At 41.0% G+C, this 117,766-nt stretch overlaps 6 protein-coding genes and 1 long non-coding RNA gene across 17 annotated transcripts; 4 read left to right on the top strand and 3 right to left on the bottom strand.

The window, feature by feature from the left end:
- Positions 1 to 1,024: 1,024 nt before the first annotated feature.
- ska2 (spindle and kinetochore associated complex subunit 2) lies at positions 1,025 to 11,101 on the bottom strand. The gene is made up of 8 exons (XM_047337366.1): positions 11,059 to 11,101; positions 8,152 to 8,244; positions 7,650 to 7,826; positions 6,796 to 6,870; positions 4,943 to 4,993; positions 3,396 to 3,540; positions 3,102 to 3,105; positions 1,025 to 2,990 (listed from the first exon to the last, which is right to left on the bottom strand). Exons 1-8 carry the CDS (start codon positions 11,089 to 11,091, stop codon positions 2,768 to 2,770), a joined length of 801 nt encoding a protein of 266 aa, XP_047193322.1. The 5' UTR covers positions 11,092 to 11,101; the 3' UTR covers positions 1,025 to 2,767.
- A 9,533-nt stretch (positions 11,102 to 20,634) lies between these two features.
- On the top strand, positions 20,635 to 78,266 carry amot (angiomotin). 10 transcript variants are annotated; one of them, XM_035625203.2, is made up of 15 exons: positions 20,635 to 20,942; positions 38,229 to 38,512; positions 40,662 to 40,776; positions 46,478 to 46,538; positions 47,708 to 48,701; positions 57,189 to 57,759; positions 59,050 to 59,194; positions 60,130 to 60,222; positions 60,416 to 60,561; positions 67,628 to 67,777; positions 69,590 to 69,786; positions 72,159 to 72,287; positions 73,167 to 73,405; positions 73,562 to 73,816; positions 74,227 to 78,266. In XM_035625203.2, the coding sequence occupies exons 4-15, from the start codon at positions 46,478 to 46,480 to the stop codon at positions 74,355 to 74,357; spliced, it is 3,111 nt and encodes a 1,036-aa protein (XP_035481096.2). In that variant the 5' UTR covers positions 20,635 to 20,942; positions 38,229 to 38,512; positions 40,662 to 40,776; the 3' UTR covers positions 74,358 to 78,266. The 10 variants fall into 10 exon arrangements, with proteins under 10 accessions (XP_035481096.2, XP_035481094.2, XP_035481097.2 ...); XM_035625201.2 differs by lacking the exon at positions 40,662 to 40,776; XM_035625204.2 differs by lacking the exons at positions 40,662 to 40,776; positions 46,478 to 46,538 and adding an exon at positions 39,282 to 39,357.
- Positions 78,267 to 82,415: 4,149 nt separating this feature from the next.
- ripply3 (ripply transcriptional repressor 3) lies at positions 82,416 to 85,274 on the bottom strand. The gene is made up of 4 exons (XM_035627056.2): positions 85,135 to 85,274; positions 84,344 to 84,422; positions 83,499 to 83,572; positions 82,416 to 83,309 (listed from the first exon to the last, which is right to left on the bottom strand). Exons 1-4 carry the CDS (start codon positions 85,230 to 85,232, stop codon positions 83,105 to 83,107), a joined length of 456 nt encoding a protein of 151 aa, XP_035482949.1. The 5' UTR covers positions 85,233 to 85,274; the 3' UTR covers positions 82,416 to 83,104.
- A 6,431-nt stretch (positions 85,275 to 91,705) lies between these two features.
- Positions 91,706 to 98,642, top strand: smfn (small fragment nuclease). Its single transcript, XM_035626860.2, has 7 exons — positions 91,706 to 92,209; positions 93,444 to 93,527; positions 93,611 to 93,688; positions 96,200 to 96,311; positions 96,404 to 96,512; positions 97,682 to 97,735; positions 98,241 to 98,642. Exons 1-7 carry the CDS (start codon positions 91,943 to 91,945, stop codon positions 98,362 to 98,364), a joined length of 828 nt encoding a protein of 275 aa, XP_035482753.2. The 5' UTR covers positions 91,706 to 91,942; the 3' UTR covers positions 98,365 to 98,642.
- Positions 98,643 to 102,240: 3,598 nt separating this feature from the next.
- On the bottom strand, positions 102,241 to 109,060 carry LOC118300734 (protein LBH-like). Of its 2 annotated transcripts, XM_047330613.1 has the most exons (5): positions 108,923 to 109,049; positions 108,598 to 108,642; positions 107,290 to 107,368; positions 103,775 to 104,022; positions 102,241 to 103,578 (listed from the first exon to the last, which is right to left on the bottom strand). In XM_047330613.1, exons 3-5 carry the CDS (start codon positions 107,365 to 107,367, stop codon positions 103,461 to 103,463), a joined length of 444 nt encoding a protein of 147 aa, XP_047186569.1. In that variant the 5' UTR covers position 107,368; positions 108,598 to 108,642; positions 108,923 to 109,049; the 3' UTR covers positions 102,241 to 103,460. The 2 variants fall into 2 exon arrangements, with proteins under 2 accessions (XP_047186569.1, XP_047186568.1); XM_047330612.1 differs by lacking the exon at positions 108,598 to 108,642 and having other exon boundaries at positions 108,923 to 109,060.
- Positions 109,061 to 109,139: 79 nt separating this feature from the next.
- On the top strand, positions 109,140 to 111,259 carry LOC118300735. The gene is made up of 2 exons (XR_004790147.1): positions 109,140 to 109,269; positions 110,611 to 111,259. It is a non-coding gene; the product is annotated as an uncharacterized LOC118300735 (long non-coding RNA).
- Positions 111,260 to 112,942: 1,683 nt separating this feature from the next.
- Positions 112,943 to 117,283, top strand: zgc:171929 (uncharacterized protein LOC100124596 homolog). Its single transcript, XM_035625404.2, has 4 exons — positions 112,943 to 113,229; positions 113,370 to 113,581; positions 116,054 to 116,237; positions 116,464 to 117,283. Exons 1-4 carry the CDS (start codon positions 113,130 to 113,132, stop codon positions 116,784 to 116,786), a joined length of 819 nt encoding a protein of 272 aa, XP_035481297.2. The 5' UTR covers positions 112,943 to 113,129; the 3' UTR covers positions 116,787 to 117,283.
- Positions 117,284 to 117,766: the final 483 nt, after the last annotated feature.

Genomic DNA, 117,766 nt, shown 5'->3' with positions numbered 1-117,766 from the left:
GGATAATGGAATCATCACGTTTTTCAGACCTGTTTTCAAAACAAAAAACAGGAAAAAAATATTTATGAGTTACAATTGATTTATTTCCATCCGATATTCTTTTGTTTGCTTTGTCATTACCTACCAGATACCAGTGTCATTTCTACAGAATGTAGTTTCAATCAGTGTTCTTCAGACAGAGAAAGGAGGCAGCATAGAGTCCCAAAGATCCTTCATTTTACATGTGTCTAACCCTTTGACATGTTGTCTAAAGTCTCCCCCCCCACATGAATGCTTGTTGCGCACTCGTCTCTGTCTTTTGAATATAGACAGATATGAAGTTAACTTATAGTATATGTTGTAATGATCTGTTTTATAATAATAATAATAATAATACATTTTTTCCATGGCTGCACTTTCGCCTCACAGCAAGAAGGTTCTGCGTTTGAATCCCGGTTCAAACCAACCAGGACCTTACTGTGTGGAGTTTGCATGTTCTCCCGTGTATGCGTGAATGGTTGTTTGTCTCTGTATTTGGCCCTGCGATAGGCTCATGTTCATGTTCTTATTAATTCTTGCACTTTGAGTAATATCTTCACTGTTGAATGCACTTATTGTAAGTCGCTTTGGACAAAAGCATCTGCTAAATGAATGTAATCAAATGTTTTCATTTTTTTTTTTAAATGGAAGATCGTTATAATTCTCAATATACCTTATTCTTTTATATTTTTGCAATTCCTATTTTTTACATTTGTATTTCTTATATTTTTTAAGGTGTGTTGTGTGACAGATACTTGCTGCTGTAACACCGGAATTTCCCATCTTGAGATCATTAAAGTACCTACCTATCTATTTATCTATGAATACATATTAAAGTTTTTGGCTTTTGATATGCAGACATTGTATTTAAATGGTTCACAGATTAAATCACTCTCTTTTCGACCCATCTGTTTGGAAATCCTTTAAATGTACACATCTTAAAGCAGCAGGTAGAATCAACCCATCCAAGAAATGAAATGTCTCCATGAAATGAGTACAAAAAAAACAAAGTCTGCAAAATTTTTATTTTTCACTGTGCTGTTTAAGGATGTCCACATGAAATGATGCGCAAAGACAACATATGACTTGTTTCTTCCGATAGCCCAGAGGGTTCGAGTTTAGAAGTATCCCTCCATGTCATGCAAAAAACTGTTAGGCCCATTAAAAACATTAATACTCCTTTTGTTACAGAAACTAATTCCATTTGACTTAAACAATTGCTGTACAATACAAGAATATCAGTTGTCACTAATGCAGATTTAAAGATTTTTACCTGACAGCCTTGCACTTACCACAACTCAGTTTATTTCACTTCATTATGGACTAAGTTACCAGATATGTTAGAGCTGTGGTAGAGAGTAAGTCATCACTAAATAAAACAACTAAGATACTGTAGGGCACAAGTATGAAACATGGCATATTTTTCAGTTTCAATACCAAAATGATTATTTTTTTACGTAAAAACTTACATAGCAAGTCTTTTTTTATATCTGGTCTAAGAAATAGTAAACCAGATTATTAATCTGTGGAAACTTGTGATCCTCATTTCTACAAACACTTTGGTCAGTATCAGTGAGTATGGAGGTTCAGTACCCAGCCTTATTACAGACCATACAGCACATTTTCGAAAAAGCCCTGTCAATAGGACCATGTCAGGTACAAAGATCACAAATCTAATATGCTGTCAAAATTTACATTGATTTATTACTTAGATTTATTAATTTACTTCTCCCATGAAAGGACCGAATGATGGAGAATATGACAGTTCATGATGGATTATGACAATGGACAAAAGACAGCAGGTCAGACACTGACTCTACTGCTCCACGTTTTCATCATGCAACTACTTAAAGTATCTGAACACCTTAAAGGGGCAGTTAGCGATTCAAAATCAGCGAATATTTCCTCACGTTGCGCTAGCTGTTGGTTCTGTGTGCACTCCGAAAAATAATCCAGGTTTTCGGCTCAGCCCTGGCTCTGTAAATCGAAAAAAATGGTGCAGGCTGTAAAAACAACGCTGTGTGCAGTTTGTTAAACATCACTTGTCCACACGTCAGGAGACCTGCTAGTGGGTGGCGCTGCAACGCCATGGTTTTGGCCTAGTGGTTTACGCAAATTGCCTACTGCACCTTTAACATCTCGTTCTTGACTTCCAGTTGTTTACTGTAACTGATGAATAGGTGTACTCCTGGACCCTGTGACAGCAGTGTTGGGTTGCAACAGTGCACACAAAAAAACCACATCCACCATTGTGTTGTCAGAGGTGAAACAGCTTTCTGTCCAAAGGACTTGTGTTCTTACTTTGAGGCTGACTGGGTCTCTGCTGTGGACACTTATGATGAGGTCTCCAGCTTATTTACCAGGTCCCCGTGTATGACCTCTTTTTTTGTGATTGAAAGTGAAAACAGTTTTGATTGATTCATTAATGTTTCTGAATTACTTTCTTATTAGTTTATCAAACTAAATATCTTGTTCTATGCAAAATGGCAAATAAAGGGATACCATAACGTTACACCAAGCATGCTGAGGCTGCAGGCAGGAGAGGACAAAGTCAAAATGGAAAACTGGGGGGGGGGGGGGGGGGGGGGGGGGGGGGGGGGCATAGTGCTTTGCTCACTTGTGTATGTAAACTGCAACAGTTAACAGCTTCATCTTGACAGAAAATATGTCCGATGTCATAAGCCTGGTAGCCTGTGGGCGTCTGGTCTGGCCGTGACCTCAGTGTCTGCAGTTTGTTCCTTCAGTGAGCTCACCTTTCATACTCCAGATCATGTGGGACAGGTGGAGACTCAACCAAATCAAGCACACCCTGTGACAACCACCACCCTGTCAACAGTCTCCACTTCGCAATCACGAGAAGAACATGGCCCTTTCTGTCCAGCTCGACTACAGAGAGGTGCTGCAGGATCCTCAACTTGGCATCGCTCACCTTCATCTTTAAATGCTTCATCTTCTGCACACTGAGGAATCCACTGCAGAGGACAGGAGGAAACAGAAACTGCTGGTTACATCTGCTCCTTCTGATGGAGAGACTGATCATTCCAATTCAAGAATTTGAAACACGATGATGCAGCAGTGTTCACCAGTCTCATGTTCATTAACCAAAAACGAATACATTTTCAGGAAATCAACTATAAAACATGCATCATTTAAAAAAAGGTGGTGTACTTCCGTACAACACCAGTTTTAATACTAATACATTATTGTCATAAAAAATAACAATTACGTTTTTGAATACTGATGTCTTATGGTGTATACCTGAACATTTATCTTTCAGAGAAAAAAGCATCTAATCGCTGTGACTCCAGTGTTATAGTAAGACACTTCATGTAGGTTTTAATCAGTCCTCTCTAATCGACAGATCTTCCAGGTAGAACTTGTCCGTTCTGATCGGTGCTGCTGCAGCTGCTGATAGAACGTATTGAGCTCAGCCGGCTTGATGTTGGAATGTATGCTGAAAGAAACTGCTTCCAACATAGCTTCACTCAGCTCCTCATATTTAAAGCCCTTGGAAGAGTTGAACTAGGTCAGCCAGCTGATTGAGGAATATGTTCTCAGCTTTATCTCAAAACTGAGGCCTGTACTAGAAGGCAGGATTTGTTGTTATGAGGTAATCTGGTTTTCAGGGTATACCTCCATAGTACTGTACAACTAGCCTGCTCTGGAGCATGTTATGTTTGCAATAACAAATTAACACATAAAACCATGCCTCCTGACCAATCAATTCTCTTCATCATCATCACTAGACCTGTCACGATAATTAGGTTATTGATTTATCGTACGATACACGAAAATGAACTTGATCATTTGTAGTGACCTCGATAATCTTGTAGAAGAGTGCAGTGATTCACACACGCAACGAGCAATAGGCCTTTAATAAAAGCTCACATGATTCAGTTGCAAAAAAATCACAATAATATTGTTTATCGCAATAATTCTGGCCCAATATATCGTCTGACAAAAAGTAGTTATCGTGACAGGCCTAATCCTCACCACTACCATCTGACCTCAGAAGCCTCATCTAAGAGGCAATGTGATACGAGTGTTCAACTATTTAGTATGAAAAATAAATGTACACATTTATTTCATTAAATGTACAAATTGCACTAACGAGTCAGATCTACTTGTGCTAGAGTGTTGCTCTTAGCCTGGATTTTTCTGTTCAACTTGTTCAATTTTCTAAAATTAAAGTTTGTACTTTGTAGAATATGTTGCCAGTAGACTTGTTTGCCAGCTGACAATGTTTTCAAACATCATCTCTTTCATGTGAACGCGCAGGATTAAAGCTGGAATAAGGAACCAAGTTCATAAGCAGTGGCTTGTGACTGCTTAGCGTGATTACGGTCTAAGATCCAGGGTATGTTGAACATGCTTTGTAGTACAGGCCTCTGGACAAATAAACCAAAGCATTTGCATGATGAGTTCAACTGAGTGAATAGATTTTTAGTATAGAATTGTAATTTGGGTGAGTTTACCCTTAAACATACATGTTGTAAGTTTTTATAATTTATTATTTTACAACTTATTCCAACTCGTTGAATAATTTACCTTTACCTTGCATTTCGGCAAAAACAAAACATAAAGGCATGCAGGCAAATTTAAAGTCTGACAGTTTTCTTGTGGGCAATAACAGTCCCATAGTGCACTACTTGCAAACAGTGTATGTTCTTCTATTGGAATGGGAAACTCGGACTAAACAACAAAAACCATGTCATAAGTTTTGATGATAAACCAGTGTGTTTTTGACAGTTTAAGCGTTGAGCTGACTTTGGAGCTAATTGAGGGTCACAGAATCACAATTCATCCCAAAAGAAATATGATGGTCTGATTAAAGTTTCATGACAATCTGGCAACAGAAAGATCAGCTGACATTCTGATTATCATCTCAACAGTATTGAGAGCCCAGTAATAGACTGAAGGTAACAGACTCACTCGGTAACTGCTGTTGGCCAAACGATACTACAGAAGGAGGAACCTGGAAGAAAAAAAATGTACGAACATAAGAACAGCAGCAGAAATCAATTAACTGATCATACTCAACTAACTATAATAAAATTAGATTTTTCAATTTGATTTTTATAGCGCCTAATCAAAACTTACATTATCTCAAGGAACTTTAAATAGTAAGGTCCGGACCTCACAATATTACAGAGAAACCCAAAAGATCCCAAAATGAGCAAGCATTTGGCGACTGTGAAGAAAAATCACACAAAAAATCCCATTTTAACAGGAAGACATTTTTTGCAGAACCGGACTCAGTTGTTGGGGGCCATCCACGCGACCCGTTGGGGTGAGAGGAGAGAAATTGGGGTGAGAGGTGGGTAGAAAGAGGGGGAGAGAAGAGAGAGAGAACCTTGCAGATATCTCTTCCTGTGTCCACTATGTGGTGCTAGAGAATACCCAGTAATACTACATCATGATTCTGTACATGCAGAGTGCATCATGTAAATTTCAAGTAAATCGCATGAGGTTTGTCACATAGGACTGCCTTCCTTTTGTCAGTAGATGGCGCTATGACTATGGCTCAATATTTACATGATGTGTTAAGGGTGGGACTGTTATCATGTCTGAGAAATTTGGTGAAGATGTGACGACGTGGAGTGGAGTAATGGCAGTCGGATGTTTCATGGTGGCACATAGAAATTCGCTGCCACGCCACGGGGAGGGCGTTAGAGGAAAACTGTCCGATTTCAAAATATCACATCATCAAAGTGTTATTGCTTTTGGGCTAGTTTGAGGTGGATAAGGTAAACCTGCAAGGCAGAGGAACGTACCCCATCATGAAACAACAGCAAACTTTCCTACAAGGCCACACCCATGGCGTTCCACGGAACAAAAATCTTTTAATAACTTTTCATCACAAAGGTCTTTAGATGATAGCGACCGAATATGGAGTTGCTGTGATTAATCCTCTCGGGAGGTAGTTAAAGTTCGAGAGAGACAGAGAGAGACTATATAATTCACAGCACTCATGGTGAACATTATACATCTGCACATTATAATGCCTATGAGTCAGTATTTACCCTTTGCTTTCTGCTTATATTACTATAGGCTTTGTGTTTTCCCAAATCATGGTCTCATAAATCCAAGATAAAAAATAGCAGTTATATGTAAGAGAGTACTTTTCAAAATAAAAGGCAGTATTTAAATCCTGGTTGAGTCTCAAATAATAACCAGGTGCATCATCAGAACAAATAAATTAAGTCTGTTCTTTTGTTCAGTGTTAAGAGTCAATATTTCCTGCACCAATGTTTCAAATTAAAAGTCTACAAGAAAGGGGAGAGTCGCCAGAGGACTTTAAATGTGAAATGTCTATACTGTACAGAGGGGTAGGATACGATTCCTCTGTACTGTCCTCTCTAACAACACTTGGCAAATCCTAATGAGATGAATCTGCCATGGTGCCAGCCCAGCTGACTTTTAAAGGTAATGGGAAACGGCATTCTGATTGGTTTATTGTAAATTAAGCCCAAAACACAATGAAGAGACCAAGTACAACCTAGTTTTACAGAGGGTTAAAGCCCCTAGTTAAACTAGCATTAGTGGAAAGAAAGGTCCCCAAGACAGGTTTCAATCCAAAACATTACTGTGAGGTGACAAACCACTGCATCACCAAGGTGCCCAGATCAGGAAAAACAAATAAACTCATTACATTGAGCTTTACCAACAAAGTGGTTGTTAGCTTCTTTTATGAATCATCTAAGTAAGTACTGATCTTGTCTCCAGATGTTACCAGGAAACTAATAATAATATAAGCTTGTGGGAGCTGTGTCTTACCTCTGTAGAGTTCTTACTGATGGCTGAAGACAGGAGCTCTGCTGACTCCTGCTCCAACCCAGTCAGTGGCTCCACCTGCATCACATTACAATGGCACAGTCAAAGGTTTGTCAATGGACTGTAATTATATAGCGCTTTTCTAGTCATATAGACCACTCAAAGCGCTTTACAGGAAAGTTACATCTTCCCATTCACACACATTCATACAGCGCTGCTATTTACCGCAAATTTTTCTGTCACATTCATACACTGTCGGAAGTGCCGTCAGAGGCGAGTTAGGGTCAAGTATCTTGCCCAAGGACACAATGGCATGTGGACTGGCGGAAGCTGGGATCGCAGACGAACGACTCTACGTCCTAAGCCACACCCGCCCACAACCAGGGATGCAATATTTATATCTATATTTTGATTGTACTTCAAGCATTTTGGTGTGGCTGTCTGCAGGTGTACTATACCTGTGTTGGAAAAAATGTAATATTCAAGTAAGAACAGTCTCTTCTATGTATTTTCATCAGCACTGATGAACACATGAAAATGTTATATATTGCGTGTTTGAAAAGACCTTATGTCAGAGCTTATAAGAATGCCACCGATACAAAAGTAACTCTTCAAACACATTAGCTATAGAGGGCTATTATCCTAGGTCGCATTTTGTAAGGCCCTACCTAATATCTGGTACTTCAGTCTTATTTCAGCTTTTCACCTCAGAATTTGTGTCCAACAGTAGTCAACACTGGCATGACAAGATTATCAAACAGAACTCTTTTCTATATACAGTGTGTATATATATATATATATTTTTTTTTTTGTTTTTGTTTTTGTTGGAATAGTGAGTGTGCCATTTGCGTGGGTACCTCCATATCAGTAGTCTGTTGAACGTGTTGGATCAGCTTCATGACACTGCCAAGGTTGTTTCTGATGGATTCCATAGACTCTTTCTGAGCAGCTGTGATCTCCTTCAGCTGAGAGCACAACATTGTGTGTTTGGCCTTGAGGGCTCTTAGGTTCTCCAGCATCACCGCTGGGTTCTCCTGAAGGCACAAGATGTAAAGAGACTACTGTTCCGGCATCCAGCCTCAGCTGCTTTTTGTAGCATGGTCTCTCCTGCCATTGGGTATACATCCGAATAAGAATTTGGACTTTGTACTGGCAGGCTCACTTATTGTCCTCAATCACATTGATTTAGGATTATGTTTTTTGCATGCTGGATTATGTTTAATAATGAATTGGAAAAACTGAATAAAAATCTTAATTTACAGGAATTAAAATTTTATGTTAAGGAGAGATGTGTTTGCAGACAAATGGAAAAAAAATTTCCAACATTCAAAGTAACAGCAGTCATTATTGAGTTGTCACCTCAGTAGGACATCCATTCTCTGCAGTGCTGTTGATGAAGTCCAGCTTCAGCCGCTTCCCAATGTATTCCAGGTCAGCCTCTGACTTCATGAACTGCAAAGACATTCAGTTTTATACTTTTTTTATACATTGGCAAACTTATGCTGCTTCCTTGCTCAAAAAGTAGTGCTGAAAATTTCACTGGCATAATTGATTGAGCTTTCAGATCAGAGAATCAGTAAACAAGATATATAAATTTGACAATAATTTAATGCCAGCTCTTAGTACATTAATACAGTTTTAATATTAAGGGCTACAGATCTTTTTTTTGGTACCAAAAAATAATAGAGGGTCAATGCCCAGTCCTATTCATAAATGCTTCTTATGAATATAAAACTAATTAAAAATCAAAATGCTGTTTCTTGAAGTAAATAACACCACGGAAATGCCACCATCCTAACTGAAACCTAAAGTTGCCTTATGTTACAATGTGAAACAAAGTATTAAAAATGCCATACAGAAACCAAACACTGCATTGTACACTATAAACCACTGAGCCTAGGTGTAGCACACTCTCACCAAGACCATCAGATCCTACCATTGTCCACTTGACTTGATACAATCAATGAGACAATAGTCAGTGGAGCTGGTCTCTGCAGTTTTCAGATGCTTTGACAATACTATTGCACTACTAGGTGTCTGATACAGTAGTGCAATGAAGTCAGAGCACCTGCCAACAGCTGAAACTTAGGGGTTTGGAAACTTTTTCTTTGCTTGTAACTATGTCTGGCCAGTGACCCTTCGACATGGTAAATGGACTGTATTTATAAAGCGCTTTTCTAGTCTTATGGACCACTCAAAGCGATTATGCAGCATTCACACTGCCCATTTACTGCGATTTTTTCTGTCTGTTTTCTGAAGAGGCAATTTAGGGTTAAATGTCTTGCCCAAGGACACATCGGCATTTGGACTTGGGAAAGCTGGGATTGAACCACCCACATCCGGGTTGGTGGACCACATCTGCCTCCTGATCCACAGTCGCCCTACTAAACATTTCACTTTTTAGTACACTGTAGAAGGGCATTGGACAGATAGCAGATTAGCTGAACAATAGGCTATATTCTACAGTGCCATGCAAAAGGTTTTTTTTCTGAATGTTACCATTCACATTAGAAGCACTGAATTTTTTTGCATTTAAATTATGCATCTGATTTTTTTTGCCTCTGAATTCAACACTTCAATAACTTAACTTGTGTTTTTCAATGTTCACAAATTCATAATTCAAGTTATAAAATTCATATCATATGAATTTCAGTTGCTCAAATTCGACAGGCCAAATTCAGATCCCCCCAAAAAATCCGCTGCAACATACAGGACACCAAGGATAAGCAATCGATTCTGTGTGAACTCGAACCAACAGAGCCAATCACTGTGGCAAAGTTGGATAGATAATGTCAGATTCTGACTTTTTGGATCAATAACTAACAAATGAAACGTCGTTAAAACACAAGCGCAGCCTCCTCCCAATCAGAGTAAGGTACACATTGAGATTTTTCACAGCCTTTTCGGCGTTGTACTGCGTAGACGGTCCCTGCGCACACACCTGCATATTTGGATCTGAATTTGAGCAACCCTAATTTATATGATATGAATTTTATAACTTCAATTTTTTCATTATGAATTTGTGAATGTGGTGTCGATTTCTCATACAATCATGTACTTAACATATATTCTATTTAAATCGTGTTTCTGGTACGTGACTGTTTACGCCAGAAGTAAAGTAAATAGCTGAGCCTGGAGTAGAAATTCAGATAAGGGAAGTGTGGTTTGCAAGGGTTAACAAACAGCTGGTTTATTAGGGGTAATAGCACATTTGTGCCAGGACGGAAGGATTCAGAAAGATGTAAGGGTCAGCTGCCTTGTTGACCCCAGCCGTTCTGGCCTGGCTATTGAATATGTATTTTCTCTATGACATGGTTCAGCAGAATGAGCCCAGACTCTGTTGTTCTTTAGACTTTGTTCAATTAAATATGACTCGCAGACAAATTTGTTATATTTAAATGATTTCTGTTCGTTTAAATTTTACATTCCCCAGCTGCGAATAAAAACCCCTCTATTTCCTGTGTGCATTGCAAGTGAGAGCATCAACTGCACACTCAAAAATGGATCACGTTTACTCTGAACTCTGTCTGCTCCTACTGCACTTTGCATCACAAAAACTGCTTAGAATCAGTTGCACGGGTCTCAGACACAGTGAGTGAGATACTGTAGAAAGACGCAATTAAATCACTTCTCCTCTGCCTCCATAATAATTACAAGTAAGGAAAAGGAAAAGAACATGCATTGTATATTGTTATTGTATAATTGGGAAAACATTTCTGGAACATAACCTGATTTATTTATTTTTTTTTAAAAGAAGAGAAACGGCAACGTCACAAACATATTTGAGCGAACTTCAAAATGACGACTAGAGTCCCGGCAGCCTGACACGAGAGCCGTCGACGCTCAGGGAGGGAACTCCTGTCATGGTGTGACTTCACAGGCAAACCGGTAAAACGGAAGCGCAGCCGTGTTCGCGTTCGGTGGAATCACCGTCACACCCGAGGACCGGAGGAAGCCGCTGCAAAACAGCATTCGAGCAAACTGTCCCCTCACTGAACGTGCCCGTCGCGGCGCCCACAGCTCGTCGGGCGCTGCAGAGTTCGGCGGGAGCTCGCAGGAGCTGGAGCTCCGTGGTTGAGCGACACGGGCCTGTTGAATGGCGCTGAGGAGTTTGCAGTGTTTACGGATCACGCTGGCTACACAGAGAAAAGCGCGACATGCTGTAAACGGGGTAACTGCGCATTCATTGTAGAGCCACTCTCTTCGGTTCAGTTAACAAGGACAAATTCGGAAAGTATAATATCAGAGAAAATAAACTGCGCTCACCATAGCCTCCAGCTTCTCCACTGTGGACTCCATGTTGAACAGGTTTCAGCCCGACGTCTCTGATTGGCCAGCCGTGAGGAGTGGAGCACGCTGATTGGAGCACGCGGACTTGGCAGTGGTCGGTGAAGAGATGTCCAGCAGTCTTGTGGACGCGACAAGCCACACCCACTTCGAGCTGCCCCTCCTACAACATGCGTCCGTTAGCCCTTTTTCTGTTTGAGCGCGAAGGACGCACGGGAAGGAAGTGAGCCGCAGAGCATGGTTGTGTTGAGAGAACTGGATGCCGGATCACAGATGGCGGCATCGTTCAGTTTTATAGGAATTGCGCGCCTGGCGCATACGCCGAAAAAAGCTTCCACACGGCAGACGCACGTCAATAACATCCGCCGTCGCGTGATGACGTAGTATAGTGAAAGTGATCAATTTGATCAATTTATTGAATCAGTGTGTCATTTGTATGGAAGAGTATAGGGGACTAAAATGATAATGTAAATGTGAAAATGAAAATGTAATTCCACAATAGCATCATAGTTTTCCTGTGTCTTTTGAGTAAAAATGTAAATGAAAATGCAATAATCCAATTTTCATTTTCGCTTTCACATGGGCATTCTATGACTATATTAAAATGATAATGCAATTTGATAACAATTTGAAAACTCCATTTGACTTTTCATTTTCAAAGACTTAACCTGCACTTCAGTGGACAACATTCAAATGCAAATGCAATATAAACAGTGCAGCCTAATTTTCCATTTAAGCAAGCATTCTTTATGGATTTTCAAGGTGTGTGACCTTATAAAGGAAAGGACAACAGTGTCTCTGGAGGTCAGGTTTCACGGCAAACTAAGCGTAAAACCTCAGCTTACTTATGCTAACTGAATGCATTCAGCAGCCAGTAACCATGGCAGTTAAAGTCTCCTGATGAACACATAACGTTAGCTTAACATGTTGGTGTTGCCATTTAGTTGGTCCTGCCGGCTGACTCAGTCCAGGCTGCCAGGAGCCAAATCCAGCAAGCACACCTCAGTAATGAATTCCCTTGTGGCAAAGCCCCCCTGCCACCCTGGGTCCCCCAACACAAGACGGCCGCTCAAATTTTACACTTTATTAAGTAAAACACAAAATAAAATATAAGTTAAATAGTCCTGTGGCTCTGCCCAGCTTCTTGGCGCACAGGACAGTCTCTCATTATATGATCCAATGATGTGAAGTGTTCGTCTATGTTTGGTGGCAGCCTCCCTCATGGTGCTGCCATATTTAAAAAGTGATTAGACAACTGGAATTAGCTGTATTTTGTTTTCTGAAAGGAACTAGAAAAGGGAATCATAGCTCTCCAGTGTTAGCATCTCTGCATTGGCTCCCAATTGAATTCAGAATACAATTTTAAATCATTCTCCTTACCTACAAAGCCCTCAATAATAATTTAGCTCTGTAAACTCAGGACTACTTGTGGTAGTCTGTAAGAGAGTAGAGTATAGTCCTCTCCTCTGGAACCAGCTCCCAGTTTGTGTTCAGGAGCCAGACACCCTCTTAGGTTAGATTTAAAACTTTCCTCTTTGATAAACCTTATAGTTAGAGCTGCTCAGGTGTTTACTGAACCATCTCTTAGTTATGCTGCTATAGGACTAGACTGCTGGGGGAACTCCCATCATGAGCATCTCTCTTTCTCTCTGCCCCCATGTATTTACATGACATGTTACAGTGACTTTTTCTCTCTTCAATTTGTGGTAAGCTTAATGCATTGCATTATTTTCATTTACTTCATGTTATCTAATGGAGTTTTGTATTAGCTATTTCTATAATGTATTAGCTTTTTGCAAATGAAGGGTAACTTTCTGCTATGAAAGTGAAAAAGATTAAGTGAAAAGGTGAACTAGATATCTGACTTTAAATTGATTAAAGCAATAAAGTTACTGTAATTGCAATTTAAGAAATGACGGAACTGATTTGTATCTGGAATGATAATAGCCATTGTGTGAGCTGGGATTCGTTGGTTTCCTCGAATGGACTCGTGTACACCAATCGTGGTAGGAAAAAGCTTCACAGTACTCCGATGTAACGGGTAAAACAAAACATTTATTCCACAGTTGTGAAACCTTACAGATATATCCATAGCTAAGTATTCTTTGTACAGATAGGTATACTGCGGTAAGAAAACCGTGTCGCTGGTCGGTTTCTGAATCTCAACTTAACTAACTGGTCAACATCAACGCGATGCCAATGAACATACAATGAGTAAGATTGGGAAGTTCAGGGATGTAGCTGATATCAACCCATTTCAAGAACTTGGACTGAAGCTGTCTGGTGAGGCGTGCTATGAGCATCAGCTGCCTGATAATGTTTTGCAGCTTATTGGGGCAGCCTAAAAGTGAATGAATTACAGTAGTCCAGTTTATAAGTGACATATGCATGGACTAGTTTTTCAGCATACTTTAGAGATAGGATGTTTCTAATGTTGATATTGTGCAAATTAACAAAATTTGCAACAAAATTTGCAAAATTAACAAATTATAACAGAAATGAATGGAACATGCAATCTGCATATTACTATCAATTTGGCCCCCTGGAGGATGCAAATCTTCATGATGGGTCTGTCCAGCACGCTGGTCTTTGTATTGATCTGTGCGTCAGGTCCGTCGTCCACTCTGCCTCTAGCTTGTCTCCTCAGGCCAGAGTTCCTTTCCTTGCCATGCATTGGGTCCATGGCTTTGTCTCCCTTTCTGTTAAGAAAGTCCACAAGGTCGGAACTTGACTTGGTCTTGCATTAACCTTGATATGGATTCGTAATAGCATTACAGTGTACTGTGAGATAGAGGCCCGAGGACTGGAGACCCTCATGCCATCTGGCATTATCTCAGGCCAACCTATTGCCTTGTTCATATATTCAAACATATATACTGTATATTCAACACATTTATAGAGAATTTTGCTGATCACTGTCTAGGGAGCATTGTCACATTAAGCCTTTTCCTTATATAGTGCGGTCAATGTGGCATACATATATATATACATATATACATGTTATATTTACAAATTTCAATCAATAACAATTATCTCTTTTAATTCCAAATTTTGGGCTGATTTTAAACCAAGTTTTCTTCAGAAATAACAGTGTAAGTGACCTAAAATCTTGAACATAGACTTATCCAATCAGATTTAGTTGTTGTTGTTGTCTCTTGGCAGAAGAGAGGTTACAGCTAGCTCACTCATTGGTTAGGACTTCATGATCGGGACAGAAGTCCGGAGCTTGTTTGCTCATTTAGTAAGTGACGGGTAAATCAGCCAATCATATTTTGCTATCGTAGTGGGCGGGACAAAAAAACATTGCCCTACGCCTTTCAGAAGGCCACTGACATCTAGACGGGTCATGGAGCGTGAGAGCCACTGTAGAAATGACATTTAAAAGCTAAAGCATCTGGTGAATCATTTAGAAGTGTTATCTAAAGCGTTTAACGCAGGTCATGTTTTACCATTTTTGAATTTTATTGGAGTTTAAGGCAATGCGTTGCTGGCGATGATTGTGTGTACGTATATGCCCAGAGCTTTTACATTATGTGGTGCTGACGATGAAAGTGTGTGTGTGAGTGTGTGTGTGTGTGTGTGTGTGTATTGGAGCTGTGTGTCAGAGCTTGTTGTGCAGCGCGTAAGAGCCGTTCACGTCTTAAAAAAATACCCCAAAAACATTCTGACTTCGCAACGCTGAAGGCCCTGTGCCAGACCCCACGGTTGGATATATATATAAATAGGCACACTTTAACTGATGTCTCCATCTTTGCCAACTTGTCTTCCAGAAGATGGGAGAAGCCTCACATACATAAGGTGTCTCAATTAAAATTAGTCACATCAGATTCATATTATCAGTATTACTATTTGACAGAAAAACCACAACACATAATACAATGTTATGCTGTTATGTTGAGTTTTGTTTCTCTCTCTTCTGTCCGTTTCATGGATGTAAATTATAAAGAGCCGCAGGTCTGAGACACGTGCAGAGCAGAGAGTCCACAGCTGATAGGATGATGTAAGTGTCGTGGCGAGTTTAAAACTAAGCTAAAATTGGAGGTTTAATTCATTTAAAATGCGACATTGGCTGGCCTGGCTTTCGCATCCGCAGACAGCGCAAAACCGAGCTCTGGCCAGCCGTCAAACCGTCAGCCAGCTTAATACAGTCAATTTAGAGGTGGGATGCGAGCGGCCCAACGGACCAACTTGGACTGCTCTGCTTTTTGTTAAATCTGATTGGCTCAGCCTGACCCTCTCGTTTAACATTGTTAGATAATGCACCTAGACTAGAGGAGAGATTTCTTATCCTGCTAGTACTAGGGCCACAGGGGGAAATAATACATTGGACGTACAGTTTTTACTCTCAGCTAGACAAGACATAAATTGGATGCATCTGTAGTACCAGGCTTTATCGGGACATATAATTGGGTGTCATCTGCATAGCAATGGAAATTGACATTGTGAATACACATGATTTAAGGGATAACATGTAAATGGTCTTGTTCACCATTTACATGTTACCCTTTTAGGGGGCTAAAGAAATCTCTTCCCAATGGAGGGGATCCAGACCGAGTCTGGCAGATCAAATGAAATGAGCTCCCAGAATCCATCTGTGTTCCAGGCTATCTCAGAACCACATCACTGAAACCAACATCGTTTTTCAGAGAGCTGATCAAGACACTGGTCCACTGTGTCAAAGGCTGAGCTGATGTCAAGGAAAATTAAAACAGAGTACAGGCCAGAGTCGGATGCAAGAAGTACGTCGTTGGTGACCTTGACCAGAGCAGTCTCAGTACTATGTAGGGAGCGGAAGCCAGATTTAAAATGTTCAAAGATGTCGTTATTGTTCAAAAAGAATTTAACTGGGCAGATACAATTTTTTCTAAGACCTTTAAATAAAAATGGCAACTTGGAGATGGGTCTAAAATTACTTAATACAGAGGGATCTAGAGAGGGCTTCTTTAAAAGGCCATGTTTATAAATTGAATAGGAATACACCAGTTGACAGAGAGCAATTAGTAAAGGCTAAAATAACAGGACCAACTGTCTGAAATACAGCTTTTAAAAACCAAGTCGGAATACAGTCTAAAGGGTATGTAAATAACCCTAGTGCGTGATGGGATACAGCTGTCCTCACAAAAGCTGGTATATGTCGTCACACAGCCTCTGTGAACTCATCCAGGCTATTAATAGCAGTCCTGAAAACATCCCAGTCAGTACAGTCCAAGCATGCCCAAAGATCATCCTTAGCTTCACTGGTCCACTTCTTAGATGTTTTCACTACAGGTTTAGAAAGTTTTAATTTCTGCCTACATGCAAGAATCAGATGAACCATGGGGTGATCAGATTGGACCAGTGTAGCGCAGGTGACTGCGTGATATGCATTGTTGATAGTTGTGTAACAGTGATCAGTGTTCTCCTCTCTGGTCGGGCATTTAGTCAGCTGGCGGTATTTGGGGAGTTCATGGCTGAGATAAGGACAATAACAAAAGAATCAGGGTTTTTCCTCTCCACACACAGTATCTGGTTAGCGAGCATGCGCTGTGCCTCCTGCACGTTGGCCTGTGGCGGGATGTAAACACATTCATGGGTGTCGGACCCATTGTACGTGGGTGGGACAAAACCCAACCCCTTTTTAAGACCAATAATTATCTGACCCACCCACTTTTACCGTCTCTACCGTCAGCGCATTTGTCTATTCACTCGGTGGTACTTTCAGAGAGCCGTCAGTCAAAACCATTCCGCTTGTGGAATTAACCCAATAAATTAAACACCGTACCGCGTTTTCGCTACTCCCTTGCCTTCCACGCTCCTTCTTATTAAACCCCTCAAATCCATTCCGCTTGATCTGCTCATTGAGTCCATATAAATTAGACTCCATACCACGTTTTCCCCATTCCGGCTGCACCAAGACACAGGCCGCTCTCCCACCGAGGCAGCAGCAGACTACACAGAGCACCTTGTGCATATATGCTGCTCAGGTGTGTCTGGCTGTGCCCACCATACTGTCACTATAGAAGCGTTGCATGTTGATGAATGTTCATAATTTGTTTGCCTGTTGCTTTTAAAGGCACTATGTAAATATTAGATGCTGTTGTGTTATTTTTTGGGTAACCTTGCCAGGTATGGAGTATGTGGTAATTGTTTTGGGCTTTAAAAGCAATTTCTTAGGTAACGAGGGTGAGTCGAACTGACTCCGGCATAAGAGACGGACTTCCAGACCTCTGAACCACTGTCCACATCCCCAATTCATTAGTTCTTGAGTTAATGTACATAGTTACATAACAACGCTGCTGCTTAATGTTTTCACATAAACATATTCAGGAGCAGCTTATGACGATGTAAAATTATGAACTGGTGGCACTTATGACTGTTATGTAAAGAGTTGTGTTTAAAATTTTACACAAAACAATGGTGAATATAGGTTTATGGATTCACTGCCATATTCATGACTATATAATATTCAAATGACTAGGTCATTCAGAAAAAAATCTATTCCACAGTTACGGTTGAGGCTGTCATTGATGGCTGCATTACTTAATGTTGCTCACTAGGTGGCCTTTTATCACAGTGAAATTTAATCTGGACGGAACACATTTTGGAATAGCACTTCACTTTCCTTACCATAGTTAGTTGCGTAATTGCCATGAAAGGAGGGGTGTATGTGCTCACAAAGAAAAATTGTCACTTCTTGTGGAGGAACCTTTTTCCTCCAGAGCTTGCTGCCCTATTTTCCAACAAATGTGCCACAAATTAAATGCACTCTGCTCTCTTGTTTCTGATTGTAGTCGAGCCGATTGTGCATCACAAACTTCAACATATGTCTGGTAAAATCTCTTGCATTAATAACAGGTAAGATCATAATAATAATAATGTCTGGCTGGACAATCTTGTCAACTGCACTTTTTCTCCTGCAAGGTTTTTCTGCTGATAGGGAGCCATGATAACACTTTTCTAGAAAGCTGTTTTTAAGGGCAAAAGGTGATCAAATAGGGACTCTGTCCATACTGGCATTGAAATCTTGATTCATCAGATGATGGAGCCCCAACAACTCTACTCTTCTCATTGTAATGCTGCTCTGCATTGTGGTACCTGAAGTTTATCTGACTCAGGTGTTAGGCTCAAGGTTCTTTGATGTCCCTGCGTTCAACCTGCGATGTTCATCTGTACATGCAATCACTGTCTTTAAACTATCCGCTGAATTCAACACCTAGAATAGTGACACGCATTGGTATTTTAATTGAATTGATTTTTTACAATTGTAGAATGTGAAAAAATAGAACAGAGTTCTTTGGGTTTATGAATACCTTCCACAGATAACTGCAGCATGGCAACATGACTTCCCTGATCCGGCAACACATGAGCAGCCAGCTATGTCTATGAACTGCGATCAAGTCAGCCATCATTCACAACCAAGTGGTAACCCACCCTGACGTCACCCATTGGTTTGTGAACTGACGTTTTTGAAGCCTTGAGTTGCACATTTTGAACAGCGCCATGTTGGGGGTTTTTAGGAACCGGACATGGAATTGGGGGTTAGGGTTAGGGTTAGAGTGAGGGCTTGTCTACTGCATATGTATATATATATATATATATATATATATATATCGACTGAAAACTCACCTGTTTGTGTATACATATACTGCATTATTTTTTATCTAGGCATATCAAATGAATTGTCAAGTCTAAATATACGAGTAGACAGGTTAACAAAAATGTATATTGTTTAGAAATGCTATATGTAAATAATATATAGATATGTATATATATTGTAATATTAGTATAAAAAAATTAATGCTATTACTGCGTATCTCCGCTCCATCCATCTTTCACAGATCAGCTCCTCAGGTGGGAAGTGTCCTTCTTCGGGTCAGCTGACAACAAGAACGCTACTGTTCCAATTGCACAATGACCATACTTTGTCCTCCCGTTCTCTGGAGTATGTCCAATTTCCAAGTACGTTCTTGGAAAGTACGCAAATCTGTACTTAGATTACTTAGTATTGAGACCAAGGGTGGATTTGGATTGTCCTTCCCATCGTATTTTCCTATCTACGATTCCTTGACCTCAATGGTAAACGTCATGAGGTCCAGGAAAGGTGTAAAGGAGGCCTCTTAGGACTTATGAAATGCGAACTCTGGTGCTAAGAGAATCGGATTCCACTTACACTATACTACGTAATATTATGCGACAGCCGATGTTATTGAAGTGTGTCGGCTGTCGTGAAACTACACATTTCCGAAGATGAACTAATGCATCTAGCTAAGGACTCCATTTTAGTCAAATATGTCCTTCCAAAAACTGCCAGGTACATTTGTAGCCACATGTTCAATTTTGATTTACATTTCAGAATTTTGTCTTTAATATTTAAGGTTTGGCTGGTATCTTTGGTTACATGGATTCCAAGATATTTCACAGAAGATTTGATGGGAATATTATAAGCCTCTGTAAGGTTGCAGTCATGTATGGCTGTTAATTCAAATTTGTTGCGATTGAGTGTTAATCCTGATGCTTTAGAAAACATATCAGCTAATCCAAAGACAAAATGCACATCTTATAGGCTACTTTGCCCCGTGCATTCTTAGTAGGTTGATTCATGAAGGCTAAACATGAACAACACTGAAAAATATTGATTCATTACCAAGGTTGGAATTTAAATAATAACAATAACATAAGCTACGAAACTGATAGGAAAAGGTTATCACATCCCATCATATGGCATAAGATGCAAATGCTTAATAGGCAACGGTAACTTACATGATGACTTGCGTTCCTTCTCTGTCATATTCATACTCTTCTTCCACTTTTCGATTTCTCCGGACCTCGGTTTCCTCAATGGTAGATACGGCCATGGCTAAAGGAGCACCTTTCCTATGTATTTAAATAATTCGAACAGCTCTTCATGGCTGCCGATTAAATACTTCTGGGTCATTTCAGGATTTAATAACTTTGAAAATTCGCCGCACCCCTAGGCCAAGTAAGAAAACTCGAATGGACCCAACCAAAAGCCTGTAACTTTGCTCTGCTTCACTTTATCAGCAGCACATAATGTCCTGGTGCCGTGCTATGGATTGATAAAGTTTGTTTTCTTCATCTGCATTATTACATATTCACTAAAAATATTTAGTGGATTAGGTTTTTCTTTAGGTGAACATGAACATTTGTATTCATGGAGTGTTCCGCCTTCATGACCCAGTAACATCTACACTGATTTTACACATCTGCTGAAGTCTCGAGTGCCACCTTTATATAGATACCAAGATTATTCATATACACCTTGTAGTTGCGGAGAAAATATTTGTTTTCATTTTGGACAAGTTGTTTTCGGGCATAGTTATGAGGATGTGCCTGAAGTTCACCAACCAGTGGGTGACGTCACGGCGGGTTGCCGCTCGGTTCCATCATTTTTTCAAAATAATTACATTTGAGCGGTTTTTAGACAACACAAGCGAGGACGAGTGGGGGCGGGATTTCTCTGATTCCAAAAAACCTCCAGTTGCATGAGTTGGAGGAGAAGACGGGGGAAGGAGGGGGACATTCCTCTCGTGCTGCAGACGGAGGGGGGGGGGGGGGGGCGGCGGCTTCCTGCCACTTCTCCCGTACCGCTTCCTTTTTCTTTTTTTTCTTTTTACGGTTAAACATGAAACTTGCGGGCACAGGCGACTTTCTGTCCGCGAAGAAACTCCATTTCCTCGGGAAACCAGTGGAATGCGACGTGGACGCGACGAGTCGGCGACCGCAGCGAGTTTAGTCGGAGGGGGAGTTCGTGCAGCCGGAGGGAGTTCGCCCAAGTCCGCGTCAAAGAAGAAAAACCAACCGAAAAGGAAGGTTCTATCGAGCCGGAGGACCGACTGAGTTACCGAACGCGCCCGGACAGAAAGGTAACAGTCACCCTGCGAACACGGACCCAAGAGGGTCACATGCCGATGAGTGAACCACCCGAGGGCTGCGGGACCTTCCCGTCCCCGTCCCCGTCCCCGTCCCTCTTTGTGTGCTGTGAAGGCAGCCGGGCGCCGCGCGCAGACCCTCGTCCTTCCCGCTGTCACTCTCTCCCACCGAGCGATGGCCTCTGGGGAGCCAGGGAGTTGCGAGCGACCTCGGTGATCGGTGCTGAAAAGCCTCCCGGAGGCGGACGCGCGGACAACGCCGAGTTGTGGCGCGTCCGTCCGAATCTGTGTGGAGGCTGCTGCTCAGCCCTAACTTTTGGGCTTTTTTCCAGCGTGGGGCCATGTATTGGCCACGTGACGCGCTTCCATCATCGCTCCGAGGACATGGAAAAACGGACAACTTCTCTGGTTCTGTGTTTCCCTGCCCTCGGAGCCCTTGTCATTGGTGCTGCAGTGCACACCGTGTGACCGACAACGTCCGCACGCTTTTATTGAGATTTACATCACACATTCCACACTAGGCCTGGTCGCTGTGGGGAAAAATCATGTTGGCCACTATCGGTATATGTCACGATATAAATCACGGGCCGCGGCCGACACCGCTCACTGATGGATTTCGTGTCAGTATCCTTAGGAACACCTGTGCAATTATGTAGCTTCCTGACATCCAACGACTGAACAGCGTTTCCTTGACATTCTCTCGTGCTGTTGATCGCTCAGCAGCGGGATGACCGGTGAGCGCGGGGGGGGCGGGGCTTAAGGCAGTGACCGCGCAGCTGTGACATCACACTTGTACGGAAGTCCTTGCGCCTTGTGAAAAATAATGCAGTTGCTGAATGCAGGCTGTGTGACTGTATCTGTGGATTGACCGTTTTGACACTTATGGTACTTACAGAGCCCCTAGAACTGATTTATTATGAAAAAGCCAAGAAATCTCAATTTTGTCAATATGGGACCTTTAATGCAACATCCAGGTTACTACAAAAGGTGACCTTTTGACCTGTGTAAGAAAAAAACATCAATATCACTGGTTAAGAAAGAAAGAAATTTCAGGCCTTTGTGTATTGAAAAAATGACCTACCTGATGATTTATAGTGATAGTGATAAATCATTCTGAACACCAAAAAGGCTCAACTCGAAAAAGTTGATAAAATAATGCATGTGTGAATAAGGAGAATTCAGTCATTCATTCTCAAAGGAATTTTGTTAAATTCGGAGAGACTCAATCACCTTGATTCATATTAAAGGCCACGTGATTTAATTTGTGAATAATTATGTTATGTGTTATTTTTCTGTTTTTTATTGATCAGTACTGGTTATAATGGTTATACAGAACTGCTATATTATTTTAAAATATCATCTATAATGTTTTTATTATTTGGGGAAATAATGCATTACATTTATCCTTGAGCCATATGATTGGCATAAAGCTGAAAAATAGAGGATGGCTCCGTCCAACCAGCGTGTGAGTGGCGGCTGGCAGTCCATCTTATTTTCAATATCAGAGGTCAAAGTTGGGCACATGATCTTAAACACAGCGTGGTTAAGGTGAGAAGTGATCAAGATTTTAACAGGGCACTGTATGGAATTCTACATGTTTTAGCTCATCATCTACAATTTGCATATGTATTACAGCACTAGAGCCCATTTCCAAAGTTAACCTTGAGTTTTTATCAATGTGGGTAACTGAGTTAGCACCAATGAGAGTGCTGTGAGCCAACCTCTTTAAATAGTCTTGTCGGTGTTTTATGCTTTTTAGTCTCCTCATTTGCTTTCTTTTGTACTTCTGTTTCTCTTCTCATGCTCTGATTCGCTAAATTTGAACAGCCAATCAGAGCGAGCTCTCTCATCAGCCGACTCCATTGCCGATTCAACATGTTGAGTTGGCAGCAACGCAGCTTATTGACGTGTATAGACAGCCAATAGTGGTGTAACGGATCTAGGTGGATTTGTGATCCGTACGGATCCCCACCTGGGGTTAGGAACGCATGTGATCCGCAGATTAATTGCAAAGATTAACCATAATGCGTAAAATACCCTTATACTTTTTTTTATACTGCCGCTCTGCTGTGACTTTTTAAAGTAGCGTAATAATTCCCTAATTGTCGATAATGAAATATAATGATCAGGAGATGTTGAAGGAATTTGTGTGTTCACATGAACGAGGCATTTAAACATCGACACGGATCATAGTCATGGCTACTGGAGGAGCGGAAGAACTGGAGAACCCCTAGGACAGAGACAGTGAGAGGAATGTATATTTAAAAAGCTCAAGTTAAGTTTGATAGATTTTACAGTTTAAAAGAACCTTCACCATGAAAAGTTATTCTCTTTTGATTTTTTTTTCTTTCTGGGGGGGTTGGTCGGCCTGCCCCCACTGCTGAAAAAAATCCTAGAGGAAACTAGGTTGGCTAGACCCAGCGAGGGAGAGAGAGTTGGCTGTAGAAGTTAATGTGCAGTGTGTCCTTTCCCTCACTGTTGGGGAAAGTGAGGGTGTTAGTTGGACTGATTCAGTAATTCATGCCGCATATTGCACTTTAATTGAAATGTTTGCATATTTAACTTTTTATATTGGTTGCACCGGTGCGCCTAAATGTGGAGATTCTCAGATTGCAGGTGAGGTTACCCCAAAAGAGTCCAACTTTTTCGTCAGAGTGGGGTAACCAGTTGTTCAGAGCCAGTTAAGATATTAATTTATTACCGGACTTGAAGGTTGTTTTCATTTAAAACCATGGGCAAAGGTTCTGTGCTTTATGTGTTCTGGAAAGCAACGCTATATTTCTCTCTCTTTTTTGTTTTTTTGTCTGAGCCGAAAAATTATCAACACTCATTGACTTCAGGCAGCTGACCGTTGCATTGGTGTGTACCAGATCTTCTTAGTTTCCTATTTGGAAATTTGAGTCAGATCTGGCTCGGTCATGCTCCAGTTCTGCATTTAAATTATGTAATTCATGAACTGCACAAAAACAAATTCCTCATCACCAGCGACACTGGGTAAACGTCACCTTCATTCGCTGAAATTTTATCACCAATACTTTCATAATCAAAGAAAAGTAGAACTGCAAGCAGTGTATGGCGTGGTCCAAACTCTGCTGATCACCCCCACCCCCCCGCGCGAGTCCCCCTTCAGTGAGTGCCCCCCCCCCCCCCCCCCCCCCCCCGGACAACTCTTCAAGATCGTGAAAGTTAATAAAATTTAATGAGTCCTTACTGAGATATAATATTTTCATGTTTTTAGTGCCCCCTAATGGCCAATCTTTGCCAAATATCGTCCAGAGCCTCACAGTAACACGTCATGTCGAAATGGGAGTGGAACATGTGGATATAAGTTTTATAAATGGGCGATGTAAGGTATGGGTGTTATAGGCCAAAACACATTGTTTTATTGTAGCACCCCCTAGTGGCCAATCTTTGCCAAATTTGGTTTGGAGCCTCACAGTAACACGTCAAACAAGAATTTTTAATTTTGAGTTGATAGCATTTACCTTGGCGTAGATATGCGTGTTTGCCGGCTATCCTCAAAAATGCGTTTGTTAGTAATTGGCACATTTTTTAACCGAGAAAAAATCCTTTGATAACTTTTTGTCTGCTCCCTTCCTGGAGATGCTGCGTGCCAAGTTTCGTGCAGAATGGATACACGCCCTAGGAGGAGTTTGGATAAATCACGTTTTTGTGGGAAAACTTAAATGGGCGTGGCCTATCTAAGGACATTCATCTCCATTCAGGGAACACAGGGATATAAAGTTTTGAAATCTGCGATGTACGGTAAGCGAGTTATAGGCCAAAATATATTTTTTTATTACAGCACCCCCCAGTGGCAGAAGTGTGTCAACTTTTGTGCCTGAGGTGTGTTCAGGGCTCTGGACTAGTCCTGAAAATGGCACCGCTCCACCATGCACGGTTTAGGCTGTGCCGGGACTTTTATATCTGGAAAAATAATAATAATTTTTGCGAAAACAATAAGATTCCCAGCACTGCTGGTACTGAGAACGTTCCCAGCCCCCTCGGGCTTGGACCCCTAATGACACCCATCAGGCTACTATGACAATAAACAGTCATTGTTATTACCATGCCTGTGTTTATTCACAGCAGTAGTGAGACAGCAGTGCCCGCACAATAGGTCTGGGCGATATATATCGAGTTTTTAAAATATATCGATATATTTTCAAAAAGGATAAGACAATATTGTTAAAATAACGTTATAAGTTTCTTTTGTGGAGCCGCCAGTTCGGCCATTTCTCCTCTCCCTGTCTGTTCCTCACACAACTTCGCCCTGCCCCGCCCCTCTTCCTCTCTGACCGCTTCTCCTCAATTATTAGGGCCCGAGCTATAGCCTGCAAGGTCGGCAAGAGCCCTATTGTGATGCTGTGTTCACACCGGATGGGATACGAGTTTCCGCGTCTTTTAAGTCCTCAGTCTGCCAGGTTCACCAGATTAAAGGTTTCGTTCACATCTGAAGCAATGCAAATTTTTCTCGCGGGTAGATTACATACACAGTCAATGCAATGACTCGGCCACGCAAATGGTGTGATGTGCACGATGCGAATCAGGCAAAATTCGCGGTGCGTCCATCTAAGAGTTGAAATATTTCAACTCTTAGCGGACGATATATTTGCGTGACACGTTGACGCGATAGCCAATGAGTGCTGAGATACTCCCTCCGTCGCTGTCTTCAAAAGTCGTGTCATTGTATCAGGACTGGAGGATCACTACTGTCGCTGTGTGTGCGGCCCGAAAGAGTTGCTGTTTGTATTGTGACCAGGTGAAGAAGGAGAGGGCTCGGCAGAAATGAAACGATAAAAATGGACACTAGCTTTAGCCCCAGTTATCACAACCGCTTTCTGTAGCTTTGCCATCGGCAACCTGTCTGACTTTTTTCCTTCAACAGTTCATGACTTGCGTGTGTGTGTCTTTGTCTGCGTGTGGAAAATGGCCAAACTTTTGCACGAAGGACACAAATAAGCACAAATGTTTGCTTGCCACCATATCCGTGTAAGCACAGCAACGCGAACATTCGCATTGTGTCCAGTGTTGACACACTATTAAAGAAAAAATAGGAAATGGCCGAACTTGGCGGGGAAAAAAATAGCCTTGCGAAAACAGTAGGGCCTTGCATGTCCGGTGCAGGCGCCCTGCAGAGGATACCAGGGGGCAACGCACCTCCAGTGCTGAGGACCTAATAAATAAACCTTACGGAAAAAATAAGGCCTTGTACATCCAGTGCAGGCGCCCTCCGGTGGACACTGGGGACACCGCACCTACACTGCTCGGGCCCTAATTAAATGGCTCAGGCCAGCAAAACTGCAGACACAACATCGTATTGGCACTTAGTCACAACAACCTACCAGATTCACCTTTCACATGAACTAGTCTGAGGACAGCTCCCATGGCTGCAAAATGGTTCAAAGAGAACACAGTTCACACGACGGCAACAGGCTCACGAGAGAGAGAGAGAGAACCTCCGATACTCTCCTCTGGTACTTGAGGGGTGAGGTCGAGGAGGAGGATCTGACACAGGTGTGATCCACCTGCCTATGTAAGCGGTGTTTCCCCTAGGATGGAGTTGTAGCAGTGGAAGTGAAGCGCGCGTGCAGGGAAAAGAATCGTGAGCCGGTACTCGGTTATCGGTTCTTGTTTCTTTTTTAGCAGGAAATATCAAACAACATTTTGAAAAAAGTAACTAATATAAAGTACATGATGTTGTGTGTTGAGTGATGGGACTAAAATATCGCCTGTCTGAGGAAAAAAGTAACACAACTCCATATATACAGACAGACTGTCCAAAGCCCTTGGACTCTAGGTGCAGCTGTCGTGTACTTTCGCTGTCATTAAATGTTTCGACAGGTCGCTCGTGTTACCGACTTTACTTGCGAAATATTTGTTAAACTTGTGGCAGCGAGCCATTGATTTTGGTGAAGTACAACCAGATGTTCACTCTCTGCCATCAGCAAACGGAGCGATTGAGTGTCTCTGTCTGTGCTGTGTGTGTTGGGCTATGAAAGCTGTCCATGCCCCCTCCACAGCGCTGGCTCCAACACAGGGACTCAGGATTGGGAATAGCAAAGATTTGTCATAGACAAATAAATTATTTTCTTCAATACCATTAGCAGCGGGCTGCACGGTGGCGTAGTGGTTAGCGCTGTCACCTCACAGCAAGAAGGTCCTGGGTTTGAGTCCTTGTTCAAAACAACCAGGGGCTTTCTGTGTGGAGTTTGCATGTTCTCTCCGTGTATGCGTGTGTTCTCCTGCTTCCTCCCACAGTCCAAAGACATGCAGTATCGGGTTAGGTAAATTGAAGACTCTAAGTTGACCGTAGGTGTGATTGGGATAGTGAATGGTTGTCCGTCTCTGTATGTGGCCCAGCAATAGGCTGGTGACCTGTCCAGGGCCTACTCCGCCTCTCGCCTAATGTCAGCATGGATTGGCTCCAGCCCCCCCGCAACCCTTAAGTGGATGTGTGCAACTATTGCTACTGCTCTGTATATAGTATTTATATACCTTTGTTTTTTTATTTAATGTTATTTTTTTGTTATATTTTGTGCATACTCAATTTCTTTATATACTCTTCTGTCCACTATGCTGCTGTAATGCCAGAATTTCCCCATTGTGGGACCAATAAAGGTATATCTTATCTTATCTTATTAGGTGGTAGACAATGGATGGATGGATGGACCATTAGCAGCACCGATAACGTTAGAGCTTATTGATGCTATGGCCTTTCACAATTTAGCTGGGGGCCTACTGAATGCATGTAGGTGAAACACTGGAAAGGGGGAGAGCAGAACCTGGAGTGAGGTAAAAAAAAAAAAAGCGCTAAACACACTTGGGCTGTAACAAATATGAAACTGCTCTCTTCCCAGTAAATATTAAACAGGGATCAGTTCCTACTCAACAATAATCATTAGATCTGTGTGCTTGTGAACAGAAGACAGGAACTGCAGGTCTTGTTATTGTCTATCCCCTGTATTTCCTGTTTTCTGTAGTTTGTGTCATGTAAAGATTTGGTGATGATCTCGAGCATGTATAGACACTGCTGTTGACACCTCTCTTTATGCCCCGTTTTCGCCTGGCAGTAACATCCGACCTGAGTGATTAGATCACAAGAGGACAGCACTCAGTACGGCTCTTCTCACCTGGCAGCAGAATGTGTCTCCACATGCGTCTTCAGTGACCACTTGCGATCTGATTTCACTTACCAGGTCTGTATGTAAATCAACACGTACATCATTTCCATTTGCAATAGTTGTTTTTAACAGAATAATAAAATATGCAAAAAAACTAATTTAAGTGCAAAATGAGGCATGAATCACTGAATCAGTCGGAAGGGAAAGATGAACACTGAACACACCGAGACTTCTTCTTCACAGTTATTTATTTACAACCGGCGCTGCACATTAACTTCTGCCGTCAACTCTCTCCCCCTCGCCGGGTCAAGCCATGCTCACGTCCCACACGCTTCCCTCTTTCTCTCTCGCTCGCTAGCTAGCTCGCACACACACCGCTCCATTCAGGCGTTTTTACAGTCATTACTTTTCCACCAGGTGGATCACCACCATCATCTGTGTATTTTACAGAGAAGCCACAATGCGCCTATACACAAGATTTAAATGATGCGGATGGCTTCTCCAGTTCTTCTGCTCCTCCAGTAGCCATAACTACGATCATCTTCAAACGCAATTAACACGCCTCGTTCACGTGAACACACAACTTCCTTCAACATCTCCCGATCAATCTAGTTTCACTGCAGTTCTCTGCATCGACATTTAGGAATTATTACACCACTTCTAAAGTAACAGCGACAGTAAATAAAAAAAGGAATTCTGGAGATGAGATGGGGGGATGAGGGAAAAGTCATATCATACCTCTGGGTACCCAGCAGTACCCAGAAGTAACAAGCAGTGAAAGTGGAAGTTGAAGTCTTGCGTAGTTATCTTGGTGACGGTTGGCAGAGTAAACACTAGTAAGGCAGTTACACTGGAGCACAGGTACGAGGGAGTGGCTCAGTACTGAATGGTGAGTTCCACCTGTCTCCTTCCAGCCCCACCTTTTTTTGTTGAGGGGTAAAAAGAGAGGTGTGCCACCAAAATCCTCAGACAGCAGTTAAATGTTAGTGAAATAGAGACACAGCAAAAAAAAAAAAAAGAGTTGGGATTGCTTTCATGGTTTTCACTTAGGGAATAATTTTAGGTGAAAAAATACAGAAACAAGATTCTCTAAGGAAGCCACACAGGTATGAGTATTTCAAAAATGCATTTTAATATTTTATTTTGCTAAGGATTAGAGTGCTTCTGTCAGTGCTGGCCTGTAGAATTGATATTTTAAGCACAAACCTTTCATTTACATTTACTCAAACTCAAAGAATGCCATTTGATAAATTGAACGTCGTTAGAGCATTACATGTTGGGTAGGCTGTATTGTTGTGAATTGTTATTCCTGCAGAAAGATGCGCTGCATTCTAAAAATAGATTTAGAAAAACGAGTACTCTATTGGCCCTCGAGGGATTGATGCGATCCCTCGATCTTGTAATTCACTACTCGTACCATCCCTAGTCCAGAGTTTCGTGCGTGTCCGGAGTTGTTTAGCCTCTGTAAACAGCATGATGCTGAATTCCCGGTATTCCTTCTGGTCCTAGGTCAGCGCCGCTAACTCGTCCATCTTGTTGGAAAGAGCATTAAAAGACTGGATGGCTGAACATAATTAAAATACATCCGACTGAAGCAGAAGATAAATGAGGAGCAGGTCGTGGTACTGACGTGTTGCTCTGAGCTAACAGGCTAAGCTAACAACAACAGGCTGAGCTGCTCAGGCAGCTCGGGTATGTGCTCAGTCATCCGCAGATAGTTTGACAGTCCTGCTTTATTATTGGGCGATGGAGTTCATTTCACTACCTTGACAAACGACATTTAAAAAATAAAAAGTGACACTCTGAAGACCCACTGTCAGGGACGGTGAAGCTTCGGTCCGACCTGTTAATGTGTTATTGTGCTGTTGTTATGTTTTATTTTAAATGTTCTCGTTTATCTAAATGTTCAGTAACATGCTTAATTATTTTACTAAATTAAAGTTCTTGAATTTCTATTGACTTTTTCTTTTTTCAAATCAAATGTGGGGCATGAATGTATTACATGAAAAGACGTGGTTCTGCAGAGATCTGGAAATAATCTAAATGTGAAACTGTTTCATAACAGTCACCATGCAGCCGTAAATTAATTTAAATATGAAAGTCTGATGATGTTGTGATGTCAGATTAACTATAAACATCCAAAATACCAATTATTCATCACCATTGATAAGTTGAATTTCACTTACAAAACGCAAATGCAAATGTTAGCTCTTCCTAATAACCCAGAGGCACAAAGGGAGAAATGCTACTACACAGAATCTATTGGCCGCATATCCTGGAAGTAACGTGGAAGTCAGAAAACTTTTTCGGCTAATGCGCTGGGTGAGCAACTCCCATTGAAATGAATGGCGTCGCCATCTTGTCTGGTCGACATCCCCTATCTAGGTATTATTAGTAAATCTATGGGGGTGGGAGTTTGGACAAAGATGGCAGACAAGGTCACGTGGGTGACTTCGTCTCACCATGCTCAATATGGCAGCCAAACCGTGTGATTTGAAAGCCTGCAGTGACGAACAAAGAGAGGTTGTGATCTAGCATGTGGTCTTGGCCATGGGCTAACGTCGAGCAGACCTGGTGATACTATCACATTATACGGTCCCCGAAATGTCCATGTGAGTGTTGGGGTGGATGTAGGGGTGCCCAATCTGACGATCTTATATCAGAATCAATCTTAAATTGGCATTTAATCTGAATTTCGGAGGAATCGATGCGTCTGTGTTGGTAAGCATTGGTTGGGAGACGGAGAGTTCTCTGCACATGACCTGAGATCCCAACAAATGCCATTGCTGGAACTGCTTCTCTTTGGCAAGGCGTCTGATGCCAGATGGTAGTGAAAGTGATAATGAAGATGATGTTACTCATAGCTAGTTTTAGACAAAACAACTTGTTCAAACAAATCTACAAACTGGACGGACGAGCATTACCCTTGCTCACTGGGAACTTTATTGAATGAACATAAAACATTACAGACACCATCTACTCCTATACTCCACTGACTGATGTCTCTCCCTCTACAACTGTCCATGTGGCAACAGCATTCTAAACAATTCCATTGTTACATCCCTTTTCTTTTTTCATAAGTATTTTCTTTCAACTTAGATTGGGCGTTAACATTTTCATTAAGCATTTATAATTCCCAAACTAAAATCCAAAAGCTATCAGCTCAAATTTAAACTTCGCTTTTCAACAAAATAATAATAGGCTACTTGTTAAGTCATATATACTCTATTATTCACCATAACTTACATGAATACATTCTGTGACAAATGGAAAACTAAACACTGTATTACTGTTAAATAGATTTAAGTTCAATAACAACAGATAGTAAATATCCATCCATAACTTATTTCCCCACCCTTTCAGGTAGTTAGGTTTCCTAACTTTTCATCCTGATCTTGTAGTAACACGCTGCTGATCACCAACGTAAGGTGTAGACACTGGCACCTGTGTTTTTTCCTTTTCCACAGTCTTTGTTTGTGGTGATGTGACTGGCTCTGTGTCCATGGCCCCTCTGAGATGACAACAATTCCTTCTCAGGACACTGCCAGTGTCCACTTCGTAGGATAATTTGGCATATGATCTGCTTTTCAGAGGAATCGTACAGATTCGCGGGGAAGTTGCTCTTGTTGCAGAAAACTGCGCATGCATTCATTGCAACCAACATATATACATTTTTTATTTTATACTATCATATTCAGCGCTGCTAACGGTATTGAAGAAATTAACGAATTTCTGAATGATGAATCTTCCCCAATCCTGAGCGCTCTGTCTGTGTCTCAGAACTTGCCCGCTGCAGTGGGTGTGACCATCTCTCACTGCCCGACCTGAATCGAAACATGGAGAGACACAGAGACAGACTGGTTGTTCCTTGTGGTGATAGCAGAGTGCGTTGGACTTTAAATGAAAACTCCATTTGACTTTTCATTTTCAATTTAAGGAAGCAATATGTAGGTCACAATTAAAATTAAAAAACATTTGTAACCATTTGAAAATGAAATTGCAAACTCCATTTGACTTTTCATTTTCAAAGACCTTAACCTGCACTTCCGTGGACAATATTTAAATGCAGTACAAGGATGTAAAAATTAAAATTAAAATTGGGATTATTGCATTTTCATTTAAATATTTACTTAAAAGAAACATGCATTTGTGGAAAATTATAATGCTATTGTGTGCGGTTTGGGCTAATTTGGTTATTAGCAATAATTAATAATAATCAAAGATCATTATGAATTATGAAAATCAATAGAGCTTATTAATCAATGTTAATAGCAAAGGGGCACCACCCGGAAACCGGGACCAATAACAAAATTGTCAATTCAGTCTCAAGAATTAAAGGTGTTAAATCAAAATGTTCATATGGCCGATATGAGCATTTATGGAGTGAACTGAAGGTGTGAATCCGAACGCTGGTTCTGTCAACCAGCCTTTATCACAATGTACATGCAAATATCACAAAACAACTTCTCTTTAAAGTATAACAGCATTTATTAACTTTAATATCAATGTAGTATCAATACTGCTTTTATCAACAAATTTCTATTATAAGCTAAGCTACCAATCATATATCATACGATCATCATATGAAAAGACAACAACAAGCAAGAGTGTATGTGTGTGTGTGTGTTTGTATGTGTGTAAGCACAGGCGTGTGCACATGAAAAGGAGAGGAGGAACAAGATGGCGGACGTGACCTGGGACGTCAAGTGGCCCCAGAGAAAGGTTGGGCGTGAGACCTCAAGTTAAACAGCGCCTACATTAAAACATGGAGAGATCGGGGGTGAAGTTACTTTGGACCAGAATCTCTCAAGCACCCACGAGTGTGTGCAACACTTACAATAACACAGTTATTAGAGCAGCAATAAACGGGATGCGGCGGTCCGGTACAAACTTAACAACAATTCACAGTAAGTTAACTTACTGAAACACACATAAATAGCCTACGTTCTGCCCAGAGCTAAAGGCTCTTACTGTACTCCTTGGCGGAGGAACAAGCATGTGCAGTCTGTCTTCGGATGTGGCGATGGAGGGATCACTTGACAGAGTGTTCCGTCTCAACGGCTCTTGTCTCGGTACCGGTGCTGTGTGCGCCCAAGGAAGAGAAGAAAAAAAGGGCGGATTCCGGTTCGTCCAGCGAAGTCGTTAATCCTGAGACCTGGTCCAGCTGTGTCACTTCTTCTGGTTTCTAGAGTAATCGTCGCGGTGGACAAAGTCTAAGTTAGAAGAGGTTACCTCCTTTGTAGGACAGAGGAACCCAACTGATCAAAATGTGTCTTGTACCTGGAGGGCGATGAGCGGTTGGCATTGCATTCTATTGGAGTTTGCGACGTCACGGAACCCCTCGCGTTGCCGTGCGGGTCTCTGCCAATGAGGGAGGCGAGTTGGGCTGTGTCCAAATCACACCCCCAGGTGGGAGATGTTGGGTCGCCGCAGGTCGCTGCGGGGGTCCAGGAGTCTTGGCAATCGGGTTATTTCTTTCTTCTGCTTCTTTCTTCTGAAAACCATGTGTTCACTCAGGCTTCTGAGATGACATGCAGGCCGCAATTCTCATATACCCACGGTGCTCACGCACAACACAGGGATTATGACCTATACTGCAAGCAGCCACCAGGGGGTGATCAGGAGGATTCAGCTTCATTTTAGGAGCTGTCATGTCATCCAGGTCACCCCAACCTACTTTAATTTATTTCATGATGATTTGGGGAGAGATGGACTTAATAACAAGATGACAGACCCACAACCATGACAGTGTCATGATGAAAGAGACTAAACAGCAAATGGGCTGTAAAACTAAGGCTAGAGCTCAAAGAGTCTTAACAGCTGTTAATACAACTGCATCAATACATCTGAGTTTGTCACTCCAATGCCATAGCATCACAATTGGACAGCTGAGACTTTAAAATTGCAGCTTCAAGAGTGTATATTGTACATGTGTTAATCTCATATAACCACGGTGCTCATGCACAACATGTGGAATTACATTTTCATTTTCACATTTACATTATCATTTGAATTAAGGCTTCCATAGAAATCTTCCCATCAACTGCACGTTAATACTGATCACAGGGTTAGATGGGGCATTCCTGTGACATGGTGAACGTCAGACCTGTGCATCTGATTTGAAAAGGACTGAAGTGTGAGGCATGTTCTGAGAGCAGTCCACAAATTTGGCCTGGGTTTTGCTAGCGCTTAGCACACATGCTAATGTCCGGCCAATAGATTGAAACACACCATGGTGAACAGTCAAAAGTCTGACTGTACTTTAACAGAGAAAGACACCACAAGGCAGATGCAGTAAAAGTGGGTCGTTTATAAGCTGCAAGTCTGGTCGCACGTCGAATCTGGACAACAGCACGACATTGATGTGGAGCAATGCACAGTGTTTGATGTCCTGTGGGAGTGTGACTGTGTCAGTCTGCTCAAGACTGCACCTCAAGTAAAGATCTTTAACATGCAGTACTTTAGTTCACATTTTGCCCCTTTTGCTGCTTTGATGAACTGCCCTTGCTGCTGAGAAAAAGGAGGAAAGTGGTACAGACACAAATCGTGTAGAAGAGTGCAGTGACACACGCAAGAACCAATAGGTAATTAATAAAAGCTCACATGATTCAGTTGCAGAAAATGACAATAATATTGTTTATCGCAATAATTCTGGCCTAATATATAATTTGACACAAAGTAGCTATCGTGACAGGCCTACTCCCATCATGTTGACAACTTCTGTCTCCATTTCTGTCTAAGTTTTCTGACTGTCCTGCAGATATGCTCTGCTTAAGGTTTCGGCCAGCAACATGTCACGTCCTGGAACAGAAGTAACATTATACTCATATTTTTGCAGTCTCTGTAACATTCTCTGCAGTCATTTTGATCCGTTCATCAGTGGTATTCTGAGAATGTTTTCAAGGGGTTGGTGGATTTGCCCATTAACAAGCCTGCTGTAGGTATACTAATGAAACTGTTCCATCCCAAATACTATGGCCAGACACTCATTTTCAATTTGGGCATGGTGAAAGGTGAAAATGTTCGCTCTTGACAAGTCTGGCAGGATATCTTCACTTGTTGGAAGTGGAAAGTGGCTGCGTTTTAATGCTGCTGAGTGGTCATGGGTCAATGCAGATTCTGGGCCTGCTGTTAGGTTTCTGTACTGACACCATGCCACTTATCCAGTCCATACTGCGTTACACCAGTTTGATGATTTCACAAGACCCATCAGTTTGAGGGAAAGTCTTGTCCGCGTCTGGCATTGCAAGCTTTGTGAAGAAGGCAAGACTTCGCAGGGTTGTTGGACTTCATATTCCACTGGGCGTATGGTTTTAAGCCTTCTATAGTCGATTGATGAACACATGTTGTTTTCCACACTAGTAGCTAGGTGGTTAGTTTAGTTAGCAGTCCTCTTGAACCAATAAGCTAGCATAGCAGTTTTCCCTCAGTAGGCTATCGATACTTTTCGTATGGTGTACAATTTCCCAAACTGGTTCCAAGACCGCTGTCACCATGTTCCAGCTTGTTCTGTCAAACTGGATGGACGAGCATTACCATTGCTCAATGAGAACTTAATTGAATGAACATAAAACATTACATACAGCGTCTGCTCCTAGACTCCACTGACTGACGTCTCTTCCTCTATCGCTGCATACGCAACAACTGTCCATTCGGCAACAGTATTCTAAAAATTCCCATTGTTACACTCACCTTTGGTAGTTCCATGCTTGGCTTACAAATACAGATGTTACAATCCTGAAACTAGAATCGAAAATGCTGGATCTGGCATCAGCAAATGCACATATCAATGTATCGATATAATACCATGTCTTTAAAGTAGTCCCATCCACATAAAACAGCACTTCCCAGCATGAAATATTGCCAAATTGCTGACATTTTTGCTAGCTTTTGCTAACGCTCCACTACCGGAAATCACTTCTTCTTTGCCGCTCAGTACAGTACTTGCCCGTATCAGTACAGCGCAACTGCTGTTTTGGAGTGACAAAAAAGTTATTTCCTGGAGTGAAGCATTACCAAAGTTAGCGAAAATGTCAGCAATTTGGCAATATTTCACACTGCAAAGTGCAGTTTATCTGCGTTTAGTCTGTAACTTTCACAGTAACAGTACAAAACAACAATACGGTTCACGCTTCAGTTTTACTTGCCAAAATGCTGACATTTTTTCATTTCTTGCTCTGGCTAAGGCTACACTATCAGAAATCACTTCTTCGAAAATGTCAGCACTTTGGCAATATTTCCTGCTGGAAAGTCCCACAAGGGAAACAGCGATGGTACCATATTCATGCTGTTACTGAGAAAGATACTGTCATGATCCGCAAAGATCATGATCTATTAAGTTATAATGGACTCTTTAGTTGGTTTATTTTATTATTCCCCTTGTTGTACTTTTCCGCGTGTATCGGTTTTATTAGTTTCTTGATCCCTTGTTGTTGTTTCCTGTTTTATTTTGAAGTCCTTTTCCTTGTGTTGCGTCACTTCCTTTCCCGTGTCTTGTTTCTGGTGTCTTTACTTTTCCTGTGTCTCCTGCCCCTGTGATTGTCTGCACCTGTTCCTAATGTGTCTCACCTGTGTTCAATTGGCCCCGCCCACCTTGTGTCTATTTAGTCTCTGTGTTTCCCTTTGTCTGTTATTTTCCCCCCAGTCTGTTCCTGTGATGTGCTTCCTGTTGATTTCCCCCTGGCTCCAGTGTTTTGCTACTGGCAACTTTTTGCTACATTTTGTGGACACTCTTAGTTGCATTTCGTTTTTGCTTTATGAAGAAGCAGTAAGTCTGTTTCCTTTTATTATTAAATATTCTATATACACCACTGCATTTTGGGTCCTGCTTAAACCCCGACTGTGACAGATACAGTATTTTATTTTTCCAAACTGTGGCAAATTTATGAAGCGTACATATTTATTTTTGTGAAAAAATACTTTTTCCAAAGAATGGACAAATGTTTTTTTCACATACTGTACTCAGTACATTGTTGATCACTGGACAGTACTAATTTATACAAATAACTATTAAGTCCATGGTGTTGAGTGATGGGACTAACATAAAGCTTGTCAGATAAATACAATTACACAACTCAATATGTACAGACTGTTACCTAAGCCCTTGGATTCTGCTCTTGTAAAGGGTTGTAGGTCTTTCACTATGAACCTGGTCACAGTGAGGTGGAACTCAGTCACCATCTCCTCAGTCACCGTCCCACTAGCTGCAGCTGTGAAGGAGTTTCGGGCATAGATGTACTTTCACTTTCACAAAAGGTTTCCACAGATCTGTTGTGACAGATCTTTACTTGCAAAATATTTGTAACACTTGTGGCAACGAGCGTCTCCATTGATTTTGGTGAATTACAACCAACTTTCGACCGGTTCACTCCCTGCCACTGTTTCACGGAGCAGCTCTCTGTCTGCACTGCGTGTGAGCTGGCCCCTTCACAGCACTCGCCGCAACATAGAGAGAGACACGGAGCTCAGCTGTTGTAGAGTCACACTGTAAATAACCAACAGAAGGTTTAGCCAGTGCAAAGTTAATGCGACACAACAGATAAACATAGGCCACTGATATCAGTTAACGTTATCTTATTAGTCAATAACCGATAACAGGCAAAAAGGCGCAAATCGGACGAAACCGATGTACGGCCGATATATCGGTGCATCCCTTCTTGCAACCAACAAGAAGTTAGCCATTTTTTCCCAAAGTGTATTTTTTTAATGATTTTACACATTTCATACCTTTAATGAACTCCTCCTAGTAACTCATAGGAAAGACCTAATAATACTCAAGGTTTTAGTACAAGTCAAAAGGCTTGGCTGTGGCGACGCATGCTTTGCCATGAAACAGTTAGGTTTTTTTTGTGGGATTAATCTGATATTGGTCTTGGCCTCGGATATTGCAATATGACTCCTTAGCGCCCCTTGGAATTTGTTAGAAAAATTACGATTACGTCGACGCGTTGTTGCTGCCCTACTCCCCATGATTATAGAAAAAGGTTTCTCATTTGCATCATGTTTAGATATCATCTTGTGGGGAAAGCCGACTGTGACCTGGTTACATAAATGTTAAATGGATTGAATGAAGAGGTGAATATTGCAGGCCTCTACGCAAAGTCTTCAATGTATTCTACATGTTAGTAAAAATTTTCCTAATTTATTTCCTCTGCAGAGTGGTTGGTTCTCTGCAATGTCGACCAGTGTGTCTGCATCTTGCAGCACGTTAAGAACCTGCTGAGTCTGCAGGAAGGCAAGCACCAGGAGTGTCACCACCAGGCTGCCACCACATTCCACTGGACCACCTCTACCCACAACAACATCAGCCTCATTGTCCTGCTCATCCATATCTTGACAAAGCCCTGTCCGAAACTCCCAGAGGGCATTCTGCAGCTCCGTAACATGTGCAGCTGTTTGCACTGACTTCCCCAGGAGAGCAGAGTGAGAGCTGCCACACAGGTAGTTATCTGGGAAACTTGGCTGTCGTTGTTTATGGGAAACGTATAAGGGAGGAGTACAGACAGGAAGGAAAGAGGGGAGTCAGAAGTAGATGTTAGGACAGAGGAGAGGAAGAAGGGATGGATGAGGCGAGAGTGAAAAATGAAGAAGAGAGTGGGCAGCCTAAGGCACATCTGGGCAATAATCATGCTGTCTAATCAGCATCTTGATATGCCACCCGTGAGGTGGATGGATTATCTCGGCAAAGGAGAAGTGCTCACTAACACAGATTTAGATAGATTTGTGAACAATATTTGAGAGAAATTAGCCTTTTGTGTAAATAGAAAAAGTCTTAGATCTTTGAGTTCAGCTCATGAAAAATGGGGGCAAAAACAAAAGTGTTGTGTTTATAATTTTGTTCAGTGTATATGTATAAATATTTATATATATATATATATATATATATATACACACACACACACACACACATATGTATATACGTATATATATCTTATATCTTATAATATTGCCTAGGAAGCGTATATAAAGTGAAAAGTATCGGTCGCAACCAGGGTTGAGGTACTACAGTACTAGTCGCTATTTTCGGGACTCGTGACTAGACTCGGACTTGCGCATTAATGATTCGGACTCAAGGATTAATGCAAGAGGACTCGAGCTTTCATGAAATCGGATGACGTCCCTAACAACTTATATGTTTAATAGGTCTGTCAATTTAGTCTGTAACAGTTTCTTGCAAGGGCAAGGCGTGTGTGTCCTCTTCCACCTGCAGATTCAGCGCGCCCCACGCTGTGAACAAATTTGGAAGATGCAGCGGGACGCGCCCCGGGTCGTGAAGACTTTGAATGGTGAAAGCTGTGTCTTTTATTTGTAACTCAACTTGGACTCGGACACAAACACTGGGGACTCGAGACTTGACTCAGACTCGAACTGAGGTAATGGTGACTTGACTCGGACTTGACTCAAACTTGTCTTTGGTGACTCGGACTTGGACTCGGACTTGTACACTGGGGACTCAAGACTCGACTCAAACTCGCAAGTTGGGGACTCGACTACAACACTGGTCCCAGCACAGAACATTGTGGAACTCCACGACTAACTTTTGGATTAATGGAAGTTTGTTTGATTTGTCGTTAACGTTAACAAACTGAAATCTATAAGATAAGTAAGACCTAAACCATTCTAGTGCTCATCTTTTAATCCCAATGTGTTTTAGTCTTTGTAACAGAACTTTGTGATCAATGGTGTCAAATGCAGCACTTGGATCTAATAGGACGAGAATAGAAACGAATCCACTGTCTGAGGCCATGAGGTCGTTAGTACTTTCAGCAGTGCTGTTTCTGTACTATGATGTTTTCAAAATCCTAATTGAAAAACTTCAAGCAAACTACTCCTGTGTAAATAGTCACATAACTGGTTAGCAACAGATTTTTAGACTTTAGAGATAAAGGGGAGGTTTGATATGTGTCTATATTTGACCAAGATATCTGGGCCTAGAGTCGGCTTTTTGAGCAGAGGTTTATCTACTGCCACCTTAAAGGCCATTGGAATGTATTCTGTTAATAGAGATAAATTGATCTGATCTAATATGGAACTTTTGATTAAAGGTAATACATCCTTAAATAGCCTTGATGGAATAGGATCTAAAGGAAAGGTTGATGGCTTGAATGAAGTGACCAGTGAAGTCAGCTCAGTCAGATCTATAGGGGAAAAGCAATCTTAACATAAATTAGGCGATACTGTTGGTTCTGAGTCTACTGTACTGGCCAGTGTGTCTGTGCTGTTAGTGGGAAGAAGCTGATATTTTCTCTAATGGTAATAATCTTATTAGAAAAGAAGCTCATGAAATCATTGCTACTAAGAGTTGGAGGAATAGACTGTTCAGTAGAGCTTCGACTCTGTCAGCCAGGCTACAGTGCTGCAGAGGAACCTGGGCTTGTTTTTATTTTCCTCTATTAGAGAAGAATAATATGTGGTTTGGGCAATTTGAAGGGCTTTCTTATATGTAATTAAACTATTTTTTTAGGTTAGAATCCTCTTGATATTGGAACGCCACTTCCTTTCTTACCTACATGACATCTGTTTTTACAGCACGGATTTGTGCATCAAACCATGGAGATATCCACCTCTGTTTGACTGTCTTCTTTTTCAGAGGGGCGACAGTGTTGAGTGAGGAACGTAGTGAGGGTGCTGTACTATCAACAACATCAGCAATTTGTGTGGGAGTTATCATTACTGATGTCACGTGACAGGAGTGGAATGGAGTGGTAGGTAGCTCTGTGTTTCACAGACCTGATACTTTACTAAATAATACCTCCAACTTTACAATTTTGGTAAGGCAACAGTGAAAATTTGATCTCTTTAATCTAGACGTTTGGATGTCGAGACAACTACGTCGTCACCAAACCAGACAAACAGTCAAACAAAGGGAGATTGAATATCACCAGCGTCCTGTAACCAAACACTTCAGCATCAGATTAAAAAGTGCATGTTATTAATCAGGTCAGAGTTGCAAGCATCTATGCAGTAAGAAACAACTTTTGCTTTGTACAGATTGAGACTATTTTTGAGAACAGTGAAAAAGTTGGCAAGATGTTAGCCCTCAGACTAAAACAAATTGAAAGCAAATCTGTGGCTCCTTCCATCTACAATTGAAAAGGGTCTTTGATATGTGATCCAAGACAAATAAACTTGGCTTTTCAAGATTACTATTTAAAATTATATGAGTCAGAATGCAAATTTTATTCAAAGGAAGCAGATTACTTTTTGGTAAACTATCTCTGCCTTTTTTGGGGAATACTGACGACGAATATTTAGATAGAGTAGTGTCTGAGACAGAGATCAAATCTGCAATGAAGCACTTTCCACCAGTTAAGCACCAGGAGAGGATGGGCCTACTATAGAATTCTTGAAATGTTTTCAGGACGATTTACTCCCCTTATTAAATATGTTGCATGATGTAAGGCTGAAACGATTCCTCGGTCCGGGGGACGGGCAGGATAAAATTATTACTTATTACTTATTACTCTTTCAAAAGGTTATTATATTACCTCACTTATTACTTGATTTTAAAAGTGATTTGCTATGTTACTTGTTATATTACTACATTACTTTTGCGGGTTCTGCATATTCAGTCATAAGATCAGCAAGGAGAAACTGATGGTTTTACAGAACATAAAATGTTGCATGACACCTGAGCTGATTTTGTATCCAGCTTCTTGTTCTGTTATTTCTTCCCTGGCAAGGTCCTAATGTTCATAAGTGAAACAATGACTTAATGTCATTAGCAGAAGCTTCTCAAACCTCATATCTACGATATACCCAGCGATGAGCTTCTCCAGATCTCTGTCATCTTCTATCTTTCGTTAAGCTTTTTGGCTAGTAGCCGTAGCTGACGTGACAGTATTGCAGCATTACTTGGCTCAGTAACTGTAATATAATTACTATTTTATTGTTTACCCCTTACACTACTAGTTACTTGGGAAAGTAATTAGTTACTGCCCAACACTGTTGTTAATCAATCAATGCCCAGTCGTATGCGCTCGGCTGTTATTTCTGTGTTACCGAAACATGCAAAGATTCCCTTCAATTTATAATTATCGTCCTCTGAGTCTGTTGAACAATGATTATAAGACATTTGCAAAGATGCTTGCGATGCGCTAGTAGTATATCTCTTTAATGTATCACCCTAAATGTAAAAAAATATTAACAACCCATTGAGCCTCCATTCATGTACGATAGCCATAGAGCTACACAAGCGTTTGAATATCTCTGTATTATCCCTCCCCTCAAGTCCAATCTGGAAGAACCCTTTATTTACTGCTGAAGAAGAACCTATTGTGAACTAGGGGTTGCAGGAAAATAATATCACTACTTTGAGCAAATTAATAACTGATGATAAAATTGTGGATTTTAAAGGTGACATATTATGCAAAAATCACTTTTTCAGCCTTTGTGCACATATATTTGGGTATCTGGGGTGCCTGCTTTTTATCTTTATCCTGTTTTTTTATATTGCTGCAAGAGCTACCAAACTAAATTTCGTTGTACAATGACAATAAAGCCTATAATGGGGGAGATACGATTACGAATAGAAAGCGATTGTTGTCATTTGATTCAAATATTTTATGGTTTTATTTGCCCCTGTATTTCAGAGTACATCACACCAATAGGCTACACCCCTGTTCCACAGTTTAAAGAACCATGTCTATTGGAGTGCAACCTCTTCAACCTTAGGGCTTGAGAAGGTGGCCAAGTGGACATTACTGTTTAACCACTTTCAAAACATCCGTGGGCAGGACAAAGAAGGGGGAAGCCACCACAGAGCCTGTTTAAACGTGTAGGATGTGGCGAGCAACCACTTCCCCCTTTAATGGCCTGTCATATTGGGATGACAGATCCTTGGGGAAAAAAACATGACCTGCCCGAAAAAAGCGTAAAAGTTAACCAGGGAAACCGTCAGTTCAAATCTGACTGGACCGATCAGTTTTCTTTTATTATACCAGACCATCTGGGGGGGCTTGATATGCAGAGCAGCTGTCTGCATATCAAGCACCTGGCTGGTCTGGTATAATAAAAGAAAACTGATCGGATAATATAAAGAACAAATATAAAATAAAAACAGGAACGACGGACAATACAGTACTACTAAAAAACAGCAAACTAGTTGGTAAAATTTAATACAACAATTAAATAATATAAATATAAATTAAAAGAACAGAAAAATAAAAGCAAATGACCTTGCCTCAAGAAAAGCAAATAATTAAAATCTGATATTATTTGGTAAGCACATATTCACATATTCCAAAGTGTCAAACTAATAATGTGCTGGTGTGATATCTCTCAGCATAGAACAATGGAGAAAGATCTTAATGCGCTGTTTTGGTCTGGACAACTGGCTCAAAGAGTATATGGACTTGGTTTCGATGGAGCAAGCAGACATGACTCTACAGGGGTTGAACAATGGACTTGAAGGCCCTTGGTCTTTAATCAAAACATTAATGATTTTACCACATTCTGGTAAACAATGATAGCACTCAGGATGCCCTAAAATATTGTTTAATCCAAGCTGATGATCTGGATTGAATATTAAAATGAAGTGATTTGTTTTTTTTGCTTCTGTTGGTTGAAAATATATTCTACAATGGATTGTAAGCAATGGTAAATATTATGTAATTTTATTTTTAGATTTGTTGTGTTTTGTGATTCATAGCATTTATGATAAATTTGTAGTTGTCTTGTTAAATGTTATTTTAAAAAAAAAGATTAAAAATAAATTTGTGTGGGAGTAAAGTTTTGATAACTATCCTGCACTTTTCCGACACATGGGACATGGAGTTTTCTGATGGACACCTGCTGTAATAGAACTTTTCTCCGAATTCAGTAAAGTAAAAACTGAGAATTCAAATTTAACTAAGTAGTAATTAGACAGCGGGTGCCGTATGTCAGAACAAGGTTGAGGGTTTGATTAAAACAGGGAGTGGGTTTATTCACTTGTTGAATAAAACCAATTTTGTCTATTAGTGAATTAAATGCAGAACTAAGACTGTCGTTGGCAACATCTACATGAATGTTGAAATCACCCACTATAATGACTTTATAGTGGGTTTATTCACTTGTTGAATAAAACCAATTTTGTCTATTAGTGAATTAAATGCAGAACTTAGACTGTCGTTGGCAACATCTACATGAATGTTGAAATCGCCCACTATAATGACTTTATATTCACTTCACTGCTAAAGCTAACTAGTTAAGTTACGGTGCGGAGCGCAGATAAGAGCGTGTAAACCACTGTGAGTTAGCGAGCGAGTCGCTAACAGAGGGAGAGCGCTGTGAGTGTTAAGACTAAACAAGAGTGAGTGGAGTGGAATAGTTATTCCAGTAGTTAGAGGAAACAGCAGAGTTAAAGAGAGACGAGAATGAGCAGTGGCTAAGCACAGTTCACAGACACACCAACAAGATTTAATAACATGCAAAGATCTCTTATTATACTCTGAACATTAATATAAAATAAGAACGTGATCAACTGTGTAAATATACATACTTTTCAATCATATAAACACAGTTGTATTAGGGCTTTGTATTGGCAAGAATCTCAAGATACATATCATGATACAGGGGTTTTGATTCAATATATTGTGATATATGGAGATACTGTAAGCAAGGCGATTTTTCTTCTTTATCTATCAACACCACCATATGCATCCCCTCTTTCTGCCCACCTCTCCTCTCTCCCCCATTTTTCTTCTCTCACCCCAACCGGTCAAGGCAGATGGCCGCTGTAATGACCCGGCTCTTGGCCACAACAAACACGGAGACACACACGAAGATCAAGGGGAAAAATAGAAATAATTAATTACAAAAGCCATAATTTAACCAAATTATCGACATCAATTTAATTGTAAGTGGCAGTCAGTTAATCAGTAGTGTAGGTGAGTGGATGAAGTGGAAAGTATGGTTAGGTGGGTGTTGTATGGTGTAAAATAAAGAAACCAAAAAGCCAAATGTCTGACAAAGGAAAAATGTGTCTGGAGCAAGAGGGCCATGAGCAGACTGGTGAGCCTTTTAATCTCTCAGCCAGCTGCCCTGGATGTGCTGATTGGTCTCGGCTCCTCTCACCAGGTATCACCTGCTTAGACAGAGGGAAGAGAAGAGCATACAACCATAATGACAGCCAGAGGGCCGTCACACCTCTCACAACGGGTCGGGTTCTGAAAGAGATTTCTTCCTGTTAAAAGAGATTTTTTTCTCCTCCACAGTCGCCAAGTGCTTGCTCATCGTGGGAACTGTCGGATTTTCTGAACTCCTCCTAGGAGATTATTCAGATCCACTTCAAACTTGGACAACTAAGATACTCTGAACACCAGAGAAGAAATGTCAAATAATTTTAATATGCTGTATATTGTGTAATTGCGCCTCTCATGGTACTTAATTTTTCATCCATATCAGTGATAGAGACTTCACCTTGACCTCCTTGCAGTCATCGATCGCCGTGCTGTGGCGAGTGTTTTATTCTTAAGTAATTTTCATATAGATGTATTTTGTATTTATTTTCAGTTACCATGCGACTCACAGGTGACAGTATTAACAGCTCAGCTTCAGTCAATCAATCTCAATTGATTCAATCTCGTTAAATTCTTCTTTTTATACTTTAATGCTGTTATTAATGCTGTTTATTCTTTAAAGCCTTAAATGCTGTTTTGGGGCAGTTAATTATGCATATTTGCTACTCGTGCACGCTCGCTCAAATACGCACAGGTGACATTCGTTCTGTTTATGCACATCATTTTCACACTTTTCTGTAGATAGAAGCGAATCGACGTGTCTGACGTGGTACAAACAAATGTAAGAGAAATTTATGATAAAAATACGAACATGTTCTTGCATGAGGCCCATTGTGAGATAGGGTGATGTTTTTGATGAAAAACATCAGGCATATTTAAGGGACTGATATGCAGTGAGTGTAATTTAGTGCAGCTTGAATTTAAGGGTAATGTTCGGTATTGGTTGAGGTAAGAGCTCTACTGAGTGCCATTCTAGTTTCTTTTTACTTATACACCATACTTCTGTCCTCCGTCTAACAGCTTGTTTGCCATTTTCTTATTCCTGTGTTCACAAGGTTTTTATAGAATGTTGATTGAATGATGTTGAATTGAAAATTGAATTTTGCAAACCTCTGATACAATTTACTAGCCAATTGTCTGAAATACTTAACCAATTTAAGTACATGCAATTTTGACAAACTAAAGCTGACATTTGAATCCATTATTTTTATTTCAAAGTTAATGTGCTTAAGCTCAGAGCCTGAAGAACAAGAATGTGTAACCGTCTTTATAATGCATGTATTTCAACAACTGTAGCCAAATACAGTATACAGCTATTTCTATTACAGGAAAAATGCTACTTATATGTACATCATAATGTCCAACAAAGCTGACATTTTCCTTTTGTTTCAAATGATATCTGCAGATGTTTCGAAAAAAAGCATCATCCTCCTTGAGAATGAGAAGAGTAACAGAAAGCGCTAGATGTAATAATTTCTTTTTACTCTCTAGAAAAAAATGTAAAATTGTGGAGTTAATAACTTTCAATGTTGTCAGAAGAAACCACACTGATATGAATGCAGCTCAAACCTCTTTCTGAATGGTTACTTCTAAAGTTTTTATTGACTCTTGTTCTGAGGACATTATCCTATTTGATTTGGACATTCACTGTAAATACTTCCCGGGTGGTTTCAATTTTGACAGCATTGGATGCTTAACTGACAACACAGTGTTTCTGATTTCCAGGCTGTATTAACATTTCTAATCATATTTCTTGGGATCAGTTGTGAGAATATTATAATCCCTGGGTTTTGGACTGATTTGACATAACCAATATTAGCCCTTGTCATGGCAATAGATTAACATACTGAAATGGAAATGAATCAACAGCAGTTTTGATAATTGAATAATCATAATTAATTTTGCAAAACCACAAATCACTTTGCTAATCACTGTAAACTGAATATCTTTCGTTTTCAACTGTTGGTTGGACAAAATAATACATTTTAGGATGTCAGTTTGGCATTTTCACGAGTGGTCATTTTATAGATTAAATGATTCACTGGCTCTTTATAAAAATAGTCAGTAGAACAACTGTAAGCATTTCATATTTAGTATTTATGTTCAATCCCTAGACCACTGTGAAGTCACTAAACCATACATGTTTTAGTGCAAACAGTGCTAAATAGTTTTAAAATGTCTATTCATATCTTGGGGAGTGTCATACAGCTGTCATTGTCTTTAGTCTCAAATTTTACCCATAATGTTTGTTGTGTTTGCGATTTGGGTTTAAGGGTTCAGGGTTTTGCTGGTGGTTTGGTTATTCAGGGTTTTCATAAATTGTTATTCCTCCAATATTCCTTTGTCCCATCATGCATCAATGGGTGTTCCATGGCTTTGTGTGGGGGGCGCTGATGGTGATAGATGGTCCCTATGGATCTCTGACCTCAATAATTTATGTTCCTATCCCTTTTTTCCTCTCTTTTCCCCTATATTTCTGCAATGTTTTCACTCTTTCTGCCTTTTCTGTCTCTCTTGAACTTTTTCCCTTTCCATTCTTTCACATTCACCCATATAAAATTCTTATCATCCCTTTTCCACACTTTTCCACCTTCCTTCTTTCTCTCCACTTTCTCTTCCTCTTCTCGGAGTGTAGATCGTGGACGGAGCTTGTCCTTCCATGAGGTGCGTGGCCGGCGTGAGGCAGAGATGAGGGCGGCAGCGGAGGAATCTTCAAGCAGCAACAACAGTGTGGGAGGAGGAGGAGGTGGTGGCAGCACCGTCCTGCAGCGCCTCCTCCAGGAGCAGATGAACCGGAATTATGTGCTGCAACAGCAGCAACAACAAGGAATTGGAGGAGGGGGAGGGGGGTACTCTGGGCACGGACAGGGACAGGTTGGCCCCTCTGATGATCATTCCATGACCCCCCACATTGCCCGTCAGGAACCCCAGGGACAGGAGCTACAGACTGACAATGGCCTGGAGAAGTTGGGGTCCACCAGAGTAGGAGGAGGTGGTGGGAGCAGTGGAGGAGGAGGTGGTTTAGGGACTGGAGGGGGAGGTGGTGGGAACAGCCAAGGGCAATGCCTAAACCCCGAGGACCTACCTACATATGAGGAGGCCAAGGTTCAGTCACAATATTTCCGCGGCCATGGTCCTCCTCCACAGCCTCAGCAGCAAAACAACCAGACCCAGCAGCCTCCTCTCCCAGCCTCTGTGGGTGCTGCCTTCTATGTCACTGGGGTGACCAGCACCAAGGTGCGTACTGAGGGTCGCCCAACTGTGCAACGAGTGAGTGGAGCAGGCAAGGTGCACCAAGATGATGGGCTGAAGGATCTGAAGCAAGGGCATGTTCGGTCTCTCAGCGAACGACTTATGCAGCTCTCCCTGGCCACCAGCGGAGTGAAGGCCCATGCTCCTGTTACCAGCGCCCCGCTCTCCCCCCAGCTGCCCCCACCAGGCCCGCCTGGTGACTTCTACAAGCCGCAGCATCGCGGCCCCCCTCCAGACTATCCCTTTAAAGTAATGGGCTCACCTACAATGCATCAGGAACCTGGAGACCATTTTTACCAGGAGCAGAGAGGGAGGGAGCACTCAAGGGAGATGCTTCCTGTCCGATACCAACCGCCACCTGAGTATGGTTCGTTCAGGTAAGAAACATGCACACATACACAGATATTGATTAACACATGTACAATATACACAATTGAAGCTGCAATTTTAAAGTCTCAGCTGTCCAATTGTGATGTTATGGCATTGGCGTGACAAACTCAGATGTATTGATGCAGTTGTATTAACAGCTGTTAAGACTCTTTGAGCTCTAGCCTTAGTTTTACAGCCCATTTGCTGTTTAGTCTCTCTTATCATGACACTGTCATGGTTGTGGGTCTGTCATCTTGTTATTAAGTCCATCTCTCCCCAAGTCATCATGAAATAAATTAAAGTAGGTTGGGCTGACATGAATGACATGATTATTGTTTTTGTTTTTGATGTCTGCTAACAATACCGTTGTTCACTCGGGGGGAGGGCGACTTTCTCAGCTCATCGGCATCACATCACAGCACTGGAAGCCAGTTGCCTTTTATAAATGACACATATTAAATTATATTAACGCAACATTACCACTCTAAATTCTTTGAAAATCTCAGGGTACCAGTCCTTCAAATGTTTAGCCAAACTTGTGGTGTTTCCTCCTCTGGTCGACACTGATATGTAAAACTGTTTACATGTAGGCTTGTTGGAGTCTTTCACCTTTCTTTGAGAATCTGCCTCATATGAAAAAATATCACCAAACAGCACTCTGACCCTTTTTCTTCTCTATACTCCTTGTATCTTTAAGCAGCCCTGGGTAACTTGAAAATCTGATTGGAGATCAGCTACGATATTTGCGATACTAACGGAAAGGAAGACAATGGAAATTGTATCGATTTAAACACATGATGTCGAAAAAGTATCATAGTATCGATACTTTTGACAACCTTACAAAGGATACGTCGTATGCATTTTCACGCACGTCAACGTAATCGATTACGTAAATTCGGCAATTTGCGTAGAACGAGTCGACGCGTCCCACTGTTTACATTTATCCCAAGTGATGGCAGCTCCCGTCCTGGGGTATGTGTCGTGTTTGTGGTAGAACGGGAGAGATAATTAAAGCCTCGGAGCAAGTGACTGAGCATGGTGAGTTTCGGTGAAGCGCAGTTTGTTGCAGCAGTGAATGTGCAGTGCAGGTTTCAGTCTGTCTGTTGATAAACGCCGCAGCGTCTTAAGTCAAATGAGAAGTTTCGGTGTAATTTACCGCTGTTGAGGAAGTAACCGCGGTGAGTCCCGAAGCAAGATATTTTGGAGAAAGTGAAAGCACATCTCCCCTGGAGGAAAAGACTGCAAACTCAGAGCAACATCTTACTTTGCCAGGATGCCACGCCCATGCCGTTCGACATAATAAAAATCTTTTGATAACTTTTCATCACAAAGGTCTTCCGATGACAGCGACTGAATATGGAGTCACTGTGATTAATTCTGTAAGAATTTGCATGACAATTTGCTACTCTTGACATTTGCATGTCAATATTGAGCCATGGTCACAGCGCCACCTACTGACAACAGAAAGTATGACTTATGTGACAAACATCATCCGATTTACATGGTACACTCGATGCATCATGTATGCGGACACATGATGTGAAATCCACAACACATCCCGACTTGCAACACGTAATCCAGGGCCTGCTTGACACTGCTCGCAGTTTGAAAAACTAAACATGACAACAAGCTCTAGATTGGCTTGTCGTCAATCTTTTCCATCCATCATTTCAACCTAAATGGGCATGCTATGTTAATGCTTATTGCATATTTCCATGCCCTCATGTTTTACTTTTATGATGCAAACATTGACATGTTAAGCAGTAACATGTAAATACAGTCAACTGAAAGTCATTGACTTCTATTTGAGGATTATTTGTGAACTTAAGCCATTAAGCTACCGGTCATACAAGTAAGCAAGTAAGGCTGTAGCAAAAAAAAACACCTGTGTGTAATAAAGTAAGTAAGGATATGTTTTATTGCTTTTGAATTCAACTTTACAAGTGTAATCTTGCAATAATTCAAGAGCTCTGCACGGCGTAGCTAGCACACCCTGTGGACTGATGTCTGGCTGATAGAGCAGCACTTAAGTTTGTTTTCTTTATACACCTGCTTAATGAAGAATTATATGCTGTATACAGCCATGTATACACTGTTTGTCTGTTTGGTTCTGTTAATTTGGTTTTACATTTCATTGCAATTAGAGTCACAAGTTTGTCTGGATGGTTACTTACAGTAAGTTCAACTGTCAAATAGTTTTACATTGGCATGAAGCCACTACAACTATCCGTGAAATTATGAGTAGCACAAGGGAGAGTGAATTATGCATGAGCGAGTCTTTGAATCCTTGCCAACTCCAGGCGAACTGTTCTGATCTCTGACCTTCAAACATGGGGGAATCTCTGTGGAAATCATTAATAAATCAGCACTTTTAATACTAAATAGAATGTGAGAAGCATTTTTAGTGTTATAAACGTACAATCTCTTAGTTTTGTTGGGGAATTTGTGTCTCAACAGAAGTCATATGAGTGGTTTCCACAGCAACGATAGCAAGTTCAGGACCACGAAACACATTCAAATTAAGTGGAAAAATGATAAAAATGCTGAGTTTGAGATTATCCACAAAGACACACATTCATTATTGCCTTGTATGATCATCACGCAACCTTATTTTGACTCTGACTTCTGCACTTCAGTTATGAATCAGTGATACTGGTTGCCCAGCCCCAGAAATTCTACTAACACCAGCTGATTCCTATGGAAGCATGTTTTTCAAAATAAAATATTTCAATATTAAGTATTCAGTGGCTGTTAAAGTTCAAAGACTTATGTCTCTTATTTGCTTCCATAGATCCCCAAACACATAGTTTTGCAGATTGAAATGGACACAGGTTTATGTGGAGTTTGACTCCTTAATGGTGATGTAAATGCTGCTTCAGGGTTTGTTTCCAAATCAAAAAGTACAGGATTATGAAGAAACAACCGAACGACTTTAATTCAGTTTTTCCATAAAACCACACATTGAAAAAGATGAGATGTGAGAGCTATCCATGGTTCCCCAACAGTGTTTTCTGAGACAAGGAGAACAGATCCTGTTGGGCCAGTTTCACACTGGCCTATTAAACCAGATTCAAACAGCCAACTTGTCAGGACAGGATGAGTTGAGACATGATCTGTGTGGCTTTGATGACATACCTTAAAGGGCTAAAGGCAAGAATGCTTGCTCCGTACAAAGCCATTTGACAGCCAAGTGTTTTGTCACCTCTCAAAAACTGGTTGATTGCAAGCAAACAGCTTATGAATCTCAATGGGCCAAATTACATTTATTTTAAAACTTCACTGTCAACCACATTATCCATAGTAGCAATTGAATTTTGACCTTCTTTGTTTTAAACATTCAGTGTTTAGGATCCTCTTAGAGACACAGAGATGTTACCCCCAGTCATAATCCCTTTCATGAGCCTGTGCCAGTCAGATGTTGCTCCACAACATCAGGAGGAAACGTCTGTTCCTCGCCAAGAAGGTCTCTCTCTATATATATTAGTGCTGTCAACATTAATGTGTTAATCTTTGCGTTAATGTTGAGTTATTTAATGCATTACAAAAATGTAACGCCATTGACACATTTTGTTTACTTCCTGTGGCGGCTGACAAGGAAAGAGTTTAAAGCCCCAGTGTGCATTTTTTGTACTTTTCTGGTGGCATCTGGTGGTGAAGTTGCAAACCGCTACCAACAATTTACACGGAGGTCAAGTCCCCCTAATGTTACTATATTTAACTCATTCAAAGTTGACAAAAAACATTTGTTCTTTGTTGCAGGTGATTATACATATATGAACACAATTATGGACAATATATTCAATTCAATGTTCTTCTAAATATTACATAATGGAACTTTGAGGAGTTTAAAGTACTTGTTGTCATAAAAACACATGCGTTAAGTGACATTTGAAATTCAACTTTAGCAGAAGAAATTCACAATAAATAGTACTGTATACATAAACTGTACACAAGCAAAGATTGACATAAGTGTGTGTGTGTGTGTGTGTGTGTGTGTGTGTGTGTGTGTGTGTGTGTGTGTGTGTGTGTGTGTGTGTGTGTGTGTGTGTGTGTGTGTGTGTGTGTGTGTGTGTGTGTGTGTGTGTGTGTGTGTGTGTGTGTGTGTGTGTGTGTGTGTGTATGTGTGTGTGTGTGTCCTTCTAGCCTCAGGCAAGTTGTGGGTGTCATTGTGTTATCTGTAACAGCGTAGCGTACCGTGGGGTTTCAGTCAGGGCCTTCAGTAATTGAAGTAACTAATGAAATCCATCCTCCTATCCTTTCTGATAAAACGTTCAATGACATCCTCATGCAGTTGCACGTCCTGCCTAAGATGAATAAGCAGCTCCTTCTCTATGCAATAGATTCCAGTGGGTATTAAATAATAAACACAGCCAGCTAAATAGCTTGTTCTGCTCGGTGCCAGTCATAGTGGTTGTTGTTATCCTCAGTGAAGTGCAGCACAAAATCATAGCCTGCCTTGGTCAGGCCATCCAGCTTAGTTCACTCACACCGCTCACAACCCGCCAAAGGTTCAAACTTTGTTGATGACATCAGTGGGGTATAGCGCCAACACATTGCTGGGCTCCTAGGGCGTTGTGTGACACTACGCAAACATTTTTTTTTTGATTTGTTCTGGTCCTGGAGCCGTGATGCGTTTAGATGAAATATCCGCTCTCTCAGCCTCACAAAAAATAACCATATTCTTTCTGGAAATATAATCGTAACATACTGAAGGAGAAATTTAATTCAGACATGTTCAGACACAATTTCATTATTTTTATTTTGTCAGGGCCAGCAGAGGTGGCCCTGACAGCCCACCACTGTGTAAGCATGACCTCAGCATGACCTCCATGTCTTGACCTCTGTGTTACCTGTCTCTGCAAAACAAGCTGCTAATCCCTTCCGGACTGATACTTATAATTAAGAAAATAATACTGACACTTATAAATGCAATGATGTTATTAATAATAGTTATAATAATAATAATAATAATGAGGGGTTTGGATCCTGCACTTCTGGAGTCAGAGATACACTAGGAGAGAAAGAAAACAGAGTTAGTGACCTGTAGTGTAAATACATGGGGGGAGAGGGAGAGAGATGCTCATGATATAAGTTCCCCCAGCAGTCTAGGCCGATAGCATCATAATAAAGAAATGGTTTAGTAAACACCTGAGCAACTCACACTGGAGAAATATGATCTCTTTTTCTAGTTCCTTTCAGAACTCGTGCTGCAGCATTTTTGATTAACTGGAAGCTTTTCACAGACTTACTGGGGCATCCTAACAGAAATGAATTACATTAGTCCAGTATAGAAGTGACAAATGCATGGACTAGTTTTTCAGCATTCTTTTGAGATATGATGTTTCTAATGTTCTTGATATTGCACAGGTGAAAGAAGATCATTCACTAACAAAGATTTAGATGGGAGTGATCTAATATTTAATAATCCACATTTTATTGTTCTGTTTTTAGGTTAATTTGTAGGATTTGTGTTGATAAGGTTTGAATGAATCACACCTCACACCACAAAAGGTGCGCCTGTTATCTATGAAGCCCACATTGTTATCTGGACACCACCTCGACAACCAGCGGTTCAGTGATGATGTGCGGCTAAACATGACATCACTGTTCAAGTTGGGCTGGGGTCCAGAGAAATCTACAGAGTCTGACATTTACACACCGAATCAATATTCATCTTCGTGACCTCCGATTGGCATAATCGGGTGTCGTTACTGCCGACGTGAATAATGATTTTACCATATCTACGTTTATCCTTAGCCAGCAGTTTTAGATAGTATTCAACGTCGCCTGATCTGGCCCCAGGGATACAGACCGTGGCCCCAGGGATACAGACCGTGGCCCCAGGGATACAGACTATGGCCCCAGGGATACAGACTGTGGCCCCAGGGATACAGACTGTGGTCGCTGGTTTCGTTAACTTCACGTTCCTCCAAATAGAGTCACCAATGATGAGAGTTGTTTCCTCAGCGGGTGTGTGTTATTATATAATTTATTAGGAAGCCAAGTGGTTGGCGGCTTCAGTTTAGGACTATGTTTCTTATTGTGGACAGTCACCCAGCTGCCCTGTCCTCCCGGCTGCTCGGGACCTGAAGAGTCTACACTGGAGGGGCTCGCACCGGCTAGCGGGGACTGGCTAAAATTATCAACTAATGATCTACTCTCCATGGTGCAGAGCTTCTAAAAGACTGAGCCTCGCCTCCATCCTGGCAAACAAACCACGTATTACAAGTATCATTATCGCTAAAGGAGGCAGAGGAGTAACTAACCATGGAGCACACAGAGCAGGAGACAGCAGGAGAGGGAGAAACCATCGTTAGCTGCTAAAGAGAGAGTTGTGAGTGTTTAGACTGAACAAGGGAGAGTGAAACGGATAGTTGTCCCAGTAGTTAGAGGAAACCGCAGAGTTAAAGAGAGACGAGGAGGAGCGGTGGATAAGCACAGTTCACAGAAGCAACAACAACCGGAAGTGACACAATATGTTACCGCGAGAGTTCCGATCTCAGTGGACATATCGCTTCCATTTATTATTATTAATAAAAATAATAGAAAGAAATGATTGTGTTATTTTGATTATTGATCAATACAAAATTCTATGTTTTAAAAGAAGCAAGTCGTCACACTGATAAAAAAAAAAAATTTAATCAAATTTATATTTTGGAAAGCGTTGATGATTGTTTTATAATCAAATCTTAGCCCTTTGAATCGGAATTGAATCAAATCATCAGGTGCATAAAGATTCCCTCTAATAGCCAACCAGCATAATCTAACCCCTAATTCCAGACACAACAATGGAGAACCGCTGTGTTGAGCAGTTCATTTCTTCCCTTGCGCCGAGCCTAACTCCTGGCCACCTTGAATTCAGCAGCAGGTTGTATTTAAGTCAGTGGAGGAAAGAGATGGATTTAGCTTAGCCTACTATGCTAGCATAGTCTTGCCTTCATTGTAATGGACTAGACAGTGCCCTCGCTTGGAAGTGTTTAAATCTCAAGCAAAACATTTTAATCCAAACAATACAGATCACAATATTGAAAATTATTTTTAAGTTTGACTAAAGGGAGAAAGTTAAACTTGTGTGGAAGACCAGCTCCAAATGTGTCCATAAATTTACAAAGACTTTACCTCCCAGCATTAGAAACGACTACAAAGTGCTCTTTTTGGCACTAGTGGGAGAATTCTCCTCTACTGCTGATGAAATTACATCAGTGGTTGCAGCCTCCCAATTTAAAAACCTCTGTGGTGAGCATCCAAGAGAATACTACAGACATTTGAGGCAGGTTAACTTTCAGGGAAAGAATGCACCAGGCTTAGAAGAAAACTGCTTCGAGTCCTTTTTCTTGCAGAACCCGCATCTAAGTATACGTACCGACGTACTTACATCCCAGAAAACCCTCAATGCACCAATGATACCAGCTCTCATACTCATAGTGTCACAGAGGCCTACTGTTGCAAAGGATCACCCCCACAGCAGACCAAAGGGGGTCACACGTCAACCAGCTGCACAGGGATAGGCATTGTGGCCCAGAATTGTGATCACCCAAAATACCGACCAGATGATGACCTCATCATCTCTGACCACAGCGCCTCTGAATGCTCCTCTTACTACAGCTATGCAGAGACATACAGCCCAGAGCCGAGAGCTAAGAGGAACTAAAAGCACAAGAGCTTCAGAGCTTGCTTCTCACTTTACTGACAGTGCTCACTTATTCTTGCAGTTATGTAGGCCAGCTTGAGTTTGCAGGAAATTCAATTATTTTAAAGTCAGTAAAAGCCATTCTATTACTTGAGTAAAGCTCACATTCTAGTTTAACTTTGTCACCACTGCCCCACTCTGCAAGCACACGTGAACAGTGTGGTATTGTTTTGTTGGTGCGATCACTAGCATCAAAATCTAGTTCAGCTAAGGGTGGCTTTACAGAGCTAGTTATTCACAAGGTTCTACAACTCTGAACACTCATGCTTTAAGGGGCAGTGCAGTAGCAGTATACATAACAACTAAAGTCATTTAAAAACAATATACCTTTAATTTATTGGTCCATTGACAGGAAATGAGTCTGCCAATATATTAATGTTTTTTGAAACCACAAGGTTATTTCTACTCCGCTGACTTTTTATCATGAACATACTGTATGCTCAGTCTGGAATTGTTTGAAAACATTCTCAACCCCCCAATATCTTTTTAAGATGTACTGTATTTTATATATATATATATCTGGTATTTCCTATCTTGCATGAAAGGTCCTGTATGAATAAGGATTATCAATAATATGTGGCAGCTGATGACCAAAGACCACATGCATAGTAGCTGCAAATTGTCTCAGCAGCAAACAAGAAACCACAGTCCATATCAGCAGGTTATTCATTCGGGGCAAAATGAAATAAAAATGAAATTAATAAACACCAACTGTTAGTTCAAACATTTTCAGTCTTCTGAACATTAACTCAAGAATCCAGCTGAGGTAGAGAATCATGTAATCACACAACTGATCTCTCCTCAGGTCCAGTAAGGAGGGTTCAATTCACTCTCAGAGGCTCCTTCACCAGCACAGTCCCACCTCCTCTGTCACCTCGGTGGGCTCCTTGTCCCGTGCTCAGTCCTCCACCCTCAGCAGCATGCTTAGCGCCTCGCACTCCTCCCATGCCTCCTTCCCCCACCAGCAACCCCAGAGCCATGGTGAGTCTTTCCCTAGCATGGGGCCACGCAATCCTGTATCCCACCATGCAAGTGAGCCCTTCACTTCAGGGCCCATTCACCTGCCCCTCCAGAGAGGTCAGGGTTTCCCACATGACCCCTATGGCTCCACCCCAAGGATGCACCATCAGCAGCAGCACCATCAGTACCAGCATCAACAGCCGCAGCAGCAGCTCCAAGGACCAGCATCTCCCCAGCTCCAGCTGCCAGTCCAGGCAGGATATTTCCCACACCCACACTCCTACTCCCACCTGCAGGGGGAACCTTTTGCAATGATTGCGCGTGCTCACCAAATGGTGGATGTGCTGACAGAGGAGAACAGGATGCTAAGGCAGGAGATGGACACCTGCCGTGAGAAAGTCACCAAGTTGCATAAGGTAACGTCTTCTGCAGAAGAGCTTCACAGAATATTTTCAAAGTCAATACTGGCATGCCCACATTGTAAGAGTTTGATTACCATAGTTGTTATTCATATCCATACTGACACTCTAAAAGCAATATCAAAGTAAGTTAGGGTGGACTTAATCCACAATCCTTTATCTGTGAATAAATGAATACTTTAGTTCAGCTGAAGTTAATAAATCCCCTTGCAGACTGGAAAAAATACCACTTAGAAGGGTCCAATCAGCCTCTGTTTTCAGGCATGTTTGTGATGTCAAATATGACATGCCTTGTCAACTGGCAATGGGAAAGGACTGACTGATTACAGTCTGAGTTAGGTCAAGCAAGGGGGTTTATTTACCAAAGTCAGTCTTTTCAGTATGAGATTCTGACATCCACAGATAATGTTTTCCTTTTTGCTGAGAAGTGGCGGAATGATGCTAATAGAGCAGGCATTTTGTACTTGAGACTGTTGCCAAGTGCTTCGTCATTGCGGGAACTGTTGGGTTTCTCTGTAATATTGTGAGGTCTCGACCTTACTATGTACAGTGCCTTGAGATATGTATGTTGTGATTTGCCGGTATACAAATAAAATTGATTTGATTTGATTAGAGAGCTGGACTGAAATATAAATAATTACTGCATATAACAACTAGTGCATCATATGTGATGCAAAGAAAAGTGGTTTTGACAAAAGCCACTGCCAAATGAATGTTCCAGTTGATAACTCATTGGTATATTAAAAAATGCTCGCCTGTTTTCTCAAATTTCAACTACTATGATACTTGCCCTAGCATCCAATAACACTTTCCACATTTTCACTGTTTGTTGGTATTACTGTGTGTGAGTCACCGGTGTTCATCATGCAGATGTTGCTGATATACTTTGCAGTGTACAAGAACAAAACTGATCACATTGAAGTTGAGGTGACTTGAATTAAAAAAAATTAATTCAACTGTTTGGTTTTTAGTTGTTAAGGGCCGTTTGTTAAATCCGGGTTGGCAGGATCAAACCTCATTCCCTGTGAACAGTACGGACCTCTCAGGCTGTATTCAGTGTTTAGGGAAGGGACAGCACACCCAGCATTCAAAATACAGTCTTGTTTGTCAAATGAATGAGCTCAGTTTTTTTGATAATTGTTTGAAATAACCACAAATTTGAAATGTCTACAAATATGTTGCAGAGAAATAAATTATACAACTTTTAAACAAAAGGGTTTGATTTATTACCTTCATCCTCCTTGTCTTCCCTCTGTTCCTTTTCATTGCTCCTATGTCCTTGGGCAGTTGGAAACAGAGATTCAGCTTGTGTCAGAGGCCTATGAAAACCTTGCCAAGTCGTCCTCCAAGAGGGAGGCCCTGGAGAAAACCATGAGGAACAAGCTGGAGCTGGAGGTGCGTCGGCTGCATGACTTCAACAGGGACCTCAGAGGTGAGAGAGCAGCGAGGTGCAGTAACCATGTTATAACACATCAAATTCCCACATGCTTTCTCTCTTAAACAACTTCAATACAAATTTGAAAAATGTCCCAAAATTAAAAAAAAAAAAAAGGAAAGGGTGACTGACTGATTTTAAAAAGATGATGGCACGTACACACAGGCGGCACTCCGAGGAAGTGGTCAGACCATCCCAGTGTCGCTAGCTCCAGATTTAAAAAGAAAAACACTCCGCTCTGCTACTGCGAACCGGCTTGCCATGCCCTCACGGCGATGGGGCAGCAGCAGCAATCCCGTCTGTTTTCCTTCCTGGTTTCTCAATGGTGGAACAAGCTCCTTTATTGACATCAGGACAGCAGAATCCCTTCAATGCTTCCGTCGCAGACTGAAACTCCCTATTGCACTATCGATTCTTGCACTTTGGGTAGTATCTTCATGGTTGAATGCACTTATTGTAAGTCGCTTTGGACAAAAGCGTCTGCTAAATGAATGTAATGTAATGTAATCTAATACCAGATGCAAAGGGAGTACTTTCAGACTGACACAGTTGCCATTGTCCTGTCCTGTGCTCACTGGTTTGTATTGTGTTTACTAGCAAATGCATTTACGCCCATCAGTGTTGATTCTGAAATGTGCTTTAACTTCATGCTTGAATTGTTTTGTGCTGACATACACTCTTTATGGAAAGTCAGTTTTTATGTCTGATTGGTGAGTTTGTGTAAAGTATTCTGATGAAAGTAATGAAGAAAAGTTACAAGACTTTCTTGAACTTTCATAAAGATCTGCTTTGAGAAAAGATTTTTCAATTGTACCCCCAGTATGTTTAGACCCAGATTATTTCCCCGCCTGTTGAAGCCTGTATTGTTCCAAAGATTAGCCAAAATGGGGTGTTTGTCTGAACTGTGAGCATTTGTGTTGTGTGTTTTTAAGAGCGCATGGAGACTGCCAATAAGCAGCTCGCTGCAAAAGAGTGTGATGGCTCAGAGGACAACCGCAAAACCATCTCCCAGCTGCTAACACAGAGTGAGTAACACACGCGCATGCGCACACACACATACACAATCTCTCTCCCTCTCTGCAGTGTCAGTGAGTGGACAGCTTAACTAGGTCAGATGTGACATGACTGATAGTTGGTGTGCATAACAATAACCTTAAAATAATATGAAATATCTAGGAAAGCATGTTTGTGCATGAGTTAATGTCTTCATGTGTTCAGACAAAGAAACACTGCGTGAGAAGGAGAAGCTGGAGATGGAGCTGAACTCACTACGCTCCACAACTGAAGATCAGAGGAGACACATTGAGATCAGAGACCAGGCACTAAACAATGCCCAGGCCAAGGTAGTCAAGTTGGAGGAGGAGGTAAGAGTGTAACCTGTCACTCCTAATGGATGAAATCCTTGTTTTTGGATTTGGTTTTCTGCTTATTGTCAACTTTATCAGTGCCAGAAAATCCTGATTTAGATACTTAAGAGAGATAAAGACGCCCAGGGGTACCTGAGGTGGGACAAACAAACAGCAGTCAACTTCACAGAGTCAATACATGAAAAACACATACCCCCAAACAATTCCCACCATTATGTTTTCTTAATCAAACAAGAGAAGAAGAATTGCCACAAGCTGTGGAGACAAGGAAAAGACAGCAGGACTAGAAACTTAGCAGCTAACTTCCACAAAAGCCGCGTTTCCACCGCAGGAACTATACCCAGGAACTAGGAAGTAAAGGTGGATCTCCTTTCGACCGCAGGAACCAGGGTCTAAATTTAGTTCCTGGGTACTTCATTTACCCTGGAAAAAGACGCTGCTCTGGAATTTTTCGGATCAACAACAAAAAAAAAAGAGAGAAATGTAACGTTGCTTCCCTGGACTTCAGGCAGCAGTGGATCCTTTTAGTTCCTGGAAGAGTAGTTCCAGGAACTAATAGTAATAGTTGGTGGAAACGCCGCTAAAGACATCCCAGGCCAGACATATATTACTGATAAATGTTAAAGAATAAAGACAATGCATAATAAAAGCACAACTTTTTACATTTAAAGAATTGCAGAGAGAGTCACAGCGGTAGTGTAGGTGCCTTTTACGTGAACAGTAAAACTTGATATATAGTTGTATGTTAAGGGGTTTTAATGCATAGCAAGGCCTTCACATTCAGCTGCCATAATTCGACTGTAGCTAATATGTGCTTGTTCAAAAAACTGCTTTTTTTTTTCAGGCTACTTTTACTAAAAATCTAAAATTACACCATTGGTGCATTATCTAAGGTGTGACTCCCATTAACAACTCACATCAATTATAATCCATCTTAACATAAATATAATAATTTATGGAGATAAAAATAAGAACCTGTAATGGTAATTGATCAGTGAAATACAAAAAATATTTTAAACATCAGGTGTGTTAGTATGTACCAAGATTACTATATGCAGTAAACCAAGAGCAATGTAAAACCAAACATACTTGGCCAATAAAGCTGATTCTGATTCTATAGAAAAAGTAGTGGAATGTTAGTTGTAATGAAAGTTAATGTAGTATTTGTTTCGATATTTGCAGTGTGGGTGGTAACATGGTCATTTATGGTCATCGGATAGTGTGCATTATAGAGATGAGAGGGAAGAAGGATGGAGGGATGGTAGTGAAGGCTCCCATCCAAGGATGTTGTTATTACATGAATGGCATTTTTAACATCCATCCGGGGGGGGCCCTGGATCCTGCTGCTGCTTTGAGACTCTGAAGTTTAGATGGGATTTCTGCCTTAGACAGGAACATGAAAGATAGCAATAATGTAAATGAGATATAAAAAGTATGGAAAGTGCTGCCTTGCAAATGGAAATAAATCCTGAAAGTGCAGGAAACCTACTACGCAAAGATTCTTTCCACTATCGTTTTGCCATTGTATTTTCATGTCTTTGAGAATTTGGTCAGTAGAGAGATATACATTGTGGAAAGACAGATGGGAAATGACATGCTACAAGGTTCTCAGGCCAGACTTAAATCAGAGACATGGTGGTTTATGGTTGGTTGAATTCTTAAAATGAATTAAAGCAACAAGCCCCAATGATCGGGCCCTCGCACATACGTGTACGTCAGGTTGTCACCGATACACTTCCTGTGTCCACTATGCGGCGCTAGAGAACACCCACTAATACCACATCATGTTTCTGTACATCATGAGAAGAGTACACCATGTAAATTCTATCTGAATTGGTTGATGTTTGTCACATCACTCGGACTTCGGTAAGGAGGGGCTTTTGAAAATTTCTAGGGGGGCGCTACAGAGCCATTTTGTAATAGGCCCAAGACCCATATCAGATTAAACTACTCAATATTTGTAATGCGTGTGCCAAGATTTGTGTGCGTTTTCAAGTATCCCTTACTCCTTAAAAAACAACTGTTTCATGGCGAAGGATGTGTCGCCACAGCCACGCCTTTCGACTTACACTAAAACCTTGAGTATAGTTTTAACGTTAAAATTGCAAACCGTGACAAAGAAAAAGAATAATAATAATCCTTACGGAAACAATATGGCCTTGCACCTCCAGTGCAGGCGCCCTTCGGTGGACACCGGGGACACTGCACCTCCAGTGCTCAGGCCCTGATAAAAGGTAGGCTGTGGGTCACAAACAGCTTTTCTTACATCTGGATAAAAAGTGATTCCCAGCTAAGAGAAAGTTAGAATGTACTCTATATTTTAATGTAAACACGCATCACTACTTTGTAAATTCACAGAGCCTTCAACATTTGGATTGTTTCTCATTTCTAGCTCTTGACCTGAGGAACATTTGCCTGATTTGTGTGAAGAAAAGCTGAAAATCAGGCCACTTCCTTGTTTGTTTGGATACTTGGCGAGTTACTTGTATCTCCTAGTTACCAGTGTTTTACTCTAGTGGAAAAGCTGTCAGTGTTGCGGCCTCTGTGCTGGCCTGTTGTGGGTCTGTTATATGACACCAATGTCTCCTCACTGGTCTGCTGACCTGTCTAATTGACTCAGTGTGCATGTGTTGTCTGTATTATTCAACAAATACACTACAATGTACAAATACACCTTTTTATCACACACTCATCCACACACTGTGGACTTGAGCCAGACCGATATATCCGTTGGCTGATAAAAACCTATCACAGCCATATCAGTATTGGTCATTGTTCTCAAAAATAATAACTTTTCTATAACAGAATAAAGAAAATATGTGCATTTATGTTTATTTTCTCAATTCAAGTTTTATATTTGGTTGTTGTTATTTGTATTTTCTTTTATTTGTAGTTATTTATGATAGAGTTTATGGTTAAACTGTAGCCTCAATTGCATTTATTTGTCATAAGGGTTTGATAATCATATCTTAGGAATCCTTGTCAATTTTTTAAATATACAGTATATATCATTGTGGGGAATGTGTTACTCCCTTATACCTCATATCGGTCAGGCTCTAATGTGCTCACTTTGGCCCTTAGTCTTAACAAGACACGAATGAGAGGCAGTGATGTACAGGAAAGAAGTGGAATACATATCATAAGCATCTTAAAACACACAGAAGCATCTCACCATGAAAACTATGTACATATCACTTCAGCACAGTACCTCAGAAGTGTGTTGTGACTTTTGCATTCGTGTTGTGGTTTCTGCATTCTGTTGGCCACATGTTGGCCACCATACATCACAATCTTCTCACCAGCTATGAAACACAAGCAGACAGGTTGTAAACAAGCCAAGAGGTAATCTAAATCACTTTATTTGGAGGTGAAACAGAAAGTACAGTGAGGCAGTAAAATGCCTTATTACACAGGAGAGCAGGATATTCACTGGTGCATTCACCGCTGTTCTCTCTTCTAAATCAGTCTGACTGACCTGGAGAGTTATTTCTAAACCAAATTATTTTTTGGTTTAGAAATTCGACGTGATGTCACTAATGAAAAGACAGATAATCGACTCTGGGCCAATCAAGTGAATCAGCCATGCAGGATCAGACTTTTCAGTCAGTCCACAGTTGTGAGGACAGCTTAATATAGAACATGAGGCTGATGAAGGACAGTGTGGGTTTCCTGTTACTGTGGGTCTGTCTGGACTCTGTGCACTCCAGGAGCTGCTCTGTTTTTCTGCCAAAAATGTCAATGTGTCAGCGGCCAACACAGAGCAGGCTCACCTCTTTTCCTCACCCCGTACCTGGAGAAGGGTGCCATAGAGGCAGCCAGGAGTGTGGTGGGAGATCTGCCAGGTGCCAATGTCAAAACCCATATAATATATGATGAGAATAATTTTCAGATATAAGCTTTATATTAGGGATTCACAAATAAATTTGGCCACAAGTCAACTTTTTTTCTAAACCAGTTGCTGGCGGGCCAGAACATAATCAAAGGCTAATTCAAGAAATATATTTTAAAAATGCACCTAGAATTTGTGACAGACTGTCACAGAATGCTTGATGAACTGCCCCACATTTGTCGTTTGCACAGTATTAGGGAAAAGGCCAACAATAGTGGTGATGCATAATCTGGTTTCTATATTCACCCCTTTTTTTTATCACTGACCATCTTAACCCTTGCTGGACACAAGACGTCAATTCACATCATTTATAGAAACACTTGTGTTTGATTTTATAATTTCATTTGTATAGCGCCAAATCATAACACACATTATCTCAAGGCACTTTACATAGTGAGGTCAAACTTCACAATATTACAGAGAAACCCAACAGTTCCCACAATGAGCAAGCACTTGGCAACTGTGGAGGAGAAAAAACTCCCTTATCTTTAAGAAATCTCGAGCAGAACCGGACTCAGTTGTGTGCGGCCATCTGCTGCGACCGAAAGGAGAGAAATGGGGAAAAGAGGAGAGGTGGGCAGAAAAAGTGGGAATGAAGAGAGATAAGAGACAGAACAGTTGTATAACAGTTGCTTTAAGCTCTATCAGACTGATTCTTATGATTACAACAGTAATACTTATAGAATAATAACAATAATAGTAACGTATTTGGATCTTGCAGCCCTGGAATCAGAGATTCCAGCACTAGGGGAGAGAGAAAACACAGTTAGTGACATGTAATGTAAATACACAGGGGCAGAAGGGAAAGAGAGAGAGAGAGAGATGCTCATGATTGGAGTCCCCCAAGCAGTCTAAGCCTATAGCAGCATAAATAAGAGATGGTTCAGTAAACAACTCAGCAAGCTCTCACTTTAAGCGTTGTCAAAAAGGAATGTTTAAAGTCCAACCTTAAATGTAGAGAAGGTGTCGGCCTTCCTGACCAGGCTGAGAAGAGCCTGGTGGCTGAAGGCTATGCCTCCCATTCTACTCTCACAGACTCTGGGAACCACAAGTAGTCCTGCATTTACAGAGCGATGTGATATATTGGATATTATGTAACTATGAGCTTTGTAAGATAAGATGGAGCCTGATTATTAGGATTTGAATTCTATTCTGAATTTTATAGGCAGCGAATGTAGAGATGCTAACACTGGAGAAATATGATCTCTTCTTCACCTTCCTTTTAGAACTTATGCTGCAGAATTTTGGATTAACTGGAGACTTTTCACAGACTTGTTGGGGCGTCCTAACACTAATGAATTACAGTAGTCCAGTCTATAAGTAACAAATGCATGGACTAGTTTTTTAGCATCCTTTTGAGATATGTTTCTCAATGAGGATGTTTCTCATTTTCTTAATATTGTGCAGGTGAATACAGGCTGTCCTAGAGACTTGTGTGAGTCAAAGGACATATCCTGGTCAAAAATAACTCCAAGGTTCATCACAGTAGAGCTGGAGGCCGAAGGTATGCCATCCAAGGTAACTATATGCTCAGATAATGTTTCCCTGAGGTGTTAAGTACGATGACCTCAGTTTTGTCCGAAATTTAGAAGCAAATTGTAGGTAATCCAGGCCTTAATGTTCATGTTTAGACAATCCTGAAGTTTGACAACCTTATTAGTATCATCTGGATTTATAGATAAATACAGCTGGGTGTCATCTGCATATCAATGGACATTTTATGTGGTGCTTTTTGATAATTTCACCTAAGGGAAGCAGTGAAAAGTGAAAGTATCGGTCCAGCACAAAACCTTGTGGAACTCCATGACTAACTTTTGTATCAGTGGAAGAGTTGTTGTTAACATTAAAAAAATGAAATATATCTGATTAGTATGATTTAAACCATTTAAGTGCTGTTCCTTTAATCACAATAATGTTTTCTAGTCTCTGTAATATAATCTTGTGATCAATGGTGTTTAATGCAGCACTTAGATCTATTAGGATGAGAATAGATATCCACTGTCTGGGGCCATGAGGTAGTTGGTATCCTTCAGCAGTGCTGTTTCTGTGGTATAATGTTTTCTAAATCCTGACTGAAAGTCTTCAAGCAAACTCTTCCTGTGAACATAGTCACATAACTGGTTAGCAACAGAATGAATGCAGAAGTAATATGAATTTAAAAACACACATATATATATATAGATAATATTATTACACTGACAGATACCATTTTGCTTCACAATGAGAATTAAGGTAAGACTTATATATATAAATCCAACACAGGGGAAAGTCAAAGGCATCAAGGAAAGAAGGTAGTTAATAAATGAAAGCAAAATATATATGATAACAATAGAAAAGGGCTGTACAAAGACTGTAAAAATATATTATATACAAAGAGTGCAAGTAATTGATTTGTGAAATAGAGGCTAAAATGTGCAGTGGTTCGGATTGGATAAAAATATCACAAATAAATACAGTGTCGTATGGAGGTTCAGTAAAAAAATAAGTAACAAATAATGTCCATCCTTTATCTATACCGCTGTAAGTTGAGCCAATCACAATCAATTGTGATTTCAATTTGATGTAGATGGACGGAATTTGGTAGGCACTTGTATCATGTCAGGACCTACAAAAAAGCATCCGGCAGCCAGTACATAAGACCAACAGGAAGAAGACAATTTTGAATTTAGTGTGCAAATTTGGCATTTTTATGGCTAATTGAAGGGGTCATACTTTAATAAACTCTTCCTAGGTGTTAAATCAGATCCACCTCAAAATTGTGAAGCCTATAGAAAAGACCTTACCGATTAAGTGATACTCAGGTTAAGTCAAAAGGCGTGGTTGTGGTGACGCATGATTTGCCATGAAACAGGAGGTTGTTTTTTAAGGGGTTAGGGATGCTTGAAAACGCTAAAAACATGGCACAAGCATTACAAACGATGAATAGTTAAATGTGATATGGGTCTTGGGCTTGGGTATTGCAAAATAGCTCCATACCGCCCCTTGGAAATTTTCAGAAATTAAGCACCTCCTTACTGTTTCACTTACATATACGAAATGTGTGTGTGTGTGTGTGTGTGTGTGTGTGTGTGTGTGTGTGTGTGTGTGTGTGTGTGTGTGTGTGTGTGTGTGTGTGTGTGTGTGTGTGTGTGTGTGTGTGTGTGTGTGTGTGTGTGTGTGTGTGTGTGTGTGTAGCTGAAGAAGAAGCAGATTTATGTGGAGAAGGTGGAGAGGATGCAGCAGGCTCTGGCTCAGCTTCAGGCGGCCTGTGAGAAGAGAGAACAACTCGAGCATCGACTCCGTACAAGACTGGAAAGAGAGCTGGAGTCACTGCGCATGCAGCAGGTAAAATGACAGATCTGTGCAAACGGATCACTCATATTACTCAGATCAGTTATTGAAAAGACCATCAGCAAATGCTGATGCCACTGTCCATAAATATGATTGGAAATATTGATAGGTTGATTAGGTACATTACATTACATTCATTTAGCTGACGCTTTAGTCCAAAATGACTTACAATAAGTGCTTTCAACCATATTACCAATAAAGTGAGGGCTGACCTGTCAACATAAGAATATCCTGCAATATATTGATCACTTTTCTTTTTGATGTCCATCGTGAAAGTGCCAACTCCTGTTTCGTGTGTGTATCCCATATTTCCCCGTGTCACAACCCTTTACAACAGTTTAAGGACTTTAGGTAACAGTCTGTCTGTACATATTTAGTTGTGTTATTTTATTTATTCGATGGGCTTTATGTTAGTCCCATCACTCAACACACAAAATCATGTACTTTATATTAGTTATTTGTTCAAAAAGAGCAGTTCAGTGTTCAACAATGTTTAACTATGTGCTGTGTGTACAGTCCAGAAAACAAAACATTTGTCCATTCTCCTCCTCACCGCTTTGAGTCAGAAATGATAATAAAATGTCACACTTTTCTTGTAATATCGCAAAAGATAAGCTATTAGATCCCAAATCATCCTCATGAAAAAGCACCTTTATTCCTATTTACAGTCATTTACATAATGTGTTAAGAAATTACAAATTTATATGGGAACTGTCAAGAAAAAGTATAATAGGTGTATTATTGCGGTGCCAAAAGGCACAGTGAAAATTTTTGGGTGCACCTAAATGATGTGTTGGTGCAACCAAATGAAAAAGTTAGTCTGGAGCCCTGTTTAAAAAGTAACAGTGGCAGTAAATAAAAAATTCAAACATTTTACGCATTCTGGTAAAAAAAACAACTCATCAACTGCTTTCCCATACGTCGTCGGCCTGATTTGCATGAGCTTCCCAGGGCTTCAGGCTGCAGTAGGAACGCAGACAACAATGGGCCACAGGATTCCTTTTAGTTCCTGGAAGATAGCTTTTGGTGAAAACGCTGCTTTTTGCCTCCTTGGTGTTGGTATAAAATAGGTCTAGTATTTTATTGTCTCTTGTGAGGCAGGTGTTATCCTGACTGATTGTGGGCAGAGTGGAGAAAGGACATGTTCAGAGATAAGAAAGAGGATGTGGATGTTGAGTGGTGAAGTCTGCTCACAGCTCAGTGTAGGATATCACAGGCTTTGTCGCAATTAGCAGAGTGGGGAATATACCCTGCTATCACAATAACTATCTATCATTCACAAACACAGCCAGCCCTCCTTCTTTTCTCTTACTGCCGTCAATTGTCCTGTCAGCCAGAATCAGATTGATTTGGAAATACGGGGCATTGACAGCTGATCCCTGGTGTAAACAATAGGACGATGGCTGTGCACAGGATCTCCAGACAAGGACAGTGAAAAAAAAGAAAAGAAAGACCATAGCAAAAAGTGCGACTTTGGTCTCAGCAAACTAACACCATATTAAAAATAAGAGATATTAGATATTTATATGATAGTAAAAATAAATTAACAGAAACAATTTTAAAAAGTGAAGAAAAAAAAATCTCAACGGTGAGCAAGAGCTGCTGCAACTGCTGCCACTCAGGACAGAGCGATTATTGAAGAGGGATACATTATGGAAATTCTCAAACTGCGATGGTTTGTTTGTTTATGGGCATTACACCAGCAAAATATGTTGTTTTCCAACTGACTGGGATTCTCAAATGACAGATTCCTCTTTTTTGTTTCCCTCTTTCCGTCTCTACTCTTCATGTTTTCATCTGTCCAAGCGTCAGGGAAGCTCTCAAAGCACTGGTGGGGTTCCCTCTGAGTACAATGCCACTGTCCTGATGGAGCACCTGAGGGAGAAGGAGGAGCGAATCCTGGCTTTGGAAGCAGACATGACAAAGTGGGAGCAGAAGTACTTGGAGGAGAGCGTGATGAGACAGTTTGCCCTGGATGCTGCTGCCTCTGTCGCCACTCAGAGGTATACTTGCGAGAATTATAGCAAACTGTATGCATATGCATATTATGCTGTAAACTAAGGGGAGCAGAATTAAACTGTCAATTTTCTTGTTGATTTAATTATTGTTGTTTTTTCTTTTTAAACTCTACTTGTAAGGTGACCTTGAGTGTTCCCATAGGCGCCTATAAATAAAATGCGTTATTATTATTATTATTGTTAATAATAATAATAATTTAAAAAAACAAGCAGGAGTCTATTACTCAATTTAAAATCTTTTTTTTTACAATAAAAAAGAACAGTCTAGCTAAAAGAACATTGTAATTAATAAATAAAAATCATGAATTAATTAATTTAAACAAGAATAAAAAGAAAAAAAATAATTTCTAATTGCTATTAAGCAGTAAGGATAAAACTTCAAATCCAGCCCCAGCAGTTCCTCTCTTATGTGCTGAAGTCCCTCTCCACTCTGTGGTTAAGGGTGTTACTCTCCCAGTGTCACCACACGGGTCAATTTGTACGGGTAATTTTTAAGTCAGTTCTATGTTGCGGCCTTGGGTGTGTTTTGTGGTTTTTGTATCTATTATATGTTATACTGCCAGATTTCTGTTTGTTACAAGTTAGTCTTTATTTCCTTATGTTCCTGCAGGATAATTATTCACCTAGGTCAGGATTGAGTCCCATCACTTTTACTTCCTGGAACTGTAGAGGTCTTGGTAGGGCCAAGGCGAGTGAAAATATTATCGCACTGGAGGTCCCTGTCATTAGGGCTCCGAGCACTGGAGGGACCGGGGCCCCCGGTGTCCACCGGAGGGTGCCCTGCACTGGAGGTGCAAGGTCCTATTGTTTCTGTAAGGATTCATTTTGTTATCAAAGACAACTTTTCAAAGTCAAGGCCCCCAACTTTAAATTTGACGTAGATGAATGAAATTTGGTAGGCATGTGAAAGATGTCAGGACCTACAAAAAAAAGCCTCTGGAAGCCATTACCTCCGCTATTACAGGAAGTTGGCCATTTTTAATTCATACTGCAAATATGGCGCATTTTTGCTAGCGTCATACTTAAAAATGCGCCATATTTGCAGTATGGCAATTGTTTTTTTCCCCACCAGCATACAGCGAAGAAGAATACCATGGTCTGAGCCAAAGGGGCAGGCCTTTGTCTCTAATTGGCTCTGACGCTGGTATTCTTCTTTGCTGAATGTTGGTGTTAAAAAGAAATCATAGTTAGGATGGGCACAGAAACCTGGTATTAAACGGGCCCGGGGGCAAAATTATGAAAGACTGTAGGATTGATAAGCTCCGACGTTATCAGTGCTGATAATAGAATTGAAGAAATGAATGCATTCGTCTATGATGAATTTTCACTATCTCCAATCCTGAGGAGAGATCTGTGTGTCCGTGTCGCGTGAAGCAGACCTGCTCCGAGTGGCGATGGCTGAGAGTGAACAGTCGAAAATCTGGGTGTACTTCACCAAAATCGATGGAGACAACGCTCGTTGCCACAATGCCACAATGTTTTGCGAGTAAAGGCAGTAACATGTGGAAATCTGTCGGAACATTTGGTGAAAGTGAAAGTACACTTTACTTCTGCCGGTCCAAGTAAAAGACTAGCCCAAAGTCCCTTCACAGGTGCAGCTAGTGGGAGGATGACTGAGTAGAGGGTGAATGAGTGACACCTCGATGTGACCTGGTTCATAGTGAAAGGCCTGCAACCCTTTACAACTGTAGACTCCAAAGGCTTTTGGTTACAGTTTGTCTGTATATATTCAGTTTTGTTACTTTTTCCTCTGACGGGCTTTTGTTAGTCCCATCACTCAACACACAACATCATGTACTATATTAGTTATTTGTTAAAAATAGTGCCGTTCAGTGTTCAACAATGTACTGAGTACAGTATGAGAAACAAAATATTCGTCCATATTCTATTCTTCAGTGAGAAATGATAATAACATTTTGGGTGCACCTAAATTATGTGCTGGTGCACCTAAGGAAAAAGTTAGGTGCAACCAATGTAAACATACATCCGTAATTATGGTGTAATGATACTTGTACTTGCTGTACATGATCACACTATTCTTAAAGTTAAATATTTGTTCATCTGCTCAGTTATACTTGCATAACATTTAAAAAGAGCCACAACTTAACTGAGTCCAAGCCTCCCACAGCAAAAAGAATGTGCACACGTGTCCCAGGCCACCAAAAACTGTTTTAAAAATAATCTACAACTGGGCACTTGAAGCCGTTTTGCTTATTTTATACATTTTTATGTACTTGCACTTTTTAGGTAATATCTTCATGGTTGAATGCAGTTATTGTGAATCGTTTTGGACAAAAGCATCAGCTAAATTAATGTAATGTAATGCAATTTAATGGAGGCTCTGTCCTGTTTTGCAGGGATACATCTGCAACAGTGATAAGCCACTCTTCCAGCAGCAGCTACGACACATCAGTGGAGGCTCGGATCCAGAAGGAAGAAGAAGAGATTCTCATGGCCAATCGCCGCTGTCTGGACATGGAAAGCAGGTAAAACACTGCAGTGCAATGCAGCCTTCCTCAGATTTGCTCATGAGCCTAGTAAATATATCTATTAATTGGGAAGATGATCTGAGGATCTCATCCAGTGATTTGTATTTGTTTTCAGGTTGTGGCTTTAGGCTGTTTAATGTGTCTTGAGGGTATTCCCTGTATCTTAGCTATTTCCAGGGGCAAATCAAACAAACAGGACAAGGCTGACAACTGATGCAAAGGTAAATTCACCATTAGCACTTCAGAGGACATCTGATGGACAGTAAGAAACCTGCACTCTCTCAGATGAACTCTGGCATCTCTCACTGTTTAATTGGGTTTGTTTGAGCTTCAGTTAAGCTCTGAGGACCTTCTGCTGGACGGAGACGGTTATTCTGGCAGGAAAAAACTGCTAACCAGCAAGTGCACAGATTTTTCCTGATACGTTAAAAGTGAAAAGGAGTTAAAAGAAGTGTCATCTTTTTGCAGTTTTTCAGTAAAAAGTCAAACTTGGTGATCACACAGTAGTGTTACAGTACAAGCTCTGCTGTTGTTTTTGACTGATGAGGACCACATAATATTTTAGGTGTTCAATGTATCAGGAGATAACTAAAAATGTAATTTGCTGTAAAACCTGTAGTTAGTCTTTGGACTTTGATATCCCCACCTGAGTCCATGTAGCTATGGTAATGCAGGATGACATAACCAAACCTGTTCAGTGAATGCGTTCCTATTCATATAACTTCATGTTTATTTCTCAGTGTGAACAGAAGTTGACCAGAAGTAAAACACACAAATGTATGCTTTTTGTTAAAAGCATACATGTAGTTCACACTGTCCTGCAATAACGCTGACTGCTTAACCTCCTGGTTCCTCCTCTTGTTTAACATAATCCAGGATAAAGAATCTCCATGCCCAGATTATAGAGAAGGATGCCATGATTAAGGTGCTACACCACCGCTCGAGGAAGGAGCCCATCAAGTCAGACCTGCCATCTGCCATGAGGCCCTCCAAGTCCCTGATGTCCATTTCTAACACTGGCTCTAGTGGATCAGGACTGCTTTCTCACAGCTTGGGACTTAGTAGCTCGCCCATCACTGAAGAGCGCAAGGACAATAGCTGGAAAGGCAGTCTGGGTAAGAACCAGCAGGAGTTTTTATCATGTGTGACACGTGACAAAACAGCAGCTGTAATGGTGTACGAATAATGATGCTAAGACAGTCACTTGTAGCTGCTGTGCTACTGTCCGTATCTTGAGTAGTAATGATTGCTCTCTGCTCATGGTTCACCAGGGGTTCTGCTGGGTCCCGAGTTTCGTACAGATTCTCTCAGGACAGAGTCAATCTCGTCATCGCCCTCCCCGGTGCTTCCCTCCACCCCGATGACCACAGGCCACTCGAAGACGGGCAGCAGGGACAGCTGCACGCAGACGGACAAGGGCCAGAGTCAGGACATCAGCAAATCCAGCACTCCAGCTCTTCAGAGCATGACACTGCCTGCCCGCCTGTCCAGCCCTAGCCCTGTCTACATTCCTGACCGCATAGCAGGTCAGCTAGTACTGTCCGATCTCAGATATGTCTAAGGCTCTGATCACATGTGCAACATGCCTCTAGTTGGAGAGTGGTATCTCAACATACTTGAGCAATAATGATCTAGCTCACTGCTTCAAGTTTCAAATTCCAACAATGGTTTCAAGAGTGTATGACCAAACATAGGTTTAGCAGTTAATGTAAATGTAGTGTACTGTATAGAAATTCTTTCAGACACAGCCCATTGTTTCCAATAGTGACGAGTCAGTGCAGTCGGCAGTGAAAAATCATACTGAGCTCTGTCCTACTTTCTTTCACTTCAGCACCATTAGTTAGATGTTGTACCCACTGACCCAGGTGGTTGTTTTATGATAGCCAGAAATGCTGACTCCGCTGACTTTCTGATGTTCTTTGTAATTTTTATGTAGATGTGGCAGTGTTTCACAGCAGCACCCTGGAGCGGAGGCTCCCTGTCCAGTCTCACACACAACAGCCCCTCCCACCAACCCCATCCACCCAACAGGATGTGGACAACGACATGGTGGAGATCCTCATCTGACCCGATGACTTCTGGAAGAAAATTTCCAAACATAGGTTGCAGTTTCATCGGAACAGACAGGGACATGTAAATCATCCTGGCTCATTCCTCACACCTGAGATCCACACAAGACACATTTTCATTATGTTTACACATGCATTCATTAAAACACTTTTGCCACATTCCCCTCATTCCGTCACTGAATCAGTTTGTCATCGTCTTAAGAAAACACACTAATCAACAGCAAAAAGCAGAAGTATGACATAACTTATCTTTTCCTAAATGTGTGTGTTAACATGAAGTGGATGTTCTTTGATGCTCTCTCACAACCGTGATGGTGATGATTAACTTTGGTGGATAATGTTTGAAGTTGAATGAAAGTTAATAAGTGTTTTCAGTCATGCTGTATGTTTGAAAAAGTTAATGAGTCGGAAAATATAAAGAAAAGTAGACCAAGCTTAAAGCTTCAAATTTACCATAGAGAGCTTACAAACAAATCCATACCTACATGTGCAAATGTATAATAACTTTTACATAAAAGGTGAAGGGTTTCTCTTTCTGTCACTCTTGAGTATCAAATTAGTCACTATGGTTGGTGAAGAAGGTTTTGTTTAAATGCACTACTTTTTGACTAAGGGCGTTGAATGTCATTGTTATTATTTGTACAGGCCATATTACTAACTGACGCACCAGCAGCATTCAGCAGATTTGGGAACTTTTAGGAGATTTAGCATGTAACATTTTTCCTTCCCAGCATGCAGACAATTATTAGAAGTTGGCCTTAACAACCAGCTTTGTAAACACTCCTGTGAAGTGTTGCTGTAGGCTGGTTAGCTACATTGGACCAAATGTCATATCTTCTTGTTGCATTTAATTGCACTAATTATTTTTTAAGTGTTCATTTTTTGGCCATTTTACTTTAAGCTTCTGACATTAGATATTGTATTTATGTGTTATGATTTTTTACTTTAGTTAGACACAGCACTTGGGTAATCAGAAATGATGTCAAATATAAAGCATTATCAACTATGTATATGTATGTATTTACACAATGTATGTACTGTAAGGGTCTGTACAACTGTGTGCCATTGGGGGATCTGAGAACTAAACCTTCAGGTATATTTCATTTCAAGAGCTATTAGTGAGTTGTGGTGCCTGCTTATCTGATTGCTGTTTTTGGTGCATAATAACCTGAAGACAGAGACAGACAGACAGACACTCACACAAACACACACACACTCACACAGTTCTTTATGAAACAGACCCATACTGGTACACACAGTTGGTTGGTAACAGGCTATCTAGATTCGAACAGGCCCTTAGCAACATGATGGCTGCCTGCTTGACCCCACTGGTTGGGTTCACTGTCAGGTAGCAGAGGCTCTAAGTAATTCATTCAGTATTTCACCTGCCATGGTTGAGGAACAGTATGGAGGGGATTTATATTTTATTACTATGCACATGTCACAAAATTGACAAATGTACACATTTTTGTTAATATTTACATTTTTAGTCACTTGTATAACCGTACCTGCTACCCACCTGACTTGTTCGTATATCGAAAGAAACCATGAAGTATGATTTGAATTAATACCAGCCTATTCGGCTGGTGGTTATGCAGTATTGGAATAGGGCTGCTCCTCCATCAGCACATTAGATTTGATTTTTGTTGAGTAATCAGGCGAAGACAATTTTCCATTACTTTACTCTAAACATATTGGAGTGTTTGGGTATTTTCCAAAGGTCAGGACTGTTATCACTCCATATATAAAATCACTGTGTAAACTCAAGAAGTCATCTGTCACATTTTCAGGGTTCCATCAGATGAAATATTGTTGGCGTCTTTCCAATCATTTCAAGACATTAGCATGAAATGAAACCTACGGTTTAATGGACTGTACATATGAGTGGTTTTACGGTTGTATTAGTTGTGTTAACCTGTTCCAGGCTGTAGCAGCAATGTATTTTTAATGTATGTGGTTAAATCTTTCCAATGTGGTTAATATTATACACCCAAAACCAAAGAAGCTTAGAATGGTCGGCCAACTAATAGTGCTATTTCAGATGGTCAGTAGGATTATTTCACGGAAGACTATGTCATCGTAAGAAGTTGATGAGGAGTACACTGATATGTTGTGATGTACCTAGTGTGTGAGCGAGGAATAAAGACTTTAGACCACTAAATCCGCCACTACTGTACAGACATCGACAGTCCTCGTGTGAAATAATTTAAAACCAGTCGCTTTGCTTTCTGGCACAACATGCAGCTCTATTTTGACTGAAATAATTTCTCAGCTGCCAACAAACTCTAGTTCACTGTTGTTCTGGTATCCATTGCCATATCAGTATTGGTTAATAAATATGTTGACAAGTCTTTGTAGACACTGCTGCTACATGTTGTATTGTCTATCTGAGCTTTGTCACATGTTGGGCGCACCTTAAATCTTAGACAGGGCCACGGGTGGGATTAGTGCAGGTTTCTCATGTTAGAGTGCAACCTTCAAAGTCATTCTTTAAAAAAACAAACAGCTAAATCTACACAGTGACCATAGTGAGGTTGGGTTTGGTGTTAAATGGGTGTCATGAGTCAAGAACCACACGAACCAGACCCTTCCACTAAAACAAGCACTAAAATTTTGCTCAGTATTAGTGTAAAAACAGCAAAACTGAGTTGGCCCTCTGGTTGCTGGCCTTCTTATCCTTGGACCAAACACTTTTCACTGCATGTTCTTATATGACTGATATTTTGAGTGGCAGCCTTTATTAAACAGAGCAGAACATTTCCAAACACTAATATCTTTTCTTGAGTGGTTGCGGAAAATGAAATGCCAAATGTACTGTTGGGATCAGTTGAATTCTGTGTCCTTTTATCAAAATATGGCTTTGTGTATAATGCTTGGACTCTTCTATCTGGTATTATGACTACAGTGCAGGGTTCCAAGAAATATACCCGAGAACGAGCTGAAATTCAGAAAATCAGCAGGTTTGAGACATTGGAACTAGTCGACATTTGTTTGTGACAAATCACTAACTACAACAACATAAATAGTTGAAATTTTCTGTCAATCAATGAATAGCTTTGGCTCCTCACAAGGTACTTACAAAATCTTCTAAGAAATGTTTTTTGTACCAGCACTTACATGAACTGCTTTAGTGTTAATGAGAAAACACCCCCCATGCTGCTTTCACCACCGGATCTGTATTGTAACTTCCTGAACATTTCAGATTGAAACTTGGATATTTGACTTATTTATTTCACCAGAGCGCTCACCACAGGCCTCCAACCTGCACCAAAGCATTCCACTGCATTCAGAGTACGGAAATAAAACTTTGGAGCCTTTTTCTTCTCTCCTACAACTTATGCAGTTACTGCTTTAAAAACTCTTATCATGTTACAAGTGTCTCTACACCTGACACAATGACATTTATTTTTGTGGAAATCTGTGGAGCTGTTTGTCTTTTCCAGGCACTTGATGTTAACATGTCTTACGGGCTCTTCAGTCATTAAAACCTTCTCCTCCTTCGCACTTTCTGAAAGTATGAGCAGTTTTTCAATAATGTGGCAAATGCCTGGAAAAGTAAAGCGTAGTTCAAATAGTTGTGAAGTCAGAGTGGACTGATGCTGAAAATCTAAATGCAAACAAATAGTAAAAATGACATTGTTTGTACTTTAGTGTTTCTTGTTCAAGCCAATGTGTTTCCAGTCTGTTTATATACATGCTGCTGCATTTTGTCATTGTTGTACAATCATAGTTCACAGAAAAGCAGCTTTTCTTCGTTTTCTTCATTCATCTCATAATTTCTTGTTTTATGAAGTCATAGTTTTCTTTCTGTAAACTTTCCTGACAAACTCAAAAATAACCAAATGTTTGTTATATAGATAAGTTCAGTTAGTATGAACTTATTCTTTTTAATAAATGAATGCAGAGACTGGTTGTTTCTTGTTGTTTATGTGGTTTTATGTTTACATACAAAATTAAATTAACTTAAAGTAATAATTGAATAACTTTGCAAATTGAAAAAAATATATATTCTCAAACAATCTAACATGCACTGCAGACAGAAAAACACAAACAGGTTCTCAGGTATTCACTGGTATTCTTTTTTTTTTTTTAATCAACAGTACATTGAAATGAATTCTTCAGTATCATCGGTAAACAATATGACCAGTGTGTTATAACTGTTTAAACAGAATGAAAATAGTAGTTGTTTTTAACATATAACGAAATATGCAATACGCTGGGTCAAGCCAAGCTCAACACGCTCCCCGCTCTCTCACTCTCTCTCTCTCTCTCTCTCACTCTCTCTCTCTCTCTCTCTCTCTCTCACTCTCTCTCTCTCTCTCTCTCACTCTCTCTCTCTCTCTCTCTCACTCTCTCTCTCTCTCTCACTCTCTCTCTCTCTCTCTCACTCTCTCACTCTCTCTCTCTCTCTCTCTCTCTCACTCTCTCTCTCTCTCTCTCTCTCTCTCTCTCTCTCTCTCTCTCTCTCACTCTCACTCTCTCTCTCTCTCTCACTCTCTCTCTCTCTCTCTCACTCTCTCACTCTCTCACTCTCTCTCTCTCTCTCACTCTCTCTCTCTCTCTCTCTCTCTCTCACTCTCTCTCTCTCTCTCTCTCACTCTCTCTCTCTCTCTCTCTCACACCGCTCCATTCCCGACAGAAGAACCCACAATGCTAACGGGTGGCTTCTCCCGTTCTGTTGCTCCTCCAGTAGTCACGTCTACAATCCACAGATCCCACGCGTGATCTTTTTAAATTCAGTTTACTTCCGCTCACGCAGAGGGCGTCAGTTGAGTAGGCGGCCCCTAATGAGGCCAAAGGTCACATATCCGTCTTCACTGCCACTTCAATGTGGACACATGCGACTTAAACCACCACTGGATATGGTTTTTGAGATCAGATCTCAATGCGTCTTGAGAGTCCTTCCACGAGCTTGGAGCTGTCCACTTGTGATGGGCTCACTCAGGACGGATGTTACTGCCAGGTGAGAACGGGATTGTTTGACTGGATCGGTCACCAGCGCTAATGATCAACGCTGAACACTCAACATTGGCTACAATCTCAGCTGAGCTCACAGAACACAGAGCTACACAACTCAAATGTGTTATTAGCTCTGATAGTCATCGCGGTGTCATGATTCTGCCCCCTTGAACTTTGTCCACTCTTGAGAAGTCATTTTCTTTATGGTCTGTTATTCATCTTTTAATCACTTATTGTGAACTATGATTTACTCATTAAAGATTCCTTGTGTACATCTGTTACGTTACTTGTTGTGTTTCTTGTATTCATTTTTCCATTTCCTGTTTTACTCTGTGGTTTCCTCCCTCGTGTGTTGTCACTTCCTGTTCTCTAGTGTGTTTGGTGTTTTGACTTGCCCCAGTGATGGTCCACACATGACCTGTGTGTCACCTGTTTCCCATCACCTGTGCCTCCTTGTGTCTATTTAGTCTCTGTGCTTCCCTTTGTGTTTGTCAGTTCTTCTGTTGATTTCCCCCCCAGAACCTGTTTACGGCTCCTGTGTTTGCTACCGGTTCTTGTGCCTGAGATAACCTGTGTCCGTCTCCACGCCCGTGGACACCCTTTGGTGGATTTTGGTTTTGTTTTACTATGATTATTATTTATTTATTTTGGCCTTAAGGGACAAACACATACACCAAACAAGGAAATAGAAAATCTATAATTCCCCACACCGCTGTCGTAAACAGTGAACAGATCAAGTTTTCACACTGACCGAAGTCCTAGGTAGTCTTCCTTAGCTGTACTGCTATAGACATTACTGTACGAGATTATCGCTTTGAATATGACTGTAAGAAAGGCAATTTTATATTTGTTACAAGATGTTTATTACTTCCAGCACATTGGTTGTTGTTGAATTCACCTGTGATGTTTCCACTAGCTGCACAAAACAAACCAGTACCAGTCGTGGCTGCTTGACTTCCCAGTTACATAGTCTGTCTAAAAATAAAGTATTAGAGACTGTCGTCTATATTCTGAGATGTAGCTCTTTAGTTCCATTTTATCTTACAGATGTGACATAACAGTGTTGTCAACATAAAAATGTGAGCGACACTCTATGGTGGACTTCACATTTTTCATTATCTGAAGCATATAATACCTGGATCCACTTTATAAAGATCCCACTAAAACCATACTCCTCTAAAATTTTAACTAAATAGCCCCATTCAGCCGGGTCGAACCCCTGCCTTATCTCCTGACTCGAAATACGATTGACTAGCCCTAAATAAATTGAATTCAACCTTCTGGGATTACATATTCTTATACTGTTATTTTAAATGAGTCAGGTTTCTCAAGCCATTTGGTGTCATTCGTCGCTTAAGCTCTGTTTCAGAATATTTTATTTTATAAGCAGCTCTTGTGTATTAACCTTTTTAAGAAATGAAGTGTGTTAAATAATGCATCCCCTAATCACAGCTTTTCAATCCTACCCATTCCCTGCCCGGGGATAAAACAGATAGCCAATTGATCACTGGATAGTTCTTTATATCCATCCTCAGCAACCCTATGTTTACTGAATCCTGTAGAACGGACGCGTTAAGGCGCCACCTAAAAGAGTGTCTCCATTCACTTTGATGCAACAGGTCCAAGCATTCCCAAGCATGGGCCGATATTACAATATTCACCTGTTTCACAACCCACAGCAGAAGAAGTGCTTAGGATATTAAAAAGAAATCCTACTGTAAATTTTGTGTACTGATGAAAAAAAATGGGTAATCCCTGCCAGAGGGGTTCATGATCCTCCAAATGTCTACTAATCCCAAACTCTTACAAACCCCTTTGCAGTATTAGAGAGGCCCTTGGCACTTTACGCAATGCTGCCCCACTGTGGTCAAGCACTGGGTCCATCAACAGGTTAAAATCCCCACCCAGAACAGAAGCATGGTTCCCAGAAACATGTGTTTTATTTGTGTTGCTTGAGTATTAATTTGAATGTGCGACATGAATAATCTCATTCATTGAAGGTGGAGGCAAAGAGGAGCTTGTCCGCAACCCCCTCTCCCCCTCTTTCTTGCGTGTTATGTTGCCTCTTTTGAAGAAGTAAAATGAGGTGGTCACCGGAGCGAGAGAAATAAATTGCGAGCACTGTGTGTGAGGCATCCATACTTATAATCGTTGTTCTCACGTTTAATTTCTAAGAACTGACTTCAGTTCACTACCTCTCCATCTATGTCGCCTATTCCCCTGGTCTCCAGAATGTGCGTACGCCGTACGCGTGGGTCAGAGTTTGCTTACAGTGCGAATATTCTCCCGTCGTTTGTTTTTTATAGATCACAGCCTTTGCGTGGGAAGTGGTGTACGTACATTTCCAGCCCCGTTTTGTGCGTGCACCACGTTTATAAATGAGACCCCAGCCCTCAACAGGCAAAGGAGGACATCTTTTAAGACGGAGGAAAAGGACATACTATGAATATGGTGATAAGGCCAGTCGCCTCCTGTCCCTCCAACTCAAACATCAGTCAGCCTCTACATTCATACCTCAAATGTATGACTCCTCTCACTCCCTAACTACCAACCCAGGTAAATCTCTGTCTTCATTTATTTTTATCCTAATCTCTACAAATCTAAACCCTGGGTAAACTACAATACAATGGATCATTTCCTAGATGGCTTAGATATCCCTGCTATAGATTTTAATATCAATCAGGATTTGGACAAACCTATACAATTAGAGGAAATCCCCACTTGCCTTAAATTAATGCAAAATAACAAAACGCCAGGGACTGACCAATCTAATCACTAGAAAACCAGATTCATTATTCTATAGGACAGAGACAAGAGTTTAAATTACATATCTCTGCCAGAAAAACTGACTTTTACAAAAAGTTTTCCCACGCACTTGCCCCTTCATTAGACATTTACAGATCAATTGATACAAGGCTCTCCCAACTTTAAATCAGGCTTTAATTTCACTTATTCCAGAAATAAGATAAGATAATCCTTTATTCGTCCCACAACGGGGAGATCATGTGATACACATTTGTGATCTTTTAGAGACTATTTTCTTCAAAGAAAACCTCTATATACATAAAGATAAAGAAGAAAAAACGAAGAAGATAAATAGGTTCCAAAATAGGTTCTTTTATTTTTTACAAGCCCAGTTAGGACATTAGACCGTACACAATGAGAATGATGCACAAATATATAAAAGAAAAAAATCAACATAAATATGTGTCTATGTACAAGTTATGTACAATATGCATTATAAATGAGAAATGAGTGTGGATTATGTTCTATACCCACTGGCAAGGATCAGACCCTGAGATTGACTGTAAACCCAAGTATCCCCAATATGGGAGCACACGCTGCTTTGCTTTCCTCTCTCATCATACACACCAAAAACAACAATATTGTGTCGCAGATACTGCATACTACCTATTGTGTGCAGTACACACGATAAAGTGAGAGAGAGAGAGAGAGAGAGATTGTGTTAGTTTCTACTGTCCTAAACGAATGCTCCTGTTGCTACATTTTGTAAACTTCAAAGTGAGGAGCATCAACCGAAGGCCTCTCATTCGTCACACTTGTTACAGAGCTACGGAGGCATATAGTCTTTGAAACACTGCTAATTTCTAACACAAAAAAGCGGATTCATCTCGTCTGTGCCCTCTCAGTGACTTCTTACATTTGTTTAGCTGTTACTACCTATCAGGTGGATGAACCCTTTAAAATGCACTTAAAACCAACTGTTAAAAGCAGTGTGCAGTCTATCCAGCCATTTCGCAGGAAGACAGATAGGCTCTCAGTCGTTTAGTTGTAGTGGGTGGAATGTGACAGCTGCTTGAGGCACACCTCAGAGTTACCATCTTCCTCCCAGTCCTCCTCATATTCATCGTCATCTTCACAGTCAGACTCCTCATAAAAGCTAATGGTTGCCTGAATGGGGAAGTTCCTCAGTAAGGCCACTCCGTCACTGTACAGATAGTCAAATGACTTGGATTTGGGCCAGAACAGCCTGTTTTTTGAGAGAAAGAATAAGCTCTTGTTAACAATTGGGTGTGTTTGGCAGTATAAGATCTCGAAATGCATTAAAGTTAAACTACACTTCTCACATGTCTGCAGTGGATTCCATGCATTATTTCTATGCTGACATAAGGTAGTGTCCACATACAGGAATGATACATGTACAAACAGAGATACGGACCTGACAGGGTGCTGGAAGGATTGAGGTTTCCCAGCTGCCACCAAACAGCATGGACATGTAGACCTGGAGTAAGGCTGGGAGAGTCAGAAACACAAGGGAGTGAGTACATACTGTCACATCAATACTCCAATTATTAGTGAATTTTTATTTGTACTCCATATGATTGGATCAGTTACTCTAAACCTTGTGAATTCAGTAATTCAATAATGTTCAAAACCACCTTTGTTTTGGTGCATGGAACATTTTAGGCCATTTCAATAGCTAGAATTGTAACAAAAACACTGACAATAAGAAATTTCTGCTTCTGATGAACCAAGTTGGATATGGTTTACATAGCTTCATAGTGAGTTGAATCTGTCCGGACATCAACTTTACTGTTGTGGTTCCCTCTGTGTGACCACCCCATAGTGTTGCAGCATGTTTTCAGAAAAAAGCTGCTAGCAAGCCAGAAATAGGTGCTCTTCTCTAACTACATTCCACTTGTACTGATGTACTGACTCTGTAAAACAAATTAATTGTCCCTGCTTTACCTTCCATATGTTACATGACAAAAGACAATGCAAGCCTTCATGTCACATGCCAATGCAGTGAAAATAAACCATTATTTGGCTGCAGACTGGTGTTAATTTGCTGCTGTGGTGTCACTCTCTCTGTGTGTGTGTGTGTGTGTGTGTGTGTGTGTGTGTGTGTGTGTGTGTGTGTGTGTGTGTGTGTGTGTGTGTGAACTTCCTGTCAGCATTAGCAGGGATGGGATCTTACCCCCAGCTGCCCTGCAGCTATGGATGTTTCCGCACGTATAAGACATGTATCGCAAGAAATTTTGTTTTTCAGATGTTGTAACTTACACAGGACAGTTTGCTATGTGGGATTCGCTCTGAACCATCCCTGCTGCTGGATAGCCACGGTCTCCAAAGTGCGGGCTGACTGCCAGGAAGGAGAGACAGTATTAAGAACAGAACTAACAATTCACACAACCCACTTTTGAATGGTTCATTAAATAAATCAAATCAAATTAGTCGACACGGAGTCATCATTGACAGGAATCCACCAGACAAAGTGATAGTGACAGACTGAGGACTATTTTCCTTTAACCTTATCATCCTGTCTAGACTTCAATGGTAAAAGTGAACTCTTGAGATGTACAGTAAAACGACTGGAGAACTTATGATAGCCGAATCCTTAAAATCCATTCTGCTCAGGGAAATAATAACGTGTCGCACAGTGAAGAAAATACGTTAAATCCAAATGTGGATTACTGTCATCCAGGAATAACTGTTAGCGGATGAACTGAATCCGGATAAATGGAGGTGTGTTTGGATGTGTGTCAGCGAAAAGCAATTGCTTTAACATAAAGGCATTATAACTACCATTATTATTATTATTGTAACCTATTTCCGGTTAAGGGCTCTTATTATGAAGGGCAGAACGGAAGTGGGGGTGAACATGTTGGGGACTTGATGCTAGGTCGGAAATAAAGTGGATCGTTCCGTGGAGTGGAGTGATCCCGATTCAATCCACTTCCGTTCTGCCCTTCATAATAAGAGGCCTCAACCGGAAATACGTTACAGTATTATCATTAAGACTTAACATTTCAGCCAACAATGCTCCGTCAGTCCACCAGCAGACTGGGACCTACCTGCCGTTTGGGTCCGGGCTGCTGCTCACTCCGCGCGGGTGCGAGCACTGCACCGCGCCGACAGACGCCTGCTTCCGGAGCACGCAAGCGGGACTCATTTTTCAGTACTTCATTCGCGATACTTCAGGCTTCATGAGGCGCTTGTCCGAGCGGGGCAGGTCCGTTCTCTCTGACGCGGGACAAGCCGCGGCGCTGCTGTGCTGAGCGTCCCGATGGCGACGGTCTTTAAAGCAGCAGTGCTGAGAGGGCGTGGTCTTCATGCATCCGCAGCTTGAAGGGGAGGGGCCAGTCCCCTGGCCGCATGATAGGTGGGGATTCTAATATCTTCACTAATCTTTCAAAAAGTGAAGTAGCACACGATTAGTGGTGTTGCATTGTACAGCTCTTGAGCGTAAAACGTATTTTCAAAGTCCAGAATACCCCATAACAACAGAATCGAACCAATACAACATAAATGCAATGGTATGAAACACAGAAAAGAATACGAATCCACAGAAAACTTTAAATATGAAGTGAAAAAGCCAAATTAGGGCAATGCACAGGCAGTCCTGTGAATGTAACATGGTGACAGGTCGCTGAACCGGATTGACTGGAGATTTGATTTTCCACATTTCATCCTTTAACACTAGTTTGTTTGTTTTGTTGTTTATTCAGTCATCATAAAAAACGATAATTTTAAACATATCACAGTTTAAACTCAAACAGTAAATAGTGACTGAAAGGCTTAGGCTGAAGCGAAAGCTTATATATGCCTATCCTAGTTTCTTATTGATTAAATCCACCCACCTCAAAGAAAAAACAAACAAATTCAATAATAATAATAAATTAACCAAGATATAAGTAAAGAAACAAGGAAATAAATGATTCACATTTGCTACCCTTAAAAATAGCATTACCAACCATTTTCTTGAAAATCAAAAATAATCAAAAATAATAATAATAAAGCAACCAAGATATAAGTAAAGAAAGGTTAGCAATAATGCTAGTAGCATTGCATTATAAAAGTGACGACCTTGGAAGCCGCCAACTATAAATCAATAGTGGCCCTGCAGGTCCTGAAACGCATGCTTGTAAAATATGTGGCTTAGGTACTGCAGTTGATGGGAGTATAGATCTTCACAAGAGGTGCGTACTGCTTTTCTTCTCTCAATCTAATTTTCTCCTGTTAATTAGTTTACTGCTGCCCCCTGCCGCCATTCTCACAGATGGTGTCATACTTTTCTCCTCACTGTTTGTACAGACAACCTGGCGGGTGGAGATTTCTCACCTCCTGGAGCGCTGCACTGTTTGGACAAGAGGGGAGGCTTCACACCAAACTGCTCATCCAGAATGGGGGCATCAGGGGGACACACACACATACACACGCGCGCATGCATCTTTAATTTCTGCAGTATCCTTATTCTCAGCGCAATGTACGATGGTACTTATTGTAAGACGCTTTGTACAAAAGCATCTGCTAAAGGAATGTAATGTAATGTACAAGATGCTGTTTAGTTAAAAACACTGACCGTGTGTGCAGCCCGGTACAGTTGGTGTGAGAATCATCACCGGCCGCCTTTTCTAATGGCCACTAGTGTCCCTAATAGTCCGCTCATGTGGGGTATGCAAAGCTGTCAGGAGCCAGCAGGAGCCACATGGCGCCCGCTGAGAGCTAGAGAGTCACACACAGGCGCAAAAAGCACATATGGGCCTGATAATGGACCAAGTAATAGGATTTTAACAGAGATACCTCCATGCACAAACAAAAGCTCCGTCAAATCATCTGCTTCATCTGATCTATGTGAACACGCAAAGATTAGATAAGTTAACAAACACTGCACTGATGTTACAATTAAATGAATATAAGAATGATAGACATATAAGGGATGTAATAGAAAAATAATGGATATTACAGAAGGAGAAGCTAGAACAGGACACTATACAGCAACAGCAGAAATGAAATACTTGGGGTCATCTAATTTCCGATTAACTAGCAGATACCGCTATCCAACGTTTGTGTTTTACTAGATGAAACACTGTCAAAAATAATCCCAACATCACTGAATTTAGTTTGGACTAGATTTGTTATGTGCTTGTGTGCCTTTTTACCCAGAAGATTGAAACCAGTTTTATTTCTGTGCATTCAGGTAGCAGCTTTATGTTTAGCAAGTCAGCCTTCAGGCACAACATCATGAATCCTAAATCCTTTTTTTACTAGGTCTGGTAGTCTTGTTTATCAGAGGTGAAACCAGCTAATTTACATGCAAATATATGCAGTGTAAAACTTAATTTTGTAGCTTCATTTCTTTTGTGAGTCATTTGTGTGTTTCTTATATTTGATCATGAAAAAAAAAGAAAAAAAGGAGATGAAATTTACGTAAAAACTGACAACTCTTTCCGTGGGACCTCTAAAGCGTTTGAATGTCATTTTCTTATATTTTTTAGATCATTCTACAAACCTTACAGAGCTGTCTGTCTGCACATTTGTTTTGTCCATCTAGCCCACCCTCTTCTGTCCGAGGTCATGACCAGTGTGTGTGTGTGTGTGTGCACCCCCGCTGTTTTCACATTTGGTGACAGCACAGTCGTGTGTCCCCCCCCCCCCCCATCCATGCTGAGCAAGGAATGCTGCTTTTCAGTGACCAACTGCTCACATGCAACTGGTGGTAGTGACAGGAGAAACTCACGACTGACGGTGATTCTCTCTGGGAAGGCGCCCTAATATGTGCACTTTTTATCAAATCTCTTGACCAGTGTAAAGTCTGGGATGCAGTACTCAAAGAAGCACAAGTCAGTTTTTTAAATTAATTTCCTTTTTTTTTTAGGTTTTTTGTTTGTGAATTTACATTTGTGGATGTGAAATTTGGCAATAAGTAGGATCAAGTTGATGAGGAAAAATGATTTGTCATCCCTGTTGCTGCGATCATAATGCCAGAGAAAATGTTGTTAACTATGAAGGTTTTCACATCTTTCCACAGTTTGTATGTAAATTCACAAGACCTAAATAAATGGGAAATACTTTCTGGATATGATTCACAAAAAGAAAAATTTACATTGATGTCACTCTTAATCTTGTGCAAAATATGCTTAACAGGGTAAAATCTATGGAGTAACTTGAATGAGACTTATTTTACTTTGTTAGTTAAAAGAAGCTTTTGGACCACACTTTATCCCAGTCCATATTTCTAACAAAGTTACTCCAATAGAACACTGCTGTGGGATTAGAAACTAAGATGTGCTGAAACACAGACCAAATCTTGGCGTTCATACCTTTGTAGAAGGAAAAACTAATTTTACCCAAAGGAAATTGGGTTGGGTCAGGGGGCGACACTGACAAGGGCAGAGAGAGGTCATTCGTCCTAAATAACATGTGGAATTCAGAAGGGATAGCATTGAAAACTATAGAGGATTCTTGCAGTCACTGGTATATTGCATCTAGCGAGAAATTCTGAGTAGTTGTACAGTAACCCTTCTTTATTAAACAGCTGACTCACAAGTATAATACCATTGTTTAACCAATTTTCATAAAATAATGAAAAACAATACCATTTTTGTATACAATATGAATGTTGTTCAAATATAAAATCTCTGCGGAGAGAAATTGAGCTTGTAAATCAGTGCCCATGCCAAAAGAACCTTCTTGTGAAATTTTAATTGGGATGTTGTTGAATATTGTAATTGCAGAGCAGAACGAATTTTAAACCCCCCAAGTGTGAAAAGACGTGATGAGAGATGAAAGTTTTGTTTGTTGGTCTGAATTTGGCTGTCTGGATTGATCTAATTTCATATTAGATTGCGAACGTCGGACTTGGTGATCGGTGGGTTGGGAGGGAGCTGGAGAGTAGGGGTACCGGCTGATGACCTGTATAGGTCCGGGAAGACGGTGCTCTTGCGCTACCCCTCCTTAACTTGATATTCAAACTGACAGGCCAGTATGCAGGTGGATTTGAAGGTGTAAATCCACTAAAAAGTGGCTTATTCTCTGAAGTGTCTTAGTGAGGGACTAGATGCGAAGATTCTATTTAATGGAGCACTTCTAGTGGGCTGTAAAAGTGTGGATCAAGTAGGAAAAGCGAAGAAAATGGGAAAAATAGCAGGGAAAAAGGTTGAAGTGATAATCCCACAGAACAAAAATTTGATTAAAGGTGTCATCTACGGCATTTGTGCTGACGTATCAAAAAGGGAAATCAAGGAAAATCTTAAGGGAGGGGAAGTGAGGGAAGTAAAGTGATTTAGAGCCCGGGGAGGTGGAAATCCCATCTCCCCAGTGTTGTTAACATTTGAAGGAAGTGCTCTCCCATCAAGGGTGTTTGTTGGATGTTTATCATACCAAGTAAAGGAGTTCCAAAGACCACCAATGAGATTATATAAATGTCAGAGATATGGACATATGGGGGCATCATATAGGGGAAACAGATGATGTGCAAAGTGCGGGGGAAATCATGACATCCAGAAGAAGTGGCAATTCCAAAATGCTGCAATTGTGGAAGAAGTAATACGGCTTCATTTAGAGAATGTTGCTATTTTGTTAAAACAAAGCAAGTTCAGGTGGTTAGGGATCAGAAACAAATCTCATATGCGGAAGCCCTTAAAAGAGTGGAGTCAAACAACTGCGCAGGACCGCCTGCCGGCGGGACGGTAGAGTCTCTTCTTCTTCCTGGCACAGCCAGTCAGGAAGTAATAGTAATCAGTAAGGAATCCTTTCTTAGCATTTATAGTTGATGTGATATATGGTACTCGGGAGAGGAAATCGAGATCAGACATTATGATGTTTGGTTCCGAAGCAGCAGTCAGATTCCTGGGTCTAAAGGACTGTGCTCCCCAATCTCTGCATGAGTATATGACAATTGGCAAACAAGGTTGAAAAGGGGGATGAGTTGGAGGAAGGAGTGAACATGGAAGAATGTGACTTCCCTGAGGACATGGGGACATGAGGACATGATGATGTTTAAAGTTTTCATGATGGTTTGTGTGATATCTTCGTATATCAATGATCAGCACTCCTAGTGACTTTAAACAGGAAGCTGGCAGAACATCATAACATGCCCAACGTGGGGGTAAAGCCTCTCCTGCCTCCGGCCATATGCTCTCTCTGCACCTGGCTATACCTGATTCCCTTGTGAATACTCCTAGAGCCCTCTACTGGCCTGGGACTGTAATAACATACAATTAGTCACTTCATGACATCTCTCCCCCTTAGGTCTAAACCACTCCTTGGTTTACAAAACAACTTACCATCAAACAAACAAAAAATGAGATTCAAATGACACATCCTTTCCAAACAACACAATTCTGAACATCTTTGTTGCACACTCCAGTACATTCCCGGTAACGCGGTAAACAAGCGAGTTATCTACTGTAAAAGCTCACAACATAAAGCAAAAGAAAATGTCCCACTTTGGTGTCCTCGACAGAACCTTTATTTCACAAAGGCATTCATATGAGCTGGTGGTCTTGATCTGAACAACTCCTTCGTAGGAGAACCACCAACACAGCTCTCCTCATGTGTTGGAATAGGCAGAGCTGTGTCATCCGCTTGTGAAGAACCTGTGTCCTGTGTCTCCACGCTGGTCACTGGAGGTGGTACTGCTGACTCCTCATCAGGTGTCAAGTCCGGGATCTTGACTGGCAGCTCTTGCTCCTGTCTGCTGAACAGCTGATGCACGTGTCCCCTGACAACTTTACCATTTCCCAACTGCATAGGGAACTGGTCCTGGGATCTCGTGCATCAGTCCTGGTACTCATTTGGGTCCACACACAAAGTTCTTTGTGTAGACAGTGTCTCCAGCCACAAAGTTGTGTTCTTTGGCACGTCTATCATGATAAGCATTTTTGACAAGCTTGTTTTGCTTCCACCTTTTGTTTCAGGTCGGGGTGTATGAGGTCCTGTCTACACCTCAACTTCCTTCCCATCAACATCTCAGCAGGTGACAGTCCAGTTGTTGACTGTGGAGTGATACGATAGCTAAACAAAGCCTTGTTTAACTGGCAGTTTTACATGTTCATTTAAGTATGGGGACATCGTTCTAAATTCAGTTCTGTTCTGTTATTAATGTTCTCCTTGTTATTTTTTTTTGTCATTCATACAAAAGCCTCAGGTGGTGACACCATGGTGAATATGGTGGTTGGGTTTATGGCAACCCCCCCTCTGTGTAGAGGCGAGAATGAACTGTCAAAAGTTCACACCTAACTGCGCATATATCGACGAGTAAGTGAATATAAATGTAACATGTACAGAGAACCAAATACACAACAACTTCTTAAGAGCAGCAGACAATGTAACTCTGGGTAAATACTCTAAAAATATTTCGGGGGTTGTTGATTTATACAGTGATCTCTTTTGCCTTAGAGACCAGCTACTCGAGTCGCACGCCGAGGAGCGTCTCGGATCCATTTATTTAATTCAGATTAGACAAACTAAAACGATTGAGAAGATATGAGTAGTTCTTTATTTATTTTTAATACACATGCTGGTGCACACTCCGTACCGATTGGTGGCGGTAATGCATGCATTCGTTGTTTGCCAAGCGCCAAAAACACCTCAAGAAGAAGAACGATAACAGAAGTCGTTTCACGACAGTCCAGATCGACAGTCGGCACAGGATGCCGGCGCAAACACCTAAAGAAGAAGACCGATAACAGAAGTCGTTTTACGACAGTCGGCACAGGATGCCGGCGCAAACACCTCAAGAAGAAGAACGATAACAGAAGTCGTTTTTACGACAGTCCCGATCGACAGTCGGCACAGGATGCCGGCGCAAACACCTCAAGAAGAAGAACGATAACAGAAGTCGTTTTTACGACAGTCCCGATCGACAGTCGGCACAGGATGCCGGCGTGTTTGCGGACTTCAGCGTGGGGTCTCGCTGCCGTTGAGTTCCTATGCAGAAAGAGACAGTCAGTCGCGCGGTGCGCCAAAGCAGCGTATCATTTCAACGGCAGTGTTCTGCAGGGAAGCGTATTGTCGAGCAGGGTTATTTTTCAATCTTCCACCGCGGGTTCCAGATTCGGCTCCGGTTTTGACGTGCGGGTGCCCAGGAAACACAGCATGTTGTCTACCGCGATGTCGCAGAGGATGGTGTGGGTGGACCTCGAGGCAAGTCACTGGACCTTAACCACAGACTGTATCTAACGGAAGGACTCGACACGGAGCCGTTATGTTATTTTAACACGAGGTTTGATCATGTTGGATAAAGCTGCACTCACCAGAGGCAGATGTTGTTGGGCCTTTCAATGTGCGAGTCCCGCTCCTATGTGTATGAAGGTACATATGTTGCAAAATGCAAGCGCCTGCAGACTGGATTTGTCAACTTGCAGAATACATGTGTGAGAGCTATGAACCTGTATGTTGACATTTTCACTCACAGAAAATATTCACAAATGTACAGATTCATATGCACATGAATACAATGACAGCTGCGGGTGAACCCAGATCAAAACGTTACCCGAGTGATGACGTAATGTATCAATGTGTCAGACACCGGCACGTTACGTGGGCGTGGTTTAGGGTGATGGGCGGAGTTTTGCAGTGGAGAGATCCAATCCAACTCCTGTGAAGAGTTATATTTTCTTAAATAGTGAACCTGATTCCTGTTCGTGCAGGAATTTTTAGTAAAAGAACCAATTTGTATAAAATTATGAACAGATTATTTCCTGAGGATATTGCAATATATCAGATGGTTCTTCCTCATATTCTTAAAACCATAATTCTGTCTGTATTCTGATTTCAATTCAACTTGCACTATCATACTTGTGTTCTTCAGACATATATATATATTATATTTAAGAGCAGCAGAGAGGCTACTATCCACTGCTTCTTAATAATCCCACTCATGTTAAATATTGCCCTGTGTGTCACTAAATGAAGGTAATTATAGTGGAGCTGCTTGTGGATTTTGACCGCCGCCGCTAAATTATTATAACTTTGTATGGGCTACAGCTTATCTATGGATGGGAACAGAAACCCGGTGTTAAACGGACCACAGCGCTAAATTATGAAAGACGGTAGTATCAATAAGCACTGTATAAATGAGATGACTAAATGGGGTTTTAGTTGTACATAATGGTAAAGACACCAAGTCCAGTTACCTTTCATTTTGCAGACATACGACATGCCGTCGACTACAGTGTCACATCGTGGTATATGTGGTTGGTAGGACCCATAAGGAATCTGTCTGTTTAACTTATTCTTCTTTGTGCTTGCATCTCAAAATGTCTGAATGGCACAGTTTTCCATGATGGTTACTGAATAAAAGATGCTGCTTTAATGCAAAATGGCAGATGCAAGCCAATATCAGAAAAATAAGTCTATGTTATTCTTTCTTTTTTAGATGACCGGTCTCAACATTGAGGAGGACCAGATCATTGAAATGGCATGCATTATCACAGACTCTGACCTGAACATTTTGGCTGAGGTAACATAAACCTAAACACCCCTGGACTGCCTCTTGTTCTGTATCTGTTGTGTGAATTAAGCTCCTCTGTTCTCGGATTTTAGGGGCCCAATTTGATCATTAACCAGCCAGATGAGTTGCTTGATGGGATGTCAGAGTGGTGTAAAGAGCATCATGGGAAGGTAAGATATAAGAGAGGCTATATCTTCCGGTGTCATCAGAGGTTCTGTTTCTTTTTTCTTCTCGCGTGCAGTTGCGTTGTATTTTCATAGCTTTGGCTAAAAGCTAACGCATTAAAACTTCTAATAAATCTCCGATGCTGGAAGCCCTGTGACCGTGTCGGTCAGAGCAGTGACCTCTTGTTCGTCCTCCAAGGGCTGCGTTGGCACTTGTATGGTACGGTAGCATTTTACTCCACCTCTCCCGGTGTAAGGTATGTGATTCACAATATTTTTTTCACCTGTATTAAGTTTGTGGCTATGTTTCGCCGAAACTAATTTTTTACAGCGGTTAAGAACCCTGACAGTGACGGCAGCATCTGCGCTCCCTTCTCCTGGTATTAGGTTGTTTGCTGGTATTACGTTGATGTATTACTTTACATCAAGTTAGTGGCTCTGTTTTGCTGAAACTAACTTTCTGACAGCGGATTACAAACCTGATGGTGACGGCAGCGCTTGTGCTCCCTTCTCCCGGTATAAAGTTGTGTGGTTTACTTTACATTAAGTGAGTGGCTCTGTTTCGCGAATGTCGCTGGTTGAATCCTCGGTGGATGACTCTTCACCAGGCCACTTGCCGTCAGCCCAACCTGGGCATTCAAAACGTCGGGCTGAGGCTGCTGCTGCCTGTCCCCTGATGCAGTGCTGCGACTGACTGTCAGGTGCCTTCTACCCCAATGTCGGGTCACGGACGACCTTCTCACAAGGGCTTACGATGCTGGAGCTTGTGCCGGCCGAATTGGCAATTCCTTGGCTCACCTCATGTTTGCCCTCTGCAGTGTCGAGGCTTCCACCTTTAGCCTTAACCATGCAGCGTTACAGGCTTTCGCCCTCATTTCGCGCAGTCACCTCTGACAGAGGCGTGTAGGAAGACCCTCCGTAGTGTCCCCATGGAACCAGGGGAGCTGTTCGGTTCGGTTGCACTGGAGGCGTTGCAACGGGACACCAGGCGGCGGCTTTCGAGTCTCAGCAGAAGCAGGCCCGAGAAAGATGCCTTGCGTTCTAAAAATAGATTTAGAAAATCGAGTACTCAAGTACAATTGATATGATCCCTCGATCTTGGAATTTACTACTCGTGCCCATCCCTAGTTAAGTGTTTTACCCAAGGACACATCGGCATGCGGACTGGGGGAAGCTGTGATTAACTGCCGACCGTCGTGTTAGTGGCTGACCGTCTTTACCTACTGAGCCACAGCCGCCCAACACATAAACTCCCAATATTTCCACAGAATTTTGTCTGGACATACTCCGGAGTTAGCCATTCACATATGACGAAAGCAGCAGGAGATGTTCCAAGTCAGGCACGTTCCCAACAGCAGGATAATCTCCGGATCATTCTGTTGTGTCTGGAGGCCCTGAAAACTCTGCTGTGGAAAGCAGTGTTTTTAATTACAGTCATCAACAAGCCACACACTCCCTGGGAATTATCTGGAGAATCTACTGCTGTATTCTCATATGGGCGGTAAAGGGAACCCCTCTCCCCGACAGAAAACTCTGCTCTGCTCCTAAAACCCCGAGTCAGTAGTCCGTGCGATGAAGTGCATAAGACATGCCCAGAGGCTAGTCTTGACTCCGCCTAATAAAGCCAGGTAAAGCAAAGCAGGGTCAATCACAAAAAAGGAGTCCAGCTGGCCAATCAGAGCAGACAGTGCTTCGTCGGGAGGGGGGCCTTAAAGAGACAGAAGCTGAAAGTGTTTCAGAAAGAGGCTGGAAAGAGGAGCTGCAGAAATGGACAGTATGAGGAAACTTGTGTATTTTCTGAGCATATAAACCTTTTGAGTAATTAAAATGATGAAGCTAAATATGGGGCTGCACGGTGGTGTAGTGGTTAGCACCTTCGCCTCACAGCAAGAAGGTTCTGGGTTCATATCCCGGTTCAACCAGGGCCTTTCTGTGTGGAGTTTGCATGTGTGGGTTCTCTCCGGGTTCTCCAAAGACATGCAGAATGGGGTTAGGTTCATTGGAGACTCTAAATTGACCGTAGGTGTGAATGTGAGAGTGAATGATTGTCCGTGTCTGTATGTGGCCCTGCGATAGGCTGGCGACCTGTCCAGGGTGAACCCCGCCTCTCGCCCAATGTTAGCTGGGATTGGCTCCAGCGACCCCCCGCGACCCTTAAATGGATAAAGCGGTAGACGATGAATGAATGAATGAAAGCTAAATATGGCATATATAGATATATAATACATACATGATACATGTCTCATATTCAATTCAATTCAATTTTATTTGTATATATCGCCAAATCACAACATACATTGTCTGAAGAGACTTTACATAGTGAGGTCAATATCGCAATATTACAGGGAAAACCCAACAAATCCCACAAAATATATTCACTACATTTCTCTTCTGTTGTTATTTCACTTAACTAAGCAAAAGTTAAAGAAAAAAAAACTTTCAAAGGGACACACACAAGGGGGTCTTTGGAATATTTATAGGGGTGCTTGGCTGAAATCTTTTTTAATTGTGTCTTAGTCAGGACTGACGCAGGCTGTACAGGACAGTAAAATCATCCTGGAACAAGCAGAATATGAGTTCCTGTCTTTCATCAGACAGCATACCCCACCTGGACAGTGTCCCCTTGCTGGTGAGTTATGTTTTTGCACAAGCAGCGGAACTGTGATATTATTCAACTGGTTTGGCTTTGACAGTCGTGTCCAATGATTTCTCCCCCTGCAGGTAACTCTGTGCATGCAGACAAGAGGTTCCTGGATAAGCACATGCCACAGTTTATGCACCACCTTCATTACAGAATCATTGATGTCAGCACCATCAAGGAGCTTTGCAGGTCAGTGTTTGTCGTGACTCTTTGTAGGTCAGCGAAGTGTCTGTTGTTTACTGTTGTGCAAAGTTATGTCAGCTTTGACATTCTACTAGGGCTGAACGATTAATCGTTTTCCAATCGAAATTGCAATTTGAAACAGCACAAATTGCAACGGCTGCGATTTATAATATATAATGCAGCTCATCTGACCCAGGGTTTATACTTTGCTGTCAATGGTTTTACATATTCATGTCGCCCTCCTCGTAAGACAGTCATGCCAGAAATGCAGAGCTCCTCTTGTACTAGTCATTCTCAACAATCAGAAGTTGCCAAAGGCGACTGCGTATATGCCCACTAACAACACAAATGTGAATCCAAAGAAAAACGTTGCATTAGTGGAGTGGCCTCCCCGGAGCCAGAAGCAACGTTGGACAATTTAGTCCTGAAGAAAAGCCGCACTTCTGTGATACGGGACTATTTTGGGTTTGAGTCGTCAGATGTCTAACAAAAGAAGGTATTGTGCATATTGGAGTAGCTCCTAGCTAACTATAGCTAATGCTACATGCTGCCAGAGCTATGTAGAGAGTGTTGTCATCACTGGAGTGTAATGTTAAACTAGGCACCTGTGGTGATGTTTATGTTGCACTTGGCAACTATTTCAGTAAATAGCTCTGGCACTGACATCTGTGTTGTGATTCAGTCCGGTAGGTACCAGCCGTGTAGAAACCGGTGACTTAACTCACCTTCAACAGAAAACTCTGTTGGCTCACCGACAGCCGACACTGCTCCAATCTGCAGACACTTTCTGTTATGCCAGTCCGTGGGACAGCATTGATAGGCTGAAAAAAAAATGGTGAATATTGATGCCGATAATCGGTTGATCCCTAGTAGGTAAGCCATGATATTGAAATCCTCTATAAACATGAGTATGCCTAATGGGTACTAGTCCTGCTCATCTCATTGAGGCCTTGTTATAGCTAGACCAATAAGCGTCTTTACCTTTCATTGGTTTGCATGTCAAAGGCCCAGGTTTAATATTGCTTTGCTGAGTAGGTTTTGTAAATCAGTTTGTCTATTCTATTGGTAGTTCATTAGTTCATTAAGAAATCAAAAAGGGTATAGCACTCTCAATATGATAAGTTTAATTCAGAAAAAGATTATTTTGTGATTGCTTTTGTCCCTTTCACTTTCAGACGGTGGTTTCCAGAGGAATACAAGATGACACCTCATAAGAAATCCTCCCACAGGTAAACAGCAAGAAAACCTTATCAATGTATAGGCTTGGCGTGAAAAGATAAGAAGTAAATAGAACTCCTGCTGCAAACTGAAATAAATCTGAACCTTTCCCACTCCCCCACACCGTTCTTGTAAACTAATTGTTAGGCTTTATAAAGCATGTACACAGCTCTCATAAAGCGCATTAAGACACACTTGCAGAATGTAACAAAATAAGAATCTACAACCTTGTCCAGTTGCTATGGATTCAATGGCATTTTGGATAAAATAACCTTTATTTAAACCTGTCTGCTCAGGTTTCTTGCCTAATCAGACTTATTTTCAGGTTAATTGGCATGCTCGATAATTAAGTGCATTGTGATCACAACTTACAACTGTAAAACCTGCAAAAATAAGATCCAAGTTGAAATTAATAAAAAAACATCCTTTCATTTTGGTCTGAAGTTACTTTTGAGATTCAGAAGAACACATAAGAATACATAAGAATACAGTAATATCTCTGTTTTTCTCCTTCAGAGCGCTGGGCGACATACAGGAGAGCATAAAAGAGCTGCAGTACTACCAAGCCAACATCTTCAAAGCAACTTTAAAGGAGAAGAAGCACATGCTTGTAGAAAATGGCAACAGCAACAAAATGTAGCACACATGAATGAGACTACAGTTGTTGTGTCGGTGCATTTCCTGAAGTTTACCGTTTCATCATTGAATGTGATTTAAGTGACTGTCATAATTGATTTGAGTTTTTATTCATATTTAGCTGTCCATTGACATTTGAAAATTACCTCTGCTAGTTAGCAGTTTTGTATTTCAACATCTACGAGGATAAGTGACTACACACAGCAATCACACAAAATGAGTGTGTGTAACAGGTGTGCCTGGCCTAAACATGATTAAATCTGGCTGGGTGACATCCGCTAACATCTGTGTGATCTGCGTTGTGTTCTGTGTTCTGTGCTGATTGAAGGAAGGACCCGGACCACAATGGCTACTGGTTGCTCCTTTACTGGCAACTGCCTGGAGACGATGTCTGTATAACTATATAAAACAGAAATGCTCTGTAACACTCCAGGACAGACAGAATACACAAACTGTCAAATTAGCTAAGAAATTTACCTAAAGCTTTGGTAGGATTTGGATTGTCCTTCCTTTCGTCTTTTCCTATTTCCTATTCCTTGACCTCAATGGAAAAGGTCATGAGGTCAAGAAAAGATGTAAAAGAGATCTCATAAGAATTAGGAAAAGCTGACCGCTGATCAGAGAATCTGAATCGACTTTCACTATACTACATCATTATGCGAAGGCGGATAGTATTGACGAGCATCTGTCTTGGTGAAACTACATTTCCGAAGCTGGACTTCAAAAAACGCAGCATTTTGTGTTTTACCACCGTGTGACATAAGGTGTAAATGCAATGGTAACTTACATGATGAAATGCGTCTCTTCTGGGTTATATTCATTCTCTGTTACTTCTACCTATAGTTCGGTTTTAATCGTCTACGTGTGTGCATGATGCGTCACATTAAATATTGCTGCCGCGATGAATTGTGGAAAGCAAATTTGACTATTCGACTGCACCCCTGAAACGACCTGGAAGTATTTTTCTTCGGCAGCCACGATAAAAGCAGTTTGAATTCTTTAAATGCCTAGGAAATGTGCTACAACGCCTCCTTTCCTATCTCCTTTAGCATAGGGTACACTGGACTTCCCTATGCAATAGGAAAGGAGAAAGGGACACAACACAATTCATTGCGGCAGCAATATTTAACGTGACATAAATGATTAAATCCGAAGTAAAAGAATATTATGAATATGACCAAGAAGGAACGCAAGCCATCATGTAAGTTACCTTTGCTTATGAAGCATGTCCATCTAATGTAATACGGTAGATGGGATTATGTTGATAAGTACGAGTGGACAGGAGCGTCAGGAGATAAATGACAACCTTTTCCTTTCAGTTTTGTAGCCTATTTATATATATATCCACCGTGGCATAATTACGTCCCCTCCTGGGAGACCGAGTTTACTGGATCTAAAAGAGGACCAGAGTGATCCTTAAAATCCACAGCCAGGAAAGTGGCAGGAAAAGGGTCCTCTGTGTTTGGCGACAATCCATCAGTGAACGTTTTTAAAAGCAGGATCACGATCCCCGAAGGCTCGGCAGCCTCTTCTGCCACCGCGGGCAGCGGAGCGCCCCCCGGCACCTTGGCAACCACCTCAGCCGGAGCCAAGGCAGCCCCGGGGCTGTTGAGCACCTTAAAGGCCTTTGGTACATAACCTGTTAATAGGGATACATTGATCTGATCTAATATGGAACTATTGATTAAAGGTAATACATCCTTAAATAGCCTTGATGGAATAGGATCTAAAGGAAAGGTTGATGGCTTGGATGAAGTGACCAGTGAAGTCAGCTCAGTCAGATCTATAGGGGAAAAGCATTCTAAATATAAAGTAGGCGATACTGTTGGTTCTGAGTCTACTGTACTGGACAGTGTGTCTGTGCTGTTAGTGGGAAGAAGCTGATATTTTCTCTAATGGTAATAATCTTATTAGAAAAGAAGCTCATGAAATCATTGCTACTAAGAGTTGGAGGAATAGACTGTTCAGTAGAGCTTCGACTCTCTGTCAGCGTGTCAACAGTGCTGATGAGGAACCTGGGCTTGTTTTTATTTCCTCTATTAGTGAAGAATAATAATTGGTTCTGGCATTTCGGAGGGCTTTCTTATATGTAATTAAACTATTTTTCCAGGGGGGCAACAGTGTAGAGTGTGGAACATAGTGTGGCTGCTGCACTATGAACAACATCATCAATTTGGGAGTAAAGTTTGAATAACTATCCTGCACTGTATCGACACATGGCAGTAGAGTAAATAACGATGGAACTTTTTCTTTGAATTTACTTTAAGTCAGAACCTTTGGGTCATAACTGTTCTTTGTTTTTGTTGTGTTAACAATAGGGATGTCAAATGTTGGGGATTGGGATGTTTAATAATCCATTTTAGCTCACTACAACTGAGCCCTTTTACCCTCAGGGGTGCATAAACTACAGTTATGAACTTATTTTAAAAATACGAAACTGTGAAATTATTATCTGTAATCGGTATCGGTATCGGCCATGAGAAGCAGGTAATTATCGGTTATCGGTATCAGCTGAAAAAAACCATATCATGCATCCCTAATTCACTACATTCTTTCATTACACTAAATTAATCCTGTCTACTGACATTATAGTTACATGCTATTCCGCAGTTTAACCTGTAGGTGGTTCTCTATGCATACAATGGGGGTCATTCATTCTGTTAGGAAGAGTAAGAAAGCCAGAAGTTTGCCAGAACATCTTACACGCTAAAAAGGGTTATGGAAGAAGAGAGCTGATGACCAGAGGTTTGGTCTGCTGGAAAGTCTTGAAGGCTCCTCGTAAAAAGGACCTACAGTACCCCCTGCAGGACAAAGCCGAGAACAACACCTTGGTAGCTTCTTTAAAATCCTCACTTCTAGTACAAATTTTCTGAAATCTCAGTAGCTGTGATTTAACTAGACCTGCATAAGTGTACTTAGGATGAAAAGTGGACTTATAAAGCAGAACATGTGTCTGTCTCTTTGAAAAACAACTTATTGTCCAGTCTGAGATTTTCTTTAAACTTTGGACCCTTAAATGTGGTCGTATCTAGGAAATCACTCTCCCTAGTTTTACCAATTATTGGTATCTACTGGTGCCCTGTGCACTTGTTACTCTTTCCCTCTGGGATTATTGTCTGTCCTCTGGTGTAACTGCTGTCAGCACTTCATCCTTCTGCACACAAGCAGCTAGACCTGTTATATGTCACCTTGAAAATTCATGGAATTTATCTGTGGTCTCTGTATGATATTCTCTTCTGTGAAATCAACTCAACACGGAATTTTCACTAAGGAGGTACTAACAATGGAAAAAAGGCAGTCTTTTTTCAGGCATTTTGGGAAACATCTTTTATCTGCCATGACACTGCAGCTATAACCACAACAAAAACGTCTTTTTGCCCATGAGTGATTTCAATATTTTTTGTGCACAGGTTCTCCTCTGATTTGAGATCTCTGGTGATCAGGCGGCTGAGGCTCATGAGGTACAATGGGTCATCCACTAATTGGAAGGCAAGTGGTTTGATTCTCGGCTCCTCTTGTCCTCATGTCGAAGTGACTATGGGCAGAACACAGAACCCCCCAAAAATTGCCCCTGACAGCTGTGCTTGCAGTGTGAGTCTGGGATGTGTGAGTGATAGACAATGCACTAGGTATAGCAAGCACTGTATGAATGGATGAATGGGTTAATGTGATCAGTGATTTTTTAAGCACTACATAAATTCAGCCCATTTACTATTTGGTGCAGGACTTCATTTCCAGGTGAAGGTAGACCTCTGTATTGCCCAAACATCCTATACACTTTTTACACTTGTCAGTCAATAGAGATTTTAAAATAATGACCCATTACATCCACATAGAAACAAATACAACTTTATTGTGGCACACTGGCCATCCAGACTGACCAGGCTGTGCATAAAAGGAAAGGTGCATATCGGATCAAAGCTATCAACATACTTTACAATTATACAGAAGCATAATGCAAAGGTCCTACATTGGTTTATGGTTATTTTCCATACACTAGCAGCAAAAGCTGTTTCCACCTTGGACTGTAGTAGCTTACTCTATTCAAAAACTATTTAATCATAAATCCTCAGAGTCAGTCAACAAAGCTAGTGATGCAAATAAGTGTATTTGTGAAAAGCAATGTTTTTTAATGAGTTTTTAAATAATGCATGAACATTAATTTAATTTAATTTTCTACCAAATGGTGGAAACAGTGTGTGTGTAATTAAAAAATACTTTTAATACATGACAACTTTTGAAGGGACAGTACACATGCACAGTATGTACTTCAATATAACTGTTGCAGTAAATCTTTTCAAAGATGAGGGTTAGAAATTTACGGAGAGTAAAAAAGAGAGATGTACTTTTGCGAGATCCTGCAAAACCTTCACAAAACTTTCAATGTGCTTCCGGGACAGTTCAGCACAGCACGGGAATCAAACACAACAGCGGAGTGTGGACTTGGTTGTTATATCTTGAAGACATTTCACCTCTCATTCAATAACTGAAGAAACCTCTTGGATGAAGGTGAAACGTCTTCAAGAATTTACAACCAAGTCCAGTTGCTCCTGATTCAACACCCTTGTGGTGAACTTTGACCTGGATGAATGGGAATCTCCACAGACACAACAGTGGAGTGCACACACCTGTGGGAGAGAGGTGTGTAGAGTTTTATTTTGAGCTTAGTCACATTACAGCTTTTGCGAGAGATCTCGCTAAAGAAATTAATTTTTTTCTTCTTTCTTCCATGTCCCTTCCAGGGCTCCATAGAAATATGAGCTGTACTTCCATTTTTTTTTAAAAATTCTCCTTGACCTCAATTATTTGGCGATATAATATAATCATATTATTGCTGGCACAAATGTGGTCAGTGAAGACCTCAATAACATAGAATTGGGGTTAGGGCCAGGCTTTCATGCTTTGAAGTAAACTGGCCCCAATAGCCATTCACCATGTTTATTTGCAGTAGAATGAACCTGGAGTCACAAAGAAGGAAATTCACCCTGAGAAAACCCTGGAGGTTCTCTCTTTAAGGGTATAGTGCTCGTGAACTGGTTACACATTTTAACACAATTCAGGTAAACTGCAGTGGGATCAGTCCATGCTGGTTGTACTGGTTCAACTCCTCAGACAGGGTGGGGCAGCCTCGTGGTGGGTGGAGGAGGTAGGTGGGGTCAGTCGGGAGAGGGAGAGTTGACTCTGGGAAAGTCCAATAGAAGACTTCCTGGCAACTGAGCTGAAAAAATTAAAATGGAGAGAAACAGTCAGATAGCTTAACGGATAAAAAGGATATAAAATAGAATTTGCAAATGCTTTTGAAAACTAAATGCAGAAATGACCATAGTAATGTGGAAAAACAGTTACATAAAGTATTAACAGGTCAAAGTGTCTCTTGAAGGCAACACCATGTAACACCACTGCCCTGTCCTCACCCTTTGTCCAATTCCATGTCCTCCTGTTGTTCTCTATCCACAGAGGCTTCTGTGTGATCAGCACTGCTGTCCTCCTCATCCTTCACATTGTTGCTCACTTGGCATCGTGGAGGCCCGTGCAGCTCCCCGCTCCCCAACTCACTGTGCTCTGTGGGCATCACAACAATAGAGGGGAGCCGCTCCCTTCTGTACAGAAAGTCTTCAGGGTAGGAGTCTGACTCTTCATTCGGGTTGGCTTCTGGAAAGATCTGGACCAGGAAGATATTTGATTCATATTTTTTTTTCCTACAAAAACAATTCTCAAATTCATTGTTGATGTTATTCCTGGTATTTAAAATTGAGGGATAAGAAATTCTAAAAAGCTCACATTTTTTGAAGAAATAAAAGACATTGCACGCAAACTCAGGCAAACTCATTAAGATTAAAAACCTCTTTTTCAAGAGTGGCCTGAGCCACAGTGACTGTTCATGAGCAACATCCATGCAACTGGTCAGAAGGGCATCTTTGCTTTTAAGTTCATCGGACAGCCTTCAGATATCTTCACTAAGGTCAGCGATCTTTTTGTTTGCTATTTGAAGCAGAATGTCTTCACAGAGTATGTGTGTTTTGGTTAGCCTAGCCCCTGGGCTAAGTACGAGCCCCCACAAAAACAACAGTCCATAAACAACCCAAAACTACTTAAAAACCAACGATTGATGAGTAAATCCTTTAGCTGGTTTAAGAGGTGTAGTAAAAGACATCCAAGGGGTTTCCATCAGCTATGACGATGTTACACTCAAACTGGTGAGTGAGGAAGGGTAAATTGAATGTAGTTATATTGCACTTTTCTAGTCTTATCGACCAGCCAAAGCACTTTTACAGTACAAGTCACAGTCGCCCCTTCACACACATTCATACAGCACTACTATCTACCACGCATTTTTGTGTCACAATCATACGATGACGGCACAGCCACCAGAGGCAACTTAGGGTTAAGTGTCTTGCCCAAGGACACTTTGGCATGGTGACTGGGTAAAGTGGGGATCAAACCACCGACCCTCCAGTTTGTGGATGACCTCTCTATCTCCTTAGCCACAACCTCCCCGAGCCAGAACTCCATTTGATTGCAAGATCTTCCATAGGTTGTCACGGTGGAGACTGTCAAAGGCTTCCTGGAAGTCAATGAAATTGATAAACAATGGGGTGTGTCTACTCAATGCAGTGCTCAAGGTCATTTCTAAGAGTGAGGATCTGATCAATGTATCCCCTTCCACTTCTGAAACCTGCCTGTTCCTGTCCGTTTGATGGAAAGCCTAACTTCAGCTTCAGATGGGGGTCTGGTGTCAATGTCCAGGATGTTGTCAGCTGGTGGTAGGTCAGCAGGGTCATCTGGAAGTGGATGATTGAGCACATCAAGAAAGTCGGGTAGCACAGCTGTATGAATGTGTGTGAATGGGTGAATGTGACTTGTGCTGTAAAGTGCTTTGAGTGGTCTAGACTAGAAAAGTTCTTTATAATTACAGTCCATTTACAATTTACCATGTGCTCAATCATTCACCACCATCTATCAGCTTTCTTCTGCTCTCCTGCACAGTTTGTGTCTATCCTCGTCTTTGACAGGGACAGACTGGCTGGTGTTCTAGCCAGCTACTTGCTTAGTGATCTTGTAAACAGCGCTCATTTCACCTCTTGCAGCATCATGTTCAGCATTGCTTGCCAACTCCTCAAAAAAGGCTCTTTTGTCACTCCTGGCCAAGTGGCAACCCACCGTGACATCACCCATTGGTTTGTAAAATTACATTTTGAAGCCGTGGGTTTTGCATTTTGACCAGCGCCAAGCTGCTCTTTTTGAAATCTGACATAGGATTGGGGTTGGGTCTGACTGGGAGCTTGTCTACTGCACAACCTCCTACACCTTCAACCATGCACTGATTGGACGCACCAGCTGTCAATCACGCTGTAGCCACGCTACGGTGCTCTATTTTACTCTAAATGAGACCACAATTTACAAGAGTAAATACAGTTGAAGCGTGCTCGGATCAGCCTGACGCTTAATGGTTCCCATTCAAGCAAGCTGTTGACCGTCTCTTTTGTGACTATAAGGGCCACATCAATGGTGTGATGGTTCTCATGTTTAGAGTGCAGGATGACAGATCCCTCTCTGTTCACTCAGCGTCCAGGGCCTGTCCATTGGCATTCACTAATCCCCAGGATGGCCATCATATACCTTTTCATCTCACTAATGACCTGCACTGTTTTTGATATTTCGAACATGGTGCGGACATTCCTAGTTCGAAGTTGGATCTTAGTCTAGGGCCCGAGGAGATTATCTTTCATACCTCTGACTTCCTGCTAGAGGCTTTTATCACAGGGAGTCATGCTTCCAGTTCGTTGGCTCAAGTTCATTACAGGATACATAGTATAAGTATTTGTCATTGTTTACCAAACTTTATGCTGTGTTTTACGGGGTGGGGTCATTGGCCCCACGCCCAACCCCCAACTTGTTGATTTTGTCTTGCCTTTACCCCAATGACCTGCCCGGCTTGTTTAGACCTGCCATGTGCTAAAATTTCTTGCTCATATAACTCTCGGTGATCATTGAGACACACAAGCCTCCCCACCGTGACCAGGTACTTGCACATTAAGGAGATCAATCTTATTTATATATTTTTAACCACTCAAATTGTCCGAGATTTGTTAAGAAACAAATATTACATTACTGGAGAACTATTGGATTGAGATATTATCATTAAAAGAAATCAATCACGTAGATCTCAAGCCAAAATGAAAAAAGTAGGGTTGCAGCGATATCTGGTTTCACAGTATACCATGGTAGGAAATTTAACTGTTATCATACCCTAAACATTTGCTAATAGGCGGTTTTGTAAAACAATTATAATAACGAACTGAGAATCTCACCCGGGCATGCGCATCTGCTCAACAACCGGTGCCACACGCTACAGTAGATTAGAGACATGGCAGAGAGAGGGGACTCAACTGTTTTTTCCATCTCCCCCAAAAAGTAAAACCACTACCTATGGATGACTTTGTATATTCAAAAAAACATTAACGCAATGTTGTCCTGGAGGATGGAAATCTAACAAGTAAGAATTTTGGACGCAAAATGGCAACGTACTGTGATTTGGCAATTTTTTTTTGATAATTGTTTAGATTATTTTGTTCAAAAGGAAGTACAGTTTGATTTATCCATTTCTAAAGAGGGATTAGGCTTCTTTTTTAAAGGTGGATGTGAGGTTCTATCTTATTTATTTTCAAAAGGCAGACCTTTTACACATACTTCCAAAAAAGAAAGCATTTGTTTGACCAAACCAAGAAAGTCCTTCTGTTTTTATTAATTTAAGGATTATTGTAACTAATACTGAAAAATAATAATAATAATAATAATAAGAATAATAATGGTGAATTGTGTATACTGTGATATTTGCTAAGGCGGTTATCGTACTGTGAAAATCTTATACTGTTGCAACCCTAAAAGGAAGGTCACTAAACCAGAGTCAACAAGATGTCAGTTTTACCTGGTAGGCTTTGCTGCCTCTTCTCTGACCTGAGTTCTCCTCCATCTGAGACTCTACTTGACTGAGAATGGTGTTCATGCTGCAAAAAACACAACACATTTTTTTTGATTCAGGTAAATTTTGTCTGAAGCATTTATACCTATATATCGAACCTCATCAATGCTCACACATGCTTACAGTCTTTACCACAGGTCTACGAATTGAAGGTTTCAGCAATGAACTGGATCAACAGAAGACCTGCATCTGCTGATCCTTATCATTCAAACCAGAGCTGAAAACTGGCAACAACACAGCTTTCCCATAGCAGCCATGCTGACAGGAAATAAATGCATGTGTTACTAATCAGATTAATGAGGGTATGGTCTATTTAGGTACAGAGCCTTAACTAATGTGATTAGAACACCACTGTTTACATGCTGTTTCATGACTGCTGTGGAAAAGCTCTATTTTACACTAACCACAAAATACAAGTTGAAATACAAGACTGGAGACAAGAGATAGGGTTAGAAAATAAGTAATGTACATTATATTAAATATATAAAACCTAATCAAAAAAATATGGTCCTAACACCGAATTTCATTTCTTTTCAGATTTCATAAACAGCTGTTGTCATTGAGAAGGACTACAACCTTCTTCAGTAAAATAAGAGTGCTTTTTTTCTGCAGACAATATTGTGTATCTTAGGTCACTGTGGCAACATTTTATCAAATTGAGCTCTTTGCGTTGGTGTGAGGGCTGCTGGGAGTTTGTGAAATCAAAACTATATCTGTTTTACTGAACTGGACTGATAATTTACATACAAAGCGAGTCAGAAAAATCTGTGGGTTGTTGTTTACAGTCCCAATGAGGTCTAAATGTATAACTAATTTAGTAGGAATATTATTACTTAAGTATACTATAATATAAAATGTACAGATGTGAAGCACTGATATTGGTCAATATCAAACTGCTTTACCTCAGCAACTTAACTCAAGTCAACAGGGACCTTAAGATGGAGGAGTGTAACCATATGTTTCACTAAGACATGTTACAAAACAAAAACGTGGGCTGTATTGACAGTGAGCTCAGGGATAAGGAGGGAGCTGGCAAAGTAAATTTTTCTCTCAGTGTTAATCTGCAGATAAGCACTTAATGACATAACAGGCTTGGACTTGTCAGGTCCAAAGATGGGCGAGGGTGAGATAACGGGGAAAAGAAAAATACAGCCTGAGACATATGTTAATAATTATTATTATTATAAGTACTAAAGAGGATAGTTTAATAGTTGAAGTATTTAGAAGTAAGTGATAGTTCACATATTTACTTACATGGGTAACTTCAGTGTTTATGTGGGCCAGTCTCCAATCACAATTCTTCATTGAATAGGCGTGAATGGAGACAGAGGGTAGTGTTATTCCACTATGAACCATAAGAAAACTGCACCTTATCTATTCAATGCATGATGTTTATCCATGGCTATCCATCCAATTTCCACTTCACGGTCATAATCAAAAATATTTAAGGTATGAGAAACCTCTTGAATCAATTATTTTGCTGAAACTGCACTACCCTAATTTCTACCATGGGCTGGCAATTGCAGTGTGGTAAAATGTATATTAAGAGTATTTAGAGTTTTTAAGCCATGTAGCTTACCTGTGTGATGCAGGAATACAGCTCATCCTTGCATGTATTTGAAAGTCAAGACTTTTTCAGATAAAAGCAAGAAAGTATTCCAAATGTCTTCTTTCAAAAAAAAAAAAATGGCAGAGGGAACTTTTCCTGTTGAAACTTGACACTGTGCAGTCACTTTTGTTTCCTTCTTCCTGACAGTCACTGGTTCAGCTTCCTTCCCTCACCCCGGTCCTCTTCTCCTCCTCTTTCTTCATTTCCTTCAATTTCCTACACAATGACGCACACATTCTGACTGACATGCGAACCTGCTTTGCAAGCCTACAGGCTTAGTGTCATCTTCGATATCCAACAAAGCCTTGATGTAACATGTGAGTGTGCAGCCACACGGGGCCTTGCCTTGTCTCGACCTTACTTTGTAAAGCGCCTTTAGACAATGTATGTTGTGATTTGGCACTATGCAAATAGAGTTTGGTGATGTCATGGTAGACTGAGAAACTGCCTGATAAGGCCACCTGATGAGGAATCAAAGAGTATTGTGGGCAGTAGGTTTCAACTCAGATTTAAAGACATAAAGAGAGCATGTGTCTTTCTTTCTTAGTTTACCTGGACAGGAATGTGAGGTGCATTTAAGGTGGATGGCTCAGCACTAACTTGGAACTCATTCAAGATGAAAGGTCTTTCTTTTACTGTACCTACTTACACCTCATCTAAATTTATCTGCCTGTCAAATGATGTATGTGGAGTTCCCCTGTTGCTGCTGCAGACACAAGAGTCAATTTCTAACCAGCAGAAGGTGCTGATACACATGGGGCAGCAAATGCCGCAGGGCAAAAATGAATAGGCAGTGTATAATAAGAGCGTATTTACCATGTACATTCAATTTGTGGTCTGACTGGTTTTATAGATGGACCAAAATGTTATTACTCTGATGTATCCTTCTTAAGTCTTTTTCACCTTCTGGGTTTAATGAGGGATTACATTAGCACAAATTATATTATTTAGCTTTTATTTTCATGATTTCAAGTCATTGTCAACATAATAGCTAATGAAAATTGTCTTCTGCACTGTGGTGGTCGATATCAATATTTCAGTGGTTACTTCCAGGCCCTTAATTTTGAGGATTTCAGGAAAAAAATAAGAAAAAATATATTTCCCAAAAAAAGAAAAAGTGATAATCTCCGATGAACGAGTGGCTTTCATGATATTTTATTGTAATGAAATTTGGAAGCTTTGCAGTCATGTCTGTCTCCAAGCACGGGGGTGCTGTCATCATGGATCCCTTCAAGTATCAACTTTTCTGAGTATCAAGGATCAAGGATATCTTTATTGTCCCTGGGGCAATATGTAGTACAAACAGGAGTATCCACACAATCCTGAACAGCAAAGCTGAACATAAAGAGAGGTTTGGATCCTGCAGCTTTGGAGTCAGAGATACACTAGGAGAGAGAGAAAACAGAGTTAGTGACATGTAATTTAAATACAGAGAGAGAGAGAGACGCTCATGATATAAGTTCCCCCAGCAGAAAAATTTGGGAAGTTCTCTGCACCGCTTGTCTGAAATGGATTGCACGCATAGACTGCCTGAGGTGATCGATGCATTAGGCACCCTTGTCACAACAGGTAACCTCACCAGAGAAGCCAGAGCTGAGGCACAGGGCTTAAAGACCTACTTTCATTCCTTTAATGCAGTTCTGCTCTTCACGTTTTAGGTCAATGTGTTACAATGCATAGAAGATAGAAACATCATCAGCCAGTCCTCAGCCTTTTCCCTCGATGTGCAGACTGCCAATATAAAGGAACCCGGAGAAAGAGATGACCTGCATGCGTGGATCATGGGATAACATTCTAACAGTGGCAACTGCTGTTGCCAGTGCCATGGGCATGGAACCCACGTTGGAAATGAGACAGAGAAAGAGGAAGCGTTTTTTTGGTGATCCAAAACAGAGAGAGGAGGGGGAAAGCCAAGACACCCTATTCAGAAATAGGGTGTTCAATGTTGTATTCGACAGCGTCATCTCTCAGCTAAGTGCGCTGTAATTCAGAAACATACCAAAAGACGAAATCAGCGCAACCTGCAAAAAGTTATCCTGGAAATATGTAAATGATATCACAACTTCACTTGAAGATCAGATTAAGTCTGTTAAGTCAGTCAATACTAATCAGACCAAAATATATTGTACACAAATTTTGTAGTACATACTATTGTAAACACAGCAAAGAGTGCAAGTGTGTTTAGTGTTTTTGCTAAGTGTCTGAGCTGAGGTTTTGCTCCTTGATTGTTATGTTTTACCAACTGTGTGTTACATTTAATTTCAGTGTGTAAGCAAACAATCTGTAATAAAAAAAAATGTCATGGTTCTGGTGATGGTGATCATTTTTGAAAAAGAATTAATTCATTTTTTAGTGGCTACATTTCCCCTGGTGAGGGTGGACTGATGTAAATCTTGTCTGGATGTATTAGATAGGAAACATTGTGCTGCAATGGCTATAGCTAAACATAAGGAGTGCCGTTTCACAATAGTCACATAGAGAAAGACTGGATCAGTGTATTCTCATGTTAAGTGTTACATCTGTGCTGATCTCACGCACACACTCACACACACACACAGAGAGAGAGAGAGAGAGAGAAAGACACACATTCAGAGATACCTTTATCCATCTAACGGAAAGAGGGAACAAGGGTGTGGCTGACCAAGAACAAATCAACAGTTGGACTTGTTCAGACTGGTAATTTACCTGAAGAGAGAAAAAAAACAAACAGATCCTGGCAAAGGATTAACTTTCTTTGGTAATGACTGTACAGTCACTGATGCTTTAGTGATGAAACTAAAGTGAGTGGGAAAAAGTGCGGACATTAGACACAAGTGATTGGAGGGACATCTTTTCTCTTGTGGAAAGTGGACCTACCTTTAAGCCACTTATCGTCATGCAGCAGCCCTCTGTTGTTGGCTGTTGTTTTGCATGTAGTTACAGCGCAGCCCTGAATACCAACAACATACAGTACAGTCAGCAGTCTTCTGCAGACTCAGGGGTGGCTGTGGCTCAAGAGAGAGAGAGAGTGAGCGGCTGTCCATGAACCAGATAGTGGATGGTTCGACCCCTGGCTCCTCCAGTCCTGCCAACGTGTCCTTGGGGTTACCTTCAATGTTATCATCTCAATGACAACCACTGACAGACAAAGAGGAAGACGTTAGTTAGTAGCTGTTACATTTTAACATCTTTGAAAGTGTTTGATAAAGCCTGTACTTTCTTCTTCAGTGGACCAGAATCAGCAGTGTTGCTAGTAGTAGGATTTAGTGATTAGTATGTTCAGTTGAAATGTGGGACGATCACAATATAAATGGATAAATGGATATATAAGGTTGGGCTACAGTGTGTTTACACTGCTATACAGTTTTTACATTATTCTCCTGATGTTCTTGGAGTGACCTCTATTGATATTTGCATGATGGGCTTTAGTCTGGGGCCACATTTGAATTTGCCCTGCACAGTCCAGTAAAATAAGATGCAAGCAGTTCATTTTCCTCTTAAGTATAAAATGACTGCAAATAATTAGACAAGGTTGAGCAGTGTACTTAACTCAAAATTAAAGTAAAACATTAAAACATAATTCATAGGTAAACATGCTGTAGATTCGACAGTTTTGGACCTTTTGATCATCTTTCTGTTCAGAGTGGCAGGGGCTGCTGTCGATCCCAGCATGCACAGGGTAAGTCACTGGGAACAACCCAACTGGATAGAAAGAGCCATCGTGTGTGTGCAGTTCTGTAAACACCACAAACAATGGACAACAAGTGCTTGACATTTTTTCAGCGTGTGAATGGCTTTTGCATTTGTTTTTAGAAGGTCTGTAAACCCACCATACAATTGCAATGGGGGTGGGGGGTTAGAGAAAAGGCTGATTTACCTAGCAGTTAAAGCTGTGGCTCCTCCGTGCTTGCTCCTGTTACTCAGACCGTGCCCTTTGTCTGAGGCCAGGGATTGGTCTGGGGCCAAACTTTGCATGTCAAGGGCCACTTGAATGCGAGCTCCCCGGATTCTCACTACCTGACATGCAAAACCAGTGGAGGACCAGTTAAAATGGCACATGCGCACAGACAACACAGGTGTACTCCAGTGAAAATACTGACTGCCTCTGAACCCCCACAGTACAGAACTCTTAAGAGTCCTCCACTGATGACAGATAAGGTTGATCAGCAGAAGAAAAAGGAGAATAAGAATCCAAAGGATGCCGAGGTCTTTCCTTGTTAAAAAGAAACATGTGGCATCTGGAGCGTGGCAATGGAAAGAACCCGAACAGCATGAGTGGAAAGGAGATAATGTAGTAGGTAAGAATCTCAAGTACCTTTAGCTGTCTAAATTAAGTTGTGAAATACGAGTTGTGGCAATCCTGTTCAGTTGTACCATTTAAAGATGGTCATTAATCTAATTTACTTGTAAATTAAACTTTATTATTATCCCCTTTCAGAGAGTGAAAATATGAAGGAGCAGATACCCTGCAGTCCTGACACACAACAGTCCGTCATTGTGCCTCAGCCAGTAGCCAACTTAGGCACATCAGCAAGAATGAGGGCGCCAGTGCCTTTGGCAGGATCAGGAGGACCAGGGGACTGGTCCACATTGATGCTCCGGGGCTCCTTCCTCCATCACAGTACGGTAGCACCAGTCAGCATAGTAAAGGTAAGGGCAGACATTTCTTCATAAGTATGTCACTACACTATAATTCCTATGAATAAATGATCAAAATAAATTCCAGGTAGTATTATTGTGAGGTAGGTATGGTGGATGAAAAAAAAAGGAATTTTAAGTTATTTTAATATATGTGCAGTTTCTGGTGATTATTGGTGATGAGAGCAGTTTGTGTGACCAAGGAGAACACAGGAGTGAGTATGAGAGCAATTTATTTAAAATATTTAAACAAAGTTAAAGCTCCTAATCATGTCTGAGTACATTGTTTAGAATTTTCAGCTAAAACAATCCGAAAAGTCCTGAGAATTTGGGCTAAAATGAATGAAAGGTTTGACGTAAAAGAGAAAAAGTCTCTAAAATGGGAGTTAAAAGACCAGGCTAAAAGGAGACAGTTCCGTGTGCTACCGGCTCCTCACGCTCTCTCCGTTTCCTCCACTCACATACCATACCTCACACCTGTCGCTGTAGTATTTTTTGCTTCCGCGTTTGCAGAGTGGGCTTCCTCCTCCTGGCCATAAATTGGTCAGTTGCCCCTCAGCACTTGTGTTTGGTGGGCCGGTACATCTATTACCAAGTAAGACACTTCATAGGTGCAGATCATCAACACAATTAAAAGAGGATGGCCCGGCAGAGTGTAAATAATATGAATAAAACTTAACTTAGAACTATATAATAAGTAAATAGATTCAAGCACTTAAACCCATAAAGCACAATAAAACATTCAGATAAAATATATAATAAATATAATATAAAATCATGTAGAATATATACAGAAATATAAGAACTGGAAAAATAAAAAGATTACTTCTGCTGTGCAACATTATTGTTTGGTCACTGTCGTATAGATGCTGCAGTAGCAAGAAGCCTGTAAGGATGCAGGTACTTTACCTCAGAGGTCCTGAGGAAGTTGTCAACACCACTTTGGAGATAACAGAGGAGAAGAAAGAAGCAGTAGTGGCCCACGGTGATAAATTCTAATTTCATTTTTCATATTGTTATTTTAATAATTAAGTACATCACACGTGCTTATTATAGTAGTCACGTTTAATATATTTGAAAATAGACATTACATAAACATACCAGCCAGTAGCAAACTGCAGTAGTCAACACAAATCACAGATAACAGGCTATAACCAGTGTGCATGACAAAGAACCACCTACAACAAACACGGCTGAATGATACAGAACATTAAATGAATATATATATATATATATATATATATATATATATATATATATATATATATATACAAACAATCACATTTTGTAAATGTTGCAAATAGTGCTGAACACCCTCTCACTTGGCACAGAGGAGGGTGGACAGGAGAGGTATTTCCTGACCTGGCCCGATAGTGCCTTGAAGCTTCCTTCCACCACTCTAGTGGGTTGCCTCTTTTTCTGTCTATGACAGGTGGAAGTGAGCGTGGTGTCATGCAGACTGTGTAGACGACTGTCCTCCACTCACTGCCTTTTGGGGTCTCATCGCTGGCGGTTTCTGCTGGTGTTGTATTCTGGTGGAATCCTCTCTTCCTCTTCCCTCAGCCAGGCTTCGGCTTGGGTTAATGTTTCTGGTGACAAGGGCCGCTCCTTGGTTGGGGTCCACTTTGTGGTGTTATCAAACACTTGTTTGATTGTGGGCTGTGATAGAGCTCTGCCTTCTTTAAGCTGTGCTGCCTTATCATGTGCCTCATGATAGGCTTCTTTATGTTTCACTTTAAAGTGTGCCCACAATCTGGTTGTATTTTTTCAGTTTGAAGCTGCCTGATCCCTGACTGACAGAGCCTATACAGATATAACAAATGCTTGTCCTTGGGGTCCTTGGTGAAGTAGTCCCACATCTTACTTCTTGCACCATCAGCCATTTGTAAAAAAAAATATATAAATAAAATAAATGTGAGACAAACTGAATTATGTATTTGAGCTTGAATCAAACTAGTTTGCATTGAATTTGATATTCTATATTCTATTCTAAATAGCTTAATCTTCACTAATTGATTTATCAATTTAATGAAATGAGTGAAGTCACTGGCAAAACACCTGTGCTGGTTAACTGAGTATGTGCATGCACATGGCTCTGGGACACTGGATAACATTGTTGAGTGCTCTCAATTTAGAGAGCTTCAGTCAACAGTAGTTATTGAGAGGGTGCCCACCTGATGACCCTGTTCGTCTGCGCTCTTCAAACTCACACAAAATTGAACTGTGGTAAAAGGATTGTATTTACATAGCGCTTTTCTAGTCTGTACCAAAAGTCAAAAGTTTCATGATGCTGCTAACTACTGGCATAGGCTGTACTGTGGCACTGATTTGAAGGTGCCTATTATGTTATATTAACATGTTTCCTGTTAGAAGGCTTAGTAGATTTATGATATCACAGCCCAATACCTGCTGTAGGGCCTAATGCATAGTCAAAAATCATTCGTTGGTCATTGTTAACATAATCATATCATCTCTCCCTGCCAGCCCCTTACTTCCCCAGGCTCAGGTGACTTTGTGTGCTCATTGTGCCACAAGATATTCCCTCTGCAGCGAATGTTGACCCGCCACCTCAAGTGCCACAGCCTGGTGAAGAGACATCCTTGTCGATTCTGTGGCAAAGGATTCAACGATACCTTCGACCTCAAAAGACATATGCGTACACACACAGGTCTGAAATAAAAATAAAATAAAATAAATGTATAAACTTGTATTCAAAGACAAGTTCCTTAGATTTTTATTTTCCACCACTGCTAGATGGCTACAATTTGCCCAAACTTAAAATATCGTAAAATTTAGAACTATGGTGAATGAATCTTGGCAAGATTTCGTGGCATGAAGTGTTTACACGCAAACATGACAGGAAAACTAAAACTTGTGTCCCCCCCTTGCTGCAGGTATCCGTCCCTACAAGTGTGAGCTTTGTGAGAAAGCCTTCACACAGCGCTGCTCTCTGGAGTCCCATATGAGGAAGATTCACGGTGTTCACCAAAAGTATGCCTACCGCCAGAGACGCTCCAAGATCTTTGTGTGTGAGGATTGTGGTTACACCTCAAGCCGCCCTGATGAGTATTTCCTCCATGTGAGACAGTGCCACCCTGCCAGTCCCGCCCTGCGCAGGTACTACCGCCGCCAGGCGCATGACAACAGCAGCTTTGCATCAGCAGACTGTAAACTCAATCCCTATTTGCTGTACTCAAACCCTTCATACTACATATAGAGCTCATTACGATTGTTAGATAGACAAATGCAGCTGAACTCAAAGTCATTCATAAATGAAAATAGAATTTAACAGTTTAAAAAGGTCATCTGTGTTGCCTTGAGCTTACAACTTGTGTGTTCATTCATTAGTTTCATTAGTCAACACTACTATGTACTTGTACTTGTTTTTTAACTTGTAGTGTTGGGTCTTTTGCTCTGTCTACTGTTATGAGAAATATTAAAGACCAAAAAATCTTCTTAATGGTTTTATTGCATCGTCACATACATTGCATTTTTTCAACAATACGTGTGTTTTTATCCTAAAAGAAAAAGCTAATATACAGCCTTCACACAAATGGTTACATCAATATAAAAATGAATATCTGTTCAATGAGTTGTTCTCTTACACAATGCAAATAACTTTGGCATTTAGCAGGAAATTGAGATCCATCATTCATTTCTTAATTTTTACCATGTTACGTTCTTCTTGAACTTTTTCATATTTAGAAATTTCACCAGTTGAAATCAATATAAACTTGTGGAAAAAGGGGTATAATATGTCTCATTTAAATCATTTGCAATATCACCAAAAAAATTGTCCCTATAGAGCTCGTAATGAGCTCTATGTAATGTTAACTGGTACAGGGTTAAATAGAACTAAAGCGCCCGCATACTGGCAGAAGTAGTAGATTTGATGATCACAAACCTGTAACCAATCCAGCTTTAGACCCAGTTGAGTCAAAACCACCTACATAATTAACATATGGCTACAGAAAGAAAGAAAGAAATATAAAAATAAATAAAACCAGAAATAAATTAATAAATGTGGAAATAAAATGAACACTCGCTCACCATTGCTCCTCATCCTCCTGGATCTGTCTGCAACTTTCAACATGGTTGACTATACATCCTCCTACAGTGCCTCCACCACACCATCAGACTCTCTGATTCCGCCTTGAGCCGGTTCCAGTCCTACCTGTCTGGAAGAATAGAATGTCT

Source organism: Scophthalmus maximus, chromosome 2, assembly GCF_022379125.1.
Source record: "Scophthalmus maximus strain ysfricsl-2021 chromosome 2, ASM2237912v1, whole genome shotgun sequence".
In the NCBI taxonomy this organism is placed as follows: domain Eukaryota; kingdom Metazoa; phylum Chordata; class Actinopteri; order Pleuronectiformes; family Scophthalmidae; genus Scophthalmus; species Scophthalmus maximus.
Note: the sequence above shows the minus strand (reverse complement) of the source record. Positions and strands in the feature narration are given on the sequence as shown.

What these genes read in the sequence shown, in the direction of transcription:
- ripply3 (XM_035627056.2), bottom strand. Translation starts at nt 85,232, where the DNA reads ATGAGTCCCGCTTGCGTGCTCCGGAAGCAGGCGTCTGTCGGCGCGGTG. An exon ending in CACATAGCAAACTGTCCTGT is followed by an intron (nt 83,573 to 84,343) that starts GTAAGTTACAAC and finishes TGACTCTCCCAG; the next exon opens with CCTTACTCCAGGTCTACATG. An exon ending in TCCTTCCAGCACCCTGTCAG is followed by an intron (nt 83,310 to 83,498) that starts GTCCGTATCTCT and finishes CTCAAAAAACAG; the next exon opens with GCTGTTCTGGCCCAAATCCA.
- smfn (XM_035626860.2), top strand. Translation starts at nt 91,943, where the DNA reads ATGCCGGCGTGTTTGCGGACTTCAGCGTGGGGTCTCGCTGCCGTTGAG. An exon ending in GTAAAGAGCATCATGGGAAG is followed by an intron (nt 93,689 to 96,199) that starts GTAAGATATAAG and finishes ATTGTGTCTTAG; the next exon opens with TCAGGACTGACGCAGGCTGT. An exon ending in ACCATCAAGGAGCTTTGCAG is followed by an intron (nt 96,513 to 97,681) that starts GTCAGTGTTTGT and finishes TTTCACTTTCAG; the next exon opens with ACGGTGGTTTCCAGAGGAAT.
- ska2 (XM_047337366.1), bottom strand. Translation starts at nt 11,091, where the DNA reads ATGGAGTCCACAGTGGAGAAGCTGGAGGCTATG. An exon ending in TGGAGAAGCTGGAGGCTATG is followed by an intron (nt 8,245 to 11,058) that starts GTGAGCGCAGTT and finishes ATGTCTTTGCAG; the next exon opens with TTCATGAAGTCAGAGGCTGA. An exon ending in TCAGTAAGAACTCTACAGAG is followed by an intron (nt 4,994 to 6,795) that starts GTAAGACACAGC and finishes TTTTTCTTCCAG; the next exon opens with GTTCCTCCTTCTGTAGTATC.
- zgc:171929 (XM_035625404.2), top strand. Translation starts at nt 113,130, where the DNA reads ATGCCGAGGTCTTTCCTTGTTAAAAAGAAACATGTGGCATCTGGAGCG. An exon ending in CACCAGTCAGCATAGTAAAG is followed by an intron (nt 113,582 to 116,053) that starts GTAAGGGCAGAC and finishes TCTCCCTGCCAG; the next exon opens with CCCCTTACTTCCCCAGGCTC. An exon ending in ACATATGCGTACACACACAG is followed by an intron (nt 116,238 to 116,463) that starts GTCTGAAATAAA and finishes CCCTTGCTGCAG; the next exon opens with GTATCCGTCCCTACAAGTGT.
- amot (XM_035625200.2), top strand. An exon ending in TAGTCAAGTTGGAGGAGGAG is followed by an intron (nt 60,562 to 67,627) that starts GTAAGAGTGTAA and finishes GTGTGTGTGTAG; the next exon opens with CTGAAGAAGAAGCAGATTTA. An exon ending in CATTCCTGACCGCATAGCAG is followed by an intron (nt 73,817 to 74,226) that starts GTCAGCTAGTAC and finishes ATTTTTATGTAG; the next exon opens with ATGTGGCAGTGTTTCACAGC.
- LOC118300734 (XM_047330612.1), bottom strand. Translation starts at nt 108,948, where the DNA reads ATGAGCTGTATTCCTGCATCACACAG. An exon ending in TGTATTCCTGCATCACACAG is followed by an intron (nt 107,369 to 108,922) that starts GTAAGCTACATG and finishes TGTTTTTTGCAG; the next exon opens with CATGAACACCATTCTCAGTC. An exon ending in GACATGGAATTGGACAAAGG is followed by an intron (nt 103,579 to 103,774) that starts GTGAGGACAGGG and finishes TAATTTTTTCAG; the next exon opens with CTCAGTTGCCAGGAAGTCTT.